Consider the following 120,568-nt stretch of genomic DNA (forward strand, 5'->3'; position numbering starts at 1 on the left):
TACGAAAGCATACCTATGTCTGTGAAGGTTCTCAGTCATCCAGGTCATTGTAGTCAAAGGCGCTTGCAAAGAAAAGCGTCTGGACTTCTTTAAGTTGCTTGAAGACATTTCACCTCTCATCCGAGAAGCTTCTTCAGTTCTAAGGTCAAATGGTGGGGAGTCCCAGATTTAAACCTAGTGGAAGTATCCCCCCGCAGAGGGACAAAAGGACCCCCTGATGATCCTCTAATCGCCTGAGCCAAGGTGTGAAACTGGGTGTGGGTCCCAATTAGCCAGGGTTTCGGATGAGCTCGTTGTGAAACCTGGCCCCACCTTATCATGCGAATTCCTGAGGTCAGATGGCCCAGGGTGTGAGTGGGCGTTAAGGCGTCTGGGGAGGGAACTCAAAACTAGATTATAGATGGCAGACAGTTGGTGTCGTAAACCACCGCCTCTGTTCAAAGATGGTCGCTCACAGTGGACGTAAATGGCTTCTTTCACTCCTCTTTCAAACCATCTGTCCTCTCTGTCCAAAATGTGAACATTGGCATCCTCAAAAGAGTGACCGTTGTCCTTAAGATGCAGATGGACAGCTGTAGAGGTCTGGGCATTCCACGCTGCTCTGTACAGCATACACCACATTGTTAAGTCTGTGTTTTGGGGTTTTGTCTTTCGGGTGAACCAGTTTTTGTCTGAGCGTGTTGCTGGGTCTGAAATGCACCGGGATGTCATGCTTGGAGAAAACTCTCCTGAGTTTTCCTGATACACCGGCTACATAGGGGATGACAATATTGTTGCGTCTGTCCTTCTTATCCTCCCTCGCTGGTGTCTGATCTTCTTCTCTGTGCCTCTTTGCTGACTTTAAGAATGCCCATTTAGGATAACCGCACGTTTTGAGTGCTTCCTTTACATGTGTGTGTTCCTTCTTTTTCCCTTCAGGCTTAGAGGGAACATGTTCTGCCCGGTGGTGTAGGGTCCTAATTACTCCAAGTTTGTGTTCCAGAGGGTGATGGGAGTCGAAGAGGAGGTACTGGTCCGTGGCAAACAGTCATCCTTTGTGTCTTCCCTGGTGAACTTGATGTTTTTATCCACAGCGTTAATGTGCGCAGTGAAGGATTCCACTTCTTGTGTCTTGATTTTGACCCAGGTGTCGTCTACATATCTGTACCAGTGGCTGGGTACTCTTCCTTTGAAAGAGCCAAGAGCCTTCCTTTCCACTTCCTCCATGTAAAGGTTGGCTACAATAGGTGACACGGGGGAGCCCATGGCACAGCCATGTTTTTGTCTGTAGAAGCCTTCGTTGTATTTGAAGTATGTTGTGGTAAGGCAGAGGTCTAACAGTGTGCAAATCTGATCGGGTGTGAAATTGATCCTGTCTTCCAAGGATTCCTGTCTTCTTGTAGTCGTTTTCTGACAGTCTCCACTGCCTCCGTAGTGGGTATGCAAGTGAAGAGAGAGACTACATCAAAGGACACTATGGTTTCATCTGGATTCAGGGTAAGTTTCTGGACCTTGTCAGTGAAGTCGGTAGAGTTCTTGATGTGGTGTGGGGTGTTCCCCACGAGAGGAGCAAGGATGGTAGCAAGGTGTTTTGCAATGTTATAAGTGGCTGAGTTTATGCTACTGACTATGGGTCTGAGTGGGACAGCTTCCTTGTGGATTTTAGGAAGTTCGTAAATGCAGGGTATGGCATCCCCTGGGTAAAGGCGGTGATATGTAAGGCGGTCAATGATTTTGTCCTTTTTTTTTGTCCTTTTTCAGTAGTCCCATAACATTTAGGATTATTTGTCTGATTATTGAGGACCACCCGGGACTCGTTGTAAAAAGCATTGTACATCAGGCAAAGGTAGATGCTCATGTCTATGTGCTCAGGCCCGCAGGTCACAGATACATCTGAGTTCTCTAGGAGAGGAAAAATAAAAGATTTCAATAAAGTCGGTGGAAGATTGAGAATGTTTTTAAACTAGAGAACTCTCATTATGCTTGCTGCACAAAGCCAACAGTTACCTGATAAACAAACATTTAGCAGCTACAATGACATATACTTGTTTCTGGAGTTGACAGAAACCCAAAAAGACTGTTAAAACAAAATGAATGGTGGAGTAAGTCTCTACTTTTATTTGTATTTTATGCACAAGACTTGTATCTGCTGTTCTGGGGCATCAAAATATCTGCTGTTGCTGGTCTGTGAATATACGCCGTTTTAAATGACTCTCTCGGAAACATACTCAGTATCCTTCTTCCACACTTGAAATTGTGAATGAAGCGATTTGGGAGATAATAATAATAATAATAGTTAGGGATATAGAAAGATGTTTAGATCTATAAGGACGACAAAAAATATGCAACTTGATAAATGTCAACAAGTATTTATTATTTAACATCAACATATTAGCTCCCTCTGCTGTCTGTTTTGCAATAAGAGGCAGCAAAAAGAAGAAAAAAACAAACAATGTAGCATGAGCAGCTACTTTTTTCACCATTCTCAACTCAAAAATCATTTAAAAGTTCATTGTCATTGATTTCAAGGTGCCATCATTCCTTATCAATAAGACTCTTGACAACCTGGTTCAAATCATTTATTTGCCATATACAGTTATTTTAAATTATTCTGAGCCCTTATCTCCCCATTAACAAACTATATGATTTATACTGAAGTTGCATGCTTAGATAACCGCCGACCACCATGTAATATGTTTGTAAAATGGAAAAGCTACATAGAAATACGAAAAAGACCATGCACTGTTCCTTACTATTGTTCCCCATGACCTGTTTTATTATCTACTGTATAATGACCATGCATTATAGATGATGAAATACTGCACTAGCAGTTTGGGAGATCTGTAAAAGGACTCCACTCTGAGTCAGAAGATATTAGAACTTTCTCTTTGTGCGCCCGATGTACATCCCGCCGTGAACGGTCAGGGCAGTGCTGAAAATATGGCGAAACACATGATGACAGCCACCAGAGGTCCATTGTAGCTGCCCCCATTATTCACACCTTTGTGAACAGGAAAAGAGAAAAGCATTAAGGTATTAAAACATTGTATATCTAATGAGTCAGCATTGCTTATTACAGACAGAATAAGTAACCCGTTCAGAATAAATTTGTACACACTAACAGAGAAATGTCATACGTCAGAATTTTGATCTTCTCCTGTAAAAGTGAATCAAAAGTAATGGTCAGAAATGGATAGATTTCAAGCTTATTGTGCTGTTGAAAAAGAATTGCTTAGTTGCTTTTCTGAAAAAAGTCACACTAGAAAACTGAAAACACACTAGAAATCTCATAAACTGATGCTAGGTGCATTCAGGCTATGCAGGCAGCTTAGCATAAAGCCTGAAAACAGAGGAGAAATAACTTGGCTCAGACTCGACAGGGTAACCAAAATCTACCATCAAAGACTAAGTTTTGATAATTTTTTAAAAAATTGTGTCAGCGTTAAAATATTACTCTATTTATTGTAATTTAATGTAATCCTCTGTTTTTATCCACTAGCTGTATTGGCAGATTTGATCAGGTGAAAAATAATCTTTATTAAGCGGCATGAAAGGGTAATAACACAAGAATACATAGTTTATTGCAATTTATTCTAAACACATACCAGTTTTCTGGTTGCCCACAACTATGATGGGAGAGGTGATTGTAGCATTGGACGACACAGTCTCCACCTCTCTAATTTTCCTATTTTGGGAGGTGCCACAGTTCTATCGAAAATAAACAAAGACAAAAAAAAATCCATTTTATTTATCTTAGTAATACAAAAAAAAATGAATTCTTTCAAGATGTCTGGTAAAAACAAGTCACGTCCACTCACAGGCAGCAATGTGCTACATGTGGATGCCTCACAGAGTCTGGTGGCACAGTGCAGGTAGAAAGCGGAAACTGTCCGATTTTTGTGCTCCACAAATCTGAAGGCCTCAAAGTTGAAGTTCGCAGTATGTGACACTCCGTTTTGTTCCACCACAGTCTGTGCATCCCGTGTACACCTAGAGTGAAACAAAATACATGCACTTGAGAAGGTTTCAAGGGCTCGCTTGAAATGAGTTTCATACTATGTGAATGATTAGATGAATTGTGGTTACATTTGTATAACTCACCCCACAAACAGATCATAAGAGGTGCTTTGCGTGGGATATGGACTTGTTGTTGCAAAGCATCTGTCCAGCAGCACATTGAACCTTTGAGGACAGACAGAGATTTTTTTATGGGTCTTTTCTGTTAATGCAGCCAGTCTAATGTAAATAGTTAAAGCTTACTTCTTTGTTAGATTGGTGGCTTTCACTGAAACATAAATCTTCGTCTTCAAGTCAAGTCCTGTTTCTGGGATGGTTAAGAGCTGTTGGTACTGTTGATCCTGTTCCACAGAAAAGTAACTGAGTAACTGAGTTTGAAAAGTTTTTTGGTAATCTTCCAAAAGTTTTAAAGGGTCTTACTCTGTAGAGTTGTATACTCAGTGTGCTGATAAAGGTGCCATTATTGTCTTTTATGGCCAGAGTCACACCAGATCTGTAGTTGATAAAAAAAAGACAATCATATTATGCTTTTATTTATTTTTATTTATTTTCTTATGCTTTTAATATAACAGGTGCATTTGTGCACATATTTTTTGCATGTGGCATAACATACTCACACAGCCAAGTTTGTGTTGTTGAGCAGATATTGCATGGGGTATTTGCAGGAGAACTTATACAGGATCTGGGGCCTGTAGGTGATCGTGCCCGCAGCGGGGTCTATAGAAGTAACAGTGCCAGAGATGTTGACAAACTGGACATTTGAAAAGTCAGAAAACTGCCCAGTCCCAACTTGAGTGGTTATCTGTTGACAGAGAAGTAGTTTTTAGCTTGACAGCATACAATAAATTTATTTTAAAAATGTATTATAAATCTGCAGCAAAAAGCTATTGCATAGGTTACCTCAAAATTATTATTGCAGAAAGATAGAGAGGTTGTATTTATGGGAAAGCTGAATTTTAATCTTGGTGGGACGGCAATGAAGTCAGCTGTCCCATAACATCTAGGATTGGTGATCTGATTATTGATGACCATCAGGGACTCGTTGTAAAAAGCATTGTATATCGGGCAAAGGTAGATGCTCAAGTCCATATTCTCAGTGCCGCAGGTCACGGATATGTCAGAGTTCTCTAGGAGAGGAAAAATAAAAATATTTAGAACAAATTACTGGAAGTTTAAGAGTTTTTTAAACTGGAGAACATGCTGCAGAAAATGATGATACAAACCTGGAGCTCTGTTTGTAGGACTTAAAGCACAAGCATCTGGTATCTGAGCATCAGCCCTCAAAATTAGGCCAAGCTGGAATAGAAGAAGGAGCAGCTTCATTGTTCTCAGTGTGGACCTGTGAGAAAACACCAAAACAATGAGAATAAGGCATTCACCATTTTCTTTTAACAAAAAGTGTTTTTGGGAAGGAAAAAAAAACTCTTCAAAAATGGACAGATTTCTTTTCCGTGTCAAAAACAACGGGGTAACCTCCCTCCAGGGCAAAGCTTACAGAGGTATTAGTTTCTTAAGGCCATTGTACAACACACAGTAAGCAGCCACTTGAGAGGAAAAACAGAATAAATGCGCTATTTTCAGTCAAGTTCATTAACATCAAATTGATAGCACATTCATAGTTGAGATGATTAAAAAAGTAATTGTATTCTGCATAGACACATTCATCATGCTGTCTCAGTACAAAAATATCTCAAAATACTCACAATACACTTAATATTTCTCAGGTTTAACTTTTACATTTAATATTTTTCTCTGCTAATACATAAAAATATTTTTCCTGATGCAGACACTTTAATTTGAATAATTTTCATAAATATATTTTTCTTTTTTTTAATTGTGAGACTCACCGATAAGCCTTCATCTGGGGTCTTCTTCCTCTCAGCTTCCAGATTCCAGATCCTTTTTATACCCTTATCCCCACAGGGGCGGGTGATGGAAGACAATAGTGTAACCTGAACACTGAGCCTTGAACATGAACATCTTCTTTTTTCAAATCATTTTGGTTTCTTCTTTTAAAATACAATGTTGACATTTATGCCAAGGAATTATAGTATCACCTATGGTATCACCTTGTGTTCTTGTTATATTAATTTAGTTATTTTATTAATTTCATCTTTTTTTTTTTTATCTGAAGTGAAACATCATATTTAGTTTCATAGCCAAAAAGCAAACTGCACTATAGGATTTGGTAGGAGTGTCAACATGTTGTATAAAGACTCATTAAACTGTGCTGTTTGACATAATGTAAAATATATGATCTATTTTAAATTAATACATTTACGGATTTGAAAAACACTTAATTGCTGTCTTGGGTATGAGCTGAGTGCGTGTTGCCTAGGAAACATATACAAACAAATAACATTCTGTTTTCAAAGTTGTCTGATCAGTGATTTGATCACAAGTTCTTGGAGATCTAATGTGATAAAAACAGAAGTAACTGTCGTCAGAGTTTTGTAATGGGTCGTTTTTTGTTTTGGCCTCAGGCGCTAAACTGAAAATAGAACGTTCAGCACTGTTGTGTACAGTCTCTAACTTAAAGACACACCTATCTCAGAGGAAAACCAAGGTCTTTTGTGAAGCACCAAGACACGAAAGGGACTCCCCAAAGAACACCACCATAATACAACATGAAGGGACAACCTGAGAAAGATTACTTTACAGGGATCTAATGTCAAATGCCAGTTATAATCTCTTCTTTGTTGTGAAAAAAAAAGCATTTGTCTGCAAGCAACACCATCAGTGTTACTCAAGGCATTGCTAGGTGAAAACCTGGACCCCTTGGGAAACACTATTAACCTGGTTCAGGCCTGTGGCAGATTTGCAACAGGAAGTGTCCTCAAAAATAGGTTGTTCTAAAAGATTGCGATTGTCTGTAAGTTGTTTCTGTAAAACGGGCTCAGTTTCAGTAATAAAAGTATGATTGCTATGATACTTGATTATGAAACAAATCTTAATTTGTATCTGATTCTCTAAAAACTAAAAAAATATACAACAAAGGGACACACTGAAAATGAGCAAACAATATTTTCGGAAGCACAGCCAAGGGATCCCTGGCGATTAGTAACCTGAGGATACACGCTTTATGGGAAAAACAAACAAAGACATATATAGTGCATTTAGGTGTGACGCATAGATTCTACACCTAGCTTATCACAGATATATCAGTAGCAGTGCAAGTAGGCCAGTGTAACAACAACAACTTCCTTTCCAGGCATTTCTAACAAAAAATGTTACAAAGGTTTTTGTAACAAAATATTTCACAAAATTATGGCTTTCAAGGCCTTTTGAATTCAACTTACATTAAAAGAAACACTTCAATACTGAGGAGAAGATGCTATTTTTAAATTTATCTCATAAATAGGAGCTAAAAATGTTTATATTATAACAGTATATTAGGCTGAAACATGGACAATTATACAATTATACAAACACAAACAATTATGCAAGCTAACATCAGAACATGAAATAGACATTAAGTTGATGACAGGGCAAACTTTAGCAAAAGAGTGATTGAATAATAGGTGACTCTAAATTTCTGTAGCTAGCTAGTAGCTAACTAGTCATCAGCTTTACTTAGGAATTATGTGTGGACCTTAAATCCATATTTTGATACGCAAATGCACAGAATAATGCGATGAAAATATTTCTTTAATGCAAAGGCATAAAGGTTATAATTTTTTCATTCACTTAAAATTTAAACAAAAATAAATATGCAGATGATCAGACTTTAAGCGCAGTTTGGATGAAGATCCTTTAGGTGATCACTGATTGTATGTTAGATTAAATTCTGAACAGTATTTTAGGAGTAGTGAGTCTGGTCAGATCAGTAGGATCCATATATGACAGGGTGGTACATACATTTACTAGTATTACCTGGTCATTCAGAGCCTGGAATGTTCACTGATGGTCCGCTTGTTGGTCCACACTTTACCTTTCAGCTTAAACTATGTGTTAGCCGTTGGGAACTTGACAGATTTCTAAAAATCCAAGTCAAAGTTGATTTACTTTTATTTCATATTCTCTTCTCAAATGGGTCAGCCACAATCAGATGGTAAAACTGGGTTTACCGGTGTCACACAATTGCATTTTAAGGCAAATAATACCAATTTAAATGAGCTGGTCTTGATAAAGTTGATCCCAGTGATGAAGTTCACACAGGCTTTGGTTGTTAACAACCATCACATTTAAATTGTTGTAAAATGTGTTTACTTTATATAAGAATGCATTTACACTTCAACTTGGGCTGTAACACATTTCCATTTCCTCTAATACAAAACGTTACATGTGTCATGCTTTTCATGCTTCTTTTTGCTTTAATGGAACAAGCAAGGTATTTTTGTCCACTGGGTCCACACTAATTGTTATTTAACATTCAGATTTCTTGTAAAAAAAAATAAATTAATAAATTAAATGTAAGGCTTATAATTACTTAGAATGTCTTTTTAACACATGGATGTTGAATTAAGAATATGTCTGTGCAGATCACTAAAATATAATCATTTTTCTTTTTGTCAGTGTTATGTGTGAAGTTGTTAACCTTGTCCCAAAGAATTGTATACTGTCCCTAACTGTGCATACCTTGAATTATGTAATAGAAAATATAAGTAAAATATATATGTAACATTACCTTATTTTTGTATAGCTTCTATATCCCATGCTTGTGATACTGATGCAAGCATACGGATACACTTTGTTACAGGCATGAATTTTGTGTAGCTTGTTGCAGGCTGTGCCCTAAACAGTAAATGACATACATCCTGGAGGTTATATTGTATAAATATAGAAATAAAAAAAATAAAAAAATAAAAAAATTATGTGTCAGATTTGACATGATTTACATGATTTTCAAAATGCAAATAAATTGATTACTTCTATTTTTAATGACAGTTTCAAATAAGTATATTTTCTTTATAATTGTAACTTTATAGGGTAAAATTAATCTAAAAGCATTGAATCATTTAGTACCACACCTACTGACTGCAGTTACTCCCTGCTTTATTGCAAAGCCATGAATATATGCAACACCCGACCTGAGCAGTATCATAACATTTTTGTAACATAGGAGGTGTCCTTTTTTTGTTTAAAGGGTCATATCAGAGCACAGCACTACCTCATACTGTACTGGTAAACCAACCCCAGGATTTTTTTTACCATTATTTTTTATAAAGCTTGATTATCTGTGACCCACTTGTGCATTTTTAAGAACTACACCCTGATCTCAGTGTCTGTTCTCACATAAATTTTGGGTGTTGGTTCAGGTTATGTACTTTAGAGGAAGCCTCCAGCAATGTCCTTAATACTTATTTAGCAATGGCACATAGAGGCGTGGTTAAGCAAATGCTTTCTGGTTCAGTCTGTACTTCACAGACTGCAAAGAGTAACATTCTTTCACTTTCTGATATTTACTTACTAATCATACTTACTAATTGTACTTACTAATCGTACCACAGCATACTACAATGTTAAAAAACAAACAAAAATAAACTTCTTCCAGAAGAAAAACAAAATGTAATATTAGCATTTAGAGCACCTGGTCTTTATCATTAGTTAATTAATTAGATACAACCTCAGATTAACATTCAAAATGCCATATTATACTGTCATTATTATTTTTTTAACAGAAAATAAATCAAAATGCAGAAGCAGTGAGTGGAAAACTACAAGGACACTCTTTCTGCTTCCATTAAGAGAGTCGAATTAAGACAATAAGTAGCAGCTAGATGCCGCGAATCACATGTACTTGATTAATTGAGCATGTGCAAGTACGACCACCTCTATAAAAGCAGGTGTTTTGGCACTTCTTTGGACTAAAGCATTCAGTTGTGTGTTGACTCAATGTCAATGAGGAAAGACATCAGCAATGATCTTAGTTGATAACTGTTGCTTTCCATCAGTATAGGAAGAGTTATAAGGTAATTTTACAGTGAGAAACATTATTCATAAATGAAAAACTTTCAAAACAGTTGTCAATCTTCTCTAGAGTGGACGCTCCAAGGTCAGACCATGCAATGCTCAAGACACCTCAAGACACCTGAGAGCTACACCTCAGACTCTACAGACCTCAGTTAACATGTTGAATGTTAAAATTCATGACAGTACAAGTATGGCTGGTTTGGAATATGGCAACCTTTCTAGCCGTTCTGATTTAGGTTTGCAAAGACGAATGTGAGCAAATCTCAAGCTTTCAGGAAGAATGTTCTTTGGACACATGAGACCAAAGTGGAGATGACTCGTCATGGAGAAAACCCAACAAATCATATCAGCATAAACACCGCGTGGTAAATTTTAACACAGCGGTGAAAGGGTGAAGGGTTGGGCTTGTTTTGCAGTCACAGGAAATGAAAATTATTCTAGACTCAAAGGTGAGACCATGTGTCTGACAGCTAAAGCTTGAATGAAATTGAATCACAGACCAAATCTACAACAGAATGGCTGAAAAAGAAAACATCTTCACATTGCTATCAGCTGGGAATTTATCACAATTGTGGTCTTCCTCTCCTTTTTACCCACCACTGTGTCTGGTCAGTTGGAACACCAACAAATCAGAATGTAGTTTGGTTATTACTCTGGCTGATGGTGGTGCTATACACACTACTTATGCATTTTGGATTAGGGTTTGTTAAATAAATGAATGACATGATGTTATATGTCGTGTTTTGTTTTTACCTCATTTTCAGACATGTCACTGAACCAGAACCAGGCATGTTCAATTCAAAACCTCAGAAATTAATGAGAATGTGTGTGCTTGTTTTGTTTTGTTTGTTTGTTTGTTTTTTACCATGACTGTATATACTGTTAAGAGCTGGAATATAATGTAAAGTCACCATATGTTTTCTATGCAAACGTATAATTTGTAAACTCTAACCACCAGGTGAATATAGTTTTAAAATACTTAGTTTTATGATGATTTTTAATCAAATGATTAAATAGTACTAACTTGATGTCACCTACTTCAAAATTTGTGTGTAAAAATAAAAACCTCCCCCTTAACAAACTTAAAAACAGTTACCTTTAATGAGACACATCACCTCAGAACTTCTTCTAGTTTCTATGTTTTTTGCTGTGTTTTAAGGCCATCTGGTCTTGGGTCATAGGATTCACAGGGTATTTTCTGCTCAGCTCACAGACTCAGAATAAAAACATTTAAGCCAAAGGTGTCCTGTGTGCACTTTACTGACAGAATTTTCTCATTGTGGTTTATTAAGAAAATGCTTTTTGTGCCACGGGGGATTTAATAGTGTGAGTGTAAGTCAAGTGGAAAAACTGCCTGTGGAACTGAGTGACAGCTCTTTCGATGAATCCAACATTGCAGTAGGGTGACCAGATCTGAAGACCAGATATGAGTAGTATCAGGGGCGATTTTAGCCCAGTTTTGGAGGTGCTTCAGCACCCCCAAAATGAATCAAAGCACCCCCAAAGATGTCTTACTTTTTTTGAAAATATTTGCTGTTTGTGGGACACACTACTAAAAGTATAAAAAGCATACAGTACTTAATTGAGATGGAACATTTTAACAACAAAAGTATAGATAACCCCTTCCCCCTCCCAAAATGGTTTGTTCCAGCTCGGCTCTCTTCTACTCGCTCTAGCGCCGTTGCTGCCAGAGCGATGGTGGCTGAGACGCAGCAGAGCGGAGGTGGAGGTGCCTGGCTTAAAACAGGACATATTAGCGGCATTTAACTTTCAGTTACTCTTTATATAGTTAGGTAGGAGTCAGACAATGTTTCTTTTTAACTGAAAAACATTACACCACATAACCTGCTGTGTTGAAAATAGGGCTGCCACGATTAGTCGACTAGTCACGATTACGTCGACTATCAAAATCATCGACGACTGATTTAATAGTCGACGTGTCGTTTGAAGCTTTGTAAGATCACAGAAGACGCAGGAACAAGTAGTAGAATTTAAGAGTGTAATAACGGACTGAAACAGAAGATGGCAGCACTGCATGTACAAGGATGCCAGCTGCCGTTAAACCCCGAAGAAGGAGCTGTGTCCCAGAATTCATAGCGCAGCCCAGCTCAGTTTCCAACAATGGCGGCAGCTAGTTAGTTTTAATATTACTCTTATTATTCTTTCTGGGTCACAAAATAAACGTTTAGCATATTTTCAGGCGCGAATGTAACTGTGTAAACCTCAAATATCTGCTCAGTTTATCAAGACACCACATATTTTCAAAAGCGCTCCGACGTTTTCGGAGACGTCTGTTACCCACTAGCTTGATAGCTAGCCGGGGGCAAGGCTCACTAGAGCCGCTGAGAACACCGGACTCCCGGCAAATAGTTTTCAAACCCACTGCGGTCTTTTGCTACTCAGGTTAAACATATACAAGTCACTTAGATAACTTAAAAATGTTATTGTTTGGCTTTTTTTAGTATTTTATTTGTTCCTGAGTAAATTGGTTAGGCTGAGATTAAAGTTATAGTTTTTACACAGCTGAATAAACGTCAAGCAGACAACTGATTATCAGAAGTGTGAGATGCTCGAGAATATACTCCGGTGTCCCGTTATATTTTAGATAACAATGAGTTTATTAAACTTCACTGAAACAATCTGCAAATTTCATTCAAATTTAATAAACTATCATCTTGTCTTTATTTTTAGTTAGCACATACCTTAAACACTTAAAGCTGTAAGCTAATGATAGTTATATGAGAGCAGATGCATGCTGGTGCAATAAGCTGTACGCTGTACATCCAATGGATGCATGATCTGATTAGTCGACTAATTGCAAAAATAATCGGTGACTAGTCGACTATCAAAATAATTGTTTGTGGCAGCCCTAGTTGAAAACATGTTTTCCGACGATGTTTGCTCTGTAGTAAAATTAGCGATATTTACTGCCCTGTTGATCTCATTGAAATGTATACAGCCTATTTAAAATCTAAAACGTAACATTGTCCGTAGCCTGCTGTTGTTACCACTGTCCTGTTTGAAATGTAATGAGAGAAACTGGTTATTTTGCCATATGTGCATGTGCCGATATTGAACCCAAGGTACTAACTAGCTAACTGACTGGATGCCCATTAACCTTATAACTCCTGTTGTGTGTGTGTGTGTGTGTGTGTACAGATTGTCAGTCCAAAGAGGGAGAGAGGAAAGAGGGGAACATGAGGACAAAGTACAAGATCAGGAAGTACCAGGTAAGAAAACAGACAGGGAGTACTAACAGGCAAAACAGGAACTGTTAAACTGGCAAAGTAAAAAAAAGACAAACAGCTAATACAAACAACTCATACAATCTGGAAGTTGTGTTCTCCCTATATTAAAGCTGCTATACAGAATCTGCAAAACAAACTGGGTTGTCAGCCCTGGCACTGCATTACCATATTGGGCTTCAGTCAGAGGAAGTCATGGTTGCCAAAGACTTTATAAAGCTCAAGAGTGAGGCTGGTGCCATTCCAGATATGTTAACATTGTACAATCTTCTGGATAATCAGATCTTCCCCAAACTGAAAACTGTTATTCAGGTTGCCCTAACAAACCCAGTTAGCAGCTGTAGCTGTGAAAGGTCTTTTAGTGTCTTGAGTCAGCTCCATACCTGGCTGAGAAGGACCATGGGTCAAAGCAGACTCCAGCACCTGGATGTGATGTCAGTTGAGAAAGAGATGCGTGAGAGACTTGACCACCAAAATGTGATAGACGGATTTACCAACCTCAAGGTGAGGCGACATAGGTTAAAAGAGAAGAAAAAATCTGCAGAGCCATAGTAATATCTGCAGTAAAGATATTTTCATACATTGTATACATTGTACCATAGGCCAAGGTGTCTCAATTTTCTAATAATATTTTGTATATTTCAAGGACTCTTCTATTTTTGGAGTGTATTTTTTATGTATCTGTATTGTATTATACATACACTTTAGAAGTGAATCTCTGTCCAAAAAATGCACACAGTTTACTTTTTACTCACTATGGGCATCATTTATCATTTTTCCCCAGTAATTAAGGTTAGGATATGTATTTTTTTAAAATTCCAATCCCTTCTTCTTTGGCAGCATTTTAATAACCTTGATCAGATTTTATGGTTTTGTTACAGACTTTTCAAAAAAGTGTTTTGCTATTCTTTCAAAAATGTGGGGATTAAATTGTGTTAAAATGTACAAAACAGTGATGTCATGTTTCGTGACGAGGACCCAGGCACAGAGAGACTTGATGAATTTAAGAAACTTATGATTTAATAAAGAAATTTGCAGACTTGCACAGAGAGGGTAAAATTGTGATGACTGATAATGGAGATGAAGACAACAGACGATGAGGACAGGGAGGAACAGGGGTTTAAATGCACCAAGGAGACAGTCAGAGAGAACTCGGGACAACTGGAGGCATTTAGGGATGCAGGGACTGACAGAGACGGGGAAGAAGTCTCATTGTGATGAGTAAAGTTTACCCTGCCTGGATGGGCAGCTCTCTGTGTGCTCAGCACCCCCAAAGCTCTGATCCTAGAATCGCCCCTGAGTAGTATTATTGTAGTTTATTAGTGCTTTGTATTTTACTTTAATTCAACTTCCTAACTCCCTCTTAAATACATGCAATACTTTGAAGGGTTTGTTCTTTTGTTTTTGTTTTTAAGAGCTCATGCAAGACGTTAACTATTCTTAACTATTGCTAATTGCTCTTCTATTAGGTAATCAAGTTTCAGGTTTCTGTGACAATCTCATCCTTTAACGAGCCACATATTTTTGGCTTATATAACTGGCTTATATAAACTAGATACAGGACACTGTGTTGTTATGTGAGCAAAGTGGACACATGCCCAGGACCCTGGAGACAATAAGGCCCTCTGATAAGCTGTGCACTCCTCCTGTTCAGATAAGGACTCCAGCACTGAGACCAAACTTATTCTAGTTAAGTAAAACTAAACTAAAACAAGGAGAATGGTCCTCTTGAAATGTTCAAGATGACAGAAAAATAATTAAGGCCAACATTTTAAGGGGCACCTGTCACTTATAGACATTGAAACTGAACTATGTGGCAGCTGGACTTTAGGAACTATTATATTTTAATTATTAAACATTCTTGCTATGCACATGCACACTATTTACATAAAATAACACAACCACAGCCTAGACTCCTAAAACAAATGCTTTCAAAAGCTTGGAAAAAAAGACAGCCAAGGTTGATGTATTTCTGAGGTCACTTGGGAAATCATTCCAGAATCTTGGTGCAAGGTCAGCAAAGACGCCCCTTTTGAAATAAGCTTGGGCTGCAGGATGGTCTAGAATGATTGGGAAGCAGACTTTAATGATCTTGTGGCAGCAGGTGCAAAACCAATTAAAGCTTTAAATACAGTGCCAAAAAGACGCCAAATGATTTTTAAAATGTATTTGACTCCTTCAGGTTTATGTAATGTTCTGATTCTAAATGTATATATATAATAAACAATATGAGTTGCAAGCATAATCGTATTACTGTATTGTGTAATTGTACTCTTGTGTATAGGTTGCATTGTGTTGCATGTTCGGTGTCTGTGGTTATGAGAGGGGAAAGAAATTCAATTCAATTCAATTTTATTTATATAGCGCCAAATCACAACAAATGTCGCCTCAAGGCGCTTCATAGATACAGAGAAAAGCCCAACAATCATATGACCCCCTATGAGCAAGCACTTTGGCGACAGTGGGAAGGAAAAACTCCCTTTTAACAGGAAGAAACCTCCGGCAGAACCAGGCTCAGGGAGGGGCGGCCATCTGCTGCGACCGGTTGGGGTGAGAGAAGGAAGACAGGATAAAAGACATGCTGTGGAAGAGAGACAGAGATTAATAACAGATATGATTCAATACAGAGAGGTCTGTTAACACATAGTGAGTGAGAAAGGTGACTGGAAAGGAAAAACTCAATGCATCATGGGAATCCCCCGGCAGCCTACATCTATTGCAGCATAACTAAGGGAGGATTCAGGGTCACCTGGTCCAGCCCTAACTATATGCTTTAGCAAAAAGGAAAGTTTTAAGCCTAATCTTAAAAGTAGAGATAGTGTCTGTCTCCCGAATCCAAACTGGAAGCTGGTTCCACAGAAGAGGGGCCTGAAAACTGAAGGCTCTCCCTCCCATTCTACTTTTAAATACTCTAGGAACAACAAGTAGGCCTGCAGAGCGGGAGCGAAGTGCTCTAATAGGGTAATATGGTACTACAAGGTCATTAAGATAAGATGGGGCCTGATTATTTAAGACCTTGTATGTGAGGAGCAGGATTTTGAATTCAATTCTGGATTTAACAGGAAGCCAATGAAGGGAAGCCAAAACAGGAGAAATATGCTCTCTCTTTCTAGTCCCTGTCAGTACTCTTGCTGCAGCATTTTGGATTAACTGAAGGCTTTTCAGTGAGTTTTTTGGACATCCTGATAATAATGAATTGCAGTAGTCCAGCCTGGAAGTAATAAATGCATGAACTAGTTTTTCAGCATCACTCTGAGACAGGATATTTCTAATTTTAGAGATGTTGCGCAAATGGAAGAACGCAGTCTTACATATTTGTTTAATATGTTGAAATGTTGACCTTGTCATGTAGCATATATACACATTGTACTTTGGGGGAAAATTTGTCCCCCAAAGTTGACATTGAGTGATGATGAGCACGTATTGATGTTTCTAAACAGGAAAAGTAAGAAAAAGAGATTGATTCTGAGTTCATCAAATTCTTACAAGAATGCAGCAGCAGAGGAAATTCATCGTTTCATCCAGGAGTTGAAGCTGTATCACAGCAGATTTCATACATATATCAGTATGTCAGTGGGGTAGTTTGAACTCTTGGTGGCAGAGTGGGGACCACATCTGAGGAGGCAGAAATAACTTCAGAGGGCCTATTCATCTGGAGCAGTAGAGGTGGATGGATTGATCAAAATATTGATAGTACTGATACCAAAGCTGATATTGGTATCACATCGATACTAGCACGATAGGATTGATACTCTGTTTCTAGCCTCTAATTTCAGTATGTAGCTGACTGAATCATGGGGAAATGAAAAAATATACCTCAAAAATTTAGTATGAAAAATTTCAGAACCTTTTTGTATTGACTGTCATGTCTATATTTTAAGACAGAAGTTGACCCAAAGTTATTCAGAGGCAGGCACATTCACATTCCAAGTCTTCAAAAACCCAGTTTCAGAATATATGAAAAGCTGTGTTTGTTATGTTAAATAATTATTCTGAAATTATTATTGTTGTTATTTAGTGGTCATTAAAATGTCTATAGAATCTAAAAAAAACGGATGATGATTCATCTCATAAGTCATCACACATTGCTCTCTACATAAGCTACTTTTATAAGTTAGAAGTATACGTATTGGTATTGGCCAAGTATTCACTTAGTATCAGATCGCAGTAGCGCACCACTACAGAGCAGTGCCTAGCTGTGCGTCTGAGGTAAAATGGTAGTATTTCACAATTTGTGTATATAGTACTGGTGTGCTTTTTGAGCAACAAGTGCACTGGTTGCCTAATGTCTAATAAACTATGCTTCTTATGATGTAACTGGAAACTCCTTTTAACCCTTTGCTGTAACCTTCCACCTAACCTGAAGAGTACCTCCTCATGAGCGAATGATAGCTTTCCTTGAGAAGTCTAAATCAAGTTTAATGCAATGGTCTGGTCAGATCAGTTTTTTAGGATCTAAAAATTAAGCTTGCTTTGAAAAGTTAAATGCTGCAAAATCAACCAGTGAAATTAAGCAGTGAAATTAAGCGGTTGGTGTGAATGGCTGAATTAGGTATAGTTGAATCCAAGAAATATTTGCAACGCGGAAAGATTTTATAATGACACAAAGACTACTGATAGCAAGTTTGTGTGCTTAAATCTAGCAAATTTTCACAATGAACAAAGAGGGAAAAGGTGCCTACAAGATCACTTTTGCCCAGGACGCCATATCAGGTAACTCACTCAATCAAAAGAACTCCTTCAGGAGTACCTGAGGCGGGAACCTGTGGAATTATCCAGAAACAGTTTGGCACTGCTGGATCATTCTCCTCAGTGAGTTTGCTAGTAATTGCTAGAAACGAAACTTCAACTTTAGTTTTTTTTCACTCTCTGTATTTTCCTGATAGCAACTGCTTTGGAAATCTGCTGACGGTATTTTTAATTGGACCGCTGGTCGAGGCAGTTGAAACTGACGGGAGAGGATTGGCCAGCATCGCTCCTCCTGCGTTCTAGAGAGTTCGGAGTGGGAATAATATTGAGGAGGTCCGGCCGCTCCCACACACACACACACACACTACTGACTGATAGCGGGGATCAGGACCCGTCACACCCAGTCACTCAGGGCGAAGTCAACCTGCGCTACAGTAGGAAAACAACAGAGGTGAGTATAGAGAGGAGAAGCGTGTGGCATGCTGACGTCAAGTGGTTAGCGTCACGTTAACATCATTAACGGCTGCAGTGTTTTAAGGTAACATCTAAGCTAGTTGGTGCTTTTTTTTGCTGTTGTTTTGTAATTAGGCTCATCTTACTGTCACACATCCTTAAGTATGCATGTTTAGTGTAGCTTAACCGATAGGATGCTTGACAGTTAAAATGACAAACAACAGGTATAAACTGCTACTGCTGCTGCATGTTCCGTCTTACCCAAAACGGTCGGGATGAAGTTTCTAATATGCGTTAAAGTTACATAAAGTGGGAAGAAAGATCCAGAAAGTTCGCATCATTCTGAAATATGAAAGGGCACGCCCACTCGCACTGCTGCTGATAGACTGGCATGGACTTGCTGCTGCACAGTCACTCTTTCCCATCATCACTCCCAAAACAATGCAAGGCAGTGTCCATAAACAGTGTTAGCGAAGCACATCAGTACAAACAAGAGTCAGTGCAATTTGCAAATAAAGTTGCTTTGCATTATCCAAAGCAAACACCTGTATAAGTTGTCATATTTTGCAAATTAAGACTGCAAGCTAAAAACTACCCGTCATTATCTTTATCAATATAGGAATGTTCATGCAGACTGTAATAAAGCATAGCTAAAATCAACCCACTGTTAACCACAGTCCAAATATATATATATATATATATATATATATATATATATATATATATATATATATATATATATATATCAGCTCTACTTTCCATTTTGCTAACCCAAGCCATAAAGCACTGGCTCTTATCAAACTGCCAGTCTCCACATTTCTGCTGCACCACTACTGGCAGCATGCCCCACAGGAGGAACCCAGCCACCCACTGGCATGAAAAGTTTGTTATAATGACCTCCCATGTGGTTTAAGATTAGGGTATCATTACAGTGTGTTGGTAATCTGCTACTGTAGCAACAGTAAACATGGCTTTTCCTATTTAGCTGTTTTCCCAACATTTTCCACGTAGTTTCACTCAGAAATGTATTGATAGAGAATCCCTTTTGTAGTTTATATTTTTGAGATTATAAAACAGAATATAGAATATTAGTGTCTTGTAATAGCCACTAGAGGTGATTTTGGATGGCGCATTCTTGTTAGACCAACAGCAGTCTGCACACTAAAAACACAGAGATAAAAATTTTGATTTTGATTATAGGTGTCCAAATACCTTATTCTTGGAAGAGGCCCATGCTTTCCTGTCGTTCCTTGTTAATGTAATAAAGGCACTTAATACCAAGTTCTCAGAAAGGAGGAGGCCTAGTAACAGGTGTGGTGGACTTAACTTTCACTGAAACCATTTGTTTGAACAGCTCAGACTCTGATAATAGCCTCATTACCCCATACTACAAGAGTGCGTCATGGTATCCCCACCCCACCAGTGCTTAGAGCTTAAGTTACTCATCTGCCACATATCCACACTGTCACTTTAGTGCCAGTCTGTGATTAACAACTATGAATAATGATCTTATTCTCAGAAACCATGTCCAAGGGACCAGCAGTTGGTATTGACCTGGGCACTACCTACTCCTGTGTAGGAGTTTTTCAACATGGCAAAGTGGAAATTATTGCCAATGACCAGGGAAACAGGACTACACCCAGTTATGTTGCATTCACTGACACGGAGAGGCTGATTGGGGATGCAGCCAAGAACCAAGTGGCCTTGAACCCAAACAACACAGTATTTGGTATGCTTTTTTTCCCTAGAAAATTCAAGAATAGAAGATGAGCTTTGATGTTTCTGCGTATTAATCCTTTATTGCTTCCCAGATGCCAAACGTCTCATTGGACGCCGGTTTGATGACAGCGTTGTCCAGTCAGACATGAAACATTGGCCCTTTACAGTGATCAATGATGCTTCACGACCCAAAGTAAAGGTGGAATACAAGGGTGAGGCCAAGACGTTTTACCCAGAGGAGATCTCCTCCATGGTGCTGCTTAAAATGAAGGAGATTGCAGAAGCATACCTTGGCAAGGTACTTCTGAGCAAAAAGATTTATAATCTTTTATTTTAAGTCTCTCTTTCCCAGCAAGACACAGAAATGTCAACAGTAGGCTGCACTGCTTGTTTCATGTTTACTTTAACAGCTTAGATACCTCCTGGTTTAATTAACTAAAAAAACCCTGCTCATCACAGTTCTCATTGATAGTCTTATTAAAATTTCCAGACGATAACAAGTGCCGTAGTGACTGTGCCTGCCTACTTCAACGACTCTCAGCGCCAGGCCACCAAAGATGCAGGGACCATTTCTGGGCTTAATGTCCTTCGTATCATCAATGAGCCCACCGCTGCTGCCATTGCCTATGGCCTGGACAAAAAGGTATGCTGGAGTTTTTTGATGTTGTGTAGAAAGCCCTAAAGTTTGTCTGTCCACAATCTACAAATTACGATTAAACGCTACATTTTTAGGTTGGATCAGAGAGAAATGTTCTCATCTTCGATCTGGGCGGCGGCACATTTGACGTCTCGATCCTGACAATTGAAGACGGCATCTTTGAAGTGAAGTCCACAGCGGGTGACACTCACTTGGGCGGTGAAGACTTTGACAACCGCATGGTGAACCACTTCATCTCCGAGTTCAAACGCAAGTACAAAAAAGACATTAGCGACAACAAGAGGGCGGTGCGTCGTCTGCGCACGGCATGTGAGAGGGCCAAGCGCACCCTGTCATCCAGCACTCAGGCTAGCATTGAAATTGACTCTCTGTACGAGGGCATCGATTTCTACACCTCCATCACCAGAGCCCGGTTTGAGGAGCTGAACGCAGATCTGTTCCGAGGAACCCTGGAGCCCGTGGAAAAGGCTCTCCGTGATGCCAAGATGGATAAGGCCCAAATCCATGACATTGTGCTAGTGGGGGGTTCTACTCGTATTCCTAAGATCCAGAAGCTCTTGCAAGATTTCTTCAACGGGAAGGAACTCAATAAGAGCATTAACCCTGATGAGGCAGTGGCCTACGGTGCAGGTATGGCCCCTGTGTGCTTAGAAATAGAACAACAACTGTCTTGCACTACAGAGCTTCTAATGAGCAACATTTTAAAACTTGATTTCACTTTTCACTTTTTTTCTTTTTTTTCTGCAGCTGTGCAGGCAGCCATCTTGGCAGGTGACAAATCTGAGAATGTGCAGGATCTCCTGCTGCTGGATGTGACCCCCTTGTCTCTGGGCATCGAGACTGCTGGAGGAGTCATGACTGTGCTGATCAAGAGAAACACCACAATCCCCACAAAGCAGACCCAAACCTTTACCACCTATTCAGACAACCAGCCTGGTGTGCTCATTCAGGTAAAACTACAACCTCAGTCCCCTCTTCCATTTGTTTACTAAAATGTAAGACTGAAACATTGAAAATGCTTTTTTGATGTTTTGTCATCAGGTGTTTGAGGGTGAAAGAGCAATGACAAAAGACAACAACCTCTTGGGGAAATTTGAGCTCACCGGAATCCCACCAGCCCCACGTGGGGTTCCACAGATTGAGGTGACATTCGATATCGACGCCAACGGCATTATGAATGTGTCTGCAGTCGACAAGAGCACCGGCAAGGAGAATAAGATCACAATCACCAATGACAAAGGTAACTAGGAAGTAAACTGTATCCAGATTGTGAAAATCGAGTTCTTTGCAATTAAGCCATCTTATTGCTCTGCTACTCAGGTCGCTTGAGCAAAGAGGACATCGAGCGCATGGTCCAGGAAGCTGAGAAGTACAAAGCTGAGGACGACGTGCAAAGACAGAAGGTCTCTACCAAGAACGGTCTGGAGTCTTACGCCTTCAACATGAAGTCCACTGTGGAGGATGAGAAGCTAAAGGGCAAGATCAGCGACGAAGACAAACAGAAGATTTTGGATAAATGTAACGAGGTCATTAGCTGGCTGGATAGAAACCAGGTATGAGTTTGTGCTGAACTGTGATTAGAAACCTTGAAAACAAATGCTCAGAATAAACTTGCATTTGACTCCCTCTTGTTACTTCTCTACAGACGGCAGAAAAAGATGAGTTTGAACATCAGCAGAAAGAGCTGGAGAAGCTGTGCAACCCCATCATGACCAAGCTGTACCAAAGTGCAGGTGGGGTTCCAGGGGGGATGCCCGGCGGCTTCCCCGGGGGTGGTGCTGCTCCTGGAGGAGGAGGATCCTCCGGCCCCACCATCGAGGAGGTCGACTAAGCCGCAGCTTGAACAGATGTGCATGAGCCTGTTCCCTTTGCTCTTGAAACGTTCGTGTGAGAGTAACACCATTCATGTTATCGCAGCATTATCTAAATACTCAAAACCATTAACTTCCATTCTCTGTTGACTGTTTTGACTTTTTTCTTCTTTCTTTTTTTTTTAAACTTTGTTTTGTATGCCAGGCTTAAGGCTGTATCTGCACTGTGACTTTATTAATTAACAGTCTCTCTTGGCAATGAAGTTCCTTTGAGTTTAGTTCACATTTGCATTCCCAGTGTTTTTCTGGGTTGATATATGAAGCTGAAATTGTTGCTTATTGCACAATGATTAGCTAAATTAAACCAAATGAAATATTTTCATGATTTCCGAGTCATTTATTCATTACCTCAAAGCTTTTCTGTGAAATTGAGCAGCACTATGGAGTGTTTTCTCAGGCATGGCTTTCAGCCTGCACGTTTAAATCTGAAACTGTATCAAAGGCGATGACTAAGCAGACATGCTTGTAGTTTTTCAAGGCTTCCTTTGTGTTTTTGTGGGTAGTTTACCATCAAAATGTATTTGCTGGTCCTGATAGTGTGAACAATAATAGAGCAGAGACAAGACAGGCAACAACATTTTTCTCATTTATTTTGCTTAGTCGTGACTACTTAAGATGTTGGAAAGTTCATGGGGGTGTATTGGTTCCTCTTGGTCGCAGGTTATGGACCATTGCTGGTACACGTGTGAGAACATATGTTGAAGTGTTCGGCAGGTCAGCGCGAGTTAGAGTTTCTTGGGCATTCGTGCATCCGGTAGGCACACATGTAGAAGATACCTGAAAGAGGGTAGGGTAAATAGTTCAGTAAAAAAAAAAAAAAAACACATAACACTTAAAGCATCATGAGATCCAAACCTGAGAAGAACGTGAGCACCACTGCCACCCAGCCCATTATATAGGACCAGGAGAATCGCCAGCTGCCATAACGTTTGCCGTAGTAGTTCACCGTCACCCCTGTGTACACAGCCATCGCCAGCAACACAAAGAAGCCTGCACAAAAAGATAGCATAAGTACTGGAGGTGCTAATTCTCTGATATATCAGGAAAGCTTGTATATGACTGCATGTGAGGAGCTCACAGGAGATAAAGAAGAGGATGCCAGCTGCAAATGTCTTGTCAAACCCGTCGAAGGAGGAGTAGTGGATGAAGGCCATGACGCCAATCACAATGCCAATGAAACAAGCCAGCAGGGAAAGGATCATGAAGGCCCGGGTGGCATCCCAGTATGCTGTGAGCCAGAGCAAGACAGGCCAGACTTAATAAATGCAGACTTTAGAAGTATGTTTATTCTTTGTTACACATTCAGTTTGTGAAGTTATATGTCGCCTGTATTCGTGCTTGTCCTAATGTATGAGACAGATCTAGCTTGCCATCTAGAGCATGTCAAAAAAAATTGATGAAGTAAGAGAGAAAATGGAAAGCTGTTTTATGTTGTGTTGCTGGTGCAAATAAAAGCATATGAAGAAATCTCACACACAGGCTCCCCACCAAAAATAGATTTCCTAATAACATCTGTGCCACTAGTGTGACTCGCAACCTACTTGAGGTGGAAGCACAATTTCGCAGTCCCACTGTATGGAGGACTGAAAGTGCCAAAGCCAGAAATAAATGAATAAATAATTCAATGCAAGCCTTTCGCGTCTTTATTATATTATTTTCAATTTTGAAATAGTTCCCTTATTTTTAATGCTCTTTTTACATCACTCCCCGCATTCCTACTTTATTACCAAACATCAAAATATGTTGTGGGTTCAGGGAGTTTTTTTATTTGTCGATCAACACTAGGTTCAGAAATGTTTGCCAACAAATAAAGCAGTTTGTCTGGACTGTGCACGCTGAGAGCACATAAAGAAGTGTAGATGTGATGTTTTCTCAGAGTGGGTTTCTAAGTCAAATAATTTTATATTTATCCAAACAGAGGTAAAAAGGAAAGGGGAAATGTTTTTAAAATGAATGTATCTATAGTCATTATTAAATGTTATTAACCACTTAATTTTAGAGATAAATAATTGCTGGTCCTATTTAAAGCATAAATGTTTTGGCATTTTACAATTAGTTAATGGCTATATGTATTATTTTTTCATTTACTGTGATATTTTTTAGTCAGTGAGTCATTTATTCATTAATTTATTTTTATTTTTACATTTTGTTTTTTGTTTTTTTCAGATTGGGTTTTTAAGTTTCAGTCCTCCATACCCATGAACTCAAAGGAAGTAACCATAGTGAAAATTGGAACTAACAAAATATATTGATTAAATAACAAAGGAATTTTAATTTTTTTCAGCTTTTTTTGTAACACCAAAGTATATTATTTTATTTTATTTTGGAAGTTTTGGTCCTCCATACTCATGAAGTCCAAAGGAGAAGTATTCCAGTGTTGATCAAGGTTCTGGACTAATTGTGAACAAACTAAGACGTATTAATGAGGGTATGCCTGTCTGTAGCCATGCAGTGTAAGACAACCAGCAGGTCTTACCAATACTGTCTGTATGCGTCATGCATTTCCCAGGCACACAGTACCGCCACAGGCCCTGGTGCATGTAATTGCTGGAGTGCCGATACTGCATCCAGTAGTCAGTTGCCGTGGAGACAATGAGGAGTATGTTTCCAACTCCGGCACAGAACAACCCACCTCCCATGAAGCTGTACATCCTGCCAAAAAACACTGACTGACACGTAGACAGAAAACAGGTCAAGGCCTCACCACCACATCTGAGCCCGAGCTATACCAATTAGAGCAAGTACTTCCTGTTACAGAGAGGAGTAACAGTGGGCATGAATAAAACAATATCTAAATACATTCAGCGGCATGCCACAAATGCGATGCTGGAGCTATAGACAGATCTGATTGCATATATATGAAAAAGAAAAAAAGAACCGTCTTATAAGACATGAACAAGCAGCAAGTTCAATCTGACAAATCATTAACCTCTAACTGCTGTAGCAGGAAGTGTCTATATCTTTAAAAGCACATGCAGGGCTGATAAACATTTTTCAAACCCAGATATATTTATGTTAAATTATACCCAAGTCTGGTCCATCAACCCAAGTCTGTTCACTGTACCAAACATGGTACAGTGAACAGTGTGTAAATGATGCACACGAGCTCGGGAATTTTATTCCATCTAGATTCAGTGGTGCATCCATAACACACGGCATATTGTTTAAATATTTTATATAAAGTGGGCTTTTCCACTCTGTTTTAAATTTAATTGAAGCGAAATTTAAGAGAAGCAAGGATTCACCCACTGAACTCAATTCAAACAACACTAAAAAAGACTTTCTTATTCCATACAAAATACAGTTAATTGCACTGTGTTTCCATATTGATCACATACCTCTTGTTCCCCTAAGAAAAAGTCAGAGATTCCAATAATTCGGGTTGTCAAGGCACGGAGGAGCCCAATATTGCCCAGGATGGCAGGAAAGTTTTGTTTGTGCATAGGAAACCAAGCGAACAAACGGGCTGATGGAACAATGGAGCGCGCTGAGCCACAACCAATCACAGAGGATGAGTTTTGTGTTTTAGGGAATCTGCTGAAAATACAAAACCGTTAAAGCGCTGCGCACATCTCGGCAATACTGATGACACAGGGCTTTTAATTCAAAACGCTCCACAACCATACACAGTAAACCCGTGGCCTGCGCTGCTCAACCATAGTACTGCTGAAAGAGAGATTATTTAACATAGTGCAAAATGTAGAAACAGAATCCTCTGCAGTGTTGAATTATGTAATGTGACTTTGGTAAATCATTTTGCCCATTATTCACATGTTAAAGTTTTGTTTTTAATAAATATTGGGCTCTTTCTCTCTCTGATATAGACTTTCATAAAATTCAAATTGTACAACTCACAAAAACTTTTATAAGGCTCATAACATCATCATTGTAGTTCCATTAAAATGTTGAAAGTACAAATTATGATCATCTAAATAAATTTATATATATATATATATATATATATATATATATATATATATATATATATATATATATATATATATGTGTGTGTGTAAATATTTAGCACTAGCGAGCCCAGAGGAATTCATTTAATTATAGATGAAATAAACAAAATAAATTGCTGGACCATATGTATGCAGTTGACGTGAAAGTGTGATGAGTGTGGTTAATAAAACTGTATAATGTGGGTGAAGAAGCTGCAGCACAAGTGGTTTATCTTTGCTGTAGCACCTGGCAGAAAGAGCAGGCTGTAAAAGAGAGGGTTGCGTGTCAGAAATTAATATTTCATTTGGTTGCTTGATAGTGTCGCATATTCTATATGAAAAGGTGTTACTGTTGAAAGAGTCAGGGCAGATGAGTTTCTAATCAGGAGCACAATCAGAGGTTCAATTATGAAGAGTTTGTTTCCAAGAGTTTGGAAGAAATAAGTAAAGCAAAGCAAAGTCATTCCAAGTCTGGCATATTTCTTGTCTTAGCTCTTCCTTCCCTGTTAGGGTGTGTTTTGACGCCTCAGTATCGAATGAAGGCCAAAAAGCAAAATAGGTTTCAGGCTTTTCCAGTGGGTTCCCCAGTTAGGCGTAGCCACCCTTAATAACTTGTGATGCACACCGAGTCACTTTGTTCTGGAGGCAGGTCTGAAATATGACAGAAACCACTCAGTTCAGAAAAGACAAACAAGAGTTGCGCCTAGAAGGTGTCCAAGGTGGAAAGAGTGAAGGCAGACGTTAATGAAGCACACAACTGAACTAATTATTTATTGGTACGGTTACTTATTCACAACACAATAAAAAAAACCTTTGAGCTTTTTTTATAAGGACAGGAGGGAAACTGTCACACTGTGATATGTACATGTAGATTTAGGCTCATGAGGAGACGCCTAAATTGTTAAAAAATCAGCACAATCTCTCTAAAAATAAACAAGATAAAATACATAAGATAATAAAAAAGATCTAAACAATTTAACTTCCTTAAACTGAATCATGTTTTATATCAATCTCAGCTCTGTCCCATCTGGTGTATCCAAATCGTGTTTAAGCCCACACAACAGAGCTATAAAAACATGACAATAGTAGTTAATTAACAGTAGTTAATAGTTTGAGTCATGCTGAGCAATGATGGAATTTATTTTAGCATAATGTGTAAGAAAATAAGTGGGTGGAGTTTATGTAAAGGTGGTTATTTAATTTCTTTAGTCAGAGTCACTGGCTATTTCCATAAAGGTCATTTAGAGCACACACAGGTGTACAATGAAAATGGATTCAGCAGCTTGGTTCAGCAGCCTGGTTCAGCATTGTTCATTAGTGAGCTTGGCCTGCACAGGACCACTGGTAGCACGAGAATAGGATAAAATCCATTTATGAAACATTTTGTTTGAGGATTGTTTGCATTTCAATCATTTTATTATGATTTACACAAACCCTTTTTAACATATTTATGTTTATTCAGAGCAAATTTAGGTTTTAATGCAATCTATAAAACTCAAAGGCTGAACCCATGTTAAATGTGTTGGCACTAACATGTCTGCTGCTGTGACATCTTCAATCAAGTAGCACAGCAGCAGTTTATCTTCATATCCCCCTTGACAATGAGCTTCAAAGGGCAACAAGCCAATATGTCTGTACTTTTAGTTGCTATAAATACGAGTGGACCTGCTCTGAATTTAATCCTAATTTCACAAAAAACATTCACACATTTAAGTTCTCGAGCATTTACTGTGAACCATGTAAAGGAAAAGGTCAATAGTAATAGTAACTGAGTAATAACTGAGTCAAAGGCCAGCACATGCTTGACTCCGTTATTACCACTAGGTGGTGCATTTTATTTAATCTTGCACCAAACACTGACTCATTAGCTGCATTTTGACTTGCAGAAATATACCAATGTGCTGCACATTAACTAACCTTCCTATATTAGGTTTACATTGCAGTTTGGGTATCCAATGCTCCATACAGTAAGTAAGGTTAATGTATTAATGTCATAGTCCCGGGTCTGTGACCCAGTGTTTTGAATTTAGTGGGTTTTCTAGTTTTGTTTGCTTATGAATCCTACGGTTGTGTAATGTGTATATTGTTTCTTGTAGTTCTCCCCTTGGTATATTCAGTCTTCTTCTGTTATACATTGTGTTAGAATAATTCCTCCCTCATTGTTCCCCATCCTCTTGTGTCTTGTTTCCTGTGTTAGTCATTGATGCCTCCCCGTGAAGTCAGTCTTGTCTCGTTGCTAAGTTGTCTGTTTCCCTGTCATCTCTCAGTGTCTCTTCCCAGTCTTCTCTTGTCCTCTGCCAGATCGTTAGTTCTCCCCCAATGTGTCTCATCCATGTTCCACGTTCTCAGCTTCAGGTTTCATGTTTCACGTCCTTAGTGTTTAGTTTCTTCCCAGTTTAGTGTTAGTGAAAGTCTGCGTCTCCTTTTGCCTTTTGTTTTGTGTTTTGTTTGATTTTGAGCAGCCTTAAAATGTGGTTTGCTTTGGTTAAATTTAGTCCTACTGTCCGCTTTTGGGTCCTCACTTCAAATACATGACGTGCGCCTGCAGATCGTGACAATTAATCCCACATTGATCAAAAATAATTTGGCAGACAAAAGAAACATTTACACAAATCTTAGAGGATTTTTACTATTGCCCTTCACATATTAAAAATCCCCTATACAAAAAATAGTTTTTGCTATTGTTAACTAAAGCACTCTGTTGTGTACACATTGATGCTTGAACAGGTCTCAACACTTAAACTGTTTTTACCTTAATCTGGGAAAGCTTCTTCAAATTCATCTTCAGTCCCTATTCAAGACGGGTTACTTTTGCTCGTACATCACAGACACTTTGTGCTCCAATTTCCAGTTGTTCATATTGTAGTTATTATGCACGTGCACTTTTTTATATAGACGAGAAGAGAGAACTAAATTTCCAACAAGGAAAAGTATCTTTCTACAGGAAAAAATGACAAATCTACTGTCGACCTAATGTTGTACATTTTTAGATACATGTGAAGTGGTCTCTTTTACAAACTGAGTCTGTGTGCGTGTGGGAGGGGTCAGCAAACCACACAGACCCTAATCCACGCTACAGGGCTAAAAGCATAAATTTGTCGAACCCTTCTAAATTGCATAACCTATTCAAATTGCATCGGATTACCATTATCATCCTAGCCTGGTGGGACCCAGCGTGTATTTGCCGAAGGCAATGGAGTCCAACTCGCTTTCTACGCCATCCACTGTCTCCCTGCCAAAACACTGTAGTACTTCCACTAATAAGATCTGCACAAAAGAGGCACATGCAGCAGATGACGGTGCAGACACGAGGAAAAGCCTTTTATATCTCGCTGCTGTCACGTTTCAGGAGACATACAGAAAGATGAAGGCTTCCTCCGCTCATTAAACCGCATTCACAAACTCGCATTTTCAGAATACTGCAATCCGTAGAAGGCATCAAATCACACACAGTGTGAAGTATTAGACATTTTACAGGGAGCATGATATAACAATATCCAAGTTCATTCAAACCTCAGGGACATTTCGCCATTTTCCTTTTTCCTCACTCTGCTCTTTAAAACCTTCTCCTGATCACATTGCTTGCATTACAAAATGGTTGTGTTTAAATTATTCAGGGTGTCTTTAATCGTTATCAATCATTATTTAAACATACAAAGTCCAAGATGATTTCTTTCAGTTTGGTTCGAATTTATTTTTCTAGTTCACAAGGTCAGCCCAGCAATGTATAGACTTCCAAGGAACCTTGAGAGGACTGTTGTTATGTATTAGCTGTGTATAAACAAGGCTAAATTGAGAAGAACTGAATTCAGTCAGCAAGCACTTGGCAACAGTGGGGAGAAAGAACTGTCCTTTAACAGGAACTGACTGAATGAAGGGATAAGCCAAAGGGGATAAAAGGTAAGAGAAGCATAAAGAGACAACATATAGCAAACAGGACAATAATGCACACCACACAACATGTTAATGACATGCAGCAGCCTCATAGGGAAAACAAAGGCAGTTAAGAAATTCTCAGTGCACTGGAGTTCCTCCAGTGGCCTGAGCCTACAGCCATAATTACTGGCCTAGTCACACTAGAGAAAAAGTAGGGCAGTAACCTCCAAGAAACTAGGAAAAGTCGGCAGGTGCTGTTGGTTACTGCATTGAATCTTTCAGCATTTTGCAAATACTTGCAGCGACCAACTGTTTACCCAGAGGCTGAGGGTGTTGCATACTCATGGGAGATCATTTTTGATTGGAGGTTGCACAGGTCGCCTGGTGGGAAGCAACCTCTGCGTAAACAATTACAGTCTAACTTGGACCGACTGCAGTTGCTCTCAGGCAGATTGGTGAAAGTTTGCGCCTAATTGCCATCTTATTTATAAATGCAGACGGATTGCCAACACATTCACTCTGAGTCAGACTGTACAGATGAACACAACCTATCTGCAACGTGTCTATTGGCAATTGGGGACTTGGCTCAGCTGGTCCCTAAATGGTAATATTCATACACTACATAAAAATAAGTGGTCTGTGTTACTTTGCAGTTACATTGCTTTGCAGAATTCACATTAATGCAAATTTCTGTGCACGTAGACAGCAACAGATGTCAATTGCCATAATATCACAAACAAATTTCATGTAACTGTCAAATGGATCCCATGCAATGTTGTTGCTGTTCTATCATCATCTCGATGCTCCACAGTTATTTAAAGACATCAGCTAAGAGTAGTCGCGCAGACCTGATCCCCATTTTTCAATCGACCATTTCAAAGGCAGTGAGATCAAGTTCATTTCACACCGCTGCGATAATTTCGGTTGTACTGTGCTCCCAAACCTCTTTTTTTCCTACTGCGGCTGTACCAAGAATGGTTGAGAGTCCCACAATCCAGCTCCACCTATAAGTTTGATCAAAAAGGTAATCTTGAAGATAAACATTCACAAACATTCCCATATTAGCGGCTTTAAACTAAATGCAAGCGTATTGTTATTTACTGATTAGTGCATATATTACTGTTTACCACCTCAGTTTACTGTGTTAGTACTGCTGAGATGTACTAATTTAAGTAAAACACAACATACAGGTGAGGGTGAGGAGAAGCTTTGCAGGTGTTAATAATTTATTTTATTTGCACAAAGCCAATTCACAGCAGCAGTCTTCTCGGGATGCTATTGTATCACACAGCAAAGCTCCTGCATCCTGGAGAGAAAGAACAAAAGAAAGCACACATTTCATTCCACTTAAACATTTAGAAAATGTGCGCTGTTTAATTAATAATTTACATGCTTGATTTAGCATAGCTTTTTAACTTCATGGTAAATTTCTCATATGAACCCTTCAGACTCGCTTGGATTTAATAAGGTTTTTATTTTGATCTTTCGCTACCAAATACTCATTATGAGTTTGGCCGTTGAACACAGTTTGGTGACTCTTTAATGATGACTGTGGATATCGTTATCGAAAAGCAAAAATACGGCATTAAATAAAATGCTCACTCATGTATGCACATAAAGAGGGCCGAGTGCATGATGTGCACAGATCACCATCATTCAGTATAACTCAGAGACGGATGGAAACGTTTTTCTAACAAATGCTTTATTGGTCGGTTTAAAAATGAACACACCGGTGATCTACAGGAGTACCACAGTACACAGTCACACAAAGATTACAGAAAAAACAGCAGCACACACAAACACGACACACATGCACGCGCACGCACACCGACATGATGGGTTATTAGCACATTATCTGCCTCGTGACGTCTCCCATCATTTTGGTTTGATGGTTCAGGAGTAAACAGAAGATACATTCAATAATCAGCTGTACAACAATGTAATACTTGGATTCAACCCTACCCACCCCCACAAATTGTTAAAAATACAATATTTTCCCACAGATCCGCAGATTTTTGTAATATATTTAACCATATCTTTTAAAAAAATTGGAAAGATGTCTATATACACAGAGGAGGAGTAACGGAAATCACAAAAAATAAAGATTAAATCACTAAAATAAGATTTAAAAAAAAGAAGAATAGAAATAGTTTGTGAAAAGGCAGATGGCAAGCCTCGACACGTTCCCTTTTGTCTTCAGTTTTTCAGCAGATACCATGGCAACAGATTGATGGTTCGCAAAGACGGGAAATCAGGGAGGAAAAATGGACGGTGTCACATGGCGTAATCGGCGACTGTCTACATGAGATTCTGGAAAGAAAAGACACAACAAAGATTAATGGGACAACAGTGTATGACTGCACAGATCAGCATCATTTAAATACAGTTTACAACAAGCATGAGCCTGAATGATTGAATGATTTTTTTGAAAGCTGAGGTTATATATGATATTTTATCTGCAGTTGTTTAGTGGGTAGTGCATGAAAACTGCTCATTCTTTAAAAAACTGTTTAAAAAAGACAAATTGCTAAAATTAATATACTTTGAGGAATCCCAAAAACAATAACTCAGATGACATTATGTTTTTTTTAGATGTATTTCTTAAATTTCTTCTCAAAGACTCAGAAAAAAAATATATACACCAGATATATTGAATCATATCTCAATAACAGGCACCAAATCATGCTCTGTAAATGAGATTTGAAAAGTGATTGTGGACATACCAGGCAGGGGGATAGCTAGAAAGTAAGAGGATTATATTTGGGCGCTTCAACTTCACTACACTCCTTACAATTAAGGCCTCACTCACACAGGACTAGAGACCAGTTGGCAAACCTCTTGGTCGTTTGGGAAAAATGTGTGTCCCCTGATTCATTCCTGTTGGCCAGTGATTGCTGGCAGTCACAAAGTGAAATTAGTCGCAAACAAAAACCTTCTTGTAAGTTCTTTAGTAGCTAGCAGACAGTCACACGTCTGCACACTGAGTGGCAGTGAAACTGGAAAGAAACTTGTGTTTGAGCCAATGAGCAAGCAGTTTCACAGCCAGACTACTCCTCTTTGTCACATCGGTAAAAACGATAATCTCAAGGATGACATCACTGAAGCCACATCCATCTTTTATTCTGTCTATGCAACCAAGATGTTTTAAAAAAAAGTGCAACTGTAACTTTGAAGGCAAACAGTCTGCATTTTTAGTTTGTGTCATGCTGTTCACAGTTAGTTAGCTATGCAAACTACGGGAGCAATCACAGAGAGGTTTTTTCCCTAGTGACGTGCGGCTGTCACAGCTCAGTCACGCAGACTCTAGGGCTGTGTGACTGAGCAAACAACAAACAGGCTAAACTTTTAAGCCTAAAGATAGCGACTTTAATTAGAAAAAGACAGATTTCAGGGAATGAGTGTGTTGCATACTCATTGGTAAAACATAGAATTATTTCAACTGAATCTATTCAGCTGTCTGTAGGTCTTTTTTAGGTTAAGTTTAAAAATCACCACAAAATCTATACTTCTAGATTTTACTGAGAAACTGCAGTACGTTTTTGAGTTTTAGATAACTATTTTTATCTCTCCTCCAAAACCTGCAGTAAACTTTTGCCATTCACTGTCTCAGCCTGCCCTCAGGTTGCTGTTGAACGGACTGTGCACCACATTATAAAGGCTATGTCTGTTCAGCGGTATCAGCCCCAGTGTACCTCATTTCTCCTAAGACCAGCACTAGATGGTTGCTGAAACACTCCTCCACCAAGGGACCCGTAGTTTGACGTCTGGACGTTGGGCACGATGCTTGACTGTCCGTACGGGATTACATTCTCATCTGCAGATGACAAACAGATTACTCAAAGTCACAGCTGTATTTATATAGGTTAAACCCTGAGTGATGGAGCACAGTGAAAATAGACCCCCTGCTACTAAAAGCAAGGCTGCTTGACTATGGGATGATAAGTGTGCAAACATTCAGTGGCAGTTGTTTCTTTCTCAGCCCAAAGGGATTTGCATGGAGCATCATAATAACATTAATACATATCAGTTGAGGTCCAGCTGTTGAAGCTAGGCGGCATGCGATGCAAAGACAGATGTTGCTCTTTTATCTTTTTCCTGAATGATGCTCCAGGATGCTGCATTATGTGCTTACCCTGCGATAACCACTTTGTAGATCCTCTTCTTTCGGGTGAGAAATGTTCTCCCCTCTTCTGAAGAGTGGGTGAGTCACTCCCCTCTTTGTGTGCTCGACTGCGGCTCAACACATCAGCCAAGAGCTGCAGGGAGTCATCTGTGCGGAGAGGAGCCGGTGGAGGGGGGAGCTCTGCGCATGATTGATAATTGATGATTAAAAAAACAAATAAACAGAGAATTTTGACTTTAAAGAAATAGTTTGACATTTTGGGGAAAAGACGCTTAATTGCTTTCTTGCCAAGCGTTAGATGAGAGGATACCACTGTCTGTTTATTATATATGAAGCTAAACATAGTAGTGCACACAGTAATCTTTGCACAAAGACTGGAAACAGTAGGGAATGGTTAACTTAGTGCTGCTCTAAAGCAGCAGCAGCAGTGCCTCTGAGGCTAACTGATTATATTTTGTTTGTTAAATTAGGAAAAAAGCACCAATGGAAAACTACAAATGGCAATTTTACATGGTGCTATTAGCCAAATTCACAGAAGAGAACGCATTATTTAAAACTCTCAGGGAGTAAATAAACGATCGTATTTGCCAAAAAGTTACTACTTTATAATTAAGCTTTACTAAACATTTACAAATATCAGAAAGAACAGAAATAATCCAAAGTGAATTCTTGCACTTGATTATGAAGTCTGCTGCCATGCTAGCCACTCTGGGGTGCTTTACTGAGATAAGTGCTAACACCAGAATGCTGTTATGCTCACAATAACAATGATGACCTTCCGAGGGGTCGCCAAGTATAATGTTCGAGGTATTGAAAGTCTTAAAGCAGTATATTAGCATGATGATTAGGGATGGGTACCGGTTACAGTAGTAACCAGACCGAAAAGCAGCGCACATTTCGGTGCTTTATTTCGGTGCTTTTTTTTCCTGAGATGTCACACACTTTGAATTCTAGCCAATCATTTTACGTTTCCGAGGATAGTAGGCGGGTCCAGGTACGTACGTTCTTTTAGAGCAGAGCTACAGATTAAAAACGCCCAAGGCGAAGCGGCCAAAAGTCTGGCTGTACTTCACAGCAAAATATGCAAACTCAGCAGCCTGCAACAAGTGCTTTAAGGTGATACTGTCAAAGGAAGTAACACCTCAAAGCTGATGAAACACCTGGCGACGCATAGCATTTTTTTTTTTAAAGCCGAAAAATGCGCCGTATTTGATAGCTTGCTGCGAGACCTCACACCGTGCACATCTACTGCGGGTGTGGTGCCTGTTATTGGACCCGGAGTTAGCAACATCCCCCAAAAACCCGAAGAATAGAGTCCTGGCCCCTAGCCCTGCCAGTGTAGTAGAAATGATGACGGATGATGATGGCAGCAGCAGCTGTTCTTCTCTGCGTGAGTAGCTTAATGTTGTTCGTGTGTAATTTACATTGAGTAGGCTAACCATGTTATTACATTAATGCAGGTAAGGTGAACTAGCAAACACCGTCGTAGTTACATGCGGCTGTCTTCTTGTTTGATGGCAGGTACTCCCTTCACCCTGGCCAAAAAGGCTAAAATGACCAAAGAAAAAGTGGAAAACAGCTGAACATGAGAGGTTTTTGGACAAAGTTTGTGTTTTTTCCATTGTTTAAGCACTGCTTCCAGCCAAGAGTGATACCATATATGCCCTATAGCTGCAGAAAAGGCTAACATTGTTATCTTTTTACAAAAAAAACAGCTGAACATGAGAGGTTTTTGGACCAATTTTGTGTTCTCCATTCTTTAAGCACCGGTTTGAGCACCGTTTAAGCACCGGCACCGTTTCAAAAGTACCGGTTTGGCACTTTGCTTAGGCTGCTGCCCCCGCGACCTGGCCTCAGATAAAGCGGATGAAGATGGATGGATGGATGGATGGATGGATGGATGGACGGTTTGGCACCGGTATCGGATAAAACCTAAACGATACCCATCCCTAATGATGATATTTGTTAATTAACTGTAAGGTGTGGCTGTTAGATAACTTAGAAAACTGAATAGACTATGGTGCCTTATATACATCACCAAAGCTATTAGAATCCAGTCTCTGGGGAAAATGAAGGTCAGGAAAAAAAGCAAACAAAGTCAATTTGGCAGTCTAGCCAGCAGCTGTTGAGATATTTAAGTCAGTTAACTACAAAACATCACATATTGACTTGTGAACTTACATTTGAAAGGCTGAAGTTTAGTAGGCAAAGGCATCACGCTGCATTAAAGACTATAAACTCTTTAGAAAGATGTATACAGAGGCCATAAATTAAGTGTACCCTTTTCTTTGGACTTCTATATAGCTCGTCAACCTTCAGCAGCAAAAGAGCCAAAAGAGCCATTTTAGCCCCTCCTACCAAACAACGGGAGAAAAAAAGGTTGCACAGGCTGGGGGATCAGACGTATGGATAATGGATGTAATTGGGAGGGGATAAATTAGTTCAAATTAGGTTTTTTTCACATAATTATTTTTCAAAGCTTGTGGGAACAGCAGCTGAAGGGCTAAAGAGCCGCATGAGGCTCGTAAACCACAGGTTACCAACTTCTGTTCTCTAAAATCAGACTTCTTTTTGAAACTGTGAGACTCGCCCCCTGCTGGCCACTAGAAAGAATTCACATTTGAGCCACTTCCTCACTGGCTTCTCTTTTCAGATCTGGAGGCTACAATCATTTTTATACACAGTCTTAATTGGTGACCGAACACACTAAAAGAGCACTCCAGAGAGCCAAGCTGCCAGAGTGGTTAATATACCTCATTCGTTTTTCCAGCCTAAAACAGAAATTAGAAGCATGCGGTGGAGCACATCATACCTGCTTCACTGTGCAGATCTCTCTTGTTTGGTCCATCCTTGGGCGTTTTCTTCTTACTCCTGGATCTGTGCGCCGGGGCTGTGGGGCTCGACTCTGCAGCTGTAACAGGAAATTGTCCTGACGGGAAAGAACACTGATGTCATCCTCAGGACACGAACAGGGAAAACTAAGAAACGCTGAACGTCACTCTGAATAAATGCAACATGATTTTCTTGTACAAATTCTCTCCGTTTAGTTACATCATAAACTAAATTATACATGACACTATGTGGTTGTGTGTGGATGCTGTGAAGCATTAAGCTGAATTCAAACTGACCTTTACCAAGGCTTTCCCCCTTGAAATCATCTACCCACTGGCTAGTGCGGTATACCTCACTGCCATCCTGGGCCTTCATGTTGGTAAACAGATCGGGGTTAGACTGGGAGACCAAGTGGTGACGTGCCAAGAGGTCAAAATGCTGCAGCCGTGGACTGTCATTAGGCTTGGATGCATCTTGCTGGTGGGGAGATGTCAAAGTTGCAGTGTAGGACAGCTCATCTGGTTTAGAGGGCAGGCTGGGGAGTTCCTCCCTGGAAGTGTCCATCAGGTAGGTTCTGGCTGGCAGAGGAGGACACCAGTCATCGTCCTCCTCCTCAGAGCTAAGGGACAAGAGAAGGCAGTGAGTGTGCATCTTTGAGGGAATTACCACAAATAAAAAATTGCTTATAAACAACAGTCCAGATGTGAGTGAATGGCTGAACTAAGCACCAATCAGTGTCATCAGTTTACACTAATCATGTTTTACTGAATATTTTAAGTATCATACGGTTTTGTGCAAAAGTCTTGAGCCACCCTTTATCTCTTTATAATTTGCCAGGATGGTATTAGATGGTTGATAAAAGGCTGATGGTACTTTTCTGTGTTCATAATTCCATCAATTTTGACAATATCTCCAACACCACTGGCTGAAATGCTCCACCCATGACAGAGTGTCCACCATGTTTTAAAGATGGCTGTAGACACTCACTGTTGTGCCTCACTTCTTTGGGTTCATCAGTCCATTCAAGTTCTCGTTTGAGTTGTGGCAAGCACCAAGCAAACAAAAAACGTTGCTTTGAAAGTGGTTAGGTACAAGGAGTAGACTGAAACGAGCCACGGTAAAAAAAAAAAAAAAAACCCTTTGAAAAACCTCCAGAAAGCCAGAACTTTAGAAAGGAAGGGTGAGTCAAGACTTTTACAAAGTACCGCACAGTATTAAACAATCAGAGATGTAAAGCTACCTGCTGTGGTGACAGGAAAAACAAAAGCAATGTAATGTTTTTTTTACTCCCATGAACCTGCATTTTCTTCACACAGACAACTAAGTTCAAACATTCAGTATGTTTGAACTTCTAAGTAAAATATCAGCTCATTTAGAACTTAATGCCAGCCTTACTTTTGTTGAAGTGGGGTCGTTAGAAACTGAACAAATTATGGAAAACAACTTTTTTTTTTAAATTCACTGTTTACTTTTTTCCTCATAGCAGAGGCTTCACAGACCAGCATGTTGAGAAAAGAAGCTGAAATGAGCCAAGATTTTAGACTTTAAACAAATAATTAGTGATTTGCGCTTACAGCTACTACAGATGTGCGTGTTTACTTGTTGATTTTTCCATCTATGAGGATTTTGTGATAATCTGCAAACTAAAACACACAAATGTCAAGCTGCTAGATCACACAAGCTTGTAACATGTCGAAACAAACATCTGGTGTTGAGATACTTCCAATAACTGTGCACAAAAATACCACTAACACCACTATATATATAAAAAATATTCAAATCAATTCAGTTTTATTTATATAGCACCAAATCACAACAACAGTCACCTCAAGGCGCTTTATACTGCAACTTAAAGACCCTTCAATAATAATATATATTAAAAAAATAATAACCTAATTTCAAGTCCTTGTGGGAAAAGGGAACCAGTGTAGCATTCCCGAAGACCAGAACCACCTCCATAATTTCTGTTGTCACTTCAATGCCGTCAGGGCTAATTTAATGAACGATGTGTCATTGAAAAGGCAAAGTACTAATCCAGCCTGTCAGATGGTGGCTAATGTCATTAGGAAAGACACGGCACAGTCAGACCAGCCCTCCGATCCAACCCCGATATGTCCGCAATCTAATCTGTCAGAACTAGTTAGAGTGGACGCTCCCGTCTGCAGCCCCAAAGCACGATCTACTCACTGCCTGCAGACACAGCTGTTAATGTGAAAACTCCCCAGACTCCAAACTTCACTCAAGTTTTGCTTGGCAGTCACAGCACAGTTCTAGGGCAGTTTTGATATCCATCTGCCTTAACTGCCTCTGTCATATAGGTGAAGGCAGAGGCCTCCATGCTAAAAATAAACTGACTGATCACACAAAAATAAATGCCACTGTCCTTGGAGGGGGGTAAAGAAGTGGCCTTAACAACAACCTGACATTTAACAGTGCAGTGATTTGTCTCACCTGTGCTGCTCATCTTCTTTGTGTGTTTTTGTACGGTGTCCATCTTTATTGGCGGGAAGAGGTAGAGACAAGACATCCACCCAGGTGAGAGGACCTGCCTTGGATGATGACCCAGTAGACCTCTGCTTTACCAGTTTGTCTAAAAAAACCCAAACAATGTGTGAGCCATAATCGTTGTGTTACTCGTTTCCACACTAAAGCTCAAACTGCTTGCTAAGTAAAGGTTTTTAAATATGTCCTTTCTGTGTCCACAGCTGTTAGCACCTCAAAGAATTTTCCTTTTACTGACCATTTTATATCTTCAAAGGCACCTTAAGCGTCTGTAGAATCACTGGATATCAAAAGGAATGAAGCACTTAACCTCCGCATACCTTTCCATTCGCACAGTATGTTTCAAAGTTTCAGAGCATGGCAGGCTTATTCACAAAGCACCTTTCAATAAGCCAATTCAAAGCCCAGAATATTGGATATAAAAGGGCATTTAAGTATATCATATGTGAGTTAATGAAGCTGCCCAAGCTTTCACATGTGGGTGGAAGTATACGTGTTGTAGGTGGTTACAACACTTGCATATAAGAAAAGAGATGAAAACATTGCACTATGGCAGCCATATAAACTATCTATAAAACAAAGCACGTTTGGCCAATGTCAAGCTACAGAAAAAAAGGCAGCTCACTAATATTTCCTTTTTAAGGTCGCCGTGCTCTAATAAATGTAATTACACAAGCAACGTCTCAGTTTGTTACACGTAATCACAAGTCTACACAGTTTTATGAAGTTAGCTTATTACTATGGAACTGCAGTGCGTTCAGAAAATGAAAAAAGATGAATGCAGACCTTCCCGTGTAATCATGTCGTTCTATATCGTCCAAGAAAAGATCTCATTACTGTGCAATCTCGTAATTAAAACATCTTAAAAAGGTTAAGGTGGTGATGATGATGATCCATTTTGAATAACAGAACAGGTGTTTTCCTCCCCGCAAAATTAAATGAATGTGTGATTTTCAAATGGTTAATAACCGTCTCAACAGATTTTCAAGAAGCATAATGCTGCCATAACCACAACTACAGAAAATTATTTTTCTCATGACTGCGTATAAAGAGCCAGACAGACAACCACATTTCCAATTAAGCTGTCCAAAGATACATTTTTTCATCTTTTCCACTTCCACAAAATTCTCACCGTTGCTCTTCTTGCTGTACTGAAGCTTGGCGTATTCAGATCCAGAGTGACCAGACTTTATGGTCCAATGATCCAAGTCCTGCTCCAGACCTCCAAACCCACTGTTTGACAGTATTGGGTTGCTGCTGTACGGGTCTGGACCCTGGTTGTAGGACGTGCTCGAGTAGGTGTCGTAGTACGCCAGGAGGTCGTCTTCAGCCGTTGTGTTGATGGTGCTGTAGATGGGACTGTCGTTGGACGCCGCGCTGTGCTTCTCTGACTGGTTCGGGTAGTTTATGATCCCAACAGCTGCACAGCAAATGACTATGTTACATTAACAAGGACAATCTTTTATTCAGCACTCTAGCATTTCACATCAGAGAGCTCTTACTGTTGTAATATCTCTCTGAATCCAGTTTGCCAGAGCAGCAGTTGACCGAGTCTTTGCTGTTGTGAGTGAGGTTTGGAGTGGGCCAAGAGTCTGCCAGCCAGGGGTAGTTGCCCATATTTGATCCCAACAAGCCAGGCCTGGGAAGAAAGATTAGATTATATCAATACTGCTTCTATGAAACACACAGTGACACTAATCATCTGATGAATCAAATCATAACGTAGAGTTTACCCTCCATTAATGATTCCTGATCCCTCACTGTGAGCGAAGCCAACTGCAAGAGGAAAAAAGAGCAAAGTTATAAATTTAGAAAACAGCAAAGAAGATAAAGCTTTTGCCTTAAGCCTCTTTTTTTCCCCAAAGAGCCACTGAAAGATAAAGATGTTTTGGACTGAATTATCATGCTCCATAAACAAATAAACTGTTTATCCCACACGGAGGTTTAAGAAAGCAGATTTGAATTGATATTTTATGAGGGTGCACTGTTGACCTACATACACCAAGAGGAACACAGCAGATCTATATAGAGTATGCCTGCAATACATAAAAATGCAGATATCATTTTTCTGCTGCTGGAGTTTCTGGAGTTAGGGATGGTTAAAATCCATTTTTAATTAAATAAAGAAATCCATACCATAAAGTGAAAGACATACATGCAACACTATGAAATATTAATGCGAAAATTAAATTGCATATTTGCTTCTAAGGCCTTGAGCCATTATTGAACAAATACATCTCAAAGTCAGACAAGAACTGAGAACTGATGTGCTGTGTGCTTCTGAGCCAAAGGGCATCAAGTAAAGTGTGCGCTGAGCTTCTTACATATGCTTCAGAGTGTCTCTTGAGGGTTTTTTCTTTCTTTTTTTCCCTTTGCTCCTGCCATGAAGACTACCCATTGGGAATAAATATATTTTAATTAACTGAATATGCGATTAAAGTGCAGGCATCGCTTTGCAAAGCACAAACTAAAATTGAAAACATTCATCACTGCTCCAGATATCCCCGGAGGTCTATTAAGAACTTTGTCACCTGTCATTGGATGAAAACAAAATCTGATGGTTTGTGTCTTTTTTTCTCTTTTATGTCTCCGTTACATAATGAGTCGTCTGTGACAAGGTTCATCAAATCATCTCGAGTCCTGTGACAATAACCTCTCCTGCTTTTTCCTTTTTTTTCTCTACCTAAAGCAGGTAAGTAAGTCATAGTTAATCCCCCCTCCCCCCCTCACCTGCTGGGGTGTATGCGAAGGATGTGGTATAGTGTCCCAGCTGCTTCCTCCTTCGGTGGCGACAGTATAGCCACCCGCTGAAGCCCATCAGCACCAACCACGCAGCCACACCCAGCCCAGCGATAAAGGCTGGCTGGCGGATGACGCTTGTGATCTGCTCTGCTATGCTGAGGTCATCGCCCTTAGTCACGGTCGTTGAAGTCTTCTCAAGCGGGGGAGCTGAAAGAGAAGCGATCCAGTTAATCGAGCCACATGATACACAGCCAAAGCAGAGAGCTGTCAGTCACTTCAGGGTAGAAAAAAAAACAAGCTTTTTAAATGGTTTTGTTTCCTCACATATCATTCAGGTTGAATAAATAGTAAACTGAGTAAATTCTTCTTTTAATGGGCCAGCACAGTCGAGGGGATTAGGATCAAATTGGGGCATTAAAGCACTTGAAAACTGGTTAAACGTGAAGGAAGTTATATTGATTTTATTTGTGGACATACTTCCTGCCTGCACAGACACGCATTAGGAGATGTGCCGGAGACGCCCCAAAGGAACAACAGGTGGAAAGTTACAACTTAGAAGCAGTTTATCTTAGCCATCTATAATTAGTCTGCCATCTATAATCCAGTTTTGAGATCCCTTCCCAGATGCCTTAACGCCCACTCACATCTTGGGCCATTTGACCTCAGAAAATAGGGTGGGGCCAGGTTTCACAGTGGATTCACCTGAAACTTTGGCTGTCTGTGACCCACACCCATTTTAACACCTTGGCTTGTGTGATTAGGTAGAGAATCAATAGGAGGTCCATGACCCTCTTGTTGGAAACTCCTATAGGGCTTAAAATCTGTTGCTCTGGTGGAGAGTCCCAAGTTCACTACACATGGTTGCAATTATTTTGGGGTTGTAAATTATCTTTCCCTAGTGTGACTGTATCATAAAACTGTAACTTGTGTTGGTACAGATTAAACAAGACATAGAAGACATGCTAGTTTTTCCACCTTTGGTGTTTTTAGACTTTTTGATAAGCCAAGTTAGATCCAACAGAAGAAGTTAGAAGATCTCACCTAACTTTCATCAATAACTCAAATAGGTAAGTTTCCCATGTTTTCTGTAAAAGGGTTACAAATAAAATAAAAACATTTCAGGAAACACTGGAAGCAAAACATGTTCTTTGGAAGCAACACATCTTCTCTGACTATGTACTAAAAGCAGAGCCACAGAGACACAAAACTAAACAAAGTAAATGCCAAACTTATTATGCAATCACAGCTACTGACTCGAATTCGTGACAAACACCCTGCAAAAGTTAGTGTTGGTGATGCACCAGCTTTAATCGTATTCATGCTGCGCAGTCAACTCTCCACATACACATTTTACATGTGGTAAAGTCAGCTTGCAGAGTGCGTCTTGGCATATTTCGGCGTGTGTAGTAACTGTAACAGTTTGACTGACTCACTGAGAAGCAGGCTGACAGGCGGACTCTGAGCGCCCACACCCAGGCTGGTGACAGCAGCCACCATCACGGTGTAACGGACTTCAGGCAGCAGGCCCGTCAGCAGGATGGACAGGACTGCTCCATCCACGGTTCGGTTTATCTGGTTCTCCTGCTCAACGCCGCTGCCCAGACACCAGACCTGAGTGACACCAGAGTTTAAGGTCCTCACAATTTAGGCAACTCGCACATGAAAGTTGCTCTACAATGGTACAAGACTACTATCCATAGGATACAAGCAACAGGTACAAGGAGTGCTTAGTATGTAAAATCTTCCCTTCCAAGGCTTCGCACCACCTCTGCCATAATCCCCACACCTGTCCACATTCATCAACACTGAGTAAAGCTTTTATTTATTCTAAATCTTCTATAGAACATTTGTGATGAAGACACTGGGAGTTACAATGAAAATGTGTCAGGTAATACCGTGCAATATTTTCTTACAGCCTTTGAGGGCTTGAACAAAATATTGGGTGTATTTCTGAGAAATATTTAAGGGGATTAAATATGATCCCTGCCTTTGGCTGATGATCCATCACACATTCAGAAGAATATGGATTCTCATGATCAGACTCATAACTGTCTACGTGTAGACACAAGACAGCGAGAGGGAATCAAAACAATAGTACTCCATGTTCTATTTTGATGTTTTTTTCCACGCTCTGGATAAGCAGCCTGATGATTAGTAATCAGTGTTGCGCTCATTCTAAGAGACAGATAATGAGAACTCTGTGTTTTTTTCCACAGAGCTAACAGATGACAGGGATGGTGACTGTTCAGCCGAGAATCTGATGACACAAAACCGAGCAGCATCGCAAGTACTGGCAACGCATAAAAGGCAATGACTAATTACTAATTGTTCATTAAAATCTGTGTTTTTCACAAGCATCTAAACAACCAAACCTGGGAAACACTGAGTAATGCCTGCACACAGATGCAAATCGAAAGAACAATTTGCTCCCTTTATTCGCTTTACTGATGAGCTTAACAGCAGAAATAAGCACCAGAGAAGAAGACAAACAGTCAAATGTGGCCTCACCTTGTACTCCCTAATTATGCCGCTCTGAATATTATGAGGCGGCGGCTCCCAGGACACGCTGATACTGGTGCTGTTGGTGAGCTGCACCACTGATACAGCCTGTGGAGGGGCACACAAAACTGCAAACAGAGATAAGAAAAAATGAGATGTTACTATAGTTATTAATACATACCAGAGCTGTGATAAGACTGTGTTTACAGGTCCATAATTCCTGCACAATTTCCTGCAAATAACAGATATAATTTATAGAAACTAGAAGAACCTGAAAGAAAATAATCCTTAATTACTTATTTATAAGCACTCTCTATAAGAAATCATACAAATTAAACAGTGTCTTTATTTTTCAAAATTAAGAGGCTATTTCAGAATTTTTGCTAAATTAATTGGAACTCATTCGTTCCTTTGCTGTCGGATAATCTAACTCCACTGGAAAAATACTGTTTTTAAAGGATTTCTTTGCCTCACCTAAAGCACTTGAAACTGTTTAACTAATAAATCCCTCCACACTGATAAATGTGACTAAATATTATAAATAAAAAATAGTTCATAATAAATTAAAGAGCTTTAATCAGTTTTGGAAGGAAACATGTTATTTTACTTTCTTGGCAGCAGTCCTTCGCTTTGCTCAACAAAAGCTGGACACAAGTGGCTTAATCTAGAAATTATGGTTAAAATCACACCTCTAAAGCTCCTAAACTAACATAATACTAACCACATTTTATTAAACCTCTATCTATGAGTTTTTGAGTCTAGGCTAACTATTGTTATTTCCAGTTTCTATGCAAAGCTAAGCTGCTGGCTGTTGCTTCACATCGACTACAAAGAAACAAAAGAGGATTTAACTGGTATCTCAAATTTGTTTAAACGCATATGCTACTGTCCGGTGCATATGTGCAGGTGCAGCAACTGAGTAAAATATAAGACAAAAACAGAGTTTGTAAAACTGTATCAAGCCTGAAAGTCAACATTTGGAATGAAGACCTTTATTCTTCAACACAGCCTGAACTCTGTTAGGCAAGATTTCTTTTAATTTCATTAAGTAGTCTTCTGATTTAATTTCCACACGATTTTGATATGTAGATCAAAATCTGATGGTACTTCCATCCATGTTCATAATTCCATCAATTTTGACAAGATTCCCAACACCACTGGCTGAAATGCAGCCCCAAGTAATGACAGAGCCTCTACAGATTTCTGTCCACATTAACCTCTTTCCTGACATCCTCTGTATAAACTGATGATTTGAACAAAAAATTTGTAAATTTTGGATTCTTTGCTCCATAAGATGTCTCCGCTGGTTTTCAGTTCTTGTGTAATTTGGCACAGCTCAGCCTTTTCTCCTTTTTTCTCTTCCTTAAAAATGGCATTTTGACAGCCATCCTTCCACTGAGACCATTTGGGACGACGCTTCAGCGATCAACTGAAGGTTGAGATGCATTTTCTGGGTCCTATGTCAGGTCTGGATATTTTTTTTCGGTCTCATTAGGACATAGCTTTCAGATACTCTCCCTCTGCTGTAGATCTGTATAGGTTTTTGCAACAGGCCGCTAGTAACCAAGTGCATGAAAATACAGTAAAAAATTGGTTCTTTCCCAAGTTATGTGTCGATACATCGCTGGTTCATTCTTGGAGTTCAGTGCCTTTTTTATGCTTGAATGAGTCAATGAATAAGCGGCTTAATAAGCAAAAAAAAAAAAGAAAGTTCCTCTGAACATACTCAGGTACAAGGACTGGACTGAGTTAGAAAGCAGCTAATGTCCAAAGAAAAACTGTGAAAGACCTTAAGAAAGGATTATTAGTCAAGACCACTTAAAAAAAGTACAACAGAGTTTGGCTGCTGTGCAAACATAAAGAACTGTGGGGTGTTTTAAGACTTTTGCACAGTACTGTACTTGCTTACTACTAGTTAGCATTACTTGCTATTGATTAGGTGATTAGGTTATTAATACACATTCCTTACCCTCCTCCGAGGTACGCAGGAGAACCATGAGGCTGTCATGCCCTTGTAACTCATTGAAGTAAGGCCGGATCTTGACCTCGTACTCGGTACCACTGTGCAGATCTGCTAAGATGGTACTGTAGTCAGACGTGGCCTCCACATCCTGGACCAGCCAGGAGCTGCCAATCATTCGATAAAATATACGGTAACCCTGAACGTACCGTGACTGACGGGCAACCTAAAAAAGGTGGAAGACAAAAAGCACAAAAACATGGTCTCACATTTAAATCAGTTATCAAAAGCAGGGAAGCGTAACCAGCGGTTTCTCTACACGTTGATCTATTGGTGTCATATAATGCTGAGCAGAGTTTCTGCAGCTAATGTTTGGAGATTAGCCTGTCCTCCACACATTACAAGCTGACTTTGAAACCCATCAGTATTAATCTCACACTCCAAGAAATCTTGGCGCTCGTAGGAGACAGAACCATCGGCTTCTGCAGGTAGACAGACACCTCTCCCAGCTCTCTCTGCACCTGTCTGTGGTCCACTCCCTGTTCAGTCGGACTCCCATCTAAGACAGCAAAGAAATCTAATCAGTCCAGCCTGGCAACGTGAAAACAAAACAGCTGAATAGCAGAAATTCAGCAAAAGCAGGGAACAACTTTTTGATGAAATTCAACATTGCTCCCGGCAGAAGAGCATCACACTGAGAAAGCAATTAGTTTTGAGACTGCACATGCAAAGCAAGTTTTATTTTTCCAAAGCATGTAGCACATTATCTCTGCCTCAGCTCTACATCCAGTATCTAAAATATACTGCCTCATGGAAACTGAAACCAAGACTGAACTGTGAATAATATAATAAAAAACATTACATCAAAAAATGATTTTTTTTTCTTTTATTTTATGTAACTCACCCTGTGTCCTGACAGGCTCGGAGATCGGACTGGGGTCGCTGAGGCCATACGAGTTGACTGCTCTGACGATAAAGAGATAAACGGTGTTGGGGAAGAGTCCGACAACAGTGTGCCTCTCCTGCTTCACATGGTCCGCTACGGTCTGCCAGGTACTGCCCACTGATTGGCTGCAAGATGGATAACGTCAAAGAAAAGACTATCTTAAAATTGAATTTCTTGTGATGAAGATCTGACTGTCAGAGTGAACGACTGAGATCAAAACAAGAGTGTGTGAACATGACTTAAATGGTAGGTCAAGGTCAAGTCTTTATCGGGAGCGTGTTTGCTGCCTGAAGGAGTTTGGATAGCTGCATGTAAAGTTGGTGCGAGGACTACAATAAACAGCTTCAAGAGATGCTTCTTTTCTCTCTCGTTATCTGTTGTGTTACCATGAGATAACAAGGTAATGGGCTTGATCACAGCTCTTCTGCTCATGCCCTAATTGCACAGACAGATGAAAGTAGAGATGCCAGGAGAGATCTGAATTTTGCATATTTAGGAAATATGGCAACTGCAGTTACAATAGTCACCCTCATTAAGGGATAAATATTTTTTTTAATCTTGCGAGCATAAGAAAATGAAGTGTGATATCTCAAAGTAAGAATAGAAATAACCCAGAGAAAGAAAGCTATAAATATGAGCCATAGCTGTTTTTTTCTCTCCTTAATTAAATGGTAAATTATTTTGTCAGAAGAAAAAAAATAACAAAAGTGCAAAAAAAAAAGTTAAATCTCTTTTAAGCAGTTTCATATCTATTTTTTTTTCAAGATATACTTTAGATACACTTATTTTATTAAGTACACCTATTCTTAAAAATATCCAATTAGCCAATCACAAAGCAGTAAGTAAAAGCTGTTCTGCATGGAGATAAGGTCAAGATGATGTGCTAAGGTTCAAGCGAAACAACAGAATGAGGAAGAAAGGTGATATAAGTGACCTTAAATATCGTATGCTTGTTGGTGCCAGACGAGCTGGGATTACTATTGTTTTTCAGGGAATGGTCTGAAGAAGATAAAATATGTAGTAAGCGGCAGTTCTCTACGTGAAAATATCTTGCTGATGTCAGAGATCACAGGGTAACAGCCAGAGTGCCAACACTAACTCAAATAAACACTTGTTACAACCAAGGTATGCAGAAGTGCCTCTCTGAACATTGAAGCAGATTAGCTGCAGCAGCAGAAGACCACAGCAGGTTAAACTACTGCTAAAAAAAACCAGGAAATTAAAGTGGACAAAAATGAGTAGATAAGTGGTGTTTGGGTCTCAGTTTCTCCTGCAACATTTGGATGGTAGGGACAGAATTTTACATAAATATCATGACAGGACTGATCATCCTGCCTTGTACTGTATCAGTGGTTCAGGCTGCTGCTGGTGGCCCCAACTGAACATTGTTTAAACACCACTGCCTGAGCACTGTCACTACCCTTGTCCAACAGGAGATTTGTTCTGCAGTGACTGCGTGACGCTATCATGTCAATAAGGACCAAAATCTCAGGGGAATGTTCCCAGCACCGTGTACAATCTCTGCCATGAAGAATTAAGGCAGTTCTGAAGGCAACATGGGATCTTAAGTGCATTTCTTTACAGTGCTGCAGTGGTTAGCACTGATGGCTCACAGCAAAGTGGTTCTGTGTTTGAATCTGTGTGGTTTGCATGTGCTTACTCCAGCTTCCTCCCACAGTAAAATGACACACGTTAGGTTAATCGATGAATAAAACTGCAAGTATGACTGTGAAGGGTTGTCTGTGTCTGTATTTTAATCCTATGATAGACTGCCCAGGGAGGACCCCGACTATCACCCAATGACAACTGGGATAGGCTCCAACCCCCCTCCCCCGTGATATTTAAAATGGAAAACAGTGAAAATTTTCTTTTAATCTCCTAAAAAGAAAACTAAAATAGAAAACTGACACCACAGTCTTAATGCAAATCAGTGCTAATCTTCTTCTGGCTGCAGCCCCATATTAAATGAACAGATATCAATCTTCTCGCTTGACGCTCAGCAGGCACGTGAACAAGAAATGTTTCAGCAGCCTCTGTTGAACGAGCAAACAAATTAAAGAAATCACCAGTCGCTTCTTGGATTCATGAGTTTCTGTTCATTGGAAGAAAAAAAAAACCCTCATAGCTGCTTCTCTCAGCTTGCTAACAAAGTTTTATTCCGTCTTTAATTGCAGCAGGTTATAATGATGACTACTGAATGAGCCCGGCGAGGATACAACAGCTTTATGCTGTGCAGGTACGGGCACTATCAAGCAGCATGAGTGCAGTTTAACATTTTCCTCAACTCCATGGAGGAGGAAATGGCGAGGCAATTACATCAAGCAGGTCACAGCTTTTTCTCCTTTCTTCTGTGCCTTTTTTCTCAACAAATGTTCTCCAGAGAAACAGTTTTGCCATTTTTTTTAATGGTTTTTTTTGGTTTTGTTTTCAGTGAAAAAGGAAAATGTAACTGCTACATTTATATAGTAATATATAAAAGTAATACTCCATCTAGATTGCCTCCCTTTTAAAATCAAAAACATAACTCTTGCTATGTTTGGTATAAAAAGGCATACTGCAATCATAAAAGTGTTTCTTTCTTTGTTCCTTCTGATCCACAAAAACAAACAACTCATTGGAGTTGGAGCGTGTAGCACTGAATGGATCTTTATCAGCTCTGTGTGCAAGTGTGCCCGACTGAGCTTTCTGCCTGCACAGAAAGAAATATATGCGTGCTCGTGTGCGTGCATGTTTGTGTCTATACACTTTTTCTGTACCCCCCGTCCTGTTTCTATAATGAGTGAACTTCCAGCTCGGCTCACATCCCCTCCTGCGATTGCCCCAGGACAGGACAGAGCTGCCAAGCTGACCACTGCAGTAATTGTCTCTTCTTTCACTCTCCCTGTCTCGCTCAGGACTCTAGTTGGTTATTAGGGCTGCTATGGCTCTCCTCGGAAAAGCCGCGGCTAAACACTGATGTGGTGGGTTTCACTTTGCAACGTGTGGTAACAGAAGTGTCTCTCCCTCAGGCAGAGATGAGTCATTTCCAAAGTCTAATGAGTCTAAATGAAGAAGACTTCATTATCTGGGAAGAGTCAGTCAGACAGTGAGACCTTTATCAAGGGTGGAAGTCGAGGCTGCCTGTTTAACTTTAAGTCAGGAAGACAGTATATTAAGGTAATAAATAAATTAAGTAGATAAAATTCAAAAAACAAAATAATATGTGTTCTACTGCAGCTCCTTTCAGTTTGTCCTTGTTTGTGGGTCTCTCTGCCATTGAAGAGTTTCCCATTTCTCCATTTGAATTTGCCTGAATCTGAGCACAGAGTATAGCCCTGTGTCCATCACCTGTATCCATCCTGCTACTTTGGTCAGCAGTCACATCATGAATAAACACTAGTGACCCAGTTTCACTGTTAGCCATACACGCCCATGACATTGCCTCCACTATGTTTGACAGGTGATGTCACGCCGGATCGTGACCTGTTCTCTCTTTTGCCATTTTTTTCTTTTCCCCTCATTCTGGTTCATTTGAATTTCTTAGAAAGGTTTGTTGTCTTTTGAAATATTTAGTCTAACCTCTGGCTTGAACCTTGTTGTAAACTCTTTGTATTTCCATTCATGAAGGCGTCTTTTGGTTGTCAGCAATGATAAAGCTACCACATCGAAAGTGTTTGTAATTTGTTTTGGTTTTTTCTTAACCATGGAAAGAATTCTGTCATCACTCATTTTAGCTGTCTTTAGTGATTTGTGACAGAAGGATAGCAGCAAGTGTTAAAGGGAAGGTTAACAAGATGGTAATAAGACCGTCTATGATGTATGATTTGGAGACAGGAGGCCAAGCTGGAGGTGGCATAGTTGATTTTTCTTAGGCGTGACCGGGATGACAAGTGAGTACATCAGAGGAACAGCTCAGCTCACCTCAGCGGTTGGAAGACAAAGTTAGAGGGGCAATGCTCAGATGGTTTGGACATGTGCAGAGGGGAATAATGGATATATTTGACAAAGGATGTTGCATATGGAGCTATCATGCAGGAGGAAGAGGAAGACCACAAAGAAGATTTATGCATACAGTAAAACGGACATGCAGAGCGCTGGGTGTTGGGGACAGGGAGGGAGATTATCTGCTGTGACGACCTCGAAAGGAAGCAGCCGTAAGAAAAAGAAGTTAATTTGGACACTCCAAAAGTTTTTGCTGTCTCTAATTGTTTATTTTGGGTGGGTGGGGGTCAGGTTCCATCCAGTAATAGCCTTAACTTGCACTAAAATCTCTTCGGGCCTCATAATCCAAATTACAGACAAATGTAGAAAATACAAATATAATTACACTTTTAATCAACTTCACATGACTTCATTTGCCACGAAGTAACAAGGGAACAGGCCTCACTTTGCCATGAAACTGCTCGTCAGTGCAGTTAATCGTGTGCCTCTGAAAACTGGGGACTCTGTATATGAAAATGTGTGTAACTACTAAACAGTTTTTGTGAAACCTTTTGAATTAAAGCTGAAAGTCTGTATTTCTACCACATATTTGTTTGATTAAAAATCCATTATAGTGGAGTGCAGAGGCAAAGCTACCAGTATATGGATTTAGAGCTTTAAAACACATTTCACCAGTTACACTTGTTAAAGCGTCTGGTAGCACCAGTAGTTTTTCATGGTCTTTCTTCATCTTCTATTAATGACATTCTGACTCAACATAGACCTGACCTCAGCAAGTCAACGTGTGACCATTACTGGACAAAACATAAAAAAGCATAAAAACCTTTCAGCAGTTTTTTTTTTTCAAAGAGGACTGAGTGTGAAAAAGATTTCTGCCTTTCCTCTGATTTGAGGCTTTAGAAAATCTAACCCATGATGAGAGACTTTGGTCGGTCATGTTTCTTTTCAGACCAGATTTAGTGAAGGGTACAAATAGAGACAAGAAGAAGAAGTGGAAATGGTTAAGCAGAGGAAATTCACCATTATTAAGGGTTTAAATCTATGTACAGCAAAGCAAGAAGTTATTAATAAGCTTTACTACTGTAACACATTTTTAAAAAGCTTTGTCTTGTTTTACATTTGACCAGAGCTTTGTTTTTGCATTTAGTTTACTGTGGATGGATGGTTAGCCTGTATTTGCTGTGATCTAGAAATGTCAGATAAACTGAGACAAGTCCACAAAAGACTGAAAAACTAAAGTATGCTCCTGTTTTGAAAACTCACCTGAAGGCTTCGATAATGTAGGAGGTGACAGCGGCCCCGCCTTCATGGGGATTGGACTGCCAGGTGAGGGTGACTGTGTTTTTGGTCACCTCCGTTATAACAGGCTTCTGTGGAGGTCCTGGAAGCTGGATGAACTCAGAAGCTCTGGACACTGAAGAACCTCCATCTTTCATTACAGAAACACACAAAAAAATAATTACATCATATCAGTGGTTTAGTTTGATTAACATTTTATCTCAAACTGTACTTTGTCTTTGTGGAGGCTACAGATTGTGCTCCTATGAAGAACACTGGCAGACTAAACAGTTTCTTGGGAAAGGAGGTGTAGTTGAGGAGTGACAGAGTGTGAAGTGTAACAGACAGAGAGACTGTGGCGAGTTTCAGTCTAAGTACCTCTGACAGTCAACATCCCACTCCAGCTCGACTCTCCTGTGGTGCTGGAAACCACGCACGTGTACATACCCGAGTCCGTGTCCTGTTAAACAGCAGTCAGCATTTGAGACAGACTTTAAAAAAATAACACAATAAATGCCACACACTTGCTCATTTTCACTTTATGCTTCTACTCCACTAGACTTTTACGACATGTCAAAAAGCAGTTTTATACATAGAAGAAGTTATATAAGGCATGAGCTAGCCATAGCATCCACCACAGCAGTAGTGAAGTAAATCAAAAATAAAGAAGCTAAGCCTGCAAGCTAGTTCAAGCAGCTCGAGTTGCACAGCTTTTCATACATCACACACCAAACTCATCCTCCCTTATTGGTTTGTTTAAGCTGTAAATGTAGCGTGTCACTGCTGCTACCTCGCATCATTACCTGCTCTTTCAAACCCTTCACCACCCCTACATCCACCTGTAAGCTCCAAGGGTGATTCATACTCATCTCTGCCCTGTTGCTACATGTAAATACTGCAGGGAGCGAGGAGATTGCAGACAGCACGCTCTAACTGTTGCTACGGGCCTGCTGTGATTTTGACCTTGGCGCTGTGTCTTGTTCTTTCTTCAGTAGTAGATGCCACCCACTTTCGTGCAACTGACTCTACTCAGCTATTGAGCCAAAGTACTTAAGACCAGAGAGAAGAGAGCTCCAGTGCCAGAGAGGCTTTTTTGGTTTTGAAGCTCGTGAGCTGTTTGTGTTGTTGGTCATTAACCTTTTTATTTTGCGCTTTTGTTTAGTGACCACCTCCTGGGCTTTGCTATGTTTCTCTTCTTTTGAATTGGATAGCAGCTCGTCCATCTCTGTCTGTTTAATTATTAATCAAAAGCTTTACTTTCATATTTTACTCTTTCATCAACACTTTTTTTGTAACTTTACCTTTTTAGGGGAATGTAACACTATAATGAAGCTTATGTGTGAGTAATATCAGTAATCACTCATCTGCTTGCTTTCCTGGGTCTATTACATCACTTCCTCTTTCCCACAGTGTCAAATTCAATACCAGCATTGCTATAGTCCATTTAGTCCAATCGTTTTCTTGCATGTCTCTTAAGAGCCAATTATGTCTCTGTCAGCGTACTTTAAATCTCAGCGATCTTCTGTCACTCTGCCTTTCAGGCCCTTGCAGCCCACCTCCTCCTCCCCCATCTCTGCCTCACCCTGGTCACTCAGCGCCCCATCCACGCCTCCATCTTCATCTTCACCCTCAGCTATACTCTAGTGGAGTCCTATCATAATTCCTATCATTGTTCGGATAAACCATCCTGCTGTGATGGTTTATCAGAGTCTAATCGCCAAACAGCTTGTTAATCAAATTCTGTATCTTAATAAATCATGTTCATTTTTTCCAAGTGACCTCTCTTTATCTAACTTATTACAGCTTAAAAGGAAAGACTTAAACAGTTTTAACTTTGATGCAATTTTGAATCTAATCTACCAAATTTGAGCCAACAAAGTCAAAAATTAATCAAAAGTAACATTCAGCCACTATAAATATATTTTTTCTTTTCATGAATAAAATGAATAAATGTAATTTTGCATTTTAATCAATAAATAACAATGTGCTTTCCTATAATTATATATAAGATAATAATAATAATCTATATATAAGAAATTAGATTATTATGGTAATTATATTTTAGCAAAATGTCATTTTGTGTGTTCTGGCAGACTAACTATTACAGAAACATGAAAAGAATGATTTTGATGGCATAAACCTTACACTGAATTTGCTAAACATTTTATGTCAGTAACAATTTTTACCTTGACTATTTAATTCATCAAGAGTTGATGTGCAACTTGAGTGTTACTGAGCAGTAAATATTTAGCTATCTCTCACTTGAGAAAGCATTAGTTCTTAATAGATAAGAAATCGAGAGTTTAAACAACTTTAGTTAATGTGTTATGTGTCTCTCTTTGGGGCCGTATCAAGAAGAGCATCTGGCGGGAAAATCTGCCAAATCAAACATGCAGAACTACCCGCTGTGGCGACCCCTTACAAATGAGGGAGCAGCTGAAAGTAGCTTTAGCTTTAATTAGAACAACTTTAGCAATTAATAGTTTTGCATCACGACAAAATGATCATAAATAATGGCTACAGTGATTGTTATTGGTGTAATAGTGTTTATTTGCTTATGTGATGAAAATAGTAGTGATTAATTATATATTGCTTGTGCATTGGCTCCGTGCAGTAGTGCTTTATGCATCTGCCAACCAAGTTAAAGATCTGTGATCTGATTTTGGGTGGAGACACAAATCCTTGTGGGGAAGGGCATCTGTCATTAGAATCCGCCAAATCAAACAGGCACCTGCTGTGATGACCCCTTGTGAATAAGGGAGCAGCCAAAAGAAGCATTATATGCTGTGTTGTGTCCGACATCAACTATTAAAAGACTGTGATTAAATTCTGATGACATCAGAATAACAAGATATCTTATGTAGGATGTATTTATTTAAGATTAATAGATGTTAGCAAAAGTTTTTACTGAGCAGCGCGATCACTGTAACTCCTGCGATGTTAAATGCTGCCACGTAGTCAAAACCGCTGCAGTCTTTATTCTTCTTTGGCTTTAGTCCTGCGATACAAGCAGAGAACTTTTAACGCAAACAGTTCCTAAGTCTGATCAAGAGGTTGGTGCCTAAATCTGACCAAACAGCGAACAAAAACCAAAGTGATTGAAAGCTAAACTAAAGAATGAGCGAAAAACGCAGAAACCACGGTCTCCGGGACCTCCTAGGTGACCCCAACTGCCCACTTATATGCTCTTTCAGTTGATGCAATAATTTATTGCAAATGATAGTTGCCTGACTGAAATTTCATAATGATGTCCATTCGATGCTCTGTGAAGAGCAGTTCTATAATTATACACAGAATATTAATGTCCTTGAGAGGGCTGCTTCATTTAAACCCAGATAATTATTCTTTCATTGTTAATGCTGTATTTCTCACATAATGTGCTGTTTTTCTGCGAGGTGAGCTGACCCTCCGCTGGAAATCATTACAGCAATTGTGCCAGTGGACCAGCTGAGTCTAATTAGTACCAAAATATAAATGCAGATCTTTCTACCAGTTGTTTTGACATTTTTGTGAGCAAACTATTAAGTGTCTCACTTCAGCCTGCAAAAGCATTTAAATCAGAAGCGAGCAGTAAACAACTCATACGTGTCGTTATATTAGCGATGACATTATAAACGCATACAACACGCTTCTCTGTGATTTCTGCAACCATCGGTTATCTGGAGGTGTCTGCCATTTGGTGCATTTTCACTGACAACGAGTGCGAGATGCTGATGAGAGCAGTGAGACGCAACCAGCACAGTTAACACAGTGAAAGACACCCAAAAAAAGATTATCTTCAGAGTTGAGTGCAGCTGCAGAATAAGGTGATAATTTTAATAAATTTCAGCTCCGTCACAAGAGCCAGCCTTTCTCACAGCATGCACAGACATTTGAATTATCGTCAAGATAAAAACACGATAATGCCGCTGACAAATTTAAAATGCTAGACCTGCTTGCAACTGTTGTTCAGCTTTAAGCTCCTACGCTTCAATAAATTATTCAAAAGGCATATTTAAAAGTTTGCTACAAAAAAGCAAAAACACGTTTTAAAAAATATTTAAAAAATGTAAAAATTGGCACTTGTACCTTTAAGCTCCAGGTGAAACTGGACCCAATTAAGCAGCCATGTTTGTGCAATTAAATGCAAGCCACGCACACTCCATCCACATTAAGCAACTGTCACCGAGCGACACTACGCCCCACTCGACCTTCTTTTTATGTTATGAAGTGTACAGTATGTGCCTGCATGCTTCACTGATACGCTTGCTGTTCGCTCTGGCCGTGTCCTGGCTGAGAGCCAGTCTGCTGGAACTATCCTCAGACCGTATGAGATCATCCACCGCAGTGTTGACCTCTGGCTGACAGACCGCACAGCTTGTGGGCAGGTGAACTTCTTTAGATGACTTCAACTACAGCTAAAATATTGATGGTGGGTTGGGCAGCAGCAGGGTAAATATTTTTAGTCCCTCACTCATCATCTCCGTGTCCCCATTTTTTCCCCCTTTGTCAACCCCTTGATGCCACACTAATGCATCTCTTCTGTTCCATTGAGCACATTGGCATGGCAGATTTCCCCTGCCTCAGCGGTGCACCGGACCAAACCTTAATGCTCCAAGTTAGCTGAGCACCACTGCTGAGAAAAAGGATGAAGAAGGACGTGAATAAGCACATTCCAGCCAGGAGATTTAATTAAAAGCCAGTTAGATGATGAATCATCTATCGCCAGTCAATTAATGTAAATGATGCTGCCTTTGCTCTGTCCTGCACAGGCTCGCTGACCTCCAGGTGAGGTTATAGCACAAAGGGGTTTCTGACTGCTCTTCCATCAAAGCAGAACACATTAGCATTTACAAACAAGCACCTTCATTAACATTACAATTACACACCGCATGAGCACATAATTACACTGGAGAGATACGCACCGCCTTAGAGAGATTGGTCTTTTTAACTCAGACTCACTTTAATTTTACAAACAGAAATGGAATTGCTGATGGAAATGAGGAAGAAATGGGTTACTATGAGGGCTGCGGGGAAGGTGACAGACGGTCAGAGATCACACAGGTATTTTATTCTCCAGAGTTTTTTTTATATATATAATTTCCATCTTTCCGTGCACACTCCATCTTTCCTTCCGCTCCTGCCTTTCAGAAGTCGCTTGTTACGTGCCCTTTCCAACAAATGCCTCATCCGCACACACCCAAACACATACACACCTTTACGTCTGCGATTTGCAACGTGCCATTTTCCATCAAGGTCAGTCGAGGTGTATTTCCCTGAAGTCTCTCTCCGTCCTTCTCCCATGAAATCTCGACTGAGGTACCTCCATTTACACGGCAATACAGCTGTGCCGTTGCACCCCGAGATACGGTCTGATTGGCTGGGCCTTGGCGAATGATTGGTGGGATACGACCCGAAGGACCTGCCAGTTTGAGTGAAGAAGAGGCGGGATATTATGTTAGGGGTGATATCCTTGTTCCAATTAGATCACAGTGCAGAAAAGTCAAGAGGGACAGATAACATTAGGAAGGCATATAAAAGGTCTGCAGGAAGGACGACTTTATAAAGTCGCCAGCAGCTGGACAGCAAAGGGTAAAAATACTTAAGATGCTTAGTAAGCAGAAAACAATAGGCTGTATAAGGAGTAAAAGAAAGCTTAAATCTGGTGCTTACAAGCTGCCTGTGGGAAAACATTAAGCCTTCAATTCATTGCTCATCCAGCATGGGGTCTCTAACTGCACACCGTCTCTGTCTGTATGAGCCTCATTGTTGTGCAACCACTAAGTAATTAATATGTTTTCCCCTCATTAGCTGATGGTGCAGAACAAAGAATCAACCCCCCAGGTTTAAAAGTAACTGTACCTATTGAGGTCTTACCTCCCTCCACCTCCAGCAGTGCCTTGGTCAGAACACTTCCTGCTACACTGATGGCCTGGCAGATATAAAAGCCCGAGTCCTCGGGGTGGACATCTGTGATGGTCAGCTCTCCACTCATGGAAACAGAGTAACGACCAGACTGGGAAGGCGGCTGGCCAGGGAACAACAACATCTAAACAGAAAAATGCATGCAGCAAAAAGTAAATCAATGTTTTTATTATCAAATCATTTACCTCAGCTATTTGAGTAAGTTTATAGAAAAGGAAATAGGACTAGAACAATTTCAGTCGCAATTTCCTGCAGCTCAAATTGGCTGTTTGAAATGGCTGGTTGTGTCCAAGGAAAACTTTAATGTGGACCCAAATAAAACTGAAAAACAAAGCCAAAGTGTCATATTTAAAAGGCTATGTTCAATTCCCAGAAATCCACTCATCAAAAGCATATGTTTTATTTTTAGATCAGTGTGTGGAAGCTTCATTCTTTCTCTTTGAGTCATGCACAAAAGCATGTACCGCAATTCAGATTTTTCTTTTGCCAATGTTCTTCTCATACACTCCAGGACAACCTCACTAACGTTGCCAAATAAGTAAAAAAAAAACCACACACACACTGATATCCCACTCCTCACCCTGTGCACCACATTCAGGCTTGGACACATCAAGACTTATATCGCTCCACATTTTAGATTTTGGAGAACTCTATAAATAGCAGCACATTTGAAAGTGAACCAGAGATGCTGATGGAGGTGACCTTGAAGTGGAGCACTGGCCACATTTAAGTCACGTAAGATTTAAGAGCTTCACCAGTGGTGGTGGATGGCCTCCCTTTCCTGAGTCTGTTTTTGCCGGGCTTTCTTCCTGTTAAAGTGAGTTTTTCCTTCCCATGGTCACCAAGTGCTTCCTCATAGGGGGGGTCATCGGATTGTTGGTGTTTTCTCTGTATTATTATAAGTGTGCCTCGAAGCCACTGTTGTTGTGAATTAATGGAATCAAATTGAATTCAAAATGAATTTATGATCCCACTTTAAATGAATAACTCATGGACTCAAGTCCCTGAAAAATATTACAGATATTCATGTGCAGCTCCAGATTAGTTATTATTATTTAGTGATCCTGTAACCTCTCATGCATCACCACCATAAGATCAAAATGAAATTTGTCGCCTTGCCTAATGAATAAAAACCTGCAAAGCTAATGACATTCCCATCAGACTCAGCTCTGCTTGTACTTTTACTGCTAATTAGTACGTCTTCCATTAATTACATCCTCCCAGAGATGAGCTGTGGAGCCTTACTTTTAGTTGATGAATTGTGTAAAGAATTAATAAATCATTAAAGTAAAACTGTTGTCAAATTAGTTTTGACACATTATTTTACATGTTTCCACCCAAATCCGGGGCTCAAACTATTAACTTCTAATGATAATCTCCCATTTGAAAAAAGAAAAAACCCTGAAAGACTCTGGTTGTTGTGTTGTTTTTTTGGGGGGGGATGATGCCTGTGAAACTGACATTTTATAGCTATCCCATCTTGTTTTCCTGTAAGTGAGATGGATGGGAACCAGGGGGAGGGATGCATCAATCCATTCAGCCATCCATTTCATTCCTCTAAGAGGCTTAGACTCCAGTGGAGGGACCGAGGTTATAAGGGTACAGATAATCCCACATATACAGCAAAAAGCCCTACAAACAGCCAAGCAAGGCATCAACCTATCCTGCCGACTGAAGCTTATTCACAAAATCAGTAGCTCAACTTCCTGTTTGCTCTGTGGAACCTTTCCGAAAACACCTGAAGCTTCTCCTCCACTCCTGAGTCAGTGAACCCAGCTGCCATTAAGCAACATGGCATTTGTGGTCAGGAATAATGTGGAAGGAGGGCAGCATTCGTCTGCAATCCTGGCCTGAAGAAGCAATTTCCACACCTGGTGTGCTTACTGCAAGCCCTCCTTCAGTCTCTTCTACTTTCTCTTCCCTCTCCCGTCGACCCCCCCAAACCAGTGTGGCACGCAAACAGGAGAAAGATTTCTCGCCAACGCAATACTGCAATGTCTTCCAACACTTTGTCTCTGCGCATATCTCTGAGCCAAATGCAAATGTGCTGCATTATCTCGCTCGCCTCTCGCTTATTTCGCCTGGAAAAATGTGTCTTGATCAGTGTGGGCAACTCTAAAAAAGAGGTGTCAGAAAAAGTACGATTAAATCAGACAAAAAAACCTGCTCACATTGTGGTGAGTCGTTCTCACCTTTTAAACAAAGAAGGTGTGAAACTCTTGGCTATTGATGTGATAAAGAACACTTGAAGTAAAGTTTACAAAGAATGCGCCAAGTGCTCATGAAGAGCAATCCCGGGCTTGTTAGGGGAGCAAATGTATTTATATTCACTCATTTAGTGTCCTGGATGTCTCTGCTGCTGCAGTATTTAGCATTAGAGAGCGCCTTGTGCTTTGCTCCAGCCTCTTACCTGGCTGCCCTCTTTCTGCCAGAATATGGCAGGTGGAGGGTTTCCCGTGGTGCCGCATTGGAAGGTGATGCTCCTCCCCTGGGTGGCAATCTGGTCTCGGGGCTTTGTAGCAATCTGAGGTGGTACTGGAAGAGAAGGAGGAGTGTGACCACCCATTAAAAGTCATACTTGTGCATGAAATGGCCTGCTTTATGAACGCTCCCTTTCTGCTGGAAAGCCAACCCAATTTTCTCCTCTATAATTTATCAGTGGGAAAATGTTCATTTAATTTGAATGGGAAGGAACCATTCTGAATCCAATATGGCAAACCATTTTAAAGACGCCAACACTATAGCAACAAGATTCCTTACTTCCCCCTTTTCCTTAGGAATGCAAACACAGCAAAATGGTAGTTTCTTACTCTTTGTGCCATCCATAAGGGCCCATACTTGCTGATTCGCTGTATTCGGCACATTATTTTCACAGCAGCAAACAAACTGCTTCCAAGCAGTTGTAGCTGCTTGAACCAGTTTTAAATATATATTCGATTTGGAAGCCAGGATGAGAAACTGCCAAAGAGGAACTCTCTGAAGACCTAAGTTGCTTAATGAAGCAGGAAGGAAGCAAACAGTTGTCAAGTAAATGTAGTGAAGTAAAATAAAGTCATATAATAAAGTGGATCTATAAAACGTAATGATATTGAAATACCGAACGTCTCTCGGTTTAGTTATTTTCCAAAACCGCTGTTAACCCCGAGCTGGATCGCTAAAGCGCTCATTAGCTCTTAACGAGTGAGATTTAAGAGTCTTTTCTTTGACCTTCTGAGTTTTTTTGATCTGTTGCTACATACTCATCATCATCGCCCTCTCGTCCTTAATGAGAAAAATCACCTCCATGTCCTCTTAAAGAGAAAAAATGGGGGGCGGGGGGGATGAAAGAAAATCATGGCAGCAAAAGCCAGCGTCATTCTGATGACATTTACTGAGTTATTTTGGGAAAGGTCTGAGAAGAGCTGCCAATTTCCAGCTTGGGTCAGATCACCATGTTATCCACATCATCACATCCTCTGTAGATTTACACTGACCACTGCATTCTGCCCCCGCCTGAATAATTGGCTCTCACTTCCCACCCAATGAGAAGCTTCTCTAGCCTGGATGCATCCTCTCTACAAATCTCTGCATAGTGCATATGGTGCATATGTAGCTGCACACACAAACACACACACACACACACGTATTAGGGCGCACAAATGCATATTTGGCTCAATACACAAGAGAACTGAGTCATCTGTGTCGTGTCTTAATATCCTCACCGAGAGCATTTTCCCAGCCGCAGAACATCTTTTATCATTATAGTGTTGTGATGATCTTTCTGTGAAGTTTTTTTTTCTCTTTCTTCAGATGTTATAATGTCTTTCAGCAGATCTGATGTGTTAGTCACATATAGCACAAGATTGCTCTCATTTATTTCATATTCACTTTGGTGCTACTTGTGGCTGTTTTTTATCATGGAGTCTTAAAGTGACTCTAAACCATTTTAAAGATTTTATGTAGATTTTGAATAAGATTTGCAATGTATATCAGTTTAATTCTGTAAGTCCTGTTTTAGTTAGAAGTATAGCAGCTGGTGCAAAGTAGTCCGTCTGGGAGAAAGGATATTGGGAATATGAGCTCTTGGCTTTATGTCCCAATTAGAGATTTAACTGTGTGTTACTGTTGTCTAGCTGAAACATGATAGTTCAACTGATTTAAATCTATTTTTAAATCTCTAGCACTGTGTTGCCAGCCAGCTTGTTGGTGCAAAAATTCTATTTTATGCCTGTCAGTCTTTGCTATCTTTGCCATTTTTCCTAAATTCACATAAAGATATGAGAAGACGTAATGTGTTTTTGCAGCAGGTTGCAAGCAGCAAAGTGCCTAAAGATACTATTTAAAATCAGTTCTTCAAAATCTCTGTGCAGACATGTTGTTGGTTTCCTTGAGTTTGGTGCCTTTTTCTGCGCTTAAATGATTCATAGATCAGTGTTAAGGTGCTTCTTTCTTGGTCAGTTCCAAGGACTGTGCTGAAAATGATTGAAAAATCAACCAGTGTCTAAAGAAAACCCTTGAATGACCTTCAGAAAGCCTGGAGAACTGATGCACAAGACCACTTTCAAAATATTACAGGAAAATCTGGCTCTTTCAAAGCAAAATATAAAGACATGAAGGGTACCTTTTGCAAGTACTGTGTGTCCTTTACTGGGGTTTTATGAAGCAGAAATAAGAAGGTGAGTTTGATCTGGACCTGATTTATTGAGAAAATAAGCCTAATGATGTCGTATTGATGCCATCAGTCTTATCCTGACTAAAGGCTAAATTAGAAGCTTACACAAAAAAACAAATTCATAAAAAAGTTGGAATTTGAGGAGTATTACATCAATGTAATTATAGTTTGTGGAGTATTCCTTTATAAATGCATTATGTAGGCAACATTGTTTTTGAAGCTTGACCCAAATTAGGCGCTTGACAAAAGCACAATAAATATCAAGGTAATTTTGATCTTGATGGTCAAAAGCTTGATGCATCTCCACCAAACATATTGCTAGTACTAAGTCTAATGATAGAATATTAGTTTAAGTGCTCTGTAATAAGGGATGAGGTCAAATACGTTGTTATTTCAGCCTCAGTTTAGTAGTAATTAAAAGCCTTTCAGCTGCATTTTAAACTCCTCCAGCTGCAAAAGAGAGAAGGATTTAGAAATTATGGTGCCACACTCTTCTCAACACAGCAGATGTGTGTTTGATAGGAGTCCTTAATCTGCTGTACATTAAGTCACTGTGTCTGGGGCTTACTTAATGCCTGACTGCAGCAACAGGCATGTTGTCAACATGTCAGTACCTAATGGAGGAACTCATTTACACCATTAGGCATTTATAGTTGCTTTTAAAAACCATTAAGAACGTCATACAGAAAATATTTTTTTTCTAGACAAATGAGCAACATAAATGCCCTTCTGTGGAGAAGAATTAGATGGAAAGTGAACTCACAGAGCCGGCCGACCGGAATGATGATAGAGTTTGAAACACGACGGAGAGAGATGGAGAATTAATGAGATGGATGAAACGCTGAGCAACTAAACGGAAAGTATAGCATGTAAAAGCACAAAGAAACAAAACAGAAAAGTGTGAACAGAAAACCGCTTGGTTTGGATTTCATTTACACTGAAAAAGGCATTAGCGGATGAAGTTGTCTGAGACTATTTAAACCAAGACACCGAGTGAGTGAAAAGGACGAGGAGGGAGGAGGGAGATAAAGAGACAGGAAGAGAGGAGGTGGGGGGAGTCATGTCTTATTAATATTGAGACTGCTCTCTGGCAGTGAGTTAACCCACACATCTACCAAACATCTGTCAAATGGCGTAATCCATACGGTTTAGCATAAGCTCCTGGCAGCACCGCTGGACAGGGACTGATATAACACAGTGAGCGTTGGACATCAAGTGGGAACAGGCTTTGCATGATGCAGCTGCCATGTGACGCTACCTTATACGTGAAAATGGCCCTGAATTGAGAGATTTTTTTTATGCATGTCTAAGTGTGTGTGTGTGTGTGTGAGTTTGTATACAATATGCATGATGTGCTTCTCACCGTGCACCTGCAGCATGGCTGAAGCCTCCGTCTTGCCCACACTGTTCTCTGATGTGCAGGTATACGTCCCTTCATCCTGCTCTTTCACGCGGAACAAACGGAGGTTGTTGCCGTTGCGGATTTCAAACCTGTGAATAAAAAGCGAGTTAATGAAAGATCTGGCGGATGCATAGCAAAATAAATAAATAAGTAACCATACTAATCTCCACAAAGTGAAAAATTCTGCCAGTGGTTTGGGGTAATGGAATTTCTTGTCCTTAGAAGGATTTCTTTGCTATCAGGTGGCATTATCTTGAAACCGGTGGAACAATGTGTCTTATCTGCTTTAGATATTGTCACAGGCTCCAGGAAAATGACTGAAACTGATGAAAATCAATTAGAAAGAAATGAGATTACCTCAACACATCGAAGGATTTTTCACTTGGTTTTGTACGGGCAGTAGATTAAATATAAAGAATTATTTATATTATGTACAGTGTAACTCTCTTTGTCTACGCAAGGCGTACAATTACTGAAACACAAAGAGCAAAATCTGCTTAAATTCCAGTTATTTCATGGATCAGTGAGCAACCGAAGAAAGACATGAAATGGAAAAAGATGAAAGACAGGTAAAAGTCAAAGATAAAAGACAGAAAAGCTCTTTGCAAACATGAAACAACAATCTTCATCATCCTGTCGCCAAGTGGACAAATAAACTCTTACACCGCAGTCACTGTGACTTTGCTTTTTGTGCAGGTTTTGCCAAAATTGTTCAGGACATACATTTAAGCATTTGGTCTCCCATTAATGGATAATACTGTATATGGACACGTTTAATGAGACATATATGAGTAGCATTTTAAAATGTTTCTATAAAGACTCTTACACCAGGCTTATGTAGGGATCACCAAGTTTAAAGTAAGACTTCCCAATTCACAGAAAAATCAGCCAAAGAACTGTCATACTTAATATGAATATTTATTCATTTATGAAATATTACCGACTATCACATTTTGCTACAATCCCCAGTGTGTGCAGGTCATGTTCAATATAAGAATATAATAATTAATAAATCAAGGGCCATATGTTTGACACAGTTTTGTGAAACTGTTGGAAAATAGTCAAAGCCAGTTAGCTTTCCCCCATTTCCAGTAACACATCCCTTTAGCGGCTGCTATCACAAGCTTCAAATTAAGCTGTAATCTGTAAAAGACTCTAACAGCAGCAGCCATTGTGGAGCAGGACGGCATTAACTCACTAAATTGAAAATAAGTAAGTAAAATTATATCTACATAAAATATGAAAATTATTTATGGGAAGTTCATATCTCTGCTGTTTAAGTCATTAAGCTGTTAAGTTTCAAAATAATAGAATTATTTATCAGTTTTGGCTAAAAATGATTATTATAGCGCCATTACTATAAGAAAGCATGAAACTTCTCTCCATAAAATTCTTTCAGTCTTTTCATTTTTTATGAAATTTTGAAACAAGATGTGACTAAAGTACAGACTTTCATCACTAATTCAAGGCGTTTAACAAAAACTGATCAAGAATTAAAACTGTTTTTTTACACAAAATCCACTTTTTTCAGAGGCTCAGAATTAATGTGACAAACTAAAGTCTAGATTTCATGGTCACCGCCAAACGCTGTGTTTCCTCCCTTAAGATGCTCTGCCAGGCCTTCCCTGCAGCCGCCTACACTCGCTGCTTGTTTGTGGGTCTTTCTGCCTTTGTTTCTGTCTTCAGTAACTGAAAAGCACGCTGTGTTGGATTGGGATCAAATGGCTGACTTAGCCATTGAACATTATCCCATTTCTTTGGCTTGAGAACCTCTTGGGCTGTTTTTGCAGTATGCTTTAGACTAGTATTCATTTGTACTGTGAAGTGCGACCCAACCAGTTTTGCAGCATTTGGCTGAATCTGAGCAGAAAGTATATCTCTGTACACGTAAGAATTCATCCTACTACTTCTATCAGCCCTCACATCATCAGTAAACATTAGTGATTTCCACTGGCAGGTATACGGGCCTATGCCTTAACACTGCCTCCACCATGTTTGACAGATGATGTGGTACGCTGGATCAGACCGCCAAAGTATGCTTCTTCATACTTTTCTCGTCCGGTCAGTCTGATACAGAGTTTTTTCAGAGTCTAATCTGGCCTTGCTGCTCTTCCTGTTGAGTGTAACCAGTGGTTTATTGTTCTCTGTATTTCCATTCACAAAGGCATCTCATTGCAAACTTGACATGGACAGTCTACCTTTTGATTTAGTTGGATTTTCAGGGAAGTAATTCCTCAGCTCCATCTGTGGTCTTTCAGTCCATTTAGTATTTCTAAGGTGGCCAGTTTTTTTTTTTTTTTAAAGAATGTAGCAGAATGTTGATCTGGCCACTGCTAAAGTTTTTTGCTGTCTCTCTTATTCTGATTTATTTTGTTTTTTTAAACTTTGCCTTCCTTCACTTGGAAACACATCTCTTTGGCTCTCATGTTGATAGTTCCAGTGAAAAGATACCAAATGCAAGATCATTACTTGGAATCAATGCCAGGACTTTTAACTGCTTAATTTTTGATGGTATAACAACAGAGCCGGCCTCATGTGGCCATGGAAATGCTTGTCGGTAAATGATCCAGCCTCTGAAAATTGGTACTTAATTCAGTACTTTTGTCAATCCTGTTGAATCAAAGCTGAAAACCTGCAGTTCAATCACAGCTTGAAAGTTTGATTTAAAAGCCACTGTGGTGGTGTGCAGAGATAGTTACAAAAATTGCAATTGTCCAAATAGTCATTCATTCATGGATGGATGGATGGATGGATGGATGAATGGATGGATAGATGGATGGATAGATAGATAGATAGATAGATAGATAGATAGATAGATAGATAGATAGATAGATAGATAGATAGATAGATAGATAGATAGATAGATAGAGTGCAGTCGACAATAAACAACAAATAAACAACACAGGTGGATGCCACAGGCGCCTTATAAAGGACCTTTAATATGAGATAGTGCAGGGATTTATATATATTTCTAAAAGAGTGATTAAAAAACAAAGATTGCTAAAGAGAGTAAAAGTAGGAATGACTTGTAAGAGAGAGGTGTTCATAAATAATATGAACACTATAAATCTGAGAAAACAGCTGCATGAAGACATAATACAAAAATCTGTCTGGGCTCTTATGCCTGACAGGTGTGATCACCTGTCACAGAATGAACGGTGTTATACAGTTTTATAGAGAACGGTAGGAATGATTTCCCAATGTGTTCATTATGGCAGCGAGGTGGAATCAGTCTGAGGGAGAAGGCGCGCTGCTGCCTCAGAAGTGTGATGTGACGCGGGTGTGATATGTAACAGAAAGACACGAGTTAATAAACAGCTCCTGCACATATTTACGTTTTCTGGGGCATGTGTGTTAACACAAGAGTGCTCTCAGGCTGTCTGTGCATCAACAGTCTGTCTCTCTATTTGTCTGCGGTCATGCCCATCAGCTCACCTCCCGCGGGGAAGCTCTCCTTCTTCTCGCCGCCATCGCACAGTAGGAGCGGGATCCCCGTGGACCTCACATAGAAAGTCAACAGTCTCTTCCTCCATGACCACCTGGTTGACAGGTCTTCGCACCAACACGGGGCGCTCTGCTAGACAACAGATGCCTTTAAACATGACCACTTTATGCTCTTCGAAGGACTGACTACGTAACTGTTTGAACCTCACCATACACCACCAGCTCTGCAGGATCACTGTCCCTCTCTCCAACCATGTTACTGCCCACACAGACGTACATGCCTGCATCGCTCTTCCTGGTGTGAGAGATCATCAGTTTGCCACCACGCATCTGAAAAACACAATGGCATGTTTAGTTATGTTTGCACTGATGCAAAGATCATTAATCGCTCATATTCAAAACCATGTATGAGTCACTGTAGGTGTCCGTGTATACGTTGCTGCGATGTTTATTTTCTACTTATGCTTGAGGTTCTCAACACAGATTTACTTGAAATTAAGTTCAGTTTAAAGCTCCTGCTTGAGCTACTGACGTAAACAATATCTTTCATCCGCCTGTGACTTCTCACAGTTCCAAATCTACTTTTCAACAACCAGAGATTGTGTCCAGCTGTTGTTTTTACACATGAGAGGACAGAAGAAAAGCGACAGCAGAATCAGAGACACTTTACGCTCTGCAGCGTACGAAGGTGTCCGCATTAGATGATAGTCAACAGAAACTGTTGGCAGTCTGAATTGATATCTCTCCCACCTGTACAACAGAGTTTTCCTAGATCATTTGAGGGAATTTTTTAAGTAAAATTATGAAAGACACAGATTTTAATTAAGTGTGACTCAGTCAGAAGTGAAACTGTACCTTTGAGAACTATTTTCAGAGATGGATTCATACGCATTTGGAGCACTGCAAAGTACTCACATCACTAGAGAGTATGTGGGATTAACTCAAAATAAACTTCAGGGCTCGTGTTCATTTCAAATGTAGGTCTCTATTGTATTTTTAATAGTTTTTGGCAACAATTGAGCCTCAAAGCACAGACCAATAATATTTATCACACTTTATGTATAAAGGCTATGGCCATTATTAAGTACAGTTCGATGTTGGTTTTCATTGGATTTATATCCAGAATTATTGATCATGGATGTTAGGAATTGGAAACTACAGTAGGTCTATAATAAACTAATGAGTAAGAAAGTAACAGTAAGGAAATAAAAACATTGTAGCTATTTTTGTGCCTCGGTACCTTTCTAGAGAATTTAGTTTAGCAGGTTAGTTTAGCCACATTTGCCAACCAAGGATCAGATCACTGTGCCTCTGGCTGCCACCTGATCCACAAAGCACCAAACTCCTATGTCTCCTCCTTCAGCTGGTGGCCCACAAGACAGCCCACAGGTACGTCTTTCTTTCTCGTGGGTATACCAGTCCCTCCACCCCAATATTCAGGAGCTCTGTCATTTGGGAGAGGCTCAGGGTAGAGCTGCTACTCCTCCAAAAGGAGCCAGTTAAAGTGGTTTAGGCATCTGATTAGATGAGGTGGTTGAAGCGTGTCCTGAAGGGAGGAGACCCTGAGACAGGCTCAGGACATGCAGGAAAGATTGGATCTATTAGCTTTGAAGGCCACCTGAAATCCACCGCCTGGGGCACATGTTGAATCATCATAATTTTGAGATGTCCACGCAGCCCCTCATGATCACTGTCTGATGACAAAATCCAAAAACCAGACATCCATCTTCCTCTACCTCTTCTGCCAGGGAGGTTGGTATGATGTTTTTGGTTGTTTGTTTAGCAGGACAACTGAAAACATTCTGGAGTGAGATTTTTACCAGAGGTGAGACTGCATCCAACTTAAAACTGGTTAACCGTTTGAGGTCTGAGTCATCATTGGTGATGGGCAGAACTCTAACCCAAGGCACACAGGCTTAAACTTTTGTTTTCTTTAGTCACTCCCCAAAGTCTTTGCAATCAGAGAACAAAGAAAATCATCATTCTTACTTACACAGATCAAAAAATATTTACAAAAGAAAGTAAATTTTGTCTTTCTCCCAAATATATGGTTAGGTTTAGGGTTACCAGCTATGACTACTTTGACCTCTGAGGGTTAGATTTTGGAGATGATCCAGAGATGTAAAGATTAATGCAGTAGAGTTTATCGGGTTTACAAATCGCTGTATTTTTCGCTAAAAATGAACGTTTTTTCTAATGATTGTTGAACTTACAGTGACGCGCTCATCTTTGGTGCTGACTCGGACGTTGTTGCGTTTCCAGGACACGGTGGGCTCGGGGTGACCTCGTGGAGGTACACACTCCAACACAGCAGGCTCACCGGCAGCTACCACCACGTCACTCGGGGCCTGCCGGAAATCATCTCTCAGGACTAAAAAGAAGACACAAAGAAATCTAATTAGCTTCAGAGGGCCCTGTATGAGTAATGTCTTTAAAACAAGGACTGGAAATCAGACTCACAGATCAGCAAACCGGCACACAGCCATATAACCAGTATCAACAAATGAAGCACCAATTTGTCTTGGAAGTAATTAAGGCTGCTTTCTCCCAGGTGAACCATCTTTCTGCTGAGAGTTTTCTGAACACATTTTTTTTTATAGAGAAAGTCAATTATTGTGTTTGCCTGTGCCTGACTGCTTACATCCCCAGCATTGTCCTTGTTAGTCTGTGCTTGGTTTTAAAGCCTGCATCCTACTCTGATGTCTCTCCTGTCAGAACAGATGAATAATGCACATCTCTCATTCCAACATGGAGTAAACAAATAACAGCACATTCATAATTTAGCCCGTGTGCAGGGGAGAGAAAGAAGAAAAACTGCCTCTGAATCAACGAGAGGATTGTATCTCTGATTCAAGAGCTATCTTACAAATCTTCAGCACATCTCTGAGTCAAGAGAAATCAGCACCGACCGAGCAAAGCCTTTCCGCTCGTGTCATTTCTAAAGTTTGAGCTCCCGCCACGCTGTGGATGACGACAGAACTTTGACACGGCGACCTCTGATAACTTCTAATCTTGTGCTGTGATTGACAGATGAAAGCCTCAGTGAGAGCTGTGAACTGAACACTCTCAAGAGACCTGATGTACAATTGAACTGAATTGACAGGCTCACATTTTCAATAGACACAGTCCTACAGGATCCTTTCTGAACCAAAGTGTATTATTCCAGTATAATCAATCGGTCTGCTTTTACACGGTAATGAATATTTCATCGATCTTTCTGAGGTGCAAAGATAAAAGATCTTGGGCTTTTCTGCCAATCTTCACTCAATGACTGCCTTTGTAGCAGACCAAACACAAATCATTTAACACCTCTCTGCTGGCAAAGCAAGACATTTGGAAAAGGTTTTTTTTTAAGTCTTTACAAGGCAAAACAAGTGTAAAAAAAATGAGTTCACTTGCTCCAATCAAGTGCTAAGAACTGCAGTTCTCCGAATGTCTGCTGTGGCTGACTCATCAATAATAAGAGCCTTCTTCTGAATATCGGGCTATTTCTGGCTCTGCCCTGCACTTAGGGTTAGGGTTATTGATTTTGGCAAGTTTAGCCAACACTCCAGCAATGAAAGCCCAAATTTGCCTTAGAGTAGGGGTGGCCAATTTTCCCAAATCATTTTCTCAAGGGGCCACATGAGAAACTGGCACTGCTGTGGAGGGCTGCACTAATAAGCTGAATTCAATGCTGCTCAATATTAATTGGTTCTATTTATAAACTGCTAGTCGATGTTACAATTAGGCCCCTTGGGAAAATTAATTACTCACCTCTGCCTTACAGTCAGAATTGCTAAAAACTTGCTTATAGCTTTTTCAAAATAAGTGTCAACATCAGTGTTGGGCAAGTTACTTTGAAAAGGTAATTAATTATAGTTACTAGTTACTTCTTCAAAAAAGTAACTGAGTTAGTAACTGAGTTACAATATTCTAAAAGTAATTAATTACTTGAAAAATAACTATTGTGTTACTTTTTTTAAAAAACTGGGTCCAGGGTATAATTGGCCATTTTTCACTACTTTTGATTTTCCCCTCCACATTTTACCTTTAAAAACTATTTACTTTGTCTCGTTTGGTATCATTCTTTTCAGCACAACCTCACGTGTCTGAATTTACAGTTATGTTTTCATTTTGACACACTGTATCAACACAACTGATCTAAAATCAGACAAAAAACATAAAATCCACAACACTACACATTAACTACACACTCCAAACACGCTAAACGTCACAAATCTCTCACATCTCAAAACTCAGTTTAAAAACTGGTATATGTCACCTTGTTGCTTTGTCTTTAAGTGGTCATGTGATTGGCCGACTACTTTATTCTTCCTCAGTCAAACAGCAGCACTCATGCAACTGTTTTGCCCCCTTAGCTCCAGGTGTTGTGCTAGACAGTGATCGTGATTACCGTCCGCGGGAGCGCGCGCAGCTGCTTAAAGCTGTAGCGCCCAGATTACTTACAGCTACTTCCGTGCAACTGATATAAGATGCGGTAAACTGAACACAGCTTCAACCCTCTGTTTGTTGAAAAATAGTAACGGACCACATTTTCTTGTTAATAACTGTAACGGCGTTGTAACGATAGGAATAGTAATTGGTTAGATTACTCGTTACTGAAAAAGGTAACGCCATTACTTGTAATGCCGTTATTCCCAACACTGGTCAGCATACAGTTAAAGTTGAGTGTCGAGCACTGGTATATTCATTAGGTTTAAAGTCTCCATTCATTAGGTGGTTGACATCCACGAGTAAACCACTGGTGGTTGTCAGGGGGGTCACGCTCCTAGGCGTGTATGACTCTATGGGTTTGGTGGGCCACGGTAACAAGTTGTTATCTATTTGAGAAACAGGGCTGCTGTGCAACATCCTTAAGTCTGATGCAATGGTAGAGGAAACACTAAGTAATAAGTTTGCCTGCTGCAAGTCAAGAGGACATAATATCCCAGTGGCCATCACTTGCATATCAGAGCTAATCTCTTGCTTTTTTAGCGGTTATTTCAAAAATCTTTGGTCATTTGTAAGTATTTGCAATCCCGCTATTAGAATACTAAAATCCTCTTATCTCGGTTGAAAATATTTTGCCTCTTGGATTGTTAAATTAATATTTTTCAAGGTGTTTTTTTTTCCCATTTGTTCAGAATTATAGCATAACACTTTTGCAATCTTTTTCTACTCCTGTTATTTTTTGCATGAGTAGTTCCATAGTAGTAGTAGTAGTTTACACATTCACTTAACAAGCAAAAAGTCCCCCATTCAAGGAGAAAAGACACAAATCCCTTTGGGGTTGTGTCATGAAGGGCAGCTAGTGTAAAGATCTGCCAAAACTACTTACAGAGTTAAAAGTTGTTTTTCTTTGTGTTTGTATAGATTGCTTCTGGTTTATTAACTTGCAAAATATGTTTCAGTCTGGACCTAAAATAAGCGTACCTTGCTATTCAACAGCTTCTTAACGAAATTAGATTACAATATTAATTTATTTCATCTGAAATGACTTACAGCTTTTTTCACTTGTGTGAAAATTAAGATTGGCAGAACTTTAAATTTCCAGTAAAACTGGTTTTCACTGTAAACTGTTGAGCTGCAGAAAGTGGTATATGGAAGCTAGTGGCGTCTTTAGTCACTGAGAATTGTGACATTTCTGTAAGCCACCTTAAATCGACTTGCACTTAGTTTATTCTCAGCCAATTACTCTGAGTACCTGACTAAATCTATGCAACATTAATTATCCACCAGCATGCCTGACAGGTCCGTGTCAACATGGTAGCCCTGGCCTTTTAATACAGCATCAATATTCAGATCCACTGGGCTTGAATAAAATCTCATTTGAAATCACTTTATCGCAGCTATTTAAAGACAGAAAATCATTTCTCACTCTTGTTCAACAGGCACGATTGTCTTGGGGTAATCAGCAATAAATATTCAATACTTAGTCAAGTGCTAGACGGTCAATTCATTTACCTTCTCTGCCCATCTCTCTTTAACTCGGGCTGTATTGTAACTAAATTGCATTGAAAACAAAGAGGAAGTTTACCCTCTTTACCGACTGAAATCATTTTTCCCCCAATTTCTTTTTGTTTCATGCTACGAGATTTGAAGTGAGAAGTCTTTTGGAAATTAAGACTTCTGACCCCTTTGACATCATCAAATTTCTCATTTACCCTCAGTGATATACTAATTATTATTCACAGTCAATCAATGCGGTACAGAAGCTCTTTATGTATCCACGGACCAAAGATCTGCTACAAAGAAAAATACCCTCCACAAAATTCCCAACACAACAGTTGGGAACTTCAGCAAAACCAAACACAAAGAAAGAAACACAATATTATATATAGACCAAAACTATCATATGTGTAGATACAATATATACATGGTGTTTAATATGAGGTCTGGCCGCTTCTCGATGCATGGACTGTACAAGTTGGGTGGCTCTGTTGTCGCTCTTCATTCATTCTGTGGATCATTGGTTGTGTCTGCCTCTTATTAGTGCACCAACCCAGCATCTTGGATAGGAAGCATATAGGGACTAGATTTGCTCTTGATCCAGAAAGGTCTGCAGCACTCTGCCAGTGTGGCCTGGGCACAATATCCTGCTGCAGGGCATGGTCTGTGGCAGGTCGCAATCTAGTCATGATCATTATGTTTTTTAAATGTGCTGTTTGAATTTTGTTTTCGTGTTCCTCAACATGAATTTCCTAATTATTTTGTGTCCCCTGAACATCAGTATAGTTTCATATGTACTCATTAAAAGGCAAAATAAAAAGTCCACATTTAGTGGTTGGAGGTTTGGTAAGCTCTGTTGGCTTTCATGCCTGTTACATAAGTTCAAGTCATACTTTTTTTTTTAACAAATGTGCAGTTCGGTTTAGCTGTTAAACGATTTGGTTAGATTTAGAAAAACACAATGCATTTTCACTTCGTTTAAAACTTTTTCTCCCCTTGTTGCCATGCAATCATCTCTCGGCTGCTTCTGGAAACCTGCTTCTGACACAAAACATGTTTCCTATTGAAATGCGTTACTTATAAATTTGTGTTCAATTACATAAAAAGTTATTATTCATGTCCATGAAGCTGAAAAAAGGCACAAGTTCTGGTTGGAGCACCTCACCTTGGTACCTCCAGTATCTCTAAGAGCAATCAGATCAAAGATGGTATTCTTTTTTCCCACTCCTATGTGGTATTGACAATGGTATCAAGTATTTTCTTTGGTATCAGCAACGACTTTGAAATACTACAACCTTTGGTCTGAGTCTACTGCTTAAAAATGCAGTAAACTGAATAAATTCTGAGGCGTACGAGTGAGCTCATTTGTGTTCAATAAACAAAATACCAATCCCACCACTGACTAAAAGCAATCAGCACGACTACTCACAGAATATGTCTGGGTTTTCTAAGATATTAAAATGGATGGAGTACAACCAAAAACGATATTCCTTACAACAGTCTGTTCATCAAATAACCCTGAAGCTGCTCACTTGGCTGCCTATTTCAAATACTTTGCAGAGCTGAAGGGCTAATTGAAAGTGCTGCATTATTTTTAGACTTCAGTCTGTAAGGCCTGGTGAGATAGGAGCGCTGAGGCCTTTGTTTCACTGGCACAGTGACTGAAGTGAAAAAGTTATGGGCAAGGAACTAATCCCTGAACTGTACACATGCACACACACACACACAGACATGAGTTCACACAGAAAGCCCATGCACGTACACACCTTTAGCATTTAAGTCCTAGAGTCCCCAGGCACAGTCTCACAGAAAGTGGGACATTTGAGGGTCGAAACGAACGCCAGAGAGCAGAATTTCTGCCATCATTACCCCCAAACACTACAACACAAGCTCCGAAATGTTCTTTGAAGCTGTGTTCAAGTTAATGTGATCTTTCCTTGCTCCGACTTTAAAGGCTGCCATGCCAAACAGAGATTCCCATGGATGTTTGTATGCAATGACGGTCCCACCACGAAATCGACAAACTTCTTCAGAAACACAGATGAACCACATGTCCTGAGGGGCTGCTGTCCCTAATATAACTTCTCAGACATAATGCGACTGGGTCTAGGAAGCAATCTTCCAAACCAGGCCCCACACTCGCTCCTCTATCCATTCACACTGGGCTCAGACAAGCAGTGTGGTTACTGCAGGGCAGTTAAGAGCTGACCCTGCCTCTGCTGAGGCAAATCCTCATATTCCCCAAGGCACTTTCTGTGAGCTTAAACAATACCAAAGCAGACCTAAATGACTTTTGGTGGTATATTCTTTTATGTGCTGAGTATTCCAGGAGCGCCTGTTCATTTCAACTACTTTAATATTTCAGGGATATACAGATTAAGAGACTTAATCTCCCCGAAAATATTCATCACTTGATTTTTAAGTGATATTATAGACTTGAGCAGACGAGAGCTAAACACTGCAGAAAGGCCATCTGTTAATGTTTTTTTGGAAACATGAACAATAGCGATTAATCATATGAAAATGCCTTTGTATTGCATATTGTATATGGATGACTAGCAGTCCATGGATTCTTTATATGCAGCGGCTGAAAAAAAGCAACACATGACGCGTGAGTGTGACAGACAGGAGAGTGTGTGTGTGTGTGTGTGGGGGGGGGGGGGGGGGGGGGGGTCTGCAGAGGTTTCGTGCAAAACATGAGGTGACAGCGAGTGTGGGAAGGAGACACAGTAGACAGCATTGGCCTTGACAGATGTGTGAACGCACAACTAGCTCTGTGTTTTCATGGCTGACAGGTAGGAGGGTGGACAGAAGGGTAAAAGGTCAGCAGCAAGCGCACATTTTGGAGAGTTGCAGACGACCCGCTGCTTGACTTCGATTGTTCTTTTATTCCGGAGAGCAGAAAACCCGTTAGGGAGGTGGTCTAATCCCATTGCTGTGATACTGCCCTGTCATAGCTAATGGAGACTCTGCCTACAGCGAAGAGAGATTGCTTTAATCCACCCATTGTCTGATGGTGTTGATGGGTGATGAGAAGGCACTCCAGGGCAAACAGCCATTATGACAACGACTTGGTCATGAATCCTTCCATTTTCCAAAAATGCAATGCTGTTTCAATTACAAATCGGCCCTGAGTGAAGACATTTTTGCAATATTAGTAATCCCTGACAGGATTCAAATAAATCATGCCAGTGGTTCATATTTGCACAACTGCATATTAAAATTTAGCCTGACTGATTTCATGCACCAAAAAACAAATATTCTATAAACTGTATTCATCAGAGATAATACCTGCACATTCTTTATGCTGAAAGGAAAACAGAAAGCAGGAGAAGCCAAGAAGCAAGCTGCAAGCAGAACTTTGATTCCTTCATAATCCCTCATCAGGAGTAAGAGGAACATCTGGCTCTAAAGCCTTTTAAGCAAGTTTTATTTTTTTATTTGTCCTACTTTATTCTAATCCTGGCACACCATGTGACTTTCTCCTTGCCGAGACAGCCAGACATTCACATTCATGATTTCTAAATAGGCACAACTACTACTCCCCCCCCCCCCCCCCCCCCCCACTTGTTTTTCTTTCTTTCCCTTTTTAAGCAAAAAAAGAATAAGGGAATGGATTTCAGTCCACTCCTACCGTCTCATTATTCTGGTTTTTCAACAGGCGGTGAAAAGAGACGGAAAAAAGGCAGAATTATGACTGCTGTTGGCATTTCACAGCTGTGCACGTTCCTTACTACAAGGTACTCTGGAAGAGAGCAACAGCAGCTACACAAAAACCATAGCTTTTGGACCACAGGTGCAAAAAATGCATAGTATAATATAAAAATAATTACTTAAACAGCAAATTTGCATCAAATAGGAATAGTCCTGAAGACAGAACTCTAAATTTTCAGATAATTTTAAGGAATTATGGATAGATCTCATGGTTCAGTGAAGCCAGCAGTCATTTCTGTTACACTTTACATATTCATCTCCTTTGTGTGAATCAAGGCCACAACTTCTTCTTTTTTTTTTTTTGCCTGTCCCATCTGGTTGTTTAGCCTTCAGAATTGTTGTCTGAAGACCAACAAGGATACCCAATGGATTTACTTTGCCAAATGGATCATCACGACCTTGCCTTATTGGTCCATTTGATCAACCTTTGTTGTTATTGTTTATTTTATTTTCTGTTGTTACAGATGGGACAGACATGACTGAGGGATAGGAAAGGGAGATTGAAAGATGAAGGAAAAGAAAAACAGAAGGGAAGAGGGACAGTGAGAAATGGCACTTAAAAAGAGAAAAAGAAAAAAAAATCTCCTGGATCACCTGTTGAGAGAAGAAGAAGAGAAAACAAGCAAAAAAAAAACCCAGAGCAACATACTAAACACAACACCATCACGTTAATCTAGCTAAGTGTAAAAAGCAGTAAATACTAAATATTGAATGTTGTTGTGTAGCAAGCAGGACCGACAGCGCACAATGTGCTTGGGAATAGCAGCCAATAAAGGTGTAGTTTATGTCTATGAACAGTGAACACCCGTGTGCACACCTGTGTGGATCAGCACACTTGTATTCAAAAGGTTTCCCCATGTAATGGTCTGCTAGAGGATGTAGAGAGCCATAGCCCTGTCCCCCAGGGCATGAAGCACACTGTTCCAAAAAATAGTAATGTCAGAGTATCTTACTGTATATTTTACAGTTTTGTACTGTCTTTCTAGAATATCATTAAATTTACATAAGTAGACTGTGATTTTACATGTCAAAGGTAAAATAACATAACATCACTGTAAATATAGTAAAACACAATTTACTTGTTTTGTAAATATATTTTTTGTACATATGCATATTTAGATTGTTAAAATACATTCAGAAATGTATCATGATTTCACAAATATCTGTCCGTTATTTGAAAGATCGAACTGTTGAATTCAAATGTAATGCTATGGAAAAGTATATAACATGATTCCTATAAGCTTGTGTTACATCACATAAGTATTATTATCTTTGCTAGTTAGGGCGATCGTGGCTCAAGAGTTGGCAGTTCGCCTTGTAATCAGAAGGTTGCCGGTTCGAGCCCCGGCTCGGACACTCTCCGTATTGTGTCCGTGGTCAAGACTCTTCACCTACCGCTTACTGGTGATGGCCAATGGTGCGATATGGCAGCTTCGCCTCTGTCTCAGGGCATGCCATCCATTATTATTTAAACCAACTGTTAACTGTATATTTCTGTACATTTACGTATTATTATTCATATTGCCACATTCGTTCACCTTGTTTATAGGTAATTTCATTCTTTGATCACGTTAAAATGTTCCTAATTTAATGTCTAAAAGCACTTGGAAAAAGCAGAATCCCATGTAAAATTAGCGCAACAAACTCTATTTTCATTACTGAAAATAACTGTATTTTCATGGGAAAGTTATTTTCTGTTATTTTATGGTAGTATTTTGGCGCCCCAGCTGCCGGAATATTACTGTTTTTTAAGATGTTTTTTTTTAACAGTGCAGGCATGGAGGAGATCCAGCCTCCAGACATCCAGAGGCCCCAGAGTGTGGGAGCCCAAGGAGGACCACCAGAGGGGCATCCGTGCCACCCTCCTGGGAAGAGCCCCAGATGAGGGGTCACCCAGTAGCCACGGAGCAGAAGCCAGAGGGGGCTGCAGTGGGGTGCCCGCCGGCTCTGCCGGCAGCCAGCTGTGCCAGAGTGAACCGAGCTGCAGGCCCAGAGGCCGGAGGCCCGAGGGCCACAACTTCAAGTGTTCTACTACTATAGAAACCTCTTTCTTAGAGTTTCTGTGGAAACATGAGCTCTGCAAAGAAAACCTGTTACATCTTAAAATGGCTAGTAGCTAATGTGATCATGCCTTTTTCTTCTACTGTAAAGCACTGCAACAACAACAATGGGGTAATGACCCAGAACAGTTTTCAAAAGGTGTCAAATTGAAAAGCTAAGTCTTTAACCTGAGAAAGGTGTACAATAAACAATAAGACATTATATATCAGCAGAAATAATAGTAAAGCCTGGGATCCTGATACTTGTAATAAAATGCAGTAAGCACTTTAATCGTATATCCAAACGTCGGTTTTAGTAGTTCTAGCAGGGAAATTATTTTAACATTTTAAGAGCACACCACTTATAGCTGATTCTCCAAATCATGTTGGAGTGCATGCCTTCATTTCTGAGCCATCATTCACACCCTGCTTCTAAAATTAGAGGCTGAATAAGGACCAGAACACACGTCAGTGATGTACTAGGCTCACAATCCATTATAATTCACAAGTTACTGCAACTAAATGTTACCTTGACCTTGAGCAATATTTTGGTGAATACCTACTAAGTGATCACTATGTGCAAGTTTGATTAGATTCTGACCAATGCTACAGGAGCAGTAGCAATTCTTATTACCTGTGGATGGATGGAGCCTCGACCGGATGAGCTAAATGTGGAGAAAAATCTTTTTACTGATCAACTGATCAAAATAGGATCGAGACTAAAATCACTATTCTGTTGCATTTCCAGTTTACTCATTAGCAAAACAATGTTTAAACATTAAAACATATAACACTAGCATGCTTTAACTAAGTATTGACAGCTTAGTTATAGAAAGTTTTTTTAACAAATGAAAAACTGGAACAACGACACATTTATAAGGAGATTTCAGCCTCGGTTTCAGAACTGCTACTGTTAATTGTTCGATAGGTATTTGCTAGCATTAGTTTCTAACTGCTAGCATAGCCTGCTAAGATAGCTTCTTAGCACAGCTCACACAGAAACGTTTGTATCTCAGTGCAAATAGATTTCACTAATGTTGTTATGTTTTCCCGTCTAGTGGACATGTTTCAGTGCACTCTGTCTCTGTCCCATCAGTTGCAACCAGCTGCAGAATACTCATATAGTCACGTGGTCACATGTCTGCAAAATCTCAACATGAAAGTAAAGCCTACATCATTTTTCCGTTAAATTGCCATCCTGTAGCAACTACTCAGTATTTGTTGAGGAATTTCTGAATTTCTATTTCAAATTTGTACTCATAGTAGGTAATGTGAATAGACTATGTGCACCTTAGCATATGCTACTTCCAGTGGGGAAATTCCTGTAGAGCGCTTCATTTCCGGTGTGATATTCGCTCCTTGTTTATGGTCGGTTTTTCCAAAACAAGTCAACCAAATGGATGAATCAAGTGGCGATTTACATTTCTCAAGATGTCTTGGGCATTTACCGAATATATCTGTAAATGATGTTCGTCGATTTGTCGATATTTTCCCCCTGCCCCCCACAACAAAAGAGAAAAAGGATTAAAATTTTATATTTCTCAGCATTTGTATACAGTGGTCCCTCGTTTATCGCGGGTGTTATGTTCTAAAAATAACCAGCGATACGTGAAATCCGCAAAGTAGCTAACTTTATTTTTTACAATTATTATAGATGTTTTAAGACTGTAAAGCCCCTCACTACACACTTAATACACTTTTATCAGACAGGCATGAACATTTTCACTTTTCTCTCTTGTTTAAAACTCTAAAGTTCAAACCTTTGTAGAAAAATAAGTCCAGTATTATAGAATGAAACCAAAGATCAAACCCTGTTTTCAGTTCCAGAACACGGGAATAGAGCAGCTGCGAGAGAATTCAACGTCAGTGAATCATTAATGAATCAATGAATCAGCGATCGATGTAGCGATTCTGTACTGTACAGGAGAGACGGCACAGAGGAGATGGACAGTGGTCTGCTGCTGATTAGGACGCAGAACACAATGAGCTGTTAAAAAAAAAAATGTAAAATTGCACTAAGAAAATCCGCGAAACAGCACAACTGCGAAAGATGAACTGCGTTGTAGCAAGGGACCACTGTAATTTTGAAGGTAAGTCACAGCATACCCTTTGTAAATACTAATGTATAGAAATCCTTACCAGCAATGATTCTTTTTTTTTTGTGGCTTTTTTTCACTGTTTCTTGACATGCTGTGTAAGTGTGTTCTTGGCTAGCTGATATCGACATAACGGGGGAAACTATTGTAGTTTGAATACTGAACATTTGCCTCTTTAAATCATAAGAACTGACACTATACAGAGATGTGCTTCTGAATCTGGACGATGTGTCTTCTCATTTTGTAACGCAGTTCTGCTCATGTTGAGTGATGTAAACAACCAATCGATCTGCACGCTTCAATCGTCAAAAATTGATCATTTGATTTTTTTATGACACAGCAGTGGTGAGTGTTCCCACCTCTGCTCTTTGTACCTTAATGCAATCTTTCAGTATTAGTGTTTTGAACATGATTTTGGAGTCCATCTTTGCAGTAGTGATTGACTGCAAAGTAAAGCTACCGGAAATGTACAACCCCACATCCGGTCTTAAAACGGGAAGTTAGCATTTTTTTGTGCACAGGGTCTATTTCTGTGCATGTAGACAACAACGGATTTGCAATTTTCATTGGATTTTCACAGTTCATGCCAACTTTAACCCATTCATTTGCAGATTGATGGCACACTGACTTGATCACAAAGTTGTTCTGACGACAGCACCTGACTCCATGTAATTGCACACCTGGTCCCAAACTTCAAAGCAATCATTTTAAAAGTAACAAGATCACTACTTCATTGGCCACAACCACAGGCTCCAACCACAGTCTTCCCTAATTTGACTGCAGAACAGATGGGCAAAATATCAGTCCCTGAACCATTTCAAACCAACCTTCAAACTAAACTATCTAAAGAGTATTATGCTAAGAAATAATTCAATTCAGTTATTCAATTTGTGAGACTCTGAAAATAAATGTCGCCCACATAAAATGCAAATTGGTGAGTGACAGCAAATTATTAGCTGTCTTTTTTATTATTTTACATGTTTTTGGCAGCCTTTAGTCTTTATTTGACCATGCACAGCAGAGACTGACAGACAAGAGAGCAGGGAAATGACATGCAGTTAGAAGCCGCTAGGCCCTGAACCAGCAATTCTATTCCTAAGGGCTTTTTAGCCCATGTGATATGTACCCTGCCACTGGGTTGCGCCCATAGTCAGCTCTCTTAACACATCCATGGTTTCCCCTGGGAAGAAGCATTGCATGAATGAAACCAACCACAGCGGAAAAAATGTGGAAAAATAATAGAATGGAAATGTGCTTCACCCCAGTGTCAGCAAACAAATACTTCTGTGAAAGAATTTAAATGTATCAGTGTGAATGAACAGAAAGATGAAACAATGGGCAAAATGTTAAACATCTCTAATTTAGTTTTCTGTGATCAGCTAGAATTTAATTTGTAGCAGTGGTGCTCTGCAAAAATGTGGCTTACGTTCCAAAAATGTTTCCAAATATGATTCACGTGGGCTTCTACAAGTCTTCGAGCCCTACAGTTATCCATGACACCCTGCAGTTCAGAGGAATAAGAACAATTTGCCGAAGTAGTTCAAGCAAAAGTACGGCATGTGGCTAGTGCACTACAGATAAAAGTCTTAGTCATGCAGCCAAATGCATTATGCATCATTCACCGGCAATAAATGAGTAATTAATGTGGTGAAAACCAGGTTAGTGTCAGCACTCCTCCCTGTTCTGAGCTGCAGCATTCACACAGATGCATCAGTATTCATTTCTGCTCAGTGGGAGGTTTAAGCTCTTCCTCCTCCCACCTGTTGTCTCTCAGACTCCTGCCACCGAGCCACAACCGACACACATTTCTGCAAGGCCACCAGCTTAAAACTGGCCTCTCATTAACACTGCAGACTCCCCCCGCCCCCGATGCCAGTGCTAATTGGGTCACTATTTACCCCACAGTCAGCACAACCTCACACAGAGGGGAGGGGGAATCCAAGACCACCATCATGCTGTCCTAGCATATGCCCTGGTAGGCTGCAGGCACTGAGATTAGAGCAAAACAGGCACTTATTAATACTGTTAGTCACTCGGTGCCTGCAGGTGAATCATCCCTTCACCAGTATGACTGCACTGTAATCAGCAGCACACAAAGCTACATTTATTATCAACAACTCAAAAGAGGCAATATGACAGCCTTATATCTCCTCCCAGCTTGGATATCTGCATTACTTGCAGACACTTATGGTTGTCAATATGCAGGATATCTGAGGAGACTGTCCCTATTTTTGGACCCAAGCCACAGATGAGGTCAGCCAGCCGTGAGCGCTCACACACACACACTGCTAGAAAAGAAGCCTCAGTATGGAGGCAGATAAGGCCTTGCTCAAATTGCTGTTTTGTGTTTTTTAACGAGGACAATTCGACCTTGCTAATCTGTTAGGCTCCTTCCCCTAATCAACCCACTGACTAATCCATTTTCTCGTGCCAAAGAGAGCCGCAGTTCAGCCCAGGGCCGAGCCACGCCGGCGCAACGAGAAGAGGGGGAAGACAATGGCACGTGTCCTGGACGGGGGAGAAAAAATAACAGACACGGCTCCATGAGGGAGTCTTTTTTTCTACTTCAGTGCACACTTCCACCAACAGATGAGGAAGCTCACACTCTGTACTGCTCAGCAGCAAGCTAACAAATAACAAAGCTTTAAAGGCATGCTCTCCTGATCTTGTTTGTACACACTGACTCTGAGGTGAGGAGATGGTAATCTAACTGCCACAGAGACGTCCAGTACAGCCGACACAAACATTCATCAGTGCAGCCCCAACAGAAAAGATGAGTAATGCCTTATCTTCTATATTGGCTGTAAAAATCCTCATATTTCACCACTTCCAATTGCTCAAATATGAGGAGTTTGACGAAATGACATTTGAAGACGTGAACTTAGATTTAGGAAATTATAATGGGGAATTTTCTGGCATTTCCTTTACTAAATGTTAAATCCATTTAGACAGAAAATCACAGGGAGAGTAATTAGCAAATAATGATTATCTATTTTTTATTTTTTTGGCTCAGGCTTTCCTTAAGTAGTTTGTAGACTTGAACTATAGCAACATAATGATCTCATTTTATCAAAGCATAATTTATGTCAGCCTGGCATTATTTCCTAAAATTTGGCTCCATGGGTCATGCTGGGTGTATGCTTGCTTGCAATTACCAAAATGGCCAATCAGTGCTGCTAATTTCAGCATTACTTTCAGTCACAATTGTTTGAGAAGCTGCGGGGACCTTGCACTTTGAAAACCAACAGAAGCACAATACAAAGCCACGTTACAGGAACCATGCCAGGCTGAAATCAGCTACAAACAGCCTTTATAATAGTATTTATCAACCTAGAAATGCTTTATTAGGAGACCGACTTTAGTACATACCAATTTCTCTAATTCTATCACATACAATTATAATGTTTTGTACACATAATCATACGTATTGTAATTTTTTTTTTTTGGATTAATTCCTCTAAATGGTGAGGTCTCACAAAAAAAAAGGAGTGAGAAACGTGATGACCTCCTTGATGGTTCTGGGTGCTTCGGCTCTCAAACAAAAGTCTCATTCACAGTAATCTGTAGACACAATAGTGTCAGAGTATAAGAAACATGGCAAACATACAACCATGCATCTCCTGAACAGTTACATTCATCTCCGTAAGTGAGCGGATAATTGCACTTTTTTGTAATGTTGGCCTCCGTACACAACTACACTGTTCTAAATTAAGCAATCAAGATCTGAGTGAAGCACAAACTTTCAACTTTGATTCAAGTGATTTAACAAAAAATCTTTTGTTTTTCAGACTCAAAAGTAACTGAACAAACTTTAAAAAAAGTAAAATATAATGGTTGTTCTTAATCTCGGATGAAGGTCATTTGGCTGAATCTGAGCAGAGAGTATATCCCTGTACACTACAGAATTCATCCTGCTGCTTCTATCAGCAGTCACAGCATTCATAAACACCAGTGACTCGGTTCCACTGGGAGCCATACATACCCATGCAGTCACGTCTCCCCCATCATGTTTGACAGATGATGCGATATGCTTCGCATAATGAGCCGTTTGCCTCCTTCATGCTTTTCTCTTCCCATCATTCAGGTACAAGTTTATCTTGGCTTCAGGTGTCCAAAGATTTGTTGCAGAAATGTGCTCTGTTAAATGTTTAGATGTTTGCCTTCTAGTGTGGATCAACTGAGCATTTTTCAAAAGAATATGTCTTAAAGAGTGTTTGAGGTGTGGAGCTGGAAATTCACAGTGCTCGTTATAAATGTTTAATCTTTGGAGAAGAGAATTTTTTTGCGCAACTTGGAGATAGTCAAAAAGGAAAAATTCTAAAAATTCGCTGATTTGCGATGAAATGATACAGCTTTTAGAACAACAGATGCACTCATCAAGACAAAATCTTTTCCAGGGAAACCTTTTCAAAAACTTTTAAGGAGAATGCTGAAATGCAAATCACAACAGCGTGGCTTCGTAAAGATGAACTTACCTGCCCGCAGCCCAGGCAGAAAACATTTTACACATCATGAAATGAAAAATACAATAAAGAAAAACCGTACTACTGCTACTATCAAATATGACATTTGCTAATATTTTTTGAAGGCACATTTTTCACTGATAACAGCGCTAATAAAAACACATTTTATGCAGTTATGCAGAAACAGTGCAAGCTGCAGCCACAGAACGATCTGTCAAAGATGGGTGTTGTTCTGCAGATGAGTACGGAGTTGGGGGACTGAAGCTTCATCAGCCGCAATGGGTGACTGAGTTTGCCCTCTTTTTAGCAAATGTGTAATAAACAGTTTTGCATCTGTGGAGATTGTGGTCGACACAATAGTGCACAATGGAGCCACAGATGCGTCATTCAATAAATCCAGATGTGTGATTTTAATGATGAAATAAGTCCAAGATTATAAATCTGAAAAGTTTTAAGGGTCAAGTTTCTAGTGAAATCAAGTAGTGTCACAAACTCCACTAACTATGGCTCAGCATCCACACTCAGCTGCACCCATTACATTATATACCACAGTTTCACTTCGAAAACCTGAAATCTTTTTCATGTGTTGTGTATTGTTATATCTTAATATTTATGTATAGTAGCTAAGCTGCCTAATGTGGCACAAAATGATTGCATGCCTGCCTCTTCTAAAAGTGTAAACAACTAACACACACAGACTTAAAGACAAATTGCATCACTGTTGCCAAAGTAGCCAAAAAAAATAAGGACGAATCCACAGGCCATTACTTATCACTGATTTTACCTACACCTACACCTCAATATTTTTAGAAGTCGCTTCCTACTGTATGTGTGTTTCATGTCATTATTTTTAAGCATGTCCACTTAAAAAGCACACAAAGCTGGCAGGCAGCTGCAAAAAGATCTGGGACACAACTGTGAGGCATCTGTGTACACATAACATACATATCAAGATATAGTGCATAAGGAACCACAAACACTGTTAGCACGATGATCAATAACACAAGGCCTTACCGGCAACTTCCAGTGAAGCGTTGCGACTAATGGCCTCTCCCAGGTAGTTGCGGGCCACACAGGTGTAAATGCCCTCGTCTGGTTTGCTCCGTCGGCCGTGCACGATGCGCAAGAAGAAAAGGGAGCCGCTGGGCAGGAGCATGCGGTGAGAACGTGGGTCATCTTTGTCTGTCTCCACACGTTCACCATCTTTATACCATTCAATGCTGGGGATGGGGCGGCCCTCTGCCTTGCAGTTGAGGGTGGCAGGCTCCCCCTTGGAGACAATCAAATCCGAGGGGTCCTCCGCAATCCGCGGCGGGCTGTCTTCAAAACGCGGCCGAGACCCTGTGAAGCCGAGATGAAGGTGAGATGTTATCTATCGGGATGACCTGCTGTCATTCATGGAAACAGTTTCTTTGTGAGAGGACAGACAAAAGCGAAACCTTTTTGAAAGGAGAGAAAAATCTTCTTTCGGAGATGCTTGATAAATTTGTGTGGTGAAGGGGAAAATCATCAGTAATCTCTGTTTGAAGTTCAAAGTAAGATGCTACATTTTCCCACAACAACAACAACCTGTGCGTTTTAGATAAATAAATCAATTTGACATCTATCTGCTCTTTCTATATTCTCTAAACAGCAGGACACAGTGTACATACGCTGCAGAGAAAGCCACCAGCAAAGCCACCGGCAGCACAGAGGATTCAATCAGCCATATGATATGGTAATAGCCAATCTCTGTGTCAGGCAGGATAGTTGTAGAGATGATAGCTGGCTGAAAGCTGAGTATAAGACAAGGTCTTTGCATTTGAAGGAAAAAGACTAAAGTTAAAGGAAGAAGCTACGCAGACTGACATACGTAGATAACTCCCATATTCCCTTCTCTCTGGGGGATCCATTACTATCTTTGCTCGGTTGTGAGAGAAAGTCACACTTCTTCAGGACCCAAGGTAAGCTTTTAGACCACGACCAAATGTCTCTAACAATGTGCTTCGTTTTAAAAAATGAATAATTCAAAAGACTGCCGCTTTTAGTTTGGTTCTGAGGAGCAGATGGTCTGCTGCTCAAGTTCCCCCAACCAAAAAAAAAAGACAGAAAGAAAGAGAGAAAATGAAATGGTCACTGTGCCGCTGATTATTGTGCTGTTCTTTCTGAGGCATTATTCTTAGCACATAATCTAGACTGCATGGAAATCCTACATTATCATTGGAGAGGAACAGACAGGGCCTAACCTAATGACACACATGCTGCTGCTACATTACACTTAAATCAGGAGGCTTCAGGATAAATCCTCACTTTTTAGCTATAAGCAGATTTGTGGTTGTTATGTTTTTTTCATAGGCTGAAGTCGCTGCTATGGCACAAACCTGAAGTAAACATCTAAAGTGCGATCCGAGCACTCACAGCGCCAGGGTCACAAACCAGGACAGCTCAAAACACTAATGCAAGCTTGTGGATGAATGCTAGCAGAGCCATTAAAATAAGGTATGGCACCTTTACTGAGTACTGATGCGAAAACACACTTTGTTTACATATATTATATTGTTATATTATACACAGGATAATATATATTATATTGAAACTGAGACATTGGAACAATATTTGATAAAGGCAGGATCTGCAGCCCAGAGATGTCCTGGTGTTGAACCTTGTTTGCAAGCACATAAAGGATTTCTAATCCCAGATCATGTAATACAGTTACATCACTCTGTGCTCACTTCCTCTTGAGTGATAACTGCATTTTATTTTATTTTTTAAAAAGCACTATGTATACATGTACTCGAGAGAGACCAGACTTCTTAAAAGAGGTCCCAGGAGCTCAGTGCTGCATTTCAACTGAGGTGGAAATATAAATCATAAAGTAAAGGTCAAAGCAGTAAAAGGCCAAGCTCTACTGCTGAGGCACTTTTAATGAGTAACTCTTGTTTTAAAAATAAAAAAAAAAAAGCAAAACAAAACGCTTAAACCGGCACCGCGTAGTGCAGGCATATTTGAATAGATTCCACCTTTCCAAATCCACATCCACGGGTTCAGGTGCATGTTGCATTGATGACAAGATGGTGCCTCAGTTATTTGAACACGAGTTGCTCAGTGGTGCATATATCAAAAAAGAAATTCCAAGCTTCCTCCGTGTTCCTCACGCTTCCGTAATTTTGGGCCCATAGAGCACAGCGTCTCTCCAAGTCAAGCTGGTAGAGTGTACGTGCGACTGAAACGACAGGCCAGATTTCCATCATTATGGAAACAATGGATAGCATTCTGATTAGATTAAGAGTCATTTCAAAGGATTTGAGCCACAATACACACACACATATATACATACATATACATATATATATATATATATGGCCACAAATCATAGTATAGCCTCTTGTTTGTGTTTCCTGGAAGCCTGGTTTCATATTCAATATCTCCATGACTTCACCATGACATCATTAGGACATCAGCATGATTTTTTTTAAGACTTGACAACCTCATACGTGCTGCAACTGAGTCATCAAGCTCATCATCCATAAATTTAGTTAAACGAACTATTAAATTCTACTGTTTACTAATCAATTATTGTTGAAGGCAAATCTTTAATAAAAGAAAGACCTTCAATTTCAATCACAGATGAAACGTGGACGGATGAACTCTGTGCACTTTCAAAGCAAACTCAAACTGTATTGGAAAATTAGAGAGAGCAAAGAAAATGACATCTAATGTTGGTATATTCAACTTTAACATGTGACAAGTAACTCTTAATAAATCCTGAAGTTATAGAACAAAAGTCACTTGATGGACACAAGTCAAAACATCCTTTATGCTCCGTTTTTGTTCACCACCTCTGGAGTGAAATCGCGCACTGGCTCGTCAGCTACAAGATGCCCCGTTTTGTTCTGCAGCTAGTTGCTAGCAGCATCAATCACTCCGTACGGTACTTGGCAGGTTTATGAAAAAGAGCATTTTTGGTAAAAACTGTTGGCTGATATGAACTGTACAACACTGTGGACTGGAGAGCTAAACAATGAGCTGAACATGTTGAGAGGAAGTGTGCTGTTGGCTGGTGATTCTCAGTGGGTTTCTCACTAAGATTGACCCTTTTGCACATCCACTCTTCACATCAATAATATATCGGTGCAGCTTTAATGCTTTCTTTAATGCAGTTTGAGTGGAGCACATTTTTTCCTCTGTGGGACACGCTTATGTGTATAATATTTGTCATTTTGAGGGATCGTGGCATGGGAACAGATGCACACGGGACCTCTCTTGCAGAGGACATTTTGATGTTGAATGAGTGCCATATGTATTTCTAATTTTGTGTTCAAGACAAAGTTCCTTCAGGGTGATGAAGTCTCATCTAATATTATCTTAACTAAATAAAGCTTTGCTCATAACAAAAACTCTTGGAGCCGTTTATTTCTGTGAATATCTACAATTATGTCTCCAAGAAGAACAGATAAGAAGTCAGATTAATACAGACAAATGACATTATGTATATTTACAGTAATACCAGCTAATCTCAGCGATTACCTCATCATTTCGCCTACTGCATAAAGCCATCCGTCTGCCATTAATAATGCTATCAACTGTTAACAGGGGTCATTTTAATCCCTTTATTGTGAGTGTATAATACCGTAGTTAAAGCTCTCTATTCTGCAATGTTGAGCTGTCCTTGTACTCACTGTGCCCTCACCCTATTCAGTTGATTTGAATAGCACAAATGTCACTGTGACAAATCTTTGTGTCTTCGTTTTCTCATATTTGAATAGGATACTTTTCAAAATCCTGAAATCAAATTCAGTGCTTTCATTTTGGGAAACTCAGCCCAGCTGTGTCTTAAAGTGCATTAGAGGCAACGTTTTCCAACCGAAGCCAGCTTTGGTATTATTAATAAGAGTCAACGGGCACTTACTACAGATAACAGAATCAGCGTGGCACCATGTTGATGCGCTACAGACAAAATAGTCTCGTCAAAGCAGAAAAATAACAGCAAAACAGCTTCAGGTGGCCAAAGTGACAAGCAGCAACTTGCTCCTGCGACAAGTGTGCAATCAGTGAAAAGTCTACGCCGCTATGAGCATGACAGCAGCACATTTTCTTTGTGAGAAACAATACTTTCACAGCAACGTTTGCCTCGTGACAAGAAGATTGCGGTGCGGCGGTTGAAAGCACCTTTCGGCAAAAAAGAAACTCTGTCAACCTGTTTGTGTCGTGGAAAAATAAATGTCACCGCTGATAATGGGGACCTCAGAGAAGGTATGTTTTTAGTCGGATCATAAACACGGCACATTAGAGCCCGCAGGTCCTCGGAGATCTCCGAGTGCATAGGGGAATTTAGAGTGTGACTTGATTTGTGTGAAAAATTTTAATTTGGCGCATCCTGGTGTGAAATGACTTAATTTACAAGAGATGAACAAGTTAGGAAGCGCACTGGCTAAGCACGCTGTACGGCAGAGTTTCAAAATAAGCACAGAAAATGCAAAGCTTTGACATGAGTCTGTTGCAGCATTTAGTGCACAGACTCACATTTATGAGGGCAGTTATTTTAAAGAACCGAGGGTTAAAGCTCTCAGCAGAAAGTACAGCTAAAATCAACAGGACATCGGCAGATATCAGCTCCACACTGGTGAAATATCCAATTTAACGTGCGTGTTGATCCAGCAACCCTCAATTGTAGGTTAAAGCAGAAAACAAAACCTTGTTAGGCCCCCTGTAGCCACTAAGCGCGTTTCATCGCTGCGCTGCGGCGTCAGAGCGGACGAATCAATGAGAAGCTTTTAAACATGTTAACTTCTGCAAGCGTGAGGGGCAATGCGGAGGCAAGTTGAGCCATAAGCGTGAATGGCAGTCAACCTTGAGCTGACGTCCAATATGACGGGAGCTTTATTTAAGCAAGAGTGTGCCGCCCCCCTGCAAGGTTATCACACTCTGGAATACTCTCAAGGCTAACCGGTAAACACACGAATGTATCAGAGCAAGAGGTGCTTTACAGAGAGAAATGCAGTAAATCCATACATGATACATGTTTACACTTCAACATGAAAAAAGATATTTTCGCTCTTAAATGAAACGCTTCAATAAATATCGGCCGTATCAATATCCTTATGGTCATTTATTTTTAATCAGCTCTTAAAAATATTGAAAAGTGTGCGCACACTTTTCAATATAGATAGCAAGGAGACATTGAACAGATGTTGATTTTCCATCTGAACCATCAGAATCGTCAGGCTTGAAATGTCAACACAAAACCAATGTTGAAACAACATTGAAATACTGATGAAACCTGACACTGACATTGAAATAACATTGATTCACTGTTGTTCTGTCACCGTTGATTGTTGATCTATTTATAGTTGACAAGGTGACAACAATCACGTTGAAAAACCATTGATTTATGGTTGAGCGGGAAATTAAAGCTGCTACCACTTGGACTATTCCATAGCCCCCCCTCTTACAGTGGTACATCCCTTCAGGTAACCATTGTCTTGTACAGTAGAGCGGGACATTAGATTTACTCTCAGCAGAATTGACCGGAGAAGGCATCAGTTCATGCACTGCACTGGCCTGCACCACGATTAATATAAGGTAAGAATGAATTACTTTTGTTCTATTCGTTATTTCCACGGTTGCATTTGAATAACAGTAAAAAACAAACAAACTTGTTAATGTAAAGTTTCGGACAAAATGTGGGTGCCCGAAATTGTGTCTACTTTCATCTTACAATCCGGCAACAAATAAATTGCACTGCGAACAAAGTCAACAAAGAAAACATTTTCGTTTCATACTTTTCCGTTATATTCCCTTACAAAGCTTAACGCTTCGAAGGTTCCTTTGTTCTTGCCGTCGCCTCGGCTCTTGACCCAGACTTTCGCTCTGTAGTTGCTTTTTAGCATAGTACTACAAAAAATTGTAAATCTGTGATATATGATTGATAAACGTAAAGGTAACTGTATAAATGTGTTCAATGACTTTGTTACTTTTAATGATTGGAGAGCACCCGCTTCGATTCGCACTCAATTCAAACTTTACGTTGCACGCTCACCTAACTTTACGTTGCACGTCCACACGTAAACTGCGTTTTATTATTTATTTATTAGTTTTTCGCCTCTCACTGCTTAGGCCATTAATCTTTCTGGAATTGTTTTTTTTAAACAGATGCGACTCACAAAATATATTAGCTATGCTGTCAGACCTGACGACAGCTGTTAACGAACTCCGTGAGGAGGTCAGAGCCATCCGCCATCCCTGCTGCAATGAATCGGTAGATGCTGGGGTATTGCCTCTGGATTTGCAAGGGCAAATCCAGAGGCAATACTTATGCCATTATAAACGAGCTGGCCTCGGTACTCAAGTGGGCAGGGAAAAAAACCAAGGACCAGACAAAGCAAAAAATGGCATTTAAAGATACAGCACTCTGCAAATGCATATATGGTGGTAAGTTTTACAGTTTTTTTGCTATATTACTTTGTCTTTCTTAATAACAAGACTTTCATGTCCGGTTAATCTGGAGATGGAGTCTTTGGTCTTTGGCTTGTTTAGTCCTCGGGTTGTAGTTGTACAGCCCGAGGACCCCATGTTTATTTTGTTTTAAAGGATACACGGCACACCATGCTAAGACTTATCACTTTTTCCGCTCATAGCTCTTTGGGAATCAAATGCGGCAGTTTGCAGATTTACGCCTGGTGACTTTCATGTTTATCAGCCTAGGAGTTTACATACTTTCTCCCCGCTGAAGACAGTTAACAAGAGCTTATTCATGTGCTCTAATTCACTTTTTTTGTTTGTGTGTGTGTATTTTTTTCCTAGATGGCCTGACGCAGCAGTTAGGGGCAAACTCTATGTCCGAGTTTGTCTTTGCACAAGCAGTGCAGAAATGGCTCCGATACGCCCCAGATCGTATGGGTATGGGTGGTGCAGGACGCACATCATGCATCCCCATCCCAGAGTAAAAAATTACAAACTTCTGTGAAACATATAAATGTAAATAGGAAACTGTCTTTTAATAAAGTATTTAGCAAACGAAACATGCCTATTGACCTTTTTTTGTTTATTTTTTTTCTCTGTTACATCACATGCAATGCTTTCTTATTTTAGGATATTAATATTGACATGATACATTGTGAGACATTTGTTGTTGTTGTTTTTATAAAGGGTGTCCAATTTGAGGAATAAGTACAATTATGTGTTTAGGTGGTTTAAGTATTGATGGAAACATGCAGTAGTTTAGTATTGGTTAAAATACCTATAAAGAAAGGTAGATTTCCAGTCATGATTTAACTGTTGTTTTAATAAAAAGCAACTGTGCGAAAGAGCTGGAAAATCAACACCATAGCTCAACAGTGTTTCAATATCAGAATCTGACATTGTTTCAATGTCAGATTCAATGTCAGGTTTCAACATTGATTCAACATCAAAACCTGACGTTGTTTCAACATTAAAAAAGGATGCAAGAGTGACGTTAGGTCAACGTCACACTTCAACGTTGATTCAATGACGTCGCCTGATATTGACTCAACGTTGTTTCAATGTTTCCTTGCTATCTGGTTTTGCTTTTTTTAAATAACAAAACTGAGACTGAATATTGGACCCTAAGTGTAAATAGGCGCCTATTTACACTTAGGGTCCAATATTCAGTCTCAGTTTTGTTATTTAAAAAAATAACATTGCGGTTTTGCATAAAAGTTATTTACTGCCTGTAGAGAGTAATTTGTTTCACTACTTGTGACATTATCTTGGCATTATGAATGCACTGCCACGGAAGTGTCAGACACTTTGATGTTATATATGGCCACGGATCAGCATAAATCCATTCAAAATTGATCCTTCTTTAAAGTCACCACAAACCAACAGCAAAGTCAGCAAAAACAAGCCCACAAACCTACCACCACTCATGTTAAACCAGGTGTGGTGCTGTAAGCCGGTTCATCGTAGCTTTTGTTACCCTTTCAAAAACCAAGCTTCGGGTTATGGCACTGGCACGCTCAAATGTGGAGCATCACTTTGCATCGGGGGTTTTCTGTCAGTAGCTTGGTGTTTGGGAAGCTTTGATGCAGTTTTTGCAGAAGTGGATGGTGGATTACAGCCTGGCTTTTTTGTCCACACATGAACAGCAGCTTTTGAAAAAGCTCCGTAAGATGAAGTTTTCTGTGTTTGCATGCGGATGACGGCAAAAAAGATTTTGTCTCGCAATGTCAGAGGTGCGCACATTTATCTCACTGTGCGTGGTGCTATTGCTTGGATGAGAAGATTCTCTTTAGTGATGGAGAAAATCTTGAAACATTGCAGACTGGACTTTTGTTCACCTTATGACTTCCCCCACCCAGGCTTCTGGCCTATAAAAACAACCAACAGCAAAGTACAGTTTGTAATGTTTGTACCTTTGCACAGAAAATTAAAGGCTATGTGCATGTGTGTGTACACATAAAGGCACATTAGGTTTTTATCATGCTGGAGAGATTATGTCCCTCTGGTGCGGGGTCTGAGCATCTCTGCTGAAACTGCTTTTCTGGTAACCAGGCAAAAAATGGATGGAGTAACTGTAATATGATTACTTAATTCAGGAGCAGTGTTGCCTGACATTAGTGCATTAAACAGAAATGTAATGCCATCACTGATGTATTACAAAGTAACACTGCTGACAGTGGATCTTAAAGCTTTGTTTTCCTGAAAAAGACAGCCCAGTGCAGCTGCAAAACATTTACGAGACATGTATGCACTGACCTGAAAGCTGAACCCTTCGGTGTGTCAAAGTGTCATTTCTCAGAATATTAATTAAGTTCTACCATAAGTAAATATGATAAAACAGGCTAATTTTAGCAATAAGCACGATAGCACCATACATTCAAGTAACCTGGTTTTACTTGAGCAGTGGGAAATTCTTGGGGTTAGCAATATAGCCCACATGCTTCAAGGGTTGTCATGTTGTGCGTTCGGAGATGCTCCTCGTCTGCCTTGGTTGTAACGAGTGGTTATTTGACTTGCTGTTGTCTTCCCAGCAGCTCAAAGCAGTCTGGCCATTCTCTTCCGACCTCTAACATCAATAAGGCATTTTCACCCAGAGAACTGCCGCTCGCTGGATATTTTCTCTTTTTCTAACCATCCTCTGTAAACCCTCGAGAAGGTTGTTTCTGAAATACTCAGACCAAGCATGCCACCTTCAAAGTCACTTAAATCACATTTCATCCCCATTGTGATCATTTGATAGTTGGGATTTTCTCTTTACCTTACAATATAAAGTGCCTTGAGGTGACTGTTGTCATTACTTGATGCCATATAAACAGAACTATACTGCAGGACATCTTAAGCTGTGCCTCAATGTACAGTTTCTACCATGCGATTGGCTGATTGGATATTTATATTACTGAGCAGTTAAACAGGCATACCTAAAAAAGGTGGTTTGTGAGTGTTATCATGTCCAGTATCTGCAACACACAACATAAATTCATGCAGGATTTTTTGTTTTCTTTTCAGTGGTATTAAAAAAATCTAAGCAGATTTAGAGCTGATACAGATTTAACTCGTTATGAACTGATGATCCGTGATGAATCATCCGTGATGATTAGATGGAATAATTGTAATAACTGCAACTGATGTGTGGGAATTTTCCCTTTTATACACAAAGAAAAGGAAAAAACAAAAAACCGAGAAAGAAATCCAGAGAAAGCGTGCAACCACAGTTTAATGAAAGCTCATTAATGCCACAGGCAGATCTGATAGACAGGTTATTGCATTGGTCCTAATTCTCTCTCTCTGACACACGCCCACATGTTTGCTCAAGGCGTCTCCTACATCTCTGCCTCATCTAACACGCAAAGTAAGCCGGGTAGGAGCTGAGAGGGAGATCACGATTGCATTTTACAAGCTGGTTATTCGGGCTATATCTGGCGTTTCTTGGCTCCTAGCTGTGGTGTTTCATAAGGCTGGGGGCTGCTTTCATTAATTAGTATTTACAAATATTAACCCCGCATCCTCCCCAGGAGCAGAAGTGTACTGCAGTCATGCTAATGTGTGAAAACAACAGAGACACCGAGGGGACGTCCTGTTTTGCTTCATATCTCAGAGCCTTTTATCAACACCCAGGCTCGGAGTTAAACACACACACACACACACACACACACAAAAACACCTGGACCTGTCTCAGCTCACAGCTTTATATCTGGTGGAAAAAACAAAAACAGAAACACAACCAACAACAACCTGCAGAAAGCTCAGAGGCGAACTTTACACGAAAGTTAAAGTGAGACAGAAGCAGAAGGCTGGCAGCTTGTAGTTGGGGCTCGTGGCTGTCTGCTGAAATTCACTCATGTTTTTTTCTTTCCTTTTTTTTCTCATTTCAATTCATTTACATACTTAAAAGGGCCAAAACATTCAAGGAGTTCTTGTGACATTGCCAAGTAATCTCTGCGGGAGGGTGATAACATGTCACAGCAGACTACATTTCAAAGCCGAGGAGTCGGGTTTGATTTTCTTCTGGCATCAGACTGAGAACTGAAGCCTTTGTTTAGCAACTGTCCTCCTCTTCCATCATCTAAACTCTAAATGATGTCATCAGCCACTCTACCAGAAGTGGGACATCATCAGCATCCGGCAACATGACTCGAGGCTGTGGCACATTAGACGACTACCTCCCCTCTGCAGTGGTTTCATCATCTGTGTTCTTTTTATCAAGAAGTACTGTAGGAAGCTTTAGTCAGCCCTGAGCCACATTTGTCGCTAAGTAATGACCGCAGGGATCGGAGCGGACACAAATCACCAGCTAAGGATTGTTTAGCATCGATTAGTTCTGCAGCAAGCACCACAACAGCTGAGTCTGAATACAGCTCGAGATAACAGAAATTTCAATGAGACGTATTGAAGTCTATTAATTGAGGTTCAGTTTGCATGTCTGCGCGAGAGGCGAGCTGCTGGGCTGAATTACATGCACATTGTGAGGCAGGCCATTGTTGTTCGCAATCACACGGAGGCTTTGTGAAAAACTGCTAGGCTGTGTGTACCGGTGGTGTTTTTGTCTGAGCGCGGTTCAAGCAGGAGTCATGAAGCCTGTTCGAATCCTCTTCACGAATGCTTTTATGAAAATACATATGGGAACACGCTGTATCGTAGAGGCGGGACAAGAGGAAATACCCACTCCACTCCAGACTTTAACATTTACCAGCAATGCGAGTAAAACCCCTGGGTGCTATAACTTGCCAGCATAAACAAGCGTGCAAGCACAGTTTAGCAGCAGAAGTCAAATCCTTTACCCCCAAAGTTGGTCAGAACTAAACAAAACAACAGGTGATTAGTTAAAAATGTATAGACAGGTGAGTGGTTGCTATAAATGGCGAGGTGAAATTGGTTGCAAAGAGGAATTTCGTGCTTGCAGGGAAGATAACGACTTGTTTGCAAACAGTCACCAACCAAGAAACGGAAAACATTTGCCTTCAAAGCAAGTCTTTGCAAATAAGTTAGCTTCTTCCATGCTAACTAATGAATGTGGCAGTTTGCTAGTGACCAAAGCAATTGTTTGGAGGATTTTGATGCAGCACAGTCAGTAACCTTCAGCAACCAATCACCAACCAGTAAGGGAACACGTATTTTTTCTTCTGTTTTTTTGTAACTGGAGGTTGCCAACCAGTCTCTAGGCCTGTGATGTCATAATGATTCAAACAGATGTTGTAAACCAAACTGAATGTGTTACTTTAAAGGCTTAATAATCATTTTTGTCAAAAAAGCAACAAAAAGTTTCCTGTGAAGCATTTTCTCTGCACGTAATTTTGGGGATATGTGTAGACATTGTTGCAACTGTAAACAAGGGTTTTAAAGGTTTCCATCACTAACTCTAAAAGTTTTCTGAGGACTCTTTTCAGGATTAAAAATCTTTGAGTCCAGTTATTAAATCTAATATAATCCTGAATAACATCAGTGTCACAAGCTGTCAGTCAAGCCATCCAAGTAAACTATGCAACAAAAAGTTCTACAGCAGTACCACTGGATCCTTTTGGAGGTATAGTTGAAATAATTCCAGAACTGTCTGTGTATTTTTTTCAATCTTTCAAAAACTCTAAAATTTCAGTGTTTCCACTGGCTGTGCAAATCCAGTATTAATGAGGCTTTGGTCTAAAATGTAAATACATCATTTAATCAAGAGAGATTTATTTCCTTTCATGTCCACTGAGTCGAAATTTAATTTCCTTAACATTAAATTTTTTTAGCCCCATTGACAATGAAAAAACAAAACAAAACATCTGCACTCTCATGAATTGTTTTTTTTTTTCTGAGCCCTGCTTTTATTCATGCTTTGGATTAAGGCTTGGAAATTTAAGCTGTTACTAGAGCAACGATTAAAATATAATCCTTTTGTCAAAGGTAATCAAAAATGATCTTTTAAAAGCATCTTTGATAATGTGTGTGCGCCTCTATAAGCACGCCTGGAGGGTGGTGGCTTGTCAGGCTATTGCACTACCCCTCACAATTTCTGCGCTCACAGCTGGATTAAAAGTGAGAGTTTAATGGTTTCGCTTTTGCTTGAGTGGAGCTTCTTTTGACCTCTGCTGTGGTCTAATGGTTTCGCTGTGTGGCCACTTCAGGGACCAAGGGGACACTGAGAACATGAGAGTCTTGCTGGCATTCATCGGTGGCATTAAAATAATTAAATAAAAATGAATGCACATGTGACATTTCCAGTTTAAAATCCATCTGTTGTTGGGGAGGATGTGTTCAGTTCCCACAGCTGTAGGGGTGTTTGAAATGAAGCTAAACACAACATCTACATCCATCTGGAGGGACAGAAAACACGATAAGAAAAGCCAAGCACAACTAGGAGGCAGTCACGCCATATGGGCTGTTAGTGCGCGTGCACGTGTGCGTGTGAGAAAGAGCCAGTTATACGAGACTTTTGTAGAATTAACATCGTTTTACCTGAAGAAACGCTGACGAAGGAGACAGTCACAAGTAGTAAATTGGCAACGTTCATCTCCTCACTCTCCCGGTGCCAAATCCGCCGGAGTCTGCAGCTCTCTTGAGGGACTCAGCGTCAAAATGATCAGTTAAACCAAAACTCCAGTCATGGAAAAAAAAGAAAAGAAAAGAAAAGAAAAAACGGATTTTACTAAAGAAAACTAGCCGAGCTGATGGCTTTGAAAACGAAGTCTCAGCTGGAATATTCAAACGTTTGAGATCAGCCCGAAAAAAAACTTTGATGTCACTCCCAGAAACCCATGACAGCAGCAGGATCAGCATCAGCACCGCCCGGGAGGAGAAACCTAATAACAAAACTCAACAGCATCACTTCTTAGTGTCCGCATGGTCGCTCACACGCACAGTGACTTCTTCCTAAGATGCCCCCTCTGCTGCTGCCGAAAACAAAACAAAAAAATAAAATAAAATAAAAAAGATGGGGTGGGGGGGCTTAGCTATATTTAGCCCGGTCATAAATAAAACAATTCCTCTCCTCTTCCTCTGCTCAGAGTCGGGCACTTGCGGGTTGCAACGTCAGTTTGAGCGAATATGAAGCGCTGAACATGCCGAGCCGAGCTGCGCACTCCCAGATCCGCAACAATCCTCGCCAACCTCCAGGAGTCTGTGTTTTAAAGAGACAGACACGACATCTGCGCTCTCAAAGTGCCCTCACAGGACGGGAGCGTGAAATAAAACTTGCAGAAGGGGCGCAGCTGCTGGTCTTATTATGAACTGTGGTAGTATAAGCGTCAGTGTGGAAGTCACTTTTATTAGAAATGATACTTGTGTTTCAGGTAAAGGGTGTGTTTTTAATGTCTATATTGGCTAATGACGAAAAATACTGAAAACTAATTATGGCTAATAATGTGAAGATCTTAAAGGTGGTTTTATGTCTAATATTAATGTAAGCCAATAGAAATGCTCTTGGGTTGTAATGTAGGGCAGCATTACAATTTCAGAGTCACACAAAAAGGTTGAGAACCAGAACCAGTGGGTTAGAGGGTAAATCCTAGACTTAAGGTTCAGATTCCAAGATCTAAACTCTCAGTAGAATAAGTTACATGGCAAATATGGGGATTTTTAATGCCTTGGCATCAGCATAGCTTGGCCAGAACTGCATTGCATTTTTGACTTGGGAGTCCATCCATCTCTTTAATGCCTGAATAAAAATGTCCTCAAATTTGTAACAAACAAATACTTGGACCTGGAAGATATAACTTCCTTTAATTTTGGTGATTCAGGTCAAAAGTTCCTTTAACAATAAAAATTAATTTTGGCTGCAGCTCAATAATCTATGAAAAACTACAGACATTTTTAGATCAATATCCCAGGATAAAGTGCTGAAGTGTTGACGCTTTTCTGGTCATTTAATCCGTGCGGTAAATTGGTAACAGCAGAACAAGTTAAATTCAGTTTTATTTATTTAGTTTTAGTTCACAGCCACAGTCATCGAGCAGCACTTTATATTGAAAGATAAAGACATATATAGACCAATGTTACAGAGGAAACACCGCCAATCAGACCATCTCTACTGAGCTAGCACTTGAGGACAGTGGGAAGGAAGAAGTCCTTTTTCACAGAAAGAAATCTCCAAGAAAATCAAGCCCAAACTGTACAGTGGGTGCAGGAGCAGTCTGAGATTAAGAGGAAAGATTTTGCTGATGACAGAGAGATGATAAATAGAAAAAGGACAGACTACAGCAGTTACTAACATGAAGTTGTGAAAATAATAAGAGGAAAGTGGAGGAAAATACTCAGAGCGTCATGGGTCCTCAGCAGAAGCAGAGACTACAGCAGAATAACCAAGGGATGTTTCATGGCCACCTGATCTGGCCATCCGGACATCATTTTAGTAGTAGACAGGGTGTCTGTCTCCTGAACCCAAACTGGGAGCTGGAGAGAGGAGCCTGGTAGTTTGTTCTACTTTTAGAAACTAGGAACCGCAAGAAGCCTGCTCTCTGAGAAGGAAGCGCTCTGTTGGGACCATATGATACTCTGAGGTCTGTAAGATATGATACTGTCTGATCATCTAAGATTTTGTATGCGGGGAAGTTAAATCTGGGCTTAACTGGGAGCCAATGAAGAGACAATAATAAGAGAGAAATATGATCTCTCTTTCTAGCTTCCATTAGTACTCTGTGTGCTTCAGTGTGTTGAATCAACTTAAGGCTTTTCAGGGAGCTTTTAGGACAATAGCCCTAAATACAGTAGAATAGTTTTTCATAAATCTGATTCAGGATGTTTCTAATTTTGGCACTTTTGTTTTCCATCAACTTCCATCCAGGGATACAACCTGGACCAGATGGTAGTCTATTACAGGGCTAACACAGAGAGACAGACAACCATTTACACCTACAGACGATTTAGAATCAGCCTTTAACCTAACATGGATATTTTTGGACTGTGGGAGGAAGCGTGGGAGAACAAGGTACCGGCAGAACATGGAAAATCCACACAGAAGAGGCTCAGCACCAGGTGGATTCAAGCCCAGACCGTGCTCTAACCACACCACTGCACCATGCCGCCTAACATTAACTTAATTATTTATCAGTCATCACTACAGATGTTATAAGAGTCTGGGCAGACATGGACATAAAAGCATTTTGGGATTCAGAGTCTTGCTCAGGAACACTGATTTGTGACTCCATGCTCTGCACAATGCTATTTTAAGTTTCCTCAACCTCAATAAAAGCTACATTTATTCAAGTAAAAGACTGTGTTTTCCTTTAAAGTGACACCAAAACAGTGTCAGTGAGGTAAAGTTTTTAATGATTAAAACTTAAATTGAGTTTTTTCATTTCTATTATCACCTATTAAATTGATATTTGAGTCATTTTTAGCCACTAGTTGTTGTATTCACTTTATTAGTTCCTTTTTCTTGACACTTCACATACATGAGTCTCAGTTTCTGGACGCTCACAAAGATGAAACTTGTTCCTCATGCTTGCTTGTGCATTTTTCCCTTTTCCTTTTGCTAAAAAGCCCCTCGTGAGAGGTGCTTCGAAGTAACAATCTGAATTCGCGACAACTGCCATTGTTTATCCGTAATCACTCCAACACCTCAGCACAGCCATAATTGCTCTCTCACTTTCATCATCACTGTCGCTGCTGCTGAGGCTGATAATGATGACAGAGAGCGTCAACCGTGTGTGCTAACATGTCCTGCGTCCTCTCCACTTCACATCATCTCAGTCCTGCTGTTTGTCATCCTCATTCTGTCGAGATTTGTTCAGCAGCTGCTGTTTCACACCCACTCTTCCACAATCTGGCCCTGCTGTAGCCTCTAGAGTTTGGCCGGGGTCTTTCTCTCAGGGAGCTCTGGACACAAACAGTTCCCTTGGGGCAGGGCCCAGACCCATTCCTCGGTGCCGTTGCTTCATCTCCCTCCACCTCATTGTGCTCATGTCAGGTTGTGAAAGTCCAGCATGATTGAGAGTGACTTTTGGATGCTTGATGCCTGCTTTCCTTTGTCCCTTTGAATAGGACTGGAAATTGCGCAACAGAAGAGGGGGTCCAGATGTCTGTTGCAAGGCAGGAGACAAAGAGGGGCCCCACAATAGATTCGATCTCTGCTTCTGTGGAAGTGTGGACCTTATTAAGGGCCACAATGGCAAAGTAGGTATAACACAGAGGCATTTCAACAAGAAAGTGGCCAGAGTCCTGGAGGTATCAGGTGGAAATAAAGGTCTTATTTTCCGTGGAAAACCTCAGAGAAGTCATCAGTAAATAATGCTGACCCGATTAACAAAATTCTGCTTGGATGTAGTTAGAGCTGTGTCTTTGATGTTTTCCTTTCTCCTTTGTGAACATGCAAAGATAATACAGGAGTACTTCCAAAACTCCCCTGTTTTACTTGTTTTTGCATCTTTCATTAAATCGGAGTTCTTATGAATCAGATTGTTTTTCAGTGCATAAGCGAATAATCAGCGGTAGTCATTAGACATTCAGCCAAGGCTGTAGTTATTTGTACATGCCTGCTGATCAGCTCAGCTTTGAAACATTTCAATTAAAGGAGCAGATGCTGTGGGAGAGAGTGTTGCACCTATTGTGTTCAGAAGGTCGTGGAGCTCATTCAACAATAAGGTTCGACACTGGCCGGGTTTCTGTTTGAATGTGTTGTAATTACAACCAAATTTTGGGGAAAATGTGAAAAAGAAAATTTGAATGAATTATGTGTGACCACTGATATTAAAGCAGTTTTATCCTTAAAATGTCGAGATAAAATGTCAGTGGTGCTAATTCTGCTATTAAAACAAAAAAGGAGTCACGCAGAGAGCGTCAAAAACTAGAAAAGTATGGGGAGAACTTGATGGGAACTTTTACAATGGTGCCAGGTGTTAGTTATGAGTTTTTAAAGTCAAATTTAATGTAAGATTATTTTATTAGCTTAAGTTTTGAAAAACGTGTTGTTCTAACACACTCATATACAGTTAGACAGACAGACAGACAGACAGACAAACACATAGATAGATAGATAGATAGATAGATAGATAGATAGATAGATAGATAGATAGATAGATAGATAGATAGATAGATAGATAGATAGATAGATTTCCCAAGATTGTGTGTGTATATATGTGTGTGTTACATCCTTGTAACCCTCAACAAGGTGGTCTTTTCTTTTCTTTCTACTCAGTATCTTTTTCCCCTTTTAGGATTAAGCAGGATTTAAGGTGACACTTGGTCTTTTTTTCCCCTTTGCTGTAGGTGTGTGTGTATATGTGTGTATATGTGTGTGCTGACAGTACAGGGAGGTACAGATGGTGGGATGTGGCAGTCTGTCTGACTGCGGTGAAGAATGTGAGATTCAGCTGTCGGCCTCTCACCACCCCCCCGGCTCTGACCTTATGTGGCTCTGATCACCGTCTGGCTCCATCTCATTATGACAAACTCCATACTGTTTCACTTTCACAGCAGCCACAGCACTTACCAAAAAAAAAAGAAAAATCTCGAATCTTGCTGATAAAAGCTGACATCCCTCTCAGGATGTTTGGATCCCGTTCGCTGCCACTAATTAAGCTCCTCTTATCTCTTTTTACATGATCGAGGGTCCTCTAGCTGCTGACCTGCTAAGATATCTTGTCAGCAGATTTCATTAGTCACAGGAGCAGGGGTTTTGTTTCCCCGGTGTGTGTATGTGTGTGTACTGTATGTGTGTGTGAGAAAATAGCCGGGGGGACTGTAGAGTTTATTTATAGGCTGAGTGTCACAGCAGCACGGGGCCAACAGCAGAAAGTCATTTACATTCAATGCACCAGAGTGCAAAGGTAAGCAGCTACTACTGCACCAACATTTGACTCAAGAGCTTTTTTTGTCTTCTTAAATCTGCTGGGACCCTGACCAGCAGAGGGAGCAATACATGGCAACGTGGCTCCCCCTTTGTCACGCTCTTAAATGGTGCTGTCACATTATATTGTTTTAGAGTGGTTTGAACTGAGCACGTGGCTGGAAGAGCCCTGGAGGAGCCCTGCTGCATCTGATAAGCTTATATAAAAGGAGCCTGCATGAGGCGGCTTACAGTACAGTGCACTGTGTGATGAATGTTACAGCTTCTATCTGCTCATTTAACATGTATTTTTAATCCCAAGCCATCATTCATGCACTACAGACAGAATGACAGACGGGCGCTGCAGAGATCAATAATTTGCAGCGTGCTGCCTTCATTTTAAATAATTGTCTTTCCCAGTAGTCACATCTTCTCCATCAGAACTCTTATAATGCCTAAATAGATTAAAAGTTAGTCTTTATGAAAACAAATAAAGTCGAATTACCAGCTCATAAGTCTTACTTATTAATTCATTACTGCTTCTTTAATGACTTTCATATTAGGAGGAGATTCAGTTACCAGCTCATAATTTTGATTTACTGGGGATCCACATTAGAATCTGTTGGACGTTAGTTTTACTAAAAGATGTAACTTATCAGCTAAGCATAAAAAACATGAGCAAAAAAGCTGTGTGAAAATTTGATGTTGTGCCATTCTTCTGGCTTAATTAAACGAAGCACTGACAGTGTAGTTTTGTTGGTTTAGTGACGCTCTTCAGCTTCATTAAGATGGTTTGTTTGCTCAAATCTCAGTCGTATTTAATTTCCAGTTTATTTGATTTATCGGATTATTTGATTCATCCATTTACTGAATTTTGTTAGTTGTTTGAACTTACAAAACTTGATTTCAACACAGCTTGTGTCACGTGATGGGGCGGATTTAACAACCACAGTCCTGTTTAAAAAAGAAAGCTTTCCCAGGACTCTGTGGGGAAAAATCTAAGTGCAGATTTACTGCTTCCATAGGAATTAAGAGTGTCAGAGGCAGCCAAAATCTGCCAGCTAATCACTTGACTTGAAGTGTGAGCACCTGTATAAACGCAGAAGTTTTGGGAGTTTGCTGATCTCTAGCATTCAGGTGTAAGTGAATGCTACTTTTCCAAGAGTGGATGTCCCAGAAAATTCACCTGTGTGACGCTCAGACAAACTGCAGAAATCCCAAGAGATAAATCTTAAAACAACAGCACGAAAAGAAAAAGACTGCAGAAGTATGACTTGTTCACATGGGTTGGCAGGAGAAACCGTTAGATTAGATTTGCAAAGTCACTGAACAAACCACAAGACGTCTGGAACAAGGTCCTTTGGAGGGTTTGTTTTGCAGACACAGGATCTGGGCACCTAGCAGTCACTGAGTCAACCATGAGCTCCTCAAGAGTCAAATGTGAGCCTGTCCAACAGCAACAACGATCACATGCACGGGCAGTAAATCTACAACAGAATGGATGAAAATCACGTTCCTGCAATGACCCATGATCAAAGACCTGAGCCTGATTGAAATGTTGTAGTGAGAGAGCTGTGCATAAACGAATACCAACAATCTTCAATGAACTGAAGCAACTTTATAAAGAAGAGTGGGCGAAAATTCCTCTGCAACGATGTGAGAGACTGATGAAATCACACAGAACACAATTGCTTCAGATTATTGGTGCTAAACGTGGTTCTACAAGCAACTGAATCAGAGAGAACTTTTCTAAGAACCACGTAGAGTCCTGTGAAAGCTTCTTTTGTATATGACTGCATAACATCACATTGATTAAAGGCTGTAAATATACATCAGGAAGAACTTGTAGCTGCTCCTCTTGGAGCTTTGAATCACTCTAAGCACATCTATCTCTCAGTTTTTACAGGGGGCTCAATCAAATTAACTTTCATCATGGTTAGTACTGTGTTTATTATTATGCAAAGATGCAACAAAGATGTACCGAAAATAAACTTGCTTTCATTGTGAATGTTTTCTTCTGACTACAAAAAAAGATTCAACCTTTAAATTTAACCTTTACCCAAGAATGTACGGTGGGGAGTAAATCAGCGTCTTTTACCAGAATGAGTCAAGTGAATTCTCAGTAGTTTATTCATTCGGTTGATCGTTTCAAGGTAAAGGTGAGAACAGTTCATGTTTATCACTCCAGAAGTATCTCTTAAACACAAATTATGATGTGTTGAAGTTATTTTTTGTAAGTAACACAAAAAACCAACCTTGGGATGTCTCCAAGTCAAGATTAACAGCAGAAACTTGCTGGAGAAAAAGGTTTGTTTTTGGCATGTTTCAATTCATTGATTGGATCTGCTTACAGATCAAAGGGACGCTGGGAGAGAAGCTATAGTAGTTGGAATATACAGGCAAATAAACTGAATGTATACAGACCAAAATAATGTAAGTAGTAGTCAAAAATTGGTCTATTTTTGTCAAGTGAAAATAAAAATGTCTGCATTTATATCTTTATTTTCCAGGCAGAAAATTGGCTCCATCTCCTTGTCTTATCTCTGTTGCTACACAAGCTGTAATCCAGGCATCCATGCATGCATATTTACAGCTTAAAATTCGCATCATCAGCGCTTCATTTCTGTCACAAACGTCCCGCCATAACATACGTGGTTCTGAGCTTTTTGTTATATATATATATTCAGAGGCTCAGACAGCAGTTTGCAGTGTAAGTTTTTTCCTGTTGTTTTAGGGGAAATCATGTTTTATGGAAAAGCAATTAAAATGTAACTTGTTTTACGGGATTGTGAAACGCAGACTAGATTCGATGAGCTCCACTTAACAGTATCTACTGAATCTGATATTTGCAGAAATGAAGGGGAAAAAAGTGTTCTCAGTTTCCAGATCTTCAGCCACTGATTGCTTGGTACAAATAGAACTCTCATGTAATTGCCACTTATGCTTGAGAGCCCATTTATCTCTTCTGCCAGATTGCATCACGGGCCTCAAGTCTTGCTTCTCCACCATGTTTCACGGTGATAATACTGTCAGTGTATCACATATGTAATATATAATACATTTGCCAGATATAAAACACACACCATGTGCTGTGCGTGGACATGGGTTTCTCTGTTTTTCTTTTTCGTGTGTTTTCTGCAGCAGTTGTGTGAAGCCAGTTAACAATGACCTTGTGCAACAACGCTCACGAAGGAGTGAAAGAATAAACAACAAAAGGGAGGAAAGGGTCTTTTCAGAGTGCACACTAAGCAGCAGCTGATTCCAGCAGAGGCTCAGGGGAGTCCTCTGCTGGCCTCAATTCATAAGTGCACCTGTTTTCTTTGACACGGAGACTGCATAATCTCACCGAGGTACCAGCACTGCTACAGCTCTGTTTGGTTTCCATGCTTGGACTAGTTGTCAAATGTCCCTTCTAAGAATATCTCATTATTGGGAAATTAATAATCTGTTCACAAAACCTGGAGGCATCAATAATTTTATTGCTTTAAGCTTGCATTTGGCATTTTTGTATCACATTAATTTGCATGATTTATTTCAGGATATTTCTTACAGTTCAATAATCACATAAGCTTGGCCATCAGGTTAATCTACTTTTGATGAGTGAAAAAGAACTACATAGAAACCCTGTGGCAAGCATACATTTAAAAAAAAAACAGCTTTTAATTGATTCATTAGCAATTAAAAGCAGGTAGTAAAGCAGGTCATGAATTATCATTAAGAAGGAGCAGATTTTCAAAGCTTGTGGTAACAGTCGATAACCATGTCTGTTTGCCTTTCCTGGACTGCGCTGTGCACATTGAAGAGAATGGCAACCTCAACATCGAAGTTTACCGGAAGCCCACACACACGGACCAGTACCTCCTGTTTGACTCCCATCACCCTCTGGAACACAAACTTGGAGTAATTAGGACCCTACACCACCGGGCAGAACATGTTCCCTCTAAGCCTGAAGGGAAAAAGAAGGAACACACGCATGTAAAGGAAGCACTCAAAACGTGCGGCTAGCCTAAATGGGCGTTTTTAAAGTCAGCAAAGAGGCACAGAAAAGAAGATCAGACACCAGCGAGGGAGGATAAGAAGGACAGACGCAACAACATTGTCATCCCCTATGTAGCCGGTGTATCAGAGAAACTCAGGAGGGTTTTCTCCAAGCATGACATCCCGGTGTACTTCAGACCCAGCAACACACTCAGACAAAAACTGGTTCACCCGAAAGACAAAACGCCAAAACACAGACTTAACAATGTGGTGTATGCCGTACAGAGCAGCGAGGAATGCCCAGACCTCTACATTGGAGAGACCAAACAGCCACTTCACAAGCGCATGGCACAACACAGAAGAGCGACCTCCACAGGACAAGACTCAGCAGTTCATCTGCATCTTAAGGATAAAGGACACTCTTTCGAGGATGCCAATGTTCACATTTTGGACAGAGAGGACAGATGGTTTGAAAGAGGAGTGAAAGAAGCCATTTACGTCCACTGTGAGCGACCATCTTTGAACAGAGGCGGTGGTTTACGACACCAACTGTCTGCCATCTATAATCTAGTTTTGAGATCCCTTCCCAGACGCCTTAACGCCCACTCACACCCTGGGCCATCTGACCTCAGGAATTCGCATGATAAGGTGGGGCCAGGTTTCACAATGAACTCACCCGAAACTCTGGCTGATTGGGACCCACACCCAGTTCCACACCTTGGCTCAGGCGATTAGAGGATCATCAAGGGGTCCTTTTGTCCCTCTGTGGGGGGACACTCCCACCAGGTTTATATCTGGGACTCCCCACCATTTGACCTTAGAACTGAAGAAGCCTCTCGGATGAGAGGTGAAACGTCTTCAAGCAACTTAAAGAAGTCCAGACGCTTTTCTTTGCAAGCTCCTTTGAAGTCGATAACCATGTGCTAACTGACCAAGGATCTGAAAAACCGAGCCCTATAATTCAGGGAGAGGATATTAAAAGTCACCGCAGTGCTTTCAACATGAAATTTCCAACGTTTGAAATGTCACAGATAAAGCAAAAACAATGTGAGCTGTGGATGCCAACATCTGCAAGATCATGGAAACAGCTATAAAGGAACTGCGGGATGGCTTAGCTAATACACTGTGGGGCGCTTTTCTACTGTACAGTTATGATACACAAACATCACCTACAAGGAAGAACCACCAAACAAAACTTTTTTTACAACAGCACATGCGCAACGTAACATCCGAGTGGATAGAAACAATCACCATGTTTGGGGATAACTATTTTGTTGGATGTGCAAAAATTGCTTGAAAAACTGCTGGAAAAGCAAAGTGTTGACATATTGAATTTTGATTTATTTTATTATAGGGCAACGAATGTTCTGCTCAGCAGTTCCTAATATAAAGAATCAGACATGCATTGCAGCATACTGGAAACAAATAATTCATTGAAATTTAGTTGGTCTTACATCTACTAGCCACTTCATTAGTTACACCAATTCATCTGTTTGTTAACTAATATAGAATCAACCAATCACACGGCAGCATGTCAGAGCATTTAGACAACAACATTTTGAAGTTCAAACTGAGCATCAGAATTGGGAGGAAATGGGATTTAATAGGCTGGATTGAGAGATATTGGAATTTTCCCACCCAATCATCTCTAGGGATTAAAGACATCGCTCTCAAAAGGAGAAAATACCCATGAGGAGCTGTTCTCTGGCTGAATAATGTTATAGAAGTATTAGCGTCAGGGATGTTTTCTGGCCTCTTAGTACTAACTGAGTATCTACAACCTACCTGAGTATTGCTGCTGTTGCCATCTTCTGATGGCTGCTTCCAGTGGGATAACACACCAAGTCACAAAGGTCAGACAATCTCAGACTGATTTCTTGAACATGACAGTGAGTTCAGTGTACTCAAATGACCTACACACTCACCAGGTTTCAATCTAATAAAGCACCTTTAGGATAAGGTCCACAGGAGAGATCATGAATGTGCAGCAAACAAACAAACAGCAAAAACAACAAAGACAATTTTTAGTTGTAAATACAGGAAACAAAACGGCTTCCAGAGCATCTATAGCTGTTCTTTGTTTGTGCAACAGTAAACTGTACACTGTAAAAAAAAAAAAAATCCTAAAAAAACAGTAATATTCCAGCAGCTGGGTGTTATTTTAATACCAGAAAATAACAGAAAATAACTTTCTCATAAAAATACGGTTATTTTCAGTAATGACAATACAGTTTGTTGCCCTAATTTTACATGGGATTTTGCCTTTTTCAAGTGCTTTTAAACATTAAATTAGGAACATTTTAATGTGATTAAACAATGAAATTACCTATAAACAAGGTCAATGAATGTGGCAATATGAATAATAATACTTAAATGAACAGAAATATACAGTTAACAGTTGGTTTAAATAATGGATTGCATTTATATAGCACTTTTCGAGACCCTCAAAGCGCTTTACAATTCCACTATTCATTCACTTTCACATTCACATACTGGTGGAGGCAAGCACAGTGGTAGCCACAGTTGCCCTGGGACAGACTGACAGAGTCGAGGCTGCCATATCGCACCATCGGCCCCTCTGGCCATCACCAGTAGGCGGTAGGTGAAGTGTTTTGCCCAAGGACACAGCCCAAGGAGACTGTCCGAGCCAGGGCTCGAACCGGCAACCTTCTGATTACAAGGCGAACTGCCAACTCTTGAGCCATGATCGCCCTAAATAACAATGATAATAATAATTATTTGATGTAAAAAAAAGTTCATAAGAATCATTTTATATATTTTTCCATAGCATTACATTTGAATTTAACAGTTCAATCTTTCGAATAACGGACAAATATTTGTGAAATTATGATACATTTGTGAATGTATTTTAATAATCTAAATATGCATATGTACAGACAGATACATTTAAAAAAAACAAGAAAATTATGTTTTATTACATTTACAGTAATTTTACGTTAATTTACACTTGAAATGTAATATCACAGTCTATTTAAGTAAATTTAATGATATTCTACAAAAAACAGTACAAAACTGTAAAATACACAGTAAAAATACTTTTATATTACAAATTTTTTTTACAGTGTAGTTATTTGGGTTTTGGTCAAACAAAACAAAACATTTAAACATGTAGTTTTTTATCTCGTGATAATCAGAAGCTGCACAGATTCCTTTAACCATTTTATGACACGATGTTATAGACCAAATGATTAGGTATGTAATAGTCTAATTGAGAAAATAATGACACATAATAAGCCCAGGTTTTTGATACCGTGACAGCGTGTCTCCTTCTCTCCTCAAACAATCACTCTTTTATGTTTTCACAAAAGAAAAAAAAAAGAAAACTGGGCTCTTTCAGAGACTTCTCCTCCCATTCCACAAGCAGCATCTGTAACGTGTCATTTTGCCCAGTATTGTATCGACATGTACAGCGAGTGCACTTTTTTCTGTCTATCTCAGCTCACTGCCAGCAGCTTTCGGATAGAATTTATTAAGAAGGGGCTGCTGTAAAGGACAGACATTTTAATTGACTCAGAGTACAATTGGCAAAGCTCAGAGGGCAGTTCTCATATTTGGAATGTCTTTTTGTGCTGTTTTTGTTACCCCTGGAGTTTAATCTAGTCTGAAGGAAATACTTTGAAGGAACAGATTTGGGTTCAGTGTTAGGAAGGCGAGTCTCAGATAGGAGCAATTGTTTTATTTCAGGCTCTCTGACACGTGCGGCATCACAGGGAGAGCTCAAACAGATGCACTGCTAGCATGAAGCAAATTGCCTATTAAGATTAAATCAGAATGTTTTCAGCCTTTGGAGAGAAACTGAACAAGGATGGTGCACTTTCACAGCATGACTTTCCTGACTCACATTACAGTAGACTTACTTCTGACTACAATTAATGTAAATTGCACATTCAAACTTACAGAGAGGGGTTGGAAATGTGAGACACTTTGCTGCACAAGTAGAACTGTATTATCTCCCTTTGGAGGGGAAAAAAACCACAAAAACAAAACTTAGATGCATGTTCCGGCTCAGACAAGGTCATTTTGTATATTCTGTATGCTCGTCAAAATCTAATCTTCTCTGTAGTGACGGTAAAGAGTGATAAATGATAGAGGGCCTATTATACTCAGGGTTCATATCAGAAAACCTGTGGCAGACATCCAGCTTCACACACACAAACACACACACACAGCTTCTGTTAGAGTGCTGTGTCCAGGCTGCACAATATGAGCTTGTCACTGTGACTCATACATTTTTAATGGAAATGTAGAAGGGAAGCAGTCAATGTCCACAGTAAACTAATAGCTCTGAATTCACAGTGAGAATTCCTCAAACTCCTGTCATCTCTACACTCTGATGTTTCCAGCATGTTATCAGGAACAAAGGAGGAAAAATGGGAAATAAGTGGAGCAGTTTATTTTAAAAAAAAGTGTAAAAACGCACAGAAATACAGTATTTAAGGAAAAAACTGAGCTTTCACAATCCTAACAAGCTTGAAATATTTGGTATGACCACCTTTATTCTTCAGCACAACCTGAACACTCTCAGGCAAGCTTTCTTGTAATTTCTAGGGGGGTCAATCCATGACTGATCCATAAAATATTTGGCATACATCAGTGTTTTCGTCCTGTTTTCCTTCTTTATAAGTGGCTTCTTGACAGCCAGCCTTCCACTGACAATGTATCTGATGAGGTCAGATGCATCTCTCAGGTCCTTTGTCAGGTGTTATTTTCCTGTTCCTGAATTAACATAGTTTTCAGATGCTGTTCATCTACTATGGACACCTATTCGTTTGTCCTCCACTTGTCCTGTTGTCTAAAAATATAGCAGGTTTTCAGATAATAGCTTTTTGGGAATCAGAGAACAAATGATGTAGTTTTTGCCACAGGCTGCTGGTAACAACCTGCCTAAAGATATATTGGTTCTGTGCTCAGATGCCTGTTATGTTTACCACAATACCAGTTTATCCCTCGAGTTAGGCCTTTTTTTTTTCTTGAATGAATCATAGGTCAATCTTAAGTGGCTCAACAAACAGAAAAAGGCAGGTACATACATGGTCAGGACAGAAAGAGGATGAAAAAACAGCAGCTAGCTAAAGAAAGTGTGGACTATTGCTGAAGAGCATAACAATTAGGCTGACTGGAGGCACAATGCAAAGTAATGTTTCTTAAAGGTCTCTGCTTTTAGTGTGGGGAGATGTCAAAAGTTACCTATCCAGCACAAATTAAAGTGTTGCTTTCATTTTATGAAGGCCTGGCTGTTGAAGAGGTCATTGAAGTAACCATGGTCTGTGTATACAAAGATCTAGTGTAGGTGGATTTAACGCCATTCTTCGAAATATCACATCCCTCAAAAAGCTATTATCATTATCTTTATTTATTCATTTTCAAATAAAATTGCAGCATGGGCAGAGGGTTGTCAGAAAAGCAGTTATCAATGAAAAGCCGCTTCTCTATCAGGACATATAAGGAGGCCAAAGCTGCTCCACGGGAATGTTCAAAGATCTGTAAGATCCCGTTTTAGTCGGGGAAATAGAAATTAGGCCACGACATGCAGTGAATGTGACACAGTATAACACAATAAGTCAACAGCATCGCAGCGGGGTAAAGAACAAATGTATTATCAGCGATACTAAACTGTAAATTTGATTATGTGTGGATCTAGAAAGCATTTGCATATTTGTTCTCTCTCTGATTTGAGGCCGGTGTTAATGTGGAGCATGAAATGCTATAGAAACATTAGACTCTTTCACAGGGCTTGAATTATTTCAGATGCTATTAGAGGAACTTAAAATACACATTTCCTGCTCCCCAAATGTCAATTGTCCAAATGCTATATATGCTCATTTTAAATAAAAATATTCAAAGGCAAGAGAGCCTTTTATTTACACTGTGGATGCACTGTTTTATCAGATGGAAACACTGGTGTCTTCTGTCCTATTTTATACAGTTAGCTCATTAAACAGCCTTAACTGGGTGTTTTAGTCCTGAAATATGTAAATGCCTCTTTGCGTGCTTTAATATTTGAGTTAGCGTTAGCAACAGCACTGTGCATGTTGTCATGATAATGTTAGCATTTAGCTCTAATGCTAACTTTATTTAGTACATGCACACTTACAGAAATTGGCAGGTTTTTTCTGAAACCAGTGTTGGTTTCAGACTCTTATTCTTCACATCTGCCACCAATGAAATGCTTGCTTTCATCAGCCAGTCATAACTATTTCTACAAATCACATCAAGGCCACAAAGTGTTGAGGTGAGATAAACAACTTTTCAGTTTTGCACTTTAGAAAAAAGAGCGATGCCAGAGAGCGTTCTACTTTTAGCTGATGGAGATCAGATTCCGTTTTTAATATAAAAATTTGAAGTCTGTGATAAATAATGCTAACAAGCTAACATTATTTTAGATTTTTCATAATGTGGAAGGTTCAGGCTCCCTCAGCAAAAACTTACTTTGCATTTTACAATAATTTATATTAAATGCACTCATTGGTCACCTCATTAAGTATGCCTGTTCAACTGTGTCTCAATAGAAATATGCAATCATCTAGTCATGTGGCAGCAACTCAAAACATTTAGACGTGTTTAAAGTTCAAATCGAACAACAGAATGTGGAAGAAGTTGATTTAAGTGAATTTGAACATGGTCGTTGGTGCCAGGCTGCTCTAAATATTTCTAAAACTGCTAATCTAGTGGGATTTTCTCACACAACCATCTCTAGACTTTACAGAGAATGGTCCAGAAAAGAGAAAATATCCAGTGAGTGGCAGTTCTTCGTGCAAAAATGTTTTGTGGATGCCAGAGATCAGTGGAAAATGGAAAGACTGCTTCAAGCTGATAGAAAGGCAATATTAGCCCAAACTTGTTACAACAAACGTGGATGCAGAAGAGAATCTCTGATTGAAAAAATCTAATGAACCTTTAAAGCATCAGGGAACCACACTGGGTGCCACATGTATTAGCCAAGTACAGGAAACTGAGGCTACAGTTATCAATGAGTCACAATAGATTGAAACAATAGAAACATGAAAATGATGAGTCTCAGTTTCCGCTGCAACATTTAAATGATAAGGTCAAAAAGTGGGAGGCAGGATATTTATGCTTCTGCTCTACCACATTTTATAGCATTGTTATTATTACTATATTACATTTTTAATTTAAAAGCTAATGTGCACAAAACATTTTACTGATCACTAATAGTAATAATACTCCAGTAATATATACAGCACTTCTACATGTTTGCATTAGGTAGCTGAATTATATTTGATGCTTATACTTTTGTGGTTAGGTGAAGTTTTATATGCAAGACTTCTGTCTGCTTTAATGACAGTGACAGACTATGTATTAGCCTGGGAATGAGATCTATATTAAAGCTGAGATTTGATTTGCTCTGGTTGAAATAAAATAAAACCACCCACTCTTACTGACACAGCACTGTAATCTTAATAGACACCAAACCCTGTTAGAATGAAATATGATTAAACCAAAGATCAAAATAAAATCAAGAACAGCACCTTCAGCCCACTGATTTCTGTTAAAAATACTTCATGGCATTAAAGTCTTCTTCTGTGAGTAGGATATAAAGTGAAGTTTCAGTGGTCAAAGACTGTGAATTAACAATAAAGTCAATAGGCGGAATCCCCGCTGTGGCCTTTTCTAAGAGGACATGTTCTCAGCGTGCTCTCACGTGGATTTCCTCTGGGTGTTTGTCCACAGACATTCAGGTCAGGAGCTGAGACTAAAAACTGCCAACAGGTACAAACATGAGCCTGAAAGATTGTCTGTCAATCTGTAGCCCTGTGAGGGACTGCTGACCTGTCCATGCTTTTATTTTTTCCTCCAGCCAAAAAAGGTAGAGGCGATGAGTAAACACACAGAGGCGCTGCTCCTGTGTTCCGGGTGCTCTCCACTGGGTGGCACAAAAGACTCAGCTGCCCTGAACACTTTGTAGAAATCCAAGCAATCCATCATATAGTGTTTTACAGTCTCTGAGGAGAGCAAAGTGCAAAGATGTCCAGTCATGCTATCTAAAAGTGTACAGTCAAGGCTAAGTCCGTTTTCTCAACCTGGCAGCGAGATAGCAGCACCTCTGACAGTCTTAACAATGGGCACATTGAGAGAAACTGTCGGGAGGAAATTTCCTCATATAGATAGCCACAGAAAGAGACACAAATCAACCATAGAAATATTTCTCGGACTAAACGCCAGCCAAGATTAGATTCTGTCATTTCAGGGTCTTTTGTGCAGCCATTTATCACGTGCACACACTGCATGGAAGCACAGGTGTGGGAGTCGTCCAACATTTTTGCTGAATTAAGGTCTAAAATGTATCTGACCCACTGGAAATGTTGCTCATTGAAGGGGAACTGTATGCTTTAACATGCAAGCTGTGCAGTTTCGTACCAGTGCTTCTTCCACACCAGAATCAATTACTCACACATGACAGCTACATCGATTTTTTCTGACGCATCTATGATTTCTACATCTTTCCCGCTCACTGACACAAAACGTGAACATAAAAGTCTGCAGTTAATACTCAACTCAGGCTGGTGTAAAACCAGTTTGTAACTATCTTAATATCGTAACTACTACATCAACAAAAATAATAACTTTAGTTGAATTAATCTCAGTTCAATTCAGTTTTATTTATAATGCTGCCAAATCACAACAGCTGCCTCAAGGTGCAGTCAAAAACCCCAACAATCGTAGAGACCCCTTATGAGCAACTCCTTTGGCGATAGCTGGAAGGAAAAACTCCCCTTAAACAGAAAGAACCTGCCAGCAGAACTAGTTACAGGTAGTAGCAATAGAAGTAGGAGATTAATAATAACTACTGATTAAATGCAGAGTGGTATGTAAATATAAACAGTAAGTGGAATAAAGGTGAAAGAAGAAGAAACGCTCAGTGAATCATGGGATGAGACTACCAACACATTTTAAATAGACTTCTGTGTCAGGCTGAATAGCACTGAATCATACTGTACGTGTGTATTCTGTATGGATAAGATCACTCACAAAGGGGTTTCAGTAGATCCAACAGTAGAAGAAGAGGGAGGACAACAGACTCTGCAATATGAGAAGCACATAAATAAATCAGTTGTCTAACTTCCTGTATGATAGCTGAAAATAAATTAAAAACCAAAACAACACAAACATGTTTCAGCCTTTATGTGTTTGAATGAGCTGTGCCGCCCATCAAGCGTGTTTACTGGTGAACCTTGGTGCACGCTAAGATGATGGAGTGATATCACAGAGCTTAATATCATGTAATAAATCCATTATATTCCATTAAAAATGCAACACATTGACCCACCTGCATGAATATTTCACCTGGTAATGCATTTATTGTGAGAACAGCTTGGGTCTGTGACCACATTACATTACTCCTGTAGAAGTGGCTGGGCAGACTTTGTGCAACACTCACCTGTGACACGCGATTCTGCTCTGAATTAGACCTTGTAATGCATCAAATAATGCATGATGAATGAGTGGGAATTACATTTAAATGGATCTGGGTAAAAGTTCCTGTGAGGACATTATTATTTTTTTCAGTGTTACAAGACCAGGCGTGCCACCAGAACTTGTTAGAATTTACTTGCAACTGCTGTAATCAACATGTTTATATCAAATCAGTCTATGGCTAACGGGAAAAATGTTGCTCGTAGTGAACTCACTCTTCTTCTCTGATGTTGCTTTACTGTTTAGGTTCACGCTCACTGCTGTATTAATCTGTTTTTAATGAAAAAGTTTTAAACCCCCACTATGCACCTGCAGGCACAGTGAACGGCTGTCAGATTAATATAGAGTAACTCCAAGTCAATTCACATCTGCTACATGTCTAAATAGGAAATAAATTTGTAGCAACCTAACCAGAGATAACGCTGATTTACGCAGGCATTTTGTTGTAATTTTACGAATTACCCCTTCATACCATTGTGAAACATTGTAGTTGTTGGACTTCTGACCTCGCTGCAGAGATTTACCAGCATGTGTCAGTGTGTGTGAGGCCACGCTTCTGCAGTTTCGAGTGTGGCAAAGCACACGTCCGACCGCACCTGTCAAATACAGACTTTCACTCAGATGGGGGGGGGCCATGAAGGCCATGCGGCTTGTGCAGTTTGTTTCCTAATGTTTCTGCTTTTGCGACAGCGTGTCGGTTTTCTGCATCTTTATCCTGTGCAGGGCAGAGAAGGTTTTCAGTCCATTTACGGGGGAAACTGGATGAAACACATGCAAACAATCCCTCTTTCATTAAAGTTTGACATTTCTCGTTGCTTTTGCAAACCCCGCTTTTAAATCTTTTAACACACTGTTAAGGAAGAAAACATTATAGTGTATATGACCTTATTTTTTTAGGCTGGTTTGATTCTTTTCAGTCCAACATATTCCTTGAGTGTCATTGTGGCTTTTGGTGATATGAAAGAATAATACGCTGTATAGTTCATAAAATATGACTTGAGGCTTGATGTGGTGGTTTTCAGCTGTCACTGCACTCAAGATAAGATCCCTCAGTGGTGAGAGTGTGATCAGTTTCGTCAGTCATCGTCACACCAAGAACTTCTGAGGCTAGTAGTTAATTTAGTCTGGCTTGATATTCAGTGG

At 39.9% G+C, this 120,568-nt stretch overlaps 4 protein-coding genes across 7 annotated transcripts; 1 reads left to right on the forward strand and 3 right to left on the reverse strand.

Moving 5' to 3' along the window:
- Positions 1 to 2,332: 2,332 nt before the first annotated feature.
- LOC102796988 (zona pellucida-like domain-containing protein 1) lies at positions 2,333 to 5,908 on the reverse strand. The gene is made up of 10 exons (XM_006801583.2): positions 5,844 to 5,908; positions 5,220 to 5,335; positions 4,897 to 5,123; positions 4,614 to 4,798; positions 4,417 to 4,489; positions 4,240 to 4,337; positions 4,081 to 4,161; positions 3,798 to 3,969; positions 3,585 to 3,687; positions 2,333 to 2,980 (listed from the first exon to the last, which is right to left on the reverse strand). The coding sequence occupies exons 1-10, from the start codon at positions 5,855 to 5,857 to the stop codon at positions 2,901 to 2,903; spliced, it is 1,149 nt and encodes a 382-aa protein (XP_006801646.1). The 5' UTR covers positions 5,858 to 5,908; the 3' UTR covers positions 2,333 to 2,900.
- A 12,010-nt stretch (positions 5,909 to 17,918) lies between these two features.
- Positions 17,919 to 22,862, forward strand: hspa8b (heat shock protein family A (Hsp70) member 8b). The gene is made up of 9 exons (XM_006801582.3): positions 17,919 to 18,294; positions 19,816 to 20,025; positions 20,108 to 20,313; positions 20,506 to 20,658; positions 20,748 to 21,303; positions 21,421 to 21,623; positions 21,715 to 21,913; positions 21,994 to 22,226; positions 22,319 to 22,862. Exons 2-9 carry the CDS (start codon positions 19,821 to 19,823, stop codon positions 22,502 to 22,504), a joined length of 1,941 nt encoding a protein of 646 aa, XP_006801645.1. The 5' UTR covers positions 17,919 to 18,294; positions 19,816 to 19,820; the 3' UTR covers positions 22,505 to 22,862.
- Positions 22,863 to 23,098: 236 nt separating this feature from the next.
- On the reverse strand, positions 23,099 to 26,005 carry LOC102796391 (lens fiber membrane intrinsic protein-like). 2 transcript variants are annotated; one of them, XM_035912416.2, is made up of 5 exons: positions 25,883 to 25,973; positions 25,021 to 25,209; positions 23,623 to 23,772; positions 23,400 to 23,534; positions 23,099 to 23,321 (listed from the first exon to the last, which is right to left on the reverse strand). In XM_035912416.2, exons 2-5 carry the CDS (start codon positions 25,193 to 25,195, stop codon positions 23,260 to 23,262), a joined length of 522 nt encoding a protein of 173 aa, XP_035768309.1. In that variant the 5' UTR covers positions 25,196 to 25,209; positions 25,883 to 25,973; the 3' UTR covers positions 23,099 to 23,259. The 2 variants fall into 2 exon arrangements, with proteins under 2 accessions (XP_035768309.1, XP_006801644.2); XM_006801581.3 differs by having other exon boundaries at positions 23,101 to 23,321; positions 25,021 to 25,213; positions 25,883 to 26,005.
- Positions 26,006 to 31,807: 5,802 nt separating this feature from the next.
- LOC102796102 (roundabout homolog 2) lies at positions 31,808 to 101,351 on the reverse strand. Of its 3 annotated transcripts, none has more exons than XM_087851044.1 (26): positions 100,687 to 101,351; positions 87,826 to 88,152; positions 70,782 to 70,939; positions 68,778 to 68,898; positions 68,560 to 68,698; positions 65,086 to 65,213; positions 61,482 to 61,606; positions 59,024 to 59,195; positions 58,363 to 58,568; positions 53,546 to 53,627; positions 53,153 to 53,318; positions 47,927 to 48,093; positions 47,460 to 47,581; positions 47,032 to 47,248; positions 45,072 to 45,190; positions 43,997 to 44,174; positions 42,552 to 42,770; positions 41,555 to 41,597; positions 41,324 to 41,460; positions 40,954 to 41,241; positions 39,771 to 39,909; positions 37,616 to 37,938; positions 37,300 to 37,416; positions 34,497 to 34,667; positions 34,057 to 34,178; positions 31,808 to 32,674 (listed from the first exon to the last, which is right to left on the reverse strand). In XM_087851044.1, the coding sequence occupies exons 1-26, from the start codon at positions 100,739 to 100,741 to the stop codon at positions 32,663 to 32,665; spliced, it is 4,053 nt and encodes a 1,350-aa protein (XP_087707170.1). In that variant the 5' UTR covers positions 100,742 to 101,351; the 3' UTR covers positions 31,808 to 32,662. The 3 variants fall into 3 exon arrangements, with proteins under 3 accessions (XP_087707170.1, XP_087707169.1, XP_087707168.1); XM_087851043.1 differs by having other exon boundaries at positions 68,560 to 68,701; XM_087851042.1 differs by lacking the exon at positions 31,808 to 32,674 and having other exon boundaries at positions 34,042 to 34,178; positions 68,560 to 68,701.
- Positions 101,352 to 120,568: the final 19,217 nt, after the last annotated feature.

The sequence above is a fragment of the Neolamprologus brichardi genome, chromosome 14 (genome assembly GCF_056152115.1).
Source record: "Neolamprologus brichardi isolate AB-2024 chromosome 14, ASM5615211v1, whole genome shotgun sequence".
Taxonomy (NCBI): domain Eukaryota; kingdom Metazoa; phylum Chordata; class Actinopteri; order Cichliformes; family Cichlidae; genus Neolamprologus; species Neolamprologus brichardi.

What these genes read in the sequence shown, in the direction of transcription:
- hspa8b (XM_006801582.3), top strand. Translation starts at nt 19,821, where the DNA reads ATGTCCAAGGGACCAGCAGTTGGTATTGACCTGGGCACTACCTACTCC. An exon ending in CAGAAGCATACCTTGGCAAG is followed by an intron (nt 20,314 to 20,505) that starts GTACTTCTGAGC and finishes TAAAATTTCCAG; the next exon opens with ACGATAACAAGTGCCGTAGT. An exon ending in GGCAGTGGCCTACGGTGCAG is followed by an intron (nt 21,304 to 21,420) that starts GTATGGCCCCTG and finishes TTTTTTCTGCAG; the next exon opens with CTGTGCAGGCAGCCATCTTG.
- LOC102796391 (XM_006801581.3), bottom strand. Translation starts at nt 25,987, where the DNA reads ATGCACAAACAAAACTTTCCTGCCATCCTGGGCAATATTGGGCTCCTC. An exon ending in TTTTCTTAGGGGAACAAGAG is followed by an intron (nt 25,214 to 25,882) that starts GTATGTGATCAA and finishes TCTACGTGTCAG; the next exon opens with TCAGTGTTTTTTGGCAGGAT. An exon ending in CATCCTCTTCTTTATCTCCT is followed by an intron (nt 23,535 to 23,622) that starts GTGAGCTCCTCA and finishes CTTTTTGTGCAG; the next exon opens with GCTTCTTTGTGTTGCTGGCG.
- LOC102796102 (XM_087851042.1), bottom strand. Translation starts at nt 100,741, where the DNA reads ATGAACGTTGCCAATTTACTACTTGTGACTGTCTCCTTCGTCAGCGTT. An exon ending in TGCAGAGCTGGTGGTGTATG is followed by an intron (nt 68,702 to 68,777) that starts GTGAGGTTCAAA and finishes TCTGTTGTCTAG; the next exon opens with CAGAGCGCCCCGTGTTGGTG. An exon ending in AAAGAAGATGAGCAGCACAG is followed by an intron (nt 37,939 to 39,770) that starts GTGAGACAAATC and finishes CTTGTCCCTTAG; the next exon opens with CTCTGAGGAGGAGGACGATG.
- LOC102796988 (XM_006801583.2), bottom strand. An exon ending in TCCTACAAACAGAGCTCCAG is followed by an intron (nt 5,124 to 5,219) that starts GTTTGTATCATC and finishes TTCCTCTCCTAG; the next exon opens with AGAACTCTGACATATCCGTG. An exon ending in GCCACCAATCTAACAAAGAA is followed by an intron (nt 4,162 to 4,239) that starts GTAAGCTTTAAC and finishes CTGTCCTCAAAG; the next exon opens with GTTCAATGTGCTGCTGGACA.